General features: G+C 36.6%; 8 protein-coding genes across 10 annotated transcripts in view; 3 read left to right on the top strand and 5 right to left on the bottom strand.

Annotated features, from left to right (window-relative positions):
* Nucleotides 1–22,197, bottom strand: part of LOC306859366 (uncharacterized protein) — a 54,073-nt gene extending 31,876 nt beyond the window's left edge. The window contains exons 1-2 of the mRNA XM_079400382.1: nt 21,759–22,197; nt 8,561–9,630 (exon numbers count right to left, since the gene is read on the bottom strand). Coding sequence (XP_079256508.1) covers nt 8,561–9,259 — 699 coding nt within the window. The 5' untranslated portion in view covers nt 9,260–9,630; nt 21,759–22,197. The remainder of the gene's footprint in view (nt 1–8,560; nt 9,631–21,758) is intronic.
* A 7,156-nt stretch (nt 22,198–29,353) lies between these two features.
* LOC306859688 (isocitrate dehydrogenase [NAD] subunit gamma, mitochondrial-like) lies at nt 29,354–38,793 on the top strand. The gene is made up of 14 exons (XM_079400863.1): nt 29,354–29,464; nt 29,879–29,926; nt 30,295–30,392; nt 30,477–30,592; nt 30,677–30,737; nt 30,926–31,058; nt 33,089–33,222; nt 33,328–33,430; nt 33,530–33,676; nt 34,414–34,508; nt 34,718–34,778; nt 35,123–35,254; nt 37,548–37,844; nt 37,891–38,793. Exons 1-12 carry the CDS (start codon nt 29,399–29,401, stop codon nt 35,222–35,224), a joined length of 1,164 nt encoding a protein of 387 aa, XP_079256989.1. The 5' UTR covers nt 29,354–29,398; the 3' UTR covers nt 35,225–35,254; nt 37,548–37,844; nt 37,891–38,793.
* Nucleotides 38,794–52,991: 14,198 nt separating this feature from the next.
* On the top strand, nt 52,992–73,870 carry LOC306859365 (vasopressin V2 receptor-like; the record flags this gene model as incomplete). Its single annotated transcript, XM_079400381.1, has 6 exons — nt 52,992–53,076; nt 65,626–65,993; nt 66,081–66,326; nt 67,845–67,991; nt 70,466–71,069; nt 73,671–73,870. 6 exons carry the CDS (start codon nt 52,992–52,994, stop codon nt 73,868–73,870), a joined length of 1,650 nt encoding a protein of 549 aa, XP_079256507.1.
* Nucleotides 73,871–78,572: 4,702 nt separating this feature from the next.
* Nucleotides 78,573–94,587, bottom strand: LOC306859981 (rho GTPase-activating protein 4-like). The gene is made up of 24 exons (XM_079401452.1): nt 94,379–94,587; nt 93,325–93,402; nt 92,700–92,871; nt 91,301–91,463; nt 90,966–91,028; nt 90,714–90,842; nt 89,623–89,751; nt 89,318–89,539; nt 89,145–89,246; nt 88,800–88,988; nt 86,513–86,597; nt 86,399–86,426; nt 86,177–86,273; nt 86,030–86,090; nt 85,876–85,953; nt 85,667–85,795; nt 83,734–83,839; nt 83,429–83,650; nt 83,212–83,276; nt 82,963–83,131; nt 82,381–82,479; nt 81,916–82,047; nt 81,770–81,836; nt 78,573–81,681 (listed from the first exon to the last, which is right to left on the bottom strand). Exons 2-24 carry the CDS (start codon nt 93,389–93,391, stop codon nt 81,508–81,510), a joined length of 2,748 nt encoding a protein of 915 aa, XP_079257578.1. The 5' UTR covers nt 93,392–93,402; nt 94,379–94,587; the 3' UTR covers nt 78,573–81,507.
* Nucleotides 94,379–101,287, bottom strand: LOC306859982 (caspase-9-like). The gene is made up of 10 exons (XM_079401453.1): nt 100,197–101,287; nt 99,614–99,812; nt 99,301–99,405; nt 99,134–99,186; nt 98,066–98,242; nt 97,863–97,952; nt 97,496–97,643; nt 96,715–96,903; nt 96,486–96,595; nt 94,379–95,823 (listed from the first exon to the last, which is right to left on the bottom strand). Exons 1-10 carry the CDS (start codon nt 100,326–100,328, stop codon nt 95,716–95,718), a joined length of 1,311 nt encoding a protein of 436 aa, XP_079257579.1. The 5' UTR covers nt 100,329–101,287; the 3' UTR covers nt 94,379–95,715.
* Nucleotides 101,288–102,221: 934 nt separating this feature from the next.
* Nucleotides 102,222–109,338, bottom strand: LOC306859460 (polynucleotide 5'-hydroxyl-kinase NOL9-like). Its single transcript, XM_079400484.1, has 13 exons — nt 108,743–109,338; nt 107,888–108,414; nt 107,399–107,621; nt 106,050–106,180; nt 105,674–105,818; nt 105,466–105,562; nt 105,266–105,363; nt 104,934–105,095; nt 104,426–104,678; nt 104,165–104,279; nt 103,588–103,762; nt 103,298–103,431; nt 102,222–103,038 (listed from the first exon to the last, which is right to left on the bottom strand). The coding sequence occupies exons 2-13, from the start codon at nt 108,359–108,361 to the stop codon at nt 102,916–102,918; spliced, it is 2,130 nt and encodes a 709-aa protein (XP_079256610.1). The 5' UTR covers nt 108,362–108,414; nt 108,743–109,338; the 3' UTR covers nt 102,222–102,915.
* On the top strand, nt 109,336–117,422 carry LOC306859459 (telomere zinc finger-associated protein-like). Of its 2 annotated transcripts, XR_013783305.1 has the most exons (12): nt 109,336–109,499; nt 111,604–112,353; nt 112,576–112,862; nt 113,727–113,838; nt 113,978–114,070; nt 114,151–114,237; nt 114,358–114,512; nt 114,788–114,924; nt 115,053–115,217; nt 115,743–115,831; nt 115,936–116,692; nt 116,785–117,422. XR_013783305.1 is itself a non-coding variant. In XM_079400483.1 (11 exons), exons 2-11 carry the CDS (start codon nt 111,604–111,606, stop codon nt 116,377–116,379), a joined length of 2,319 nt encoding a protein of 772 aa, XP_079256609.1. In that variant the 5' UTR covers nt 109,336–109,499; the 3' UTR covers nt 116,380–117,422. The 2 variants fall into 2 exon arrangements, 1 of the variants encoding a protein (XP_079256609.1); XM_079400483.1 differs by having other exon boundaries at nt 115,936–117,422.
* Nucleotides 117,159–135,117, bottom strand: LOC306859461 (kelch-like protein 21). Of its 2 annotated transcripts, none has more exons than XM_079400485.1 (5): nt 134,912–135,117; nt 122,329–123,405; nt 120,288–120,693; nt 120,098–120,170; nt 117,159–119,065 (listed from the first exon to the last, which is right to left on the bottom strand). In XM_079400485.1, exons 2-5 carry the CDS (start codon nt 123,353–123,355, stop codon nt 118,730–118,732), a joined length of 1,842 nt encoding a protein of 613 aa, XP_079256611.1. In that variant the 5' UTR covers nt 123,356–123,405; nt 134,912–135,117; the 3' UTR covers nt 117,159–118,729. The 2 variants fall into 2 exon arrangements, with proteins under 2 accessions (XP_079256611.1, XP_079256612.1); XM_079400486.1 differs by lacking the exon at nt 134,912–135,117 and adding an exon at nt 123,512–123,630 and having other exon boundaries at nt 117,294–119,065.
* Between the last annotated feature and the right edge of the window lie 9,062 nt (nt 135,118–144,179).

The following is a 144,179-nucleotide window of genomic DNA, read 5'->3' as shown; positions in this document are numbered from 1 at the left end:
GAACATCTATTTTCCACTCTTTCAAGTGTTTTAACACAGTTAATCCCTATCTCAACAGTCCCTTCCCTTCCAGTGTGTGTGGACTTTTGTGTGTATGTGTGGGTCAGGTTATGCCCACATTGTGGGGAACAAATGTGCCCACTAGGATAGTATAAACTGAAAACACACTGTTGGGACCAGCCAATGGTCCCCATAAGGACCATGGCTTAATAAACATAAATAAACAATGTTTTAATGAAAACGTATAACAGCAAAAAAAAAACGATTTAGAAAATAATTACTCACAGACGTAAAGGGAAAGTTCCTAGAGAAGCAACGTTATTAAATATCAAACCAATACTAACAAGCTGATCTTTTTTCCATGTTATTCCTGACAATCATCAAACTGTCAATATTACAATTTTATACATATTTTGGTAACACTTTACAATAAGGGTACATGAATAATAATGTACTACTGCCTAAATTAATACTTAATTCATCACATGCTAATGATTATTAAAGAAGTAATTATGAACTAACGAAGAGCTATCCTTAACTACGACTGGAGTCATACGGATTCATGCATGAATAACGGAAGCCTTAATTACGTTAGATAGTTAATGCATTAATTAACATTTATGGGTAAACTAAATCAAACAGCCTCTTTAAGAAGGAATAAGAAGTTAGACTCTGACTTTGAAATTAAATTAATTTAATACTATCAGAATTTGAGCATTTGACATCTTCAGCTTTGTCATAAACATTATAGGGTGGCAAAGGATTAGTTGATCCTCCTCATCAAGTGTAGAAAATACTAAATACACTAATGACTGATCTTGTCTGTTTTATGTTCTTCTCTTTAAACTTACAGCATGTTTAAAGGTATTTAATTTGATGATTTGTTAATCTGTCTGTGTGTCAACTCATTAACTACCCACTAACTAACATCATCTAATGACTTGTTAAAGTTGATTTTGACATGACTTTAATTGAGAGGGCCCAATTATAATGAATTCACTATTAACTAGTAATTTCCCGAATCGATATCGTTGCGTTAAACTGAAGATCGATTAAAATCTGAGAATCGATATTTTTTACCCAGCCCTAGTCATTAGTGTATTTAGTATTTTCTACACTTGATGAGGAGGATCAACTAATCCTTTGCCACCATATAATGTTTATGACAAAGCTGAAGATGTCAAATGCTCAAATTCTGATAGTATTAAATTAATTTAATTTCAAAGTCAGAGTCTAACTTCTTATTCCTTCTTAAAGAGACTGTTTGATTTAGTTTACCCATAAATGTTAATTAATGCATTAACTATCTAACATGTAATTAAGGCTGCCGTTATTCATGCATGACTCCGTACGACTCCAGTCGTAGTTAAGGATAGCTCATCGTTAGTTCATAATTACTTCTTTAATAATCATTAGTATGTGATGAATTAAGTATTAATTTAGGCATTAGTACATGCTTATTCATGTACCCTTATTATAAAGTGTTACCCATATTTTTAAAGTTATTTAGACAAATTAAAAACAGCCAGTTTAAATGCTACACGTGAATTTAGGCATAAAACATCACTAGATTACTTTTAAGTGTTTTAAATGAGTATTTTTAAAGTTGGCATGGAATGGAAATACCCCATTTTTTCCTAAATAGATGTTCTGATTGTGAATGATTCAACAATACATGGCTTATTTTTTACATTTGTAATTTAATTTCAAAAACTCAAAATAAACCTGCTCCTATTCGATCGTTTTATTTATTTATTTTTTGCTGATACCACGATACCAATATATCGCGCATTGCCAACATGACACTCAAACAAATGTGTATGTGAGTGTGTGGGATGAGGTTTTGATAAGACTTTTCAATGCAACAAATGAAACTTTGATGAGCTATTGTAATAAATAGCAGATAAGTTGCACATAAGTGACAATAGAGTAAACAACATAAATCCACATTTGCAATGACAAATTAATTTTAGCTTCTAAAGCTTTTAAAGGTAAGGTGCATCTTCAACAAACAACCTGGAGACTGTGGAAGAATATCTGTCTAGCCAGCTCTGCTCAGTTTATTTAGTTGCAAAAATAGCCAAATTCACATTACAGGGTTATGCACTTGTCCGCTTTTATCTGGATCCAGGCCATACAGAGAACAAAAATCGTCACGGAAATGACAGAACAACATGCCTTCTAACCCTCACTACTGCTCTTACTGGCACCCAGTACAAATCTGTCTGGACTCAGTGAGGTCGTGCAGAGTAGCACTGTTCTGAAATAACCTACGCTGTCCTTTATTATTACGTAACGTGCATCGAGAGGGGTTCTTCTATCATAGTAAAATGAATACTAGAAACAGGGAAGAATATCCAAATCAGAAATAAAAGTGAAAGCAATCCAGACCTCACCTCAACTGACATGAACAGGTTATTCAAAATAAGACCAAACCCATGTTCAAACATTATAAGCAAGTCTTTATTTACATGTATGGACATCCACTGAAGAAAATGGCAAGCGCTTCATTAATAAAAACAATGTATTTCTACCTTTCATATACATAAAGAACTCAAACATTGTTTTCATGAATGCCTTGGGAGAAGAGCATGTCAAAGCAAGACGTGCAGGCTGTTGTTACCGGATATGCAAGCCTATACTTTGAGAGGGACTCTTCACACCTCACTTGTCTCATGTTCTTATAATCACTTACGAGTGTCTCAGTCAGAGCGCCACAATATTGTTTTTATAGTTCTTCTAACCATCACGCGCTATAATCATGAGTGGGTTAGAACAGGATGTTTTGATGGCATTCTTGAGTTGAACAAGCTAATAATAATAATTTAAAAAAAAAGTTAAAACCAATTCCGACAGTCATTTTTTGTGATTCAATTAGGCATGGAGTTATGAAGGGTAGATCAATATAAAATTCTGATAATTTAGCAGGCTACTAAGGATTGTTTTATGAGAATTCATAATATGAAAGAATACCCAGGAAGTAATGTTGCTCAGATAAATGCAAATCATCAGTTTTGTGCTCATGTTATCTGTAATTAAAGCGGATTTGTGTAATTTTGCCTGTGGCGGGAAACTGGTTCTATGAAAGACAGAGATGCATGTTTTTTTTCGCTCTAGGATTGCTCAGAGCAGGGTTTCTCTCACCGGGGAGTGAGAAATTGAAAACCCAGAGCGATAACAGAAAGCTTTGAGCAGTGAGAGGAAATCCTGCTGTTGTACTAAATATCTGCAAGGCTACCTGAACCACAAGGCCGCTGATATTCAGAACAGCACTCTTGCTCATGCAATAATGCTCTTTAGAGTCATCTTTAATTATAATTGAAGATTAGGAAAATTAGTGAAACTCTACACACATGAAAGTCCAAAGGCATAACAGAGCCATTTTATGACTCCTTGTAAGTGCATTAGATCAGCTTGTTTGGGCATCTCTGCATATATAAGGGTGTGTGTGTGGTTCTCATTAACCACTCAGCTTCTCTCTGGGACTGATGCCATGTTAATCCTCTATTTGGCTCATCTATCACCCAGTCTCTATTACACACTCCTTCAGCACTTTCGATTGTATTGTACGCACAGTTTAGAGTTCTTACCTGAAATTTCTTGACAATACAACTGTCACTATTATGCAGTTTTGGCTTATGATTAATTGTCATACAAAAAGTTGCTGAAATCGCGTTTGGTCTCATACTGTATCGCGTATCTTGTCAGTGTGTGCACTTGCTTGGCCATTTTTAGTGATTAATAGGAAAGTGGGTTCAGCTGAATTCTAGTAGTGATTTGTTATAGGTATAAAAAAGGTTATTATACCGCGGCAGCCCTCGTGTGAAGCCCTCTTAGTGTGAAGACCAAAGAGTGTAAAGACCACCGGGCTAGGACAGCGGCAAAGGATACAAGTATCGCTTATATTTATTTTATTTATTTTTTTCCTTTATGTTTACTATTGAAATGTTGTTGTTGTATGCATTTGTCAATTTTATTTAATTTCTGTATTTTCTTAAATGGGTGTGTATCGAGTATTTACAGACTGTTAACTTTTAGTTTTAGTTACTTTTTCTTATTTGTAAGTCGCTTTGGATAAAAGCGTCTGCTAAATGACTAAAAGTAAAAGTAAAGTAAATAATTTTGATCATGTGACTAGAAGTATGATATCCTATGAGCAAATATTTGTAAACAAATATGGCACAGGGTGGAATGACATGAATAGCATGGCTCAACAGTAAGACTTTTTCTCAGCTGTTTTGGTTAGGTCAATGGTTAAGATTTTGACGATCTCCACACAATTTTATAGTAAATTTATTTTTATTAAATGAAAAACTAAAGGTTTCCATATGAACAAGACAAAAACTAGGTTTTAAATTCACAATTATACCTATAAACAGCTTAAATAAAAACACTTAAACACTAAAACACATCATGGACAAATCAGTTCCTTACTGTAACCTGCAGTAACCAAAAATGTGTGAATTACGAATGAATGAATTCCATAAATGAGGAACTAAAGTGAACACCAAGCACTTTTTAACAATGCACATAAGAAATGAGCTGCACAATGGTCTCAAAGAGAAACACTTACTGAGGGATACAGTGCAGTAGCACACTGTAAACATGAAATCTCTCATATAACGTACTACTGGAAAAACATGACATTTAACTTCAAATTCCCTTATTTGGATGGTAATGAGTGACTGGAAGTTAATCGTAAAATAATTGTACTCATTACAACTGAGAACATAAAACAGCACCATTCTCTCACATACAGTTTCCTAACAAACCACATCATCTCACAAAGTTTCTTAAACCACAGCTTCTCATTCTGTTCCGGACTGCCTCTTGTCCAAGGTTTTTAGGAAACGCCAATAACCACATTGTGTCAAACAGCTCACATCAGGACTCTGCTTTAGGAGCTGGATAGTTTAGTTGTGTATCACATTACTCTCCAAGCAGCAGCATGAACTGTTGGGGTCAAGGAGGCTTGAGAGAATGTCTCCTAAACTATGGATTCATCTGCTCAAACTCAGTCAAGAGATTAAACCATAGTTCATACTGTAAGGATTAAAGCGAATATGACAATCACTGTATCTGTGGGCAGACAACAGTCTTACAAGTAGCAGGCTGGCCCATCTGCCAGCATAAGGAGGAGAAAGTTGAGGAAGGCTGCGTGGTTCAAAATAATGAACTGCATTTATTTGCACATGCTGCCTGCATTGTTTTAGTATTATATCAGATAAGCAAACACATGCTGAAATATTGCAAACTAAAGCGGTGCAACTGTTTAGTGAATTGGCCCCTGAGTGTGTGTGGGATTAGCTCCAAGCCAAACACATGACTCCCAACCTTTCAACACAAAGCAACCAAACAAACCACACGATAAAGAGAGAGAACAGAAAAAAAATATCAGATTGCTCATTCAGTCACCGTTTTGCCATATGTCATTGTTCCTCTTTTACTGTGATACTCTGCATTCTACTGCAGTAGCTTTTGCTTGTTTTTCTGTTGTTTGTTTAGAACTGAGTGTTAATAACCTTTTTCAACATCTTTCTTCCATTTTCAAATCTACAGCAGAATTAAATCTAATTCACCCCTATTAGCCCACTGTTTGTACACATATTAGTAGAATTAGCATAGAAATATACTGGTATGTTGTTATTCTTTGTTTTTGTTCTGCCTCCATCCTGCTACTGGCAACAAATTTGCCATTATGAAGAAGGAACATAGTCTATCCATGATGAACAAAAAGACAATGATGTAGGCTAATAACAAGACAACAGTGTATTGCTGGATAGCTGGATTTAATCATGTTTTTGTAGGATTACAATTGTATGGTAGGTCTGAACTAGGGGTGTGCGATATTAAAAAAAAAAGAAAAGAAAAAAAAAAGCTCTCTCTATCTTTTTGGATTTTTTCGAAAACGATAATTAGACGATATTTTGCAGAGTGTGTTATTGTGCTGATATCTGACTACCGTGGACAGCTGCAGTTTTTGATATTCTTCATATTCTGTGTGGTCAGTTCACATCAGTGATTAATCTTTTTTTAAGTTTTAATAGATTTTTACCTTTAATAAAGCATTTTTTTTCAAAAAGTGTACATATTTTGAGTCAAATTGTTACATTTAATCAGTCAATTAAGATAACACACATTTAGGCTGTTACCAAACAAAATAAACCAGTATCATCAAAATTAATTTTTGCAGAAGTTGCATCTGAAGTGGCATTTAGATGTATTTACACAATATTTAATGCAGCTCAGAGGGACATGGAGTGCTTTAACCAGTTACAAATGCATATTTGTTTTGACATTTTAAACATAAAACATTGAATACTGATATTTAAAATTATTTTAAAAATGAAAATAGACTTTAAATGTGAAATTAAAACCACCAGCAGGTGGCAGAAATTCACTGGTAATAAGGGAGTCATTGCGACTGAACCGAATAATTTAACGCCTGATTCATTCAGGAACGAAGCATCGTCATGTTGCTCAGAGACGCAAAACAGTGCTGTGGCTGTGTTTGGAATTATTTTTTGTTGGCGAAATGGAGCAAAAACAGGCAATATTGGGGTCTAAAAAGTAAGTCTCTTAATATTAACTTGTTTATTGAACTGTTGTATAAAATCAATATCACATTTGTAATCGTGCTTATTTTTGAAGAAAAAAACTACACTCTTCGTGTGATTTTAACTATATGAAACGTAAATATATACATTTTCTGCCCCCAAATATCTTGAATTTTGCGATCATTGTTAATGCATTTTAATAGACTGAATCATGCACTGAAAGAACACTCTAAATGCGCACGTGCACCGTTTAACCCGCTTCATCACTACATAGGCTAATGCATGCGTGCACTCCGTAGGTGCTGTGTTTAGTTTTTGCAAAATACTCGATATTGTCAAATTGCACATCGTTAAAACAATTACGATATCGCAGACGATATATAATCGCACACCCCTAGTCTGAACTAATAATATATATTATATATATATATATATATATATATATATATATATATATATATATATATATATATATATATATATATATATATTTTTTTTTTTTTTTTTAAACAAATTTTCTAAATATTATATTAAAATAAATATAGATATTTATAAATTTTATTAGTATACTACAGATTCATGAATTTAAGTAATCAAAATAATTTATTTCTATTGAGCATTCATATCTAACATTAGTGGAAAGAAAAAATATATATTTGAAAGCCCCTGAATCAATAAATAATTATTAGTGCTGTCAAACAATCACAATTAATCACATCCAAAATAAAAGTTTTTGTTTACATAATGTGTGTGTATATTTATTATGTATATATAAACACACACATGCATGTATATATTTAAGAAAAACATTATATTTGTATATTAAATATATTTATATATATGATGTTATATAAATATATACATGTAAATATTTTCAAAATATATACTATACACACACACACACACACACAATAAATATACACCATATTATGTAAACTTTTTTGTATGCGATTAATCGTTTGACAGCACTAATAATTATATATTCAAAATTAAATCTCTTTTGTAATGAAATTATGTAGAAAAGTACTTCCTTTGGGAATTAGTAATAAGAGCCAACATCCACTGAAAAATTTGAATAAGGTGGAACCATGTAAATTATTATATTCTCTGAATAATCTCCCTTGATCAGACCCATGATTTACATGCCATTTCAACCTTTGAATCAATAATCTGAATCGCTAAGCCTCTTAGCTGGTATTAACCTCCTTAAATGGACCTTATTGGTTAATTATTGTACCGAACACCATTTTAGTGCTGGAACGCAACAGGCTTTCCTCTCAGCTGGCTGTTTTGCATGAGCTGAAAGACTTTGCTTCATGAGAGGATTTAAAAGGACACGTGACAGAAATATTTCTGATGGCATGCTGGCTAAGCTATTTTATGTTATACGGTTTGTTGTGATACGTGGTCAATGCAGTCCCATCTACATATGCACAGCCCTCTGTTTACAACCGCATTATGAAACAGTTGGGTCCCTGTCGCAAAACCAATTATTCAGTGACGACTTTTCCTAGAAAATACAATCTGCAGTGGGCAACAATAGGTTCGGCATAGTGGCAAAGGCATAAAGATTCCATTTCACAACAAGAGACCCTCTTTGAGCCTTGTTCGTCCAGTTCATTGCGCCGTGAGTAGGCTTGACCCTTCTCTCCCACGGATAGTCTCTGTGTAATCTATAAAGCTATTGAGCTCTGACTTTGAAACTCTTTTTTCTACTGTTCTCACTGCACTCAACTGTAACAGCCTAAAGAGAAACACAAGAGGCTAAGATTTCACCAACAAGCTCAGAAAAACTCCTGAGTAACAGCATCCTAATTCAAACCAGCAGAGCTAAAGCACTTAGACTGAAAAACATGATACAACTCAAATTCCTGTCCAAGAAAGGCGACCAATACTAATCTCCGCTATCGGCCCACCTTACAGCAATGAAATGTCAAAACCGTTGCCACTCAAGCTGTATTAATATGCTAACCGTAACTCATTTGTGGGTAAACAAGTCTCACCTGCAGTTCACACCAGGCAACTTCCACCCAGGTTTCTGTGTCCAGGCCTTTGTAAACTGTTTTGAACGCTCCTCTGCCAAGCTCAATGTCAAATTTTAAAAAGCGGCCACCGGGTGAAGTGGCGACGGCCTTCATCTCAGCCTCTTCTTCCTGTTCTTTATCTCTCTCCTTCCCCTTCAGAGCAGGCGCCGTAAGGCCGGTCTTATCAGGATCCTGCGTGCCGTGAGTGCCATCCTCACCCAAGGCAGCCGAGGCACTGGTGGGTAACTGCTGGGCTCCGCTGGAGAAAACAGAGTCAGAGGCACAAAACTCGAGGTGAGGGGCGCTGTGAGGGGCACCGGAGGTTTCTTCCACCTCATCATCCTCTTCGCATATCTCCACGCTCTTCCGGAAAAAGCGTTTGTTCTCCCGTTTCCGACACGGTTCTTGGGCTGCCGGGGAGGAGGGCATGAAGGAGGTCAGAGGTCTGGCCGGCACCTCTGTTTCTTTACCGTCCTCCACTCCACCACCTCCTCCTCCTGCGCCCCAAGCTCTCCTTTCCTGGGTCTGGGAGGAGGGGAAGTCAGACGGAGTGCTGTGCATCCTCTCTCTCTCCCGGGCGGCCCTGTTCCCCTGGTCACTCTCCTCCTCCCTCTCCCCATTAGGTTTCTCTCCAGAGGACTCCTCCGTGGCAGTGGGCTCTCCTGGGTCCGTCGCCATGGCGATTGACCTTTCCCACTCCTCTGCCGCCGCCCCCTCCTGCACTCTGGCTCTCTGTCAGTCTCCGTCTCTCTCACTCTGTGATCACCCTCTCACCCTCTTATGAAGTTCCTTAGCCGTTCCTTCCAGTGTTTCCAGCTGTCAGCGACAAGAATTACTCTTTTCTGCGGTTCTAATCTTCCACGTTCGCTCGAGTTCACAGGAGTATGAGAGGGTATATGCTTGTTTTTTAGTATATCTGCAGGTTAATTCAGTCTTTGCTGCGTACTTTCCTTATCTCCATTTCCTGCATAGAGTTTCTTGTGGCTGGCTCAGATATGACTGATTCCTAGGTGGATGGCCTTCAGTGAAGGGGGATTTTCAGGTGTATGCTACAGAAGAAAAACACAGGGTATCATCATTGAGTAAAGGCATTTCAACAGTCTTCATCTAATAAACATCACACAAAGTCAAAGGAAGGGTCACATTTTTCATTATAACGATTAATATATTATAAATATATTTATATCTTTTATTATATCTTTCATAAATCATTCTGATTTGGTGTTCAAGAAATATTTCATATGATTAATGCTAAAAACAGAAAACAACAGATTGTTTTATGAATAGAAAGATCAAAAAAACAGCAATTAAATAGAAATGTTCTTTAACAATATAAATGTCTTTGCAGTTACTTTTGAACAATGTAATGTCTTCTTGTTGAATTGAAGTATTAGGCTAATTTAGTTAAATATGTACTGCTCCCAAACTTTTGAACAGTAGCCTATATTTTTCAATAGGTAGATTAACTTAAACCACTTCTTAAGCATAGTTCTTTGACATTGATTAAAAACTGCATTGTAAATCCTCAACTTAAGCTTATTATTTCTTAAATTGTACATAAACTTACTAAAACACTGACTAAAATATATTAAAAAAGTTTTATTTAATTTCTGGTACATTTTTAGAACACACATTAAAAGAGGGTAGGACTTTCAGCTACTGTTTAAAGTCTATATCATTGGGCCTGCATTTCACAGGGAAAAAAAATAATAATTGTGCCTGTTCACAACTGTCACTAAAAACTATTCAAATGTGCATTTTGCCAAGGGCACTTAGAATAACTTATGAAAATTAATAAATCAATTAAGGTGATTAGCAGCCCATCTATATTCTAAACAAGAGCCCCCAAACACAGGGGAAAGTAACTGACTAATCCAGTAATTAATTAAGCTGTCCAGAAGCATGACGGGTACCGGTGCATAACAAATCTATAAAGTGCCAATAAATATTAGCCATTAAAAAACTGAAGGAACACAGCAGCTTGTGATTGATTAATAATGAATGATGGCATAAAGGCCCTTTAGGGTTAAATAATTCAGAGGCAGAGCAGATACAGAATGAACATGAGTGACCACCACTATGCAGTAAAAACAGATTATTAATTGTAGCCAGCAGTATTGCCCCCAGATGGGGAGCATTACAGCTTCTTATGTTTACAGTGAGTGGATCTTCATTGTTCTTCTAGTTGTGTTCTCCAGGTCTATTCAGACACTGAATCACCTGACACGGCTTCTCACAAGATTCAATGCTCCCTTTGACCCATAAAACCTACTTCAGCCTCCTATCACAAACTCCTATCACAATCTCCCTCTCTTTCTCTCTAGTGACATCATTATCTTCAGCTCTCCTCTTGTCATGCCCATCGGTCTTCTGGCAGGCCACATCCATCCAGTTAGTTTGCTACAAACAACAAGCTAATAACAACAGGACTCATTCAGAGGTGGAAAAAGATACTCTTCTGAATCTCTCAGACAGGTAAACCATTTATTACTGTTATGGAAGAAACAGAGAAATGGCACAAAATTTCAGTTGTGCAATAGTTCAATTCTGTTTTTGCATCACTGAAAGGTCTCTTTACATTTTGCATTTGTGCTTGCTTATAGATTTCCTGAGGAAAATATCTCGAAATGCAAGTTTAGCTGGCAGCTCAGGTTTATCTAAAAACCATCAGCAGATGAGATCAAAGTCAAATGCAAAATGAAAGAACAGATCCTGTCTGTCTTAAAACTTCATTTCTCACATGCGATGATTCTGATTATTCAGTTGATTGACACAAAAGGGAGTTGCAGTAGTCTAGAATTGGGCTATTGCATTGCAATAAAATGTAAATTAATAGAGAGCTGACTGTTGAGATATAAAAGGGCATGAAGCAACGACATCAACAACCCATGAGAGGAGGAAGTGCTGCTTTAAACACAAGCTTATTTGCCTGTGTCCTCAGGGCTAGGAGTTCCTGTGAAAACTACATACAGAAGTACAGAACGTCACACACATACAGTGCCCTCCATAAGTATTCAAACAGTAAAGACAAAATTGCTCTGTTGGCTGTGGAGTCAAGACATTTGCAAATATGATTAAAAGATGAATGAGACAAAACTACAGAATATCACATTTCAACACGTATGTTTTACCAAATAAAGAGAACAGCCCTTTTAGAGTTCATCTCACTCATTGATGTGAGCATAAGTATCGGGACAGTTGAACATAAGGCAGATATAAAAGATTAAAAGCTATTATTTAGTTGCAGATCCCTTGCGCACAATCACAGCAGTGAGTCTGTGACCCATAGACATCACCAGACTCTTGGTCTCATCTTTTGAAATACTTTTCCCAGCCTTTAATGCAGCCAATTCCAATTGTTGCTTGTTTTGGGGAGTTTCTGCCTTTACTCTCCTCTCCAGCTGGTGAAATTCATGTTCAATCGGATTTACATCTGGAGATTGACTTGGGCAATCTAAGACTTTCCATTTATTTGCCCTTATAAATTCCTTGACTGAACTGGCAGGGTGTTTTGGGTCATTGTCCTGATGCAATATGAAGCACTTCCCAATGAATCTGGTGGCATTTTCTTGAATATTGGTAGGCAAGTTTTGTACTCTTCCAAATTCATTCTGCTACTGTCATCATACATTAAGTCATCAGTAAAGTTGAGAGGACCTGTTCCAGAGACAGCCATGCATGCCCATGCCATGACATCACCTCCACCATGCTTTACAGATGAGGCTGTATGCTTGGGATCATGTGCAGTTCCCTTTTTTACTCCACATTTTTGCTTTCCCAAAACTTAGGGTGCTTTCACACCTGCCTCATTTAGTTCGGTTGAATCGCACTAGAGTTCGTTTTCCCTCTTGGTGCGGTTCGTTTGGGCAGGTGAGAAAGCAGCAATCGCACTCTGGTGCGCACCAAATGCGGACCAAACAAGCGTACCGAGACCTCCTTGAAGAGGTGGTCTTGGCACGCTTTCAAACGAACCCTGGAGCGGTTCATTTGTGGTGAGAAAGCAATCCGACCCAACGGACCAACGAACCAAGCGGTATCATAATTCATAACGGGAAATATGTTATATAAAAAGCAGCAGTCAGTGTCTTTTGTGTCTAGCAGTCAAGCACTTTTACCCCTTTTCCACCAAGGCAGTTCCAGTGCTGGTTCGGAGCCAGAGCCTAGTTTCAAACCGGTTCTTTGTTTTTCGACATCTAAAGCACCAGCTCCGAACCAGGAAAAGCGGTTCGTAAGTAGCACCAAAACATTGCTGGGCTAGAAGAAAGAACCGCTTGCGTCAGGAGCTGGGGGCGGGGTTACCGTGACCAACAAGACGAACAGAAACTTGGACCGCCATATTTGTAATAGCAGCTAAACGCGAACACGTTTGATTCGCCGTGTTTGGATGCCGATGTAGGTTCGCAAAGCCATGAACATCAATAGCAACGCAACGTCCCCCATTGCTGATAGTTTGTTTAGACTTGTCCGCGATAGATCGGCGCTGCGCGGACCGGTCGGTGCGAGGCATATTGGGGTGCTGCGGGAGCGACTGGAAAGCAGATGGCTCTTTATGCTTTTGGATCGCTCTCGCGGTGCTTTAGTGTGTTGTGTGCCGATCGATCGATCTGCGTGGCGCTGATGCTTTGTACAGATGCCTGTTGTGCCGCGCTAGTGATCCGAAACATGAAACGTATTCAGTGACGTCAGACCTGGCTCTGTATTGGCTCTCTAGCCTGTGGAAAAGCAACCGGTTCTTAAAGCGCTCGCCAGTCGAACTAACTAAGAACCGGCTATAGCACTGGCTCTGAACTAGCACCTGGAACTGCTTTGGTGGAAAAGGGGTATCTGAGTACCCAGAAAAGCGCTGTATAAATGTAACAAATTATTATTTTGTGAATGCAAGTGAGAATTTGTGAGAAACTTTGATTTTGTTAGTGAGAGTATTTGTTATTGCAGTTGAAAACCAAAGAACACCTCTTCATATTAAAATGTTGTGTAATTAATTACTCTTCTCTGCGCATTACAAGAATGCTGTCCTGACGAAGCCTCGATTCGCGCTGGCTGTAACGGCAATAACTGTAACATATATATATATATATATATATATATATATATATATAGTGAAAATATAATTCTATATAGATAGATATATTAGAGAGGAATGACAGCTACATTCGTTTTGCGTTTGCCAGGACAGCTATAAAGCCGCAATAAGCCCACGGAGCAAACTTGTCAATCCATCTTGATGAATGACGCAGAGGAAAGTAAACAAGTGAACTCTGACCAATAAGAGGACAGCTTTACTCACGTGACTTGCATAAACACAGTTTGGTACGCTTTGCAATGTTGCCGTGTGAAAGCTAACCGAACCAAGAAGAAAATGCAACAATGTAACAAATTAATCCCCGTTTCGGAACAAAGCAAACGATCTACAGGTCTGAAAGCACCCTTAGATAAAGGTTCATCTTTGTCTCATCAGTCCATAAACAGTTCCAAAACTCTTCTGGCTCACCCTTTGTGTTTTTTTTGCAAACTCTAATCTTGCCTTTCTATTTTTGGTGCTGGTCAGAGGTTTGCATCTTGCTGTGTAGCATCTGTAATTCAGTGTCAAAGTCTCCCGAGGACAGTAGATTGTCAGAGCATCACCCCAGCTTTCTGGAAGTTGTTGGTGATTTTACGGACACGTCTTTTAGGATTCATTTTCACAGCTTTTATGATTTTTCTGTCATCAACTACTGTCGTTTTCTCAGCCGATCAGGTAGTTATTGATTGCTGGTGGCTTCCAAACTCTTGATTTCTCCATGCCCTGTTTTTGCTAGAGCTCTAACTGACTTCCACTTTTCTTTTATCATCCAAATTGCTTGCTTTTCTCTCAAAGTCAGCTCCCTCATCTTCATCCCGGTTTGTGCGCATCATCATCAGAATGCATAATAATGGATATAACTGATACAACATATTCCCTGCTTTTAATATCTGAAGAATTAATGCAACAGGACACAGCTGATCACTTAGAAAGACCTGTGAGGCAACTGTTCCAATACTTATGCTCACATCAGATAGAGGGATGAAACTCAAAGTGCTGAACTTCTTAGCTGGTAAAACATCAGTGTTGAATCACCCAATAATAAAATGTGACATTCTGTAGTTGTGTCTCATATTCATCTTTTAATCATATTTGTAAATGCCTTGAGTCCACAGACAGCAAAGCAATTTTGTCTATACTGTTCCATTAGTTTTGGAGGGCACTGTACATCAGGCACATCACTCATACTCTCTCTCGTCAGAGCATCACCCCAGCGATACCTACATTTCACTGCTGGTTATACTCTGTATAATTGTGTATGTGACAAATAAAACTCTTGAATCTCTCGCTTTCCCAAACTAATTTCTGATACACATGATTCAGATCATGTCACGATTAGATATTCCTTCATTGCATCTATATGGCTTCATTCTCACATCAGACGAATATGGCTGTTGGCCTCGTTTAAGAGAGCTTAATATGGTTAAGCACATTCGCAGTAGACATTTGGATTTGACAGGAGCGAAATTTAATAATGACTACACCTAAAGAGTCAACCGACACAAGTCAATAGATTCTTATTTAAAATAAATAAATAAATAAATAATAATAATAATAATAATAGGCCAACTGATTTCAGTCACTGAAATTTTAACAAAAATGGGAACTCTCACTGGCATGGACTGTCAAGCATTTTATAGGGTAAAATGTACTTATAGTAATGAGATATAATATCCAATATTTTAAAAGTTGAGCATAAACAATATGGTAGTAATGTCACATGAAGGAATAACATTGTTTAATGTTTTTTAAAGGGGGGTCATATGACATTGCTAAAAAGAACATTATTTTGTGTATTTGGTGTAATGCAATGTGTTTACATGGTTTGTGGTTCAAAAAACATTTTCCACATACTGTACATTATTGTTGCTCCACTATGTCCCGCCTTTCTGAAACGTGTCGATTTTTACAAATTTCATTGTTCTGAGAAGCGAGGCGTGCTCTGATTGGCCATACTTAAAGCATGAGACGGAAATATTATGCCCCTCACCGTATTGTGATGGCCTTTCCCGGTAAGACGATACTAAAACAATAAAACCCATTAAAAACAAGGCATTTGTTGCATCCAGTGGTGACATAATTACTGATTATAATGACTTGTACTGTATTTTTACGCATCGCGTAAATATTACCATGTCTGCATTTGTGATCGGAGAAGCGACAAACAACAAGCACTACTCTACACAGCTCAAAATTCACGTTTGAATCGTCAGTAGCAGAAACGTACTTGCAACCTGTGAGTCAGAAGCATCAGATGGTCCTTGCAAAGTTGGAATTGCCCCACTTTATAGAAACAGCCTTTGTGCAAGCAAGGCTACTCTCCTGCCAGGAAATAGTCCTCCGCAAGTTGCCCTGCACACAGTCTAATATTTGGGTTGAACTGTTCTGGAACAGTGTTGTAAATACAACTGAACCACTGATTTCTAGTTGTGTCCTCTTTTGGAAGCCCAAGCAAAGTACTTTCGCTTTCACCACGAAACACAGCGTCTCCAGAACATGGCGGCAGCAATAGCACTACAGCAAGAGAAAAAAAATAAATCTCCCCACACTGCGACGTAGACATGTGGGGGCGTGTTTGAATAAGCCGTTTTAGGGGGGTGTGGTCAAGTCTTAACTTTTATAAAGAATGTTTTTGTTTTTGAGAATTTAGTCTTTGCAACTTCAGGGATCTTATCTATGCATGAACAGCTTGCAACACTCCAAAGAGAAAGGAAAACTTGAAATCGCATCATATGACCCCTTTAAGTCTCTTATACTTACCAAGGCTGCATTTACTTGATTTGAAAATAAATTATTATTATTATTATTATTATTATTAATAATAATAATAATAATAATTCACAATATACTGTTATATACTTTATTATTTAAGTATTCATTATACCTTTTCTATATTTTAAAAAGTAGCTTACTCCAGTGATGGTAAATCTGAATTTTCAACAGTCATTCCTCCAGTCTTCAGTGTCACATAATCCTCCAGAAATCATTCTAACATGCTAAACTGCTTTTTCTGCTTAATATTTTTGTGGAAACCATGATACATTCTGCAGTTCTCTCTGATAAAAAGAAACTTTAGAATTACAGCATTTATTTAAAATAGAAATCATTTGTAACATTACAAGTGTCTTTACTGTCACTTTTGATCACTGCATCACTGTTGAATAAAAAAAACAACAAAAAAAAAAAAACACATTTTTAATCTTACTGACCCCAAATTTGGAAGGTTTTGATTCTGCACTTTATTCACACAAAAGCACAATCAGAGCTGCTTCTGTCACTAGGAGCTGAGGCGGGTCACAGCTGCATATTTTAGCATGAATTTTATGCAGCATTTCATATGCACAAAGTTGGAGGCAGAGACAAATCAGAGTAGCCTTAAGTTGCCTGTGTAATTCAGTTTACAGCGCTTTGGGAAAACCTGAATATGACAAGCCCAGTCACCTCTGATGATGTTTAGTTTGGTACATCAGCTCTGTTATTCCGCATTCTCATCTGTCAGTGGAGCATGTGGGACTGATCATGACATACAGCATTCAACCTCACCCAGATGTATCGCTAATTTGAATATCCGTGCCTGTGATTTAATCCTCTTTGAAATGTACAAACACTTTCTTTAGGTGGGTTTAAAAGGTCTGACAGGCTTTTAAAGTGCATCAGTGCATCAACTGCAGCTAACATTGAACAGGATCTTCTAAAAAGTACCTGATATCACTTTATCATGCCATACCCGAGCTCTTCTCCAACAAACGGTACAGCCAATCAGTGCACTGTGTTGTTAAAGCACTCTCTCTCTCTCTCACACACACACACACACATACATACATGTTGTCCGCTCCCACAGAACTCTGAAACTCCAAACACAAAAGGCGCTACACAAAAATCGAGTCCTCTCTGCCTCTCCCAGTTTTTTCATTGCTCTCTTCACTGGCATACACACATTAATCCCCTGGAACTGAGCAGGCTCTGCTGATTTACTGAGGCAGACAAAGAGGGACCCAGGGAACGTAGCGTGTGTGTATCTATGTGTGTGTGTGTGTGTTTAGGGAGGGGGCAGACAGAAGGGTTTGGGGGTTGAGCAGTGATGAATCTAGATGAAAAAGTGTGGATAAAATGGAGCAGGGGGGACAGGAAAGGATTGTGGGTAGTGAGAGAGGACATCAAGGTTTTAGACAGCCAGTCGAGAGAGAGACAGATAAGGAGGGGGGCTTGTGTTGAAATGGGTGGGAAAAATGTGTGTGAACGAGAACAAGAGAGGAAGATAAAGGAGGAGGGGGTCGTGCACACACACGCACACACACACACACACAAAAAGAGTTGGGGAGATTTTCCCGTGATAAAATGTGCTGGTGTGAGTGACAGCAGTGACAATAGACAAAAATCCACCACAACAAAACCAACTGAAGTTTGGGCATGTGGGAGTGGAAGAGGCGTGGAGCAGAATAGGAGTATAATTAAATCAACCAAAGCAATAAATAAAACAAGAAAAGATAAACTGATGTGAGAGGACATTGTTTCAATTGTAAATTGTGCAAAGTAAATAGAGTGTTTTTGTTGACAATGCACAGACATTGCAACTTCAATCCAGTTCAATCTTAAAGCAGTGGTTCTCAACCAGGGAGCCGGGGTCCACTAGGGGGCGGTGACATACCAAACCTCCAACAAACAACTAGTTGAGTCAAAATCTGACTGTTGTTGTTGCCTGGGATTAAAAAAAAAAAAAAGTTCTTCATTCCAAAATGCCGTGTTATGAAAATGTATTCGCATTGGAATGCTCTGATAAGACGATGTAAAATTAGAAGAGAATTTGTGTGTCCTCATGACACACACGAGTGAATAGAAAATCAGAGTGATCTGTTTTACTAACAGCCCGATGCAGATTGAACAAGCTGAATTGGCCAAAAGCACACGATGGGGTTCTGACTAGTGACAACGGTGTGGGGAAAAACTACAAATAACTAAGCTGACAGATGCACAATGCTCCGAGGTGGCTTGGTGTGTCGTGTCAAGTCAAGTCACACCGTTTAGTCTTTCAATTAGTTTAGTTACATTAACAATTTTAACTAAATGCAAAAAACAAAAATATATGTACAACTAGGGCTGGGCGATATATTGCATGCAATTGTCATGCACATCTCATCAGTCATGGAGCGGCATTTAATACATAGAGCCATAGTTCACTGACAAGCTACCCAATATCGCGTTCATTATTGAAGGTGATTTATCTGCGATAATGAATGCAATATTGCGCAGCTTGTCAGTGATCTATGACTCTGTATTAAATGCCGCTCCATTTGAAAGCAGGTGATGGACATTTACCGCTAATCACAGAACCGGCTTTACTGACGAGATGTGCATTATCATCGCATTCGATATATCGCCCAGCCCTATGTACAACCTTAAACTGCCGTCACAAACTGCCAAATGTTTTTTTTTTTTTCATCTATAGAGAGAAAGTCAAATGGCTCCACTGTTATTTTAAACCCCACTGACTTGCATTGTTTGGACAAAAACAGTTGAAACATTCTTCAAAAAAACTTTTGTGTTTTGCAGAAGAAAGGTAGTCATGCAGGTCATGGGTGAGTAAATGATCAGATTTTTCATTTTATGGGCAAACTGTTCTTTTTTGTTTTAAAGCTTCAGGAAATGTAAACAACAACAAAAAGTCATTTTAAACCAGACCCTCAGACATGTGGTGTCTGTCTTGGATTACTGAGGTATCTACATAATTTACGGCTTAGTTCGAAACAGAGTTGAGTGCTAGTTCATCCTGAGATGAAAAGGTCAGTTTGCAGTGCAAGAAAGGTCTCACTATGATCAACTGTTCATTGTCATTTCATTCTGACCCTCAAGGCAAAATTCATCAAATGTATAATTTGACATTATGGATCTGTGCACTTGCTTTAGGCACCAATGTAAGTAGGCTGGATAATTTGCTGTCACAATTGATCTCTTTCTAACCAATCACATCTATACTCATTCCCGAATCACAGTCCATTAAATAGATATTTCTAGGAAAGGGAGGTAGTGTTAAGATTCACAATAATAACAGCTGTAAATTCAAAGTCTTTCTAAACCTAACTCAACATACAGAGCACTCTTTTTAAAGCCAAATAAGCTCTGAGGAAGTGGATCCATTTAAGAGACCAAGCACAGCGTCAAGACCGTAAACGTTACTAAATAAAATGACAATTTACTAAATAAATAAAGTGACAGCTGGAGTTGAAGGTATAAAGTTTGTTCTCCTCGTCCCATTAAGTAACACCAAGAACAACACAAACACTTTTGTCCAATCTAGGTCAAGCATGTGAAAGTGAGTGTCACTATGGTCACAGAGGATAGGGTACACAGTGAACCAGAGAAACAGACTAGATACTGCCTTCTCTTCGTTCAGTCTATGATATAATCTAGGTGATAGCGGTTTAATCAAAGCTTGCCATGATGAATTGTGGATTATACATAAATGGCTTACTATTGTGCTTTTGAGGTTTATGCATAAAGTAAGCTTCTCTTGACTTATCCTATCATAGAATATGGGGCAGTTAAGCACTGAAGTTGAGGGATTTTTAACATCACTTTTACACTCATCACTGCTTATTCCTCATCAGCATAGACTGCACAGATAAAAAAAAAAAAAAAAAAAAAGTTGCATACACTACTGTTCAAAAGTTTGGGGTCATTTATTTTATTTATTTATTTAAATTTATCAAATAAGACAGTAAAGATATTTAAAATGTTAGAAAAGTGTTCCATTTCAAATAAACGTTGTTCATGTCCTTTTGACATTTCCATTTATCAAAGAATCCTGAAAAAATAAGGAATATTTATTGAGCAGCAAATCAGCATATTAGAATGATTTTAGATGATCATGTGACACTGAAACTGGAGTAATGACTGCTAAAAATTCAGCTTTGCCATCACAGGAATAAATTACATTTAAAGTACATTAAAACACCTCTTTTACATTGCCATTCAAAAATGCCTAGGTGGCATAACTCTGATGTCATATCACAACAAAACCGTAAAACTGTGCATTGCTTTATACCCTGATGACTGTCTTACAAAGTCATTAAGATGTGTGTTTTTTTTTTAAATCACATATTATGCCTTTTGAAAAGGCAGGTCAAATCAGGTCAGTTCAAATGGTGTAACTAGTTAAACCCACTTGATATTTGACCTAATTCATGACTTGTATATAAAAAGATATATATTTTTTGAAAACTATTACAAAACTACTAATTGGCACATTTATTCTAGGTGCAAGGACCATGTGTTGACCAATTTATTTATTGTTTAAAACACTTGACATTTTTAGAATCCATAAATCAAAACTGATTTGTAGAAACTGCCACCAACCATTTTCAAAGAACCAATTTAAACTAGATTTCTCTTTTTTTCATCATCAAGACATCCTTATTTGTCAGTGGCCCATATTAAATCTCCTACAACATCATGATACTCTTTAAACAAAGTCCCAAAGAAAGATAAGATGGTCAACTATTACACTGGCAACATATATTAGCCACTACACTGACCAACAGTGGCCAGTGCCTCGAGTTAAAAAAACACATAGCAACAGAAGACATAGCAGCCACAAAAAAGAAAAGAAAAAGACAGACATGTGCTGTTAGGTTGTAACTTACAAACTGAAGCACCATCAGTCGATAAATTGACAATTAGCATAAGAAAATGTCAACGGTATGACATAATACAGACAGATATGAGAGCAAACGCCTGTCTGAGCTGCACATTCGGTCTTCATTTACATCGACTCGGTTAGCAAGACGGATGAAGAATATAAAAGACAATATGAAGAGCAGAAACCTCCACCGGAATCAGAAGTAAAAAGCAGACTAAAAAAAAAGATGGAAACACCTTAATTTTACCGTTCAAGCGGTAATATTGCTCGTCTCATCCACTACCAATATCTATTTCAGCACCACCGTGATGTGTTAGCATCTAAGCTATGTTTGCCTGGGATTCCTGAATGTCTAAGAGACATATCCAGCAACCTAAAGATGCGTTTTTATTTAACAATTTATATCTATAAAAACAAGTCCTCTGAATATCAAGAGCTAGTGATTATTTAACACAACAGTCAATGTTAACGTTACTCACCGGTGTGCTGCATCCTCTGACGTTATTTAAACTGAAGCAGCTTGTCGAAAGCTCTCGCTTTCTCCAATTTATGTCATAGACTCAACAGTTCGTCAGCATCTCGTTGGATATGAGCGTAATTTGTCGTGTAAGGTTGCCGGTGTTTACTCCTTTTCTTGGAAGAGCGTTTGGTTCTCTTGTTTGAGAGGCGTCGTTAAACCTGCAAATCCGCCTGGACACATCATCTGTTAAAAAACATATTGCTCTGCCTTTCCGCGAGATTATCAGCACACCTTTCTGCCGGTGAATGTAACGGCTACGTATTCGTATAGGTTTATTTTACATAATTTACAGAGCAGCGTCCGTCGCTGCGGTCGTTCAATCGAGCACAATCGTTTCTCTTTTTTCGGTTAAAGACAGAGACGCGCGCGCCCGCCCGCTCGCACCGCGTGCTCCAACTATGCGCGCCGCCGCCTCTGTCTGACCACGCGAGGTCGCGCATTGTCTCAGTAAATGTCTGATTAAACAATGAGATTTGGGATTTCTGATATAATTAATTAACATTTTAATAGGGTTGTTGCTTATTAGTTAAAGGGCATGTCTGAATTTACTTTTTTGTTTTGGTTTTTCTATTCATATCCCGATTCAACAATATCACTTGGCAATTCACGTGGCCTTAATTAAGAAAATACATAATGTAAGACGCGTGATGTATAAATCAAAAGACATTATATAACTAAATGCTTTCTTCTTATTCTTGTACGCATGCTAATTAGCAAGCTAAGCTAATACACAGTCCAACCTTTCAATATAATATAATAGTACTATATGGCTATACAGTACTTTAATGACTGAAATGTACTTATATTAATGCATTGATTGTGAAGCTTTACTAACAACCTTTTTGATAAATAGATAGACTAGTAGTACCAAATAAAAGTACTTGTAAGCCTGCAAGTTCATAGTCTGAAGTGTATAGTTAATATGCGAACCACAGATCCTCATAAAATTATATAATTTGCAATTTACCAACAGTAACAATCGAATAAACCATTGAGAAAGTGTCTAGTAAATGAACAATACTGGGAATGGAACAATACTAGTGACTAATTTGAATACGATTTATCACTGTTATGAACCCAAATCTTAAGTGCATGTGATATACTAAATTGAAAAACATACCCCCGGTTTCACAGACAAGGCTTAAGCCTAGTCCTAGACTAAAATGTAAGTCTGAGCTGTTTCAAATGAAAGAAACTTGCACTGACTGATGTTAAATAGTATCAGTGCCATTGGTTTGTCTTAAGATGCACTCCAGTAATGTTTTTTTTAAGGCACGTTTATACAAATTACTTAAATGTCCTAATTGAACTATGGCCTAATCCTGGGTTAGGCTAAGCCTTGTCTATGAAACCTGGCCATAGCCTTCTAATCACTATTGGATTACTTAGTAATTATAAACAAATATACTGCATTAATAAAATCAATTTTAATGTATGTTTATAATATTATATATATATATCATATTACCATACCCTAAAAAAAAAGTTTTTGAAAGTACAGAAAAAGAAACTTGAGTCTACTTAAACTGCTTTTCTAATCTTACACAAACAGACATTTTAGGGTGCGTTTCAAATTCTTCCTTCTCTGCTGCCCTCTAGTGTATGAGAACAGTAATGCCGCTGTCCATGGTGCTTGAGTGAGTGATTTTTAATTCGCCGACAACACACGTGATCACGAGATTCTGTAAAAGGGTTTGCATTGTGCATATGAACTAAAAAGTGAGAAGTATGCAAAAGGGTTAGCCACAAGTTACTTACTTTTAGAACAAACTGTATCATTAGCCAAAACCCCACTGTGTTTCAGTGACTGCAAAAATAGGCCGTTTCAAAAAGCCAACCGATACACTGCTCAAACACAGGGGATAAACATCTGTGAGAGTTTATTATGAGAGGAGACAAACGTAAAAGGCTGTCCTAAATAAAACTACATGAATAACCTTTACGTTTGGGTTGATTCCCAGCAAAGGTTGTCTATGCAGTGCATTCAATTTCATCATTTTACAAAGAACAAAAACTACACATGGAAGAACATTGGTGCAACTTAATTGAGATGAGTCTTATGAAACTGACCTTATTACAAGCATGGATTAGAAATAGGTGAGCATTTTTAATGGACTCTCTGGACATTCTTTAATGTGTATATAATAATAATCTGTCTTTGAACGTAAATGCATATTAATGGGATCCTTCAGAACAACCTCTAGGCACAGATTTGATACAGTATCAATTTTACACATTTTTTCTAAACATACTATTTAAATATTGTTAAAAAATATTTAATGTGCCTGTATTTTTTCTTCATAAAAACAATTCTTCTTCTGCCAATCACAACAATTTTAATTCCACCGGACCAGACAACTTCCAGTTATATTTTCAATTCAATTTGCTTCTTCGCCTTGAAATGCAGCAGACGGCTCTACAAGGAAAATCCACTTCGAACCATCCAATGAGTAAAATCTTTAGGCAGCCGAGTTGTACTTATGCGTAGTGCTCCTTGATACACGTTTTAAATGTTCGTACAGTTCAAAGCACCCAGGAGGGCTTAAGTTTCTAAAGGAGCGCACAGAGGACTGCAGCCACCCATCGGGCCAGCCTTCATATTTATTACTGCCTTTACTGTTCTTCATTCGCTGAAAGAAAGAGAAAAAAGTCTAGAGCTGCTTTAAGAATCCAAAACTGTACATTATTAATCCTTCAAAATGCACCGAGAGCTAAACTCTGCCCTCACTTCTTACTGTAGCTCATTCAGACAGTGAACAGCTCTATTTGCACTCAAATTGGCTGAATATTAATTGTAAATGAGCTAGAATGAGGAGAGACACTGCAAGGCTTTTTATCTGCCGTTTTTGCTTTAAAGAGACAGCAATTAACTGATTAAAACATTTAGCAAGACGTTTTAATCCAAAGCGACTTGCAAATGATGAAGATCAGAAGTTATTTCTTATACAAGAGCAAAACACGCCAGTAATCAGTGCCAAGTTTCAAGACCAAGTTTAAAGGAAAGTAAAACATTCCAAAAATTACAAGGAAGAGACAAGAGTTTTTTTTAATTTTTTTTCAATGTGTTTTTAGCAAATGGCTTTGATTGGGGTTTAGCTTCAGTCACAGAGAAAGGGGCAGTTTGGTCTATTTCATGACAGTCATGATGGTCTCAGGTGGCAATTAGAAGGTAAAACCATATTCAGACAGAAAGGTTCTGATGTTATAAAGCTAAGTGTGAGTAGTTAAAGGGGTCATATGATGTGATTTCAAGTTTTCCTTTCTCTTTGGAGTGTTACAAGCTGTTCGTGCATAGATGAGATCCCTAAAGTTGCAAAGACTAAAGTCTCAAAACCAAAGACATATTCTTTATCAAATTTAAGACTCGTCCACGCCCCCCTAAAATGGCTCATTTAAACACACCCCCACACGTCTACTTCACGATGTGGAAATATTTGCGTAATGCCGCCCAAATGTTCATGCAAAGTAAGAAAGGTGTGGTTTTGCAACACACTTTATGGACGACTGTTTCGAGAACCTAGTAGAGTTCAAGGCTGGCTATGCACGAAGGCTATTTCTAAAAAAAAAATAAAAAAAGGGGTCAATTCCAACTTTGCTATGACAATCTGGCACTTCTGAATCAGCGACTGTAAGTATGTTTTGTTATTAGTTCAAGTATTTGCTACTGAAAGCTGAAGCTCGCGATTATGGTAAGGGGTGTTACATTTCCCACCCGTGCTTGTGGTGTTCGACCGATCACAATGCACTGGGTCAGTTGGCCAATCAGAGTAGACTGCACTAGACAGACTGTTGGAAGGAGGGGCTTTGTAGAAAACATCACATTTGAGAGAGGCGGGGCATAGAAGAACTACAATAATGTATAGAATTTAAAAAATAATGTGTTTTTTGAACATTAAAGCATGCCAACATATTCTGTTACACCAAATACACAAAATAATGATCTTTAAAATAGCATCATATATCATATAGCATCATATGACCCCTTTAAGTTTATCCCATAAAACTGATTTTTAAAATTGACCTGAGCTTGCATACAAAAATTTGCATATTTCTTCCCATAAATGCTACCTGTTCAAATGGGCTCTTATTTTCTATTCCTTTGGCTCCAACAAACACCCAGCTATCCCTGAAGCTCAGTTCTTTCGCTGCTGTGCTCCCCAGCTCCTCAAACAACCGTCGAGCTTCATCATTTAACCTGTGAATGGGTTTAACAATAAGTAAATCCAAGAAACAATGGAGGAAAAGAGCCCCGGACATGCTCTCGATTTAGGAGTGATTAAATCAGAGAACAATGGTAATCTGGGTTTAAAAGTAGATTTGCAGAAATAAATAAACCCTTATTTGGTGGCCGGGTCATCAAAAGAAGTAACAAATACTAGCGTTCCTCCATGGAGAGGACGAAGGAACTTGAGCAGCTCTGAAACCTCTGTGGTGGAGAGAGAGAGAACACTCATTTTATGAGCTGAGAAAACAGCGACCAAACCAAAGTAATACATCACCCTAAAGGTCAACTTACCTCCTGCCCACATATCAAATGCTTTTATCTCCAAAACATCTCCATTAACCCCTGAGAAATGGAAATTGAATGGTCATCAACAATGCATATACAATATGCAAAAATATAGCAGCATAAAAGAATGAGAGACTTACCATTTACTAAGGCAACATTGAGCTCTCTGCCAACATAGTTTTTAGCACTGCTGACAAGACTGAAAGACCACACAAACAGAAGTCAAATAGCATCTCAAAACAACATTTAGACATTTAATTCTAAGGTAGGAGTTAAGAAAGGGTCAGAAAATGGATTAGGAATATGAACAAAAGATAGGCATGGAAAGAGAAACAATCGCCTACTTGCATCACATTCCCCAAAAAGATTATGAGTCTGGTAGTGATGGCCATGAGAAAAACAAAGATGATTTGATGAATACCAGTGGAAACAAAACAAGAAATAGGGAGAGAGCTCATGCAAGCTAATTAAAGAGACCAACAGCAACTAAGCAGCAGCGAAAAGGGCAGGCCACTTGCATTTTATCCTCCAGACAGATTTTGGGGCCGATGACATTGGTAGCACCAGAGGTCAGCCGGAACGCGAGATGTTTGGGTGGACACGGTGCAGACAGGCCACATTTGTACTTGCGTGGTCATGGTCCTGCAGGAGAGCAGGTTATTGCATTACACGATTAGACTGCCTAATTGTTTCTTGTGAAAATGTATAAATGCACATTTTTAATGTAAAGTCATTTTTACCTGGACTGGGCTCTTCTTGTCCACCTATGAACGATAAAACTTTGTGAATATCCATTAAGCCACTGAGACTGATATTATATTACATAATCTTGTGGTCGACCAAGGTATTATCAGCATGGTTGATATTTGTTTTTTTATTTGGCTGATATAATGTAATATTTTATTGCAGCAATTATGATTAATTCTGTCACTTACTATCTTTAAATTATATGTACACACACTCTACCGCTAAAAAGTTTGGAATCATCAAAACTTACACACACGCACATACACAAACATATATATATAGAAATATTTGCTAGAAGCCAAGTAAAGCCCAACAAAAGAACCAAAGCAGCAGCACAGAGTGCCACTAGGCAATACAAAGGAAGGAAATAGCATTTGAATGCCAGTGTGAGAGGAAACTTCACTAGTACATGAGAAGCATGGAAATGCACAGACCTGCAAGCCTCATGGTAAACAGATGTAAAAATCTGGTCAGCAAATGGCCAATGTGATAAGATTCTGTTTGGAGTAAATGAGAACATTAACTTTAATAAGCAGCAACATTAATGAAAAAGTTAATCATGAACAGAGCATACGTTTCCAAGTTAAATGTTGGAGGTCTTGTTAAACTAGATTGAGCAGCCTGTCATTCAGGAAATGCAGCTCAAATCAAGTTCACATACTTTTGAGCAAGTTTGTTGCCCATCAGTGTTGCCAACTGCTTTCAATTAAAAGTAGCTAAAACTGGTAGCTAAATGTCACTAGATGACATCCTAATGCCAAATTCACTGATCTATATAAAGATGAATAGAGATCAGTGGGCAAGATGAGAACTTAGATAAGGTTTGTCCAAGAAGTTGCTATATTTGTCCCTAAACTTTTGAAAAAAAATCTCAAAAGGGGTGGGTAAGTCGCTAAATCTAGCTACAAAATAGCTAAATTGGCAACACTGTTGCCCATTTCTGTCAAATATTTTTATTTTAAAGGCTTGCTGGCCGTTTAATGGCTAACATATTTCAAACATAGTTTTAAACAATCCCCACTTATATGACATTAGACCTGTCAGTCAGTTGGGAAGCAAACCTCCCTGGAATTGATACCTAGACAACAGATACACACTACAGTCTACTGGGATGTGGTGTAAATGGGATGGCAATCATGGAATCCAAACACACGTTACAAAGACTTTGTCACGACTAATTTGCTCGCATTCAACGCAGCACGTTCATCTTAAAAAAACAGTGTCGACTGAATAGTCGGCAACAAATATAACGAACAATTAACGAGTACACAACTACGTCTGTTGCAATACACCAATCCCGATGACACGCTTCCTCCTTCTTCTTCTTCTTCTTTGAGGTTTAACGGCGGTTTGCATCCATGAGCGTTGCATTACCGCCATCTTCTGGGTTATTTTCTTGCGATGTTACTCCAGCTTATTCCCTCCAGCTTGTTTTCCGCGATCATATTCTCTTCATCAAACCTGCTCTAATTAAAAAATTACAAATATTTTTCTTGCCTTGCTTAATTACACCATTTTGCAGTATATCTTTTATACCTGCCCCTGTCAACCCATCTCTTATTAATTCATCCATCATAATTCTCCTCTGTTCTTCATACCTTCTGCAACTTATAAATACATGTTCTATGGTTTCTAATGACTGACAGTACTCGCACAAACCAGTAGGGTGCTTCCCTATAATGTGTAATGTACTATTTAAATTACTGTGTCCTATTCTTAATCTTGTCATCACTATTTCTTCTCTCCTAGTCCCTCCCCAGTTCCTCAATGTACCAACTTTATTTTGAATAGCATGCAAATGTCTTCCTTTAGCTTCCCTGTCCCACTTACGCTGCCATTCTCGAACTGCTTCTTTCCAGACAATACTCTTCCCTTCAGATTTTGATATTTTTATATTTGCTTCAATATTCTCTTTTTTAATTGCTTGTTTAGCTGAATTATGACACGCTTCCGGTTTGGGTTGCAAATTAAGAGCTCGTGATTCTTGTGCGCACCCAATATGCAAATAGCATCGCTTATCCTCCAAATGTTTATTTAGCTTGAATGCAAATTACGCATGATCCATACAAATTAGTGTTATTTATATAAATAGAGAGTAAGTAAAATAGGTTTGTAGTACTAGAAATTCTTTAATAATGTAGCTTTGAGAAATTATAGCAGAACGACGTATTTAAATGTACAAATCTGTATGAGGGTAAATTTGTCAGTGGCAAAGTAATTAATATAATCTTTAAACTAATTTAAAAGTCTTATTTGAAAGAACCTAACTGTTAGTCCGGAACCATTCTCCACCGGTCGGTGTTTAGTCCGGAATATAACACACAAGCATACTTACTACTGTCATGATGGCCACTCTTACTAAAGCTTTAAAACCAATCTTGGGAAGGCAGTTGGGAAATACAACAAAGGCAAGGCATTTTATTTACACAATATGACTAGAGAAAATTTGTACATACAAATAATAATACGAGGTTGTTTATCAGCGCGGTAAATTAGCGTGACATTTCAGTAAGACAAGGTCAGAGCTCGCTAAACAGCAGTTTAGTGTTAGTCCGCATTATACTTGTATTTTAGCTTAAACAATCCACTTACGTATTTGATCACTTATATTTAAATTTATAATCAATACAACTGTGAGTGACTGACAGGATGTTTCAGGATGCTTTCAGCGATTGGCAGTTTTTCAAAACGTAGTGCTGCTAATGTAGACAAGATTTTTGACGTTGTAGTCATCAGATGTTGCTGTCTAAGTAGGCAGCGCACTAGGTTTTGAAACACAGCCGTGTTCTAACATGTAATGCTTCATGGGTCTGTTTTTGTAGGTCTTTGGCGCAGCAGTCAACAGTCAAAGAGGAAAACCTACATACGCAGTGGGTTTGCTGTCTTTACCTGGCAGCTGATTCTATCTATCTATCTATCTATCTATCTATCTATCTATCTATCTATCTATCTATCTATCTATCTATCTATCTATCTATCTATCTAATTATGCTATTGATTAAAAGAAAACGTGAGCTTAAGGAATGAATTTTGGTTCATAATTCTCTATCACTAACTGTAATTTTTTTTGTTTCTTCACGTCTGGCCCTCGTCTGTTTTGAAGGGACGAATCATAGTAAGTATGGAGTACCATAAATGTAAACCTAAAAGTATGTTGTCATATACCTCACTTATTTCCCCGATTATCATGCACGTGTAATATGTCCACTGAATGTTTATTAATTATGTTTATTTGCAGCCTCCTCCTGCCAAGTATGGAGGTCGGCATACTGTAACATTAATTCCTGGAGATGGGATTGGACCAGAACTGCTTAACCATGTGCGAGAGCTCTTCAGGTTTGTCAAATCAGTACTTTACACAAATATAAATCGGCTGATGATAATGTATTGCCACATTAAGATTTTCCTGTTAAATCATAGGTTCAGCTGTGTTCCTGTGGACTTCGAGGTGGTGCATGTAAATTCTGCATCAATCAGTGAGGACGACATTAATAATGCAATTATGGCCATTCGCCGCAATGGAGTTGCTCTTAAGGGTCTGTACTTGCAGCTAGTAACTGACAAGCTGTTTTTATTAGATAGATAACAAAACTGGATTTCATTTTCATCTTTTTATTCAGGTAACATTGAGACTAACCACACAATGCCCCCTAACCACAAGTCACGGAACAATCTTCTACGGTAAGCCTGAAAGACAAATGATTACACAATCTGTTTATACCGGCCCCATCAGATGTTTATGCTGCTGTATATGAAAGTTGTAAGAAGTTGTTGGGCCCCTAAGTTTGAGTTTGATTAGTGATGGCAGAGTGTCTAGACCAATTCACTTCAGTTCGCTCTCAGCATAGCTCTCTCTCTCTCTCTCTCAGCACGAGTCTGGATCTGTACGCCAATGTGATGCACTGCCAGTCACTTCCTGGAGTTCAGACGCGCCACAAAAACATCGACATCATCATCATTAGAGAAAATACAGAGGGCGAGTACAGCAGTCTGGAGCATGAGGTCAGTATTTTTGTGCACCCACTCAATGGACTTTCACACAGCTTTGCCTGTTTCCCGCACATTTTCCCTAATATAGCTGCAGCTGCGAAAGACTGTTTAGGTCTCACGAAGCCGGGCTTTGACTGAGGGCCCGCATTTCCCATCTGTTGTGGTGGAGCCGGACAGGAAGGTTGATAGTCAGAATGTCCACCTCTCCCTGAAGGTCGGAAAGTTCGGTCGGCTCGGGTGATAAGGCCGAGCTGCTGGCTTTCTGGGGAGACAGACCTCGAATGCCTCTCCCTCTTTTTTCCACAGGTCACATTGCTGACGCATATCGCTGTTACCGTCGCTCCGAACATGGCCTTTGGATCAATCGGGGCATCCAAAAACTCCACCTTCTCTTTGTCAGAGAGGCCTGACAAACCCAGCTATAGCGATCTCTCTCCCACAACTGCTAAGACCATACACCGACCGCAGCTTTGAACTGCTCCGCAGGAAGTGTACAGGTTTAAATCTGTGATGACACACTTCTCCTCCCAGAGCGTTTGGGTTGGGATATCCGGAGTCCAGCTGTCGTCCCATCTCCTCTAATAACTCCGCTTGATGGGCAGTAAGGAGGGACGTCGTGACGTTCAATGCATGAATGGCCAGTGCAGATGACTTAGATCTTTTGAAACACAGAGGTGGCGAAGCACTCTGTTTTCCCTGGCAGCGAGGCTCCGGTCACAGAGAGCGCTGCCCTGTGACTTGGATGCAAATGATTAGCCACGGATGATTCAACAGGAGGAGGATCCGCCATCCCCAAATCCTCCATTCTCTGAACATTCAGCCTCGAGAAACCCTTGACGGGCACACGGTGGGAAAAAGACTTGTCCCAAAACCTCTTCATTTCAGCGCCACAAGCAGGGACAGCTGGAATGAACTGCTTCGCTGGAGGGAGACAGGAAGTCACTTTCCATTATACAAATCTCTTTCAGTCTCACATCCTGAGCACTCGGTGGACGCGACTGATTTGGGGGAAGAATAGCGTCGTCATCCTTGTCCTTGAGGATGGCCGACGATACTTCGTCATCATCATCTTCCTCTCCCGCTAACGATCTTCAAACAGCAGGGGAAGGATGGGTGATACCCTCTCCATCATCTCACCCTACGGACTGGCGGCCTGCGGACACGCCATCGGTTCTTCTCTGGGTTGAGCAGAGAGACATGGGTCTGACTTCCTAGCTACTGCAACGCGGAGTCTCCGCTCTCGGGTTTTAGCCTTGACGCGTTAGTTATCTCACTCTAAGTGAAGTCGCTCAACAAACGTTAGGAATGTATTGCGTTCGGGACATTACCTTGGGGCTCCGTCTGTAAACTGTTAAGCAAATAATTCCCGAAGTCTGCTGAGCCAGCTTCCGAAATCTTCACGGGGAAGAGAGCAAGAAATGCCGAAATGGCAGGTAGCTGCGGTTTATATACGTTCCCATAGTGAGATACTGAACGAATGTAAGAAAGAGAACTTATTTTTGGAAAAATACTTTGTATTACAAATCTTTATATTATTTGGCTTTCTATTAATGCAATGCAATGAATCACAGCCATCTACAATCTCCCTGTGGCTTAAATTATTGGTAGTTTAGCTTTTAGTAAGTAATTTACACCAAAACAAAATATAACATCTATCCTTTCATGTCTGAAAACATTATTTTTCTCTTCGATTTCATAATAAATTCAGACAAGCTTAGTACTGACTCGTTCTTCGTCAGTTTATTTTCATGAAATGGAATGGGTACAAAGGATTGTGGGTGATTGACGGTCGCGGAGGATACATCCCATGCATCCTTCAAATTCAGCTGAATGAAGGACGCAAAATGAAGGCTGTCTTCCAAGGATCCTTCCGATTGAGATGGCCTTCAGCGACGTTTGATGACGTGGCAGCCGAGAAATGCAGCCTTTGTAGGATGCAGCCTTCCGTTTGAGAAACTCCCAAAATGTGCAGGGCAGGGGTGCCTCCAGGACCGGTTTGAAAACCACTGCCCTAATAAATAATAATTTCCTGTGTGTTTCAGAGTGTACCAGGAGTTGTGGAGTGTCTAAAAATCATCACACGGAACAACTCCCTCCGCATCGCTGACTATGCCTTCAAACTGGCCCGAGATAAAGGTCGCCGCAGGGTCACGGCCGTCCACAAGGCTAACATCATGTTAGTTAGTCTACCGCTTGTCATCTGTACTGTTGAATCACACTTGTATCACAGCAGAGAATGTCACTGGTCTTGTAATGTGTTTTCACACTCTTCTCCTAACAGGAAACTGGGGGATGGGCTGTTCTTGCAGTGCTGTAAGGAGGTGGCCTCTGGATACCCAGACATTGAGTTTGATAGTATGATTGTAGACAACACCACCATGCAGGTGAATTACTCATGCACAAATCACGCAGTTTTGATGTGTTATGAGAAAGCAAAAAAAGCTCAAATACTGTATTTACTGTGGTTATGTTCGTTCTTTCAGCTTGTTTCTAAGCCCCACCAGTTTGATGTCATGGTGATGCCTAACCTCTATGGGAATGTGGTCAGCAATGTATGTGCTGGGTTGGTGGGTGGACCTGGTCTGGTGCCTGGTGCCAACTATGGGCGAGATTACGCCGTGTTTGAAACGGTTGGTCTGAAGGAAAAAACAGAGGCGATTAGCACAATCCTCACTTGCTGAAGTTAGAAAACGTCCCCTCATAATAATTCTTATATTTTTAGAGTCTTATTAGCTAGTGTACTACACAACGTTTTTTACACTAACATTTTTTAATTAATTGTTTTTAGCATTAAATTGATCCGTCGTGACAGTTAAGCCATTTGTGATGGTCTTTCTATTCATTAAAAAAATGGATCATTGTTCCCATAAAAAATATTAAGCAGCACAACTGTTTTCAACTTTGATAATAATATGAAATGTATCTTGAAGCACCAAATCACAACATTAGAATGATTTCTGAAGGATCATGGGACACTGAAGAAATTCAGCTTTACCATCACAGGAATTAATTACATTCTAAATGTGTTTTACAAAATTATTTTATTTTAAGTTTTAATAATATTTTAATTATATCTGCTCTAATGTTTTGATCAAATAAATGCAACCTTGGTGAACAAGAGACTTTCAAAAACATAAAAAAAACATATAAAAAAAAAAAAAAAAAAACTTATCAGCCCCAAACCTTTAAACAGCAGTGCACGATTCAGTAGTTTAACTACTGAGTGAACGTTACTTCATGTGGGCTGATTAACATTCACAATCCAGAGTTTAAGATGTGCTTGTGTTATAAGATACGTTTTTATGTCACTGAAATTGAAATGTAAATTTCGGATGACATTTGAATGATACTAAATTTGTTATAACAGGCCACCAGGAATACAGGAAAGAGTATTGCCAACAGGAACATTGCCAACCCCACTGCCATGCTGCTTGCCAGCTGCCTCATGTTAGATCATCTCAAGTAAGTTTTGAAGGAGAAGCTTATGTGTTTTGCCTATTTTTGCCTTTCTGGTTGTTTGTCAGCTCTTACATCTCTAACTTGATGAACAGCCAGAATCTCCCTGTTGTATAAAATAAGCTAAATATGCACTGACAGCATTTTCTATAGTATTACTGTAGTACGTTGCTTAGGATATGATTTTTTTAGTAGTGCCTTCTCTTCCTCTTCAGACTTCATGAATATGCCAACATGATCCGCGGTTCGATTCTCACCACCATGAACGAGACCAGGGTCAGTCACACCTACACTCTCAAACTAATTAACCTACCACATTTTAGCACTTCTTGTAAAGCAGGTTTTAGATCACAGCTGGATTTAACAAATAGGAATTTTGTCGGTTGTGAATACCTGTTCATCAAGGTACCAGTTAGACTCAGATATTCTTAGGATTGGTGCATAAAATAGGCTAACTCTTTGTAGTAAATTTGTATCATAAAATACAAACCAGTGTGTTAGGTTCTTAGTTCCAAAGTAGTATTATTACAATTTTAACAATGAGAATCAAATAATTTTCAGAAGAGTCCAGATGATGTTTTATCATATGTCTAAGCATGTTGTAATGTTTTCTGTTGCAGTTGCACACAGTTGACATTGGGGGTCAGGGCACTACCTCAGAAGTGGTTCAGTCTATCATGAGGAACATCCAGAGCGGCGGTCCCCTCACCACTGAGATCTAAACCGAGTCAGGACCACTCCACCACTGTTTGGTACTGAGCACTTCTTGCACATTATCTTTTTTGCCATTGCCAGGAGCCACAAGCCTGAGTTATTGATAATTTCATTTCCTGTTTGGTAGAGCTGTTAATGCTGGGTACACAAGATAATTGGGCTGATTTTGGGCCGATTTCTCCCCTTCCGACAATCCTAGTAGGGCTGTCGCGATTCGTCGATTTTAGTCGACTAGTCGATTATTAAAAATCGTCGACTTCATTTTGCTCGTGTCGACTAACCGACAAAATACCGGAAGTGGCGCATTTCACGGACGAGAATCCATAAAACACATTATTAGACTATTTTCCAAGGCTGCATGATATATTAAACCCATTTAAAAATCATAATTAAGCATAATTGTGAACTCCCAAACGCTATGATTAAATAATTATATGCAATGCAGTTCTAACACAGTATAAGCGCTTTAATTATTTCCATGCGTGTAGTTAAGCACCTGCATTTCACAGCGGCTCTGTTCACAGTAGCTCCACAGAAACTGTTATCATTTACATGTAGAGCGACTCAAACTCATCTCTGCATGTTGATGTGACTTTGTGTTTATTATAACGTTCATCTGGGAACGCAACGTGCGCCATTTCATCAGATTTGTAAGATAAATCTACTCAAACACAGGAGAATACATCGCGATTTCAAAATAAAAGCTCAAACCCTCACTCTGAGTTTACACGGTTTGATGTCCACACATTTTTTAATTACAGCGGCTGTAGCATTTCTGTCCTAAAGAAATGGCCAAATATTAAAGATTAAGTGGACATTTGAATTAAATGGTGCTTGGTCGATATTAAACAGTAATGTGTAAAAACAATCATCTGGTCGTCGGTGCCTCCTGCAGGCCTTTGTTGTGATGCGTAATCTACATTAGCTCTATTGTTTATAATACATTATGTATTTGAACAGTTTTGTTCAATAAAACCATATGATTTCTTGCTTTTGATACTTTATTTGAACTAATTATAATTGCGTCATTGCTATTATATATGTATTTTAAGCCATTTTAAAAGCTATTGTTCACTTCTATTTTTATCACACATTTTATTTTATTATAATTATTGGGGCCCTATGAAATCCGTTTTATTTCCAATTTTTTTTTTTAATTTTCATTTTTCTATACTCTGTTTTAATGGTTAAATAAAATGGTATTATTTATGTTTATTTATTTATCAAAAAGCCTGTCTAATTAATTGAGTTTTACAGTTTTATCTGTACCAAATTCTGTTTTCCATTATTTTCTGGATTCCATTTTAATGGTTCCGTTACATTTTTATAATAAAAAGCATCAGATCATCAAACTAATTTAAATATTAATCAAAGATAACACAAGTAAACACAACATGCAGTTTTTAAATGAAGGGAAAACAAAATCCAAACCCACATGGCCCTGTGTGAAAAAGTGTTTGGATTTCATTTGGTTTAATAAAATATTCTTAAGTAAAATTGTTGATTTTTTGTGTGTGGGAAATTAATCCATAAATTAGTCGATAGATTAATCGAAATAAAAATAGTCGTTAGTGGCAGCCCTAAATCCTAGGTAATGTCCCGATTATCTTGGTGGTTCTAAAGATTATCTTATCAGATTTTCCTGTGGTGTGAGTTGTTAAGAGTGACTGAATCTATGTTAACAATATTCAATCAGAAAGCGAGCTGACGGAAGCAATTTGGACACTATCATCGCAATTTCGTCCTGCCATTACCAAAGACTTGGACTTTAAAGCCTTAAATCTATTCTTTGAATTATTTGTAATTATTTATACTTGTTTAAGGAAATGTAATTTTCTTATTGCTTTCCCTTTTTAATTTAATGAATTTATTGTTTTTTTTGTTTTGTTTATTATTGTATTTGATGTAATGTATAGGTTATTGCCCTTGTATGTTCTTTGTTCTAAAATTGCAAAAAAAAAAAAATCTTGTTTATTCTCAAGTCTCCAGAGATTTTGCGAGATTTCTCGTGTTCACAGTCGGGACTCTGGTTGAAAATCTGTTGGTGTGTGGTGTGCTATCTTTGTCACATCGTGGCACACCACACACTATAGGAGCAAAATGGTTAAATATAGGATTTTTTTGTCCTCATGTTTGTGGTCTCTCACATTTTGGAGATCTTATAAGATTTTAAAAATCTTTTAGTGTGTACTCAGCATAATGTTTTAACTTCCTCCAGAGATTTTCTTGAAATATGTCACATCCACCTAAGTGTTCTTTGTTCTGTCTGTGATGTTTTGATGTAGTTCTGACATTCACCATTATCTTTTCCTCTCTCCATTTTACTTTCAGACATCAGCTTCTTAAGGACCTCTGCACTTCATTTTGTGTCTCTTGTCACTTGAGACCAGATTTATTCTTGAATACAGCAGCTTTTATGGGGATCAGGGGTGAAGATGGTGTTACATAAAATACAACATACTTCAGCGCTGTGATTGTGGTGTTTCTTGGGCATAGTGGTCTCTCCATGGGAACTGCAGAGTTTATAGATTTATCATATTGTATCTGAAAGGTTATATTGTTTTAGTGCTATGCGAATACAGTATTTATGATGAGGGTCTTGCGTTGGATTTGTGTTTCTGCTGCTCAGTTGCATGTGAACACATTTCTGCTGCTCAGTTGCATGTGAACTCAGTTGCATTCCACATTTTATCTATCCTTACCATGTTATCCTCAAACACAACATATTCATTTTGGTTTTATACCTTTTTTGCTTACTTTGACCCTGAACAAACCTCCAACTGTCCATTTACATAATTATATTATACTTGTATAAACTACAGCATTTTACTTTTTTTTTTTATCTGTCTTAAACTGTTGGGTGTTTAAATGGACTTCATATTTTGAATGTCCATGAGATGGTATTATTCTTTAGACTTTATGCTGGGGTATTATTTATGATTAATACTCGATGTTGGTCTGATGTTGCATTAGTTAGTTTGGAACTTTATGTTCCTGTTCTGTCTTTTGTTATGCAGTGCTTAACAGTATTTTGATAAGTCTGCATCTGGCATACTGTCATCTTTTGAATTAAACAGCTACATTTTCCATCATGTCATGCAGTTTTCAGATTAGTATAATTAGAATACTGTAAAGCAGTGGTTCTCAACCTTTTGGCTCCAAGGCTCCCATTGTCCACAACAATATTCAGTTTGATTAAATATTTAATTTTCTCATAAAATATATGAACGCTTGGCATAAATAGAAAAATGTACACACAATATATGAATATAGTTATTTGATTTGAACAATTTACGTGACTTTTCCAGGTCTAGAAGTCACACTCCTAAAATAAAGTTTCAATTGAAATAATTTTTAACCATTTTAAATTGTTCACTGGTTGAGAATCATTGCTGTAGGGTTAAAATTTGGACTGCTGCACAAATCCTTAATGACTCGCTGGTAATCCAGAGACATAATAAAATGTTGTCCTCTTTAAATTGTTTTATTGTTTTTTCAACTAAGCTGGTATGATCACCGGCAAATTAAAATTGAACATAGGCTAAAAAATTGGATGTGCCTTAAAGGGTTAGTTCACTCAAAAAGGAAAATTCACAAAACAAGTCACAGCAGATACATCTCCATTTTGGTAGAAATAAGAGGTGAGCACTAAAATGTTCTTTGATTTTATCAAATTCTAAAATAACATTAAAGGGATAGTTCACTCAAAATTGAAATTTCTATCATTAATTACTCACCCTGATGTCGTTCCAAACCCGTAAGACCTTCATTCATCTTTGGAACACAAATTAAGATATTTTTGGTGAAAGCCGAGAGCTTTCTACATTCAAGGCCCAGAAAGGTAGTATAAAATGGTCCATTTGACATCAGTGGTTCAACAGTAATGTCATGAAAGTACAAAAACATTTTTTTTGTGCACATGGAAAACTAAAACAATGACTTTATTCAACAATTTCTTCTCTTCCGTGTCAGTCTTCGATGTGCGTTCACCACAGTACCACAACGCATTGAATTCTGATACAACTCGGATGCGCTGTGCTTTTTGCATGCAGAGGAAGACGCACACTGTACATAAAACAGTCTTCGTAAAAATGTCTGAAGATTTTGACAGAGAGGATGACTTGCAATTTTTTTTGTCCAGCCTTACTTGTTCAAACCAAAATATACAGATGATGAAGGTATTCTCATAGCTTCATAAAATTAAAGTTGAACCATTGATGTCATATGGACTAATGTCCTTACTACCTTTCTGGGCCTTGAACGTGTCAGTTGCATTGCTGTCTATGCAGGGCCAGAAAGCTCTTGGGTTTCATCAAAAATATCTTAATTTGTGTTCTGAAGATGAACGAAGGTCTTATGAGTTTGGAACAACATGAGGGTGAGTAATTAATGACAGAATTTTCTTTATTGGGTGAACTAACCCTTTAACAATCCCCCATAATGCACATTTGTTTGGTTTCTCACATATCAGATGCCTAATTGAAATCTTGGAGTCCTCTATCACTGAGCTAAAGAGTTAAATCTGTGTGTTTGATAAGGAATGTATTCAAAATGTGTAGTGTTGGGACTTTTGGGAGCAGGAGATTTGGCAGTACACTTAATACAGTCCAAGCAAACAGGGTCCAAGTGAACACTGGTGACAAGAAAACATCAACACTCCAGTTGAAGGATTATCCCTTTTGGGGGCCTTTGCCGAATGTTCTGTATGATTCTAAACCAAGAAAAAATATTTGGAGAATACTGTTTTTCTGCAGACATTGTTACTTACAGGCCAACGTACTGCCAAAAGGTTTGATGTATCAAGAGTGATTCTGGGCAGCAGAGGGCAACAAATCACAGATAAATGTATCTTTGTGCCTAACCAATGAAGTCTGTTCAAATTGATTCTCAGCCATAAAACCACATGCACAGTTTTTTAAATAATATAAGTTGACAGTCTCACTGACATCAATTTCTTTTTTGATTGTTTACAGCTGGACCTTTGTGTGTGGAAAAAAATAGCACGCTGTTCTGAGTGGAAACCCCAAGGGACAGACTTAAATCTTATATACTATATAAAAATAACGTTAGGACTCTTAAATGAAAATATAATTTCCAATAACATGAGTCAGAAGAAATAGCAATTTCCCACTGCCGTTCAACAGCCTTTGCAATCGCTAACAAAATACAGCAGCTGGGGAAAATATGTGGAATGTTATTTGTAGATTATGCAAGTCTATGAACTAATAGACATGTCAAGGACTCTATAATTTTGTGATTAAATATCCTGTAGCTTTGTCCATGAAGTGTTTCCAATGATAGTCAATGGGAGTGAGTCAGAGTCAGAGACTGATAAAGGTGATGCAGAAAAGACTTGGATGTACTAAACTGCATGCTCTGAATTCAATTTTACAGTCAATGTTGCATTATTTCATGTCTATATATTTATTTATTTGTTGGGGAGTCTTGTAACAAGCAGGATGAGGTACAGTCAGTTGGTCGATATATATATATAGCAAATAAATTACATTTGACCCATTCCTGCATTGTCTTGCTTGAACAGTGTGTTTGAATTCGTGCCACAGTATTCCTATGAGGCTGAGGTCAATATTGAATTTCTATTCTAATATGTGGACGTTTTTAATCGTTTTGGATCACACACAGACGGCCACGTATTTTGCTTCAGAATTTCCTGATACAACTTGGAATTCATTGATCTCTTCATGACTGTAAGCCATCCAGGTCTTGAGGCGGTAAATCATATTAGATATTACTGTGTTCTTGTCAGATTCACAAGTACACAATAGATCTATGGAGATTCATGAACAAAGATGTTATGAGCAAGAAATGTCTGCTGATCTATATCTTCCCCTCTAGGGTTTAATTTCATAAAATCTTTGGTCTGTTCTTCCATGGATAATTGCAGGATGCCAACTGCATTTGAAGAGAGGATGTTTCAGCAAATCTTCTTCTGTGATCCTTCAGAATTATGATATGAATACAGAATTTTACAGATGACAGGGCTGATCAATCAACCACCTAATCCGTGACTGTTTAAATGTGCATTGTTATTGGAAATCTGATGAAAATATGTTGCATATCAGTTCCAGTACAGATCATTTAATAGGGTTCATGAACTTTTTCACTTATGTTTTTTTTTTTTACTCAAAGGTTATATTCTGGTCAAGCTTGTATAACTCAAAATATTGGCAGTCAGTGAATGTTAAGGGAGCTACATGCAAATATGTTAGAGGTCTGAGGTTCAGTACTTTTAAACAACTTCTGTTCAGGGCACCAATTGTTTCCAAAACGCATCCGCAGTGTGATAGGAAATAGGAGTTACTTATTACTTATTCTATTATGACATCCTGAATTACAGTACCTTTATTTTCTGCAACCTTTGAGCATCCTCTCAACTCTATTAATTCTCCATGCTTTTCCTTTTAATATAACAGCACAAAATTAAAATCCTCACTTATTTCTATGGCACCATCACTTCACCACATACTTGGTTCCCAACACATTTCCAGCCGTTTTTCTTCAGTTATTTCCTCAGTGGGTTTCAGGCCCTTGAGTTCAGGATTATGGTCTTCATTGCCCTAATTTGATCTTCTCGCGCATTATCATGATTGATGGATGATGTATTTACACTGTCTTTTATAGGGGTTTAGCCAATTTGAAGGAGTGACTCAGTAAGGAGTGACTCAGTCCAGCCTTGATAATGGATATAAAAGTCATTTTTAATTTTAAGTATGGGTGTCAAACTTTCACTCAGTTAACAATCAGAGTAAAACACATTTATTTGTACTTAAGTATTTAAGCAATTATGAAATAGAGGTGGCTTAATGGAATAGTTCACCCAAAAATTAAATTGTGATAAAAATATATTTATCCTAAGGCCATCTAAGGTGTAGATGAGTTTGTTTCTACCAGAACAGATTCAGAGAAATGTAGAATTGCATCACTCCATCGTTTATCATCTTATGAACTGAAAAGCTGTGTGTTTGTAAGAAACAAATCCATCATTAAGACGTTTTAAAAGTTTCACCTCTGGCCAAAATACCAGTCCATAATCCACAATAACGCTTCCTCCAGTGATAAAGTCCATGCCCTGTTGTCCTCTCACATCAAAATCAAACAAATATTCATTTTAGAGATATTATAAAACCCTCATTCTGACGGCACCCATTTACTGCAGAGGATTCATTGGTGAGCAAGTGATGCAATGCTAAATTTCACTAAATATGTTCTGAAGAAGAAACAAACTGTTGGACTGCCGAAGGGTATTTTGGGGTGAACTTATAGCTTTAACTTTAGCTCATTTTACTCTACAATATAATAAACAGTTGTCAAGATAATTTGTAAATTTTTCTCTTGCTTGAACTGCTCATTCTCCTTTCCTTCTTTAAGCGGTATTTGTAATTCTCTGAGTGTAATTTAACATCAGCCATTCATAGTTTACTTTTACTGACATATTACAAATCTCCTATCTTTCCCTGAGCTCTGGAATCATACCATCAATTATGTGAATGTGTGACCTCCCCCGCTCCCTTTAGTTTATATACAGCAGGTTTTTAGGGAGCACAACACATTAAAAGGGGGAATCCATCACATGAGCTGTCAAAGAGCAGCTGTATTCTCTGCTGTACTTTTACCTATACAGCCTCCTCCAGTTTCTGTCTCTCTGTCAAGAATGCCAAAGACTTGTCAAGACCGTGACTAAGGACATTTATAGAAATTCTTACGAATGGATTTAAGGCAGGGGACAAGTGCATGCAGACTAAGAGAATGAGAAATAGGGAGAACATACATAAACTCCACTCTCAGTCTCTCTGATTTTAGTCTTCCCAACTTGGACTATTTCTAAAGGGATTTTGATAAAACAGATTTTTCTGAAAATCCACCATAAAACACAAGTCTGATTACTTTTGCTTTCATTCTTCTTATCAAAAGTACTTTATATAGGCATGACTGGGATGGCTTTATTTGGGGTTTGAAGGTAATATCTAACCACGTAACAATCAGCAGGGAATGTAATGTAATGCAGTTATTAATACAGACCAATGAGCCCTTCCCCAGCTATAACGAAAATGTTCTAAGAATATTTTTCTAAAGTTCTCATCAAGTTATAAAAACATTATTTCTGAATTTTCTCTGAATGTTTAAAACCATTGTTTAAATGTTTTAAAGTCATTTTTTGTGACAACATTTTGAGAACAATAATAATATCAAGACCAGATTCTATCATTACTGAAAACATGCAGTTCACACTTCTCTGGTGATGTGAAACTTATTTAAATATATTTAAATGTGTAAAAATAATAGTAAATAACTAGAAAAAGACCCCCCCCCACCACTATTTAAAGTTTAAAGTGCCTTCATAATGGTATCGTTCAGGCCATGTAGGAATTTGTGGGAGTTTAGCGCCATCACCATGGGTTTTCCTCTTTATCTGGTTGATAAATAATTTCCACATAGACTGAAAGGTTTTTTTTGGCAAAGCCTGAGCTGCATGCTGATGAGATCTGAACACATATATTCACATTAATTTCATTCATTATCAAGTTCATTATCAAGCACTCACTTCACAACCGCGGTTCAATAAATGGTTTGACTGGGAATGGAATTTTGAGTTCAGAAAGTTAGAGAATGTTAATACATTAGCCTGCATCAAATTATTTTACTTCAAAAGCCAACTTTATTTATATAGCACTTTATTGAAACAGACTGTTTAAAAGAACAAGGAAAATCTGGGTTTCTATGATATTACACATTTAACATGTCAGCTTGAAAACAATGCATTCAGTGTGCGTGTACGTTTTCAGGATAAAAGAGCAATTGTTCTAAGCTCCAAATGAATACGGGCTCTATTTAACATTCCTCAAAATCAGTAACATTCCTCAAAATGCTCCGAACAACATGCAAGGGAAATCTAAACAGACCAGACAGTCTGTGTAAGCATTTGGATATAAAATGAATTTGATATGTTTTTTTACTTAAACATTATGAGCACTGTGAAATGCAGATGTTGAAGTTGTTCCCCATTAGATTTGTACTGTATATTATAGCCGCCTCATGATGGAGAACTGTTGATATTTGTCATATTCAGCAGACAGAGGCTTCAGATTTCACAGATAGGCTTCAGAAGTTTAAAGTGGCCAAAATTGTTTGTATTGTAATAATTTGTTTTTTAGAGATATTCACTAAAGATCCTGTAAATTGTAATCATATTATATTTCTTGAACACCATATATTTATACATCTAACATATATGATTAATTGATTGAGCAGCAAATCAGCATATTAGAATGATTTCTGAAGGATCATGTGACAAAATTACAGTTTATATATTTTACAGTTCTATTAATATCTCACAGTACTGCTGTTTTGCTGTATTTTTGCAAATAAATGCAGCCTTGGTGTGAATAAAAGACTTTAAAAAACATTAAAAAAAAAAGTTTATTATTCCAAACTTTTGATTGGTGGTGTCAGTACATATATTTATCATTATTCTGTTGGCTCTGCTTCATTGTGTTATTTTGGCATGTTGCGCATTTGGACTACTGTAGTCAATCACATATCCTAACATAGATTCTAGCACCTCATTGCCATCCCTGCCACTCAACTAGTTGCTATGGCTATTATCAGCTGTTTTTGCAAGGCACTTTTATTTTCCATAAAGGTATCTTTACTTTGACTCCAGTGTGACTGGGTTCTTTATACACCCCAAGCCATTACCATTAAGGCTTGCTTTCTCAAATGAATAATGGCACTAGACCAATACATGAGTATTGCTTTTCCATGTTCCTGATGCTGCTCAAAGTGGTACTGTTTTTAGCCAGCTCATTTTCTCCTGTCAGCTTAAAACATTCGTTCATACACGCACATCTTCAGCAGACCTTTTCCAACACAGATAATTTGCATTACTGCTTGAGCCAAATGTTTAGTTTTTGTCCAATGTTTATTGGATATGCCTTCATGTCCTCAGGGGTGGAATGGCACATGCCAGGGTAAGCTTTTAGGTAAGGATTGCATGTGCTTTAATTGGCTATAATGCACAGTATGTGATCTTGAAGATTACTAATATGTGACCCTGGACCACAAAACAAGTCTTAAGTCGCTGGTGTATATTTGAAACAATAGCCAAAAATACATTGTTTGGGTCAAAATTATTTATGCCAAAAATTATTAGGATATTAAGTAAAGATCATGTTCCATGAAGATATTTTGTAAAGTTCTTGCCGTAAATATATCAAAACGTGTTTTTTTATTATAAATATGCATTGCTCAGAAATTCATTTGGACAACTTTAAAGGCGATTTTCTGTATTTAGATTTTTTTGCACCCTCAGATTCCAGATTATCAAACAGTTGTATCTCAGCCAAATATTGCCCTATCCTAACAAACCATACATCAATGGAAAGCTTATTTATTAGCTTTCAGAGTATAAATCTTAATTTTGAAAAATTGACACTTAAGACTGATTTTGTGGTTCAGGGTCACATATCCTTAAGTATTATATCTGTTGGATTCCTTTTGCATAAATTTTAAAGAACCTATAAACAGAGTAGATGATTTGATTCTTTATCAGAACAGATTTGGAGAAATTTTGCATTACATTACTTGCTCATCAATAGATCCAGTGCAGGGAATGGGTGCCGTCAGAGTGAGTTCAAACAGCTAATAAAACATCACAATAATCCACATCAATTAGTGTCTTGTGAAGTGAAAATCTGTGTATTTGTAAGAAGCAAATTCATCATTAAAAGTCCCCTATTCATAATATTGCTTTCTCCAGTGAAAAAGTCATCTCGTCTGAATTTACGCACAAAATCAAACACCATTTACAAGCAAAAACAGTCCAAAGTGGTTGCAAACCAATTTTTTGGGTGTATTTTGATGCAAGAAGAGAATAAAGGATAGACATTTTCACTGGAGAAAGTGTTATTATGGGTTCATACTTTGGCCAGAAACATCATCTTATTTATAGATTTATTTCTTAAAAAACAAGCAGATGTTCAATTCACAAGACATTAATTTATTAATTATTAATTAATTTTCATTGACTACTGAGGATCCACCGGTGAGCAAGTGCTACACTAAATTTCTTTGAATATCTTCAGATGATGAAACAAACTCATCTACATCTTGGATGACTTGAGGGAAAGTACATTTTCATTAAATTTTCATTTTTGGGTGAACTATCCCTATAAACTGCGAGACCAGATCTTTGTTTCACCATGAAAGACTTTGGCAGGAAAGTCCTATGATGATATAACGCAGGGAAGAATAATTTAGGATAATCGGATCTCCATCCTATTTCAGTTTAAAAAGAATATGATAGGAAAAGACCCTTAATCCTAGTAGCATAATGAAGCCCTGAAACAAAAGGAGCAAAGCTTTGTGAAGTCTCTCTCGCCTTACTCTCCATTACTGAAGTGCATTTAATGCACTCTGGAGTCAGTATCATTAAACACTAATGACCTGTCATCCATCTCCTTAGTGGTTTATGATCCAAAAATAGCACATGACCAAAATACGCAACATTTGATATTGCGTTCTTGAAAAAATACAATAAACTATGTATAGGTCAATGACCTCATGGCCTCGTAATTTGCTAAAAGCAATTATGTAAAATGATCCTCTGCGTGACCGTGTTCTCTGATCTTGTGTATTGTGACTTGAATGGAAACAAACAGCAGTAGCATGTCAAAATGTCTTTGTTTCTTCTGGCCCATTTGTATGTTTATATTATCATGCTGCTTTTACATGCTTCAATATAATAAAAAGAATATTTGTCACCACCAGCTGTTGTTCAGCTATTGTTATTAATAGTCACCTTCTTTTCAGACCATTAGTCATCACAGCCTCTGTAAACGCTGCAGGTGTAATTAAGGCCCCATGCAGGCACGGAGGTGCAGCTTTAATCTACCCAAGCTGAGTGCTTACTAAAAACAAGCTCACTCACAGATCATTTCACAGTTCATTTAGTTTCCCTGTCACATTTAGCGCTGTCACTTTTGGAAAATAAGTGATATACACACTATATGATGTCGTATTTTTCATATTTGTTTGATTTCCTTGTCATACTGTTATTATTTTCATCTAAATTGTTTTGTGAAATATTTGCAAAATTGCTCTGGAAAAAAACACTGTAAAAATTATTTTTAAATAAAACAATAGCTTATTGAAGTACATTTTACAAGAAAATACCATTCAGTCTTTCTACTTTAAAATTTCACATTAACCCTTAAATTCATTAATGTTTTGCCAATCAATATTACATATTCGAGTCTTTAGCGACTATAAATCCAACACGGATGGAAGTGTAACTGCTACAATAGCAAAAACTCTCCTGATATTTTAAGAACAATTAAACATTTTTTTCATTACCTTTTGAAACTTAGCAGGGTTCAATTTGATTTTAGCATCGCTGGCAGGGCGCGCTTCAACAGTATATTCAGCATCTGGCTCATATTCCAATCTCAAGCATTTTCTCAAAACTATCGTTTTTCAATGACTTCAAAATCAATATTTTGATCGCTGGCATCTCATTCATCACATCCAGTGATGCTTACTGTATATACCATTGCTATCAGGAATGGCTCTGCAGTAAATCCATTTTACTGATTTTTGCTGATAATATTCTTTTGTTTTATGCCTGCAGTAATTATGAGTGAAGCACCACGTCATCATTATGTATCAAACAGTGCCACCTCGAGGAATAAAGGTGAATTGCATGTATTGAGTCATCAGATATTTCATTATTGTTGTGCAGGAAAAATATACTTACATTATTACACACCTTGGTTCGCTAGCGATCCTATACACTTTTTACAAAAAAACCCCAGACATTCTTTTATTGTTTTATTATTTATCTTGTTATATTGCTTATAATGAATAGATCGAGTAATACTAGTTGATGTCTAACTTTAAAAAATGAAGAAGGCCCAGGGTATTGAATGATGTCCCTGGTCGTTAAAGACCCAAGGTATGCATTTAAGGGTTAATTTAATGTGTTTCTTGAAATTTACTAGCAATTTAGGAGTGAAAAGTAAAGATGTAGTGCAGATGTCAGTTTTCTTTTTAAATTACGTGCACCATCCATAAAATACAAGAACGTTTCATAAAATGGTTAATTCTTCATTTTATGAGAGGGTGAAGTAAGACTAGTGTTTTCTTATGGTTTGCAATACATCATTCAGATATTGTTGCATGTAAACATTAAACACAATTTGCTTTGAGAGAATAAGATGAACAAATGTTTTCTCACTGAAGCTTTGAGAATATTTCCGTTTCACCAAACGTATGTCGTCTTTGCAATGTAAACAGATGAAAACAATAGACCTAATTAGTCAGTGTCTGCAGCTCCACACACTTACATCACACAGACCTTTTAACCCAACACCTCCAGTGTATATACAACCTGAATGACAAACATTAATGTTTTATATAATGCAAAGCATTTCTTTATTGAGCACTTGTTTTTCTTTCAGCACTTGTTTCCATTATATTGTTCAGCTAATGTTTACCATTTTCCAATGTTTTCCCTTTTATCCTCTGAACTGAAGGCTGTGAGAGTGATTCCAGGAGCTGCGCACAGAGAGTTTTTCCATCATTGGGATGGAATACAGAAGTCTGTTTGGTCAGTCGCTATATTTTTTTGTCAAATATTTTTGAATAATGACCACTAAACTATATACTGACTTTTGTCCCTGGCAACACTGCGCAAATTTTAGGTCACAGAACTCCATGCCTTAATCAAATACTTTTAACTCAAACCATCATTTCATGTCCATTTATGTATTTGTTTTTTTTTAAAAGTGGTGTTATAATGTACATTCAGATGTCATTATCGCTGAATAAACCCCAACAGGGTCTTGAATAAACCCTGAAGGGGTTAATGACCAGATAAAACCATACATTATTCACATATTACATGGATATTTACAAAACAAATAAATCTCTTGCTCATTTGTCTCTTTCTTTAGAAAAGCAGGGTCCAATGGTTGGGAAAATTCAGAATTTAAGAATAGGCAATTAGACATAATAAATTACAAATGATTATTTCATAAATGTTAACATATCTGATTATTGCCTGATATGTTAAATATGTTTGCATGTTGAATAATGGCAAGATTTAACCTCCAAATTGTGAGATGTGAATTTGGAAAAAGTTTATATCTAACTCTATATAGAGAGTTTATATCTCACATTTCTTTTTTATGGGGTTTTCTTATTCAGTGAGTGTTTCTCATTCTGTGGCGTGTCGAAAAGCATTTTCTATTTATATATGTGTCTATTTTTCTGTACAGCTTTGTTCTCTGTCTAATTTATGTCAACTATAATTTAAAGAAAAGAAACCACTATTGTTTTCACCTACTTGCATCTGCACGTGTTTCTCTCTCTTTCATCTTCTCTCACACCATTCATTGTCCTTGTGTCACATTTGACAATCAATCTGTGTTTACTTTAGTCAGAATTAAACACTATTATCAAGATGAATCGGAAATAGTCCTATTTCCTGCATTTGTCCATCAGTAGTACATTTGGCCACAGCCCTCATTATACAACCAGGAACAACTGTAGAGCCAGACTTTGATCTGTAATCTTAATGCTTATAATAGGATAGCTGACATGAAATACTTTTGGCATGTGACTGTATGACATCTTATACTTCTTATGAAGTTTTCTAAATATTATGCATTTAGGTGCTTCATAATTGAGAGATTACCATAAAATAGTGCAAATATTAACTTAAAATATTGATTTTAATTGAATATGATATTTATAATTACTGTTTGGCTTCCCATATTAAATTTTATGAATATGTTTAGGACCATTTAAAATGTAAGCAAATAAAATATGGCATGTGACACTTTTCCTCATGCAATTATTGTTTCCATAATAAATATGTTTTTTTTTAATGTTCAGTATTGTTGTGGGATTTGGAATATATCTATTTAGATCTGTTGAAATGCTTATGCAGTCAAGAAATTAAAAACACATTTAAGGTTTCACTGACGTTCTCATTCAGCCTCATGATTAACAGTAAAACAGACCACAAGTGCACCATTCATTTCCTTTCAGCATCTACCTTCCTCTGCAACAGAGCTCCCTTTCAGTCCTTTTTCCACCTTCTGTCACAAATAAATACAATCATCATCATCATCATGATAGCTAAATTACTGAATGACGTCAACACACTCTCGGACATCCAAATAAGTGTAAATAAAAACACACAAAAGAAATGGGCTTGTTAAATCATTAGCCTGAGTCGGTGAAAAGCCCAGTGGTCCATATAAAATGAATAAGACAGTTACTTAGCACTGCAGCGATTTCATTTCCTCAGCTGCTGGGCTGTTTGCCTCGGCTGGTTAGAAACTAACATTACACTCTCTTTGAGATGCATCCATTGATTCCAGAGCTTTTGTTTGTACTTTTCTGTTTCTTTGTGTTTGCATGAGTGGTGCGGTACAGGATCTGCAGTTATCTGTCAATTTAAGTTTTCCTACATATTCATCTATCATCCCTTTCTACTCCTCCCAGGCTTTTGTTGCTTTTCTCTGTCTGTCTATCAAGGGAGGCTGGGCAGAAATGAGAAATCTTATTTCAAAGCGAGGTTTTAAAGCGGATAAAGCTGCACTGCCGTCCTTGATCTGTGTTCTTTTGGCCTTCTGCCCCCCCGCCGAGTTAATGAGCGCAATCAGGACGACCCTTCGCTGAGCAGGAGAACGCTTTTACACATACGTATGCCTGCACACGTGCATTCAGACACATATATCCATATCTATGCATGGTTAAACTTGGGACATAATCTAGGTTATTAAGCTGTAACTTATGACAAGCAAATAATAGGTATGTTGTTGTGTGAGATAATATGGTTTCCTGCAGAGGACTCAGACAAGCTACAATATAATATAATTCCCAATCTCTTCTGATATTCATCACTTAAAGGAATATTTCACCCCAAATTTAAATTCTGTCATCATTTACTCACTCTGTTTGTCATTTCAAATCTGTATGACTTTTTTGAAAAAATGTCCGGTTTTTTTTCCACACAATGAAAGTCAAAGGGGTCCAATGCTATTTTAGATCCCATTTGCTTTTCATATGGACAAAAATAGGTTAAAACATTCCAGATGTACTTACAAACATGCTGAGTATATTTATAAATTCATGATATCTTATGAATTTGTTATTCATAAAATGAATGTCAGTGGGCTGTAATGTTGTTTTAGACCCCACTGTTCTTCACTGTATGGATTAAAACGGTTGAAAAATGTAATTTTCAATTTTAAATAATTTGTATAATTTGCTTTTAATTTTTTGTGTAATGCATAGAACTAAAGTAAGGGTTGCCAAGTCTGCGGTTTTACTGCGGAACTGGGCTACCTTTACATTGTTGCCACGGGTTGTTTTTTTCAGTCTGCGGGTTAAAGTGGACTCCCGATGGAAAGGAAAACTGGGGAAAAAAACACTACTGGGCAAGTTTTGAATAGCAATTGGGATTGTTCAGCAGACCTGGCAACCCTGACTAAAATACTACACTATTTATCTGAAAGCATAATCACATAAACCTAAATAATTACTAAATTAACAAACAGAAGCAACCCATCCAAACACTCTCACAATTCACACAGTGGTTGCAAACAAATACAGTGATTTGTTACCAGATGAAATCATCATATTTTTCGAGTGCTAAAAGTATGATTTATTTATGCAGCAAATATTGCATGAGCATGCATTTAGTTTCCACAGCCCACCTGATGCAAAAGCTGTTACACAGTATTCAAATATTTTAAATTTTTTATGCTATGCCTTATATTCTATGCATTATCAAATGAATTCTAAATGTTATTCAACATTAACAAATTGAATTTTTTGACTTTCCTAATTAACCTTGGACTGGATTACTTGCTCTGGTTTTGTTTTCCATCTGTTTAACTTTACCATTCACAAGACAGATTCCTGAATCTTAATGTTTATTTATTTTTTTTATTTTTTTTGTGATTCTGTATAGTGGACAAAATGAAACTATTACATTTTTCTTTATAAAGACAACAGAGCTTTTGTGAAAAAAGAAGAAAAAAAAAACTATCTGGTGTGAATCAGGTGAGGTTGAGGGTACCTTTGGTAACAAAAGATCTATAAATACATTAAATAATTAATTAAACAAATATTTGTGAGAACTACTGTTTATTTAACCTATTTATGATGCATCTTGCAATATAGATGGACATGCACCATTTCTAATTTTAAATTGAAGTATTTCAGACTTAGAGCAGTCAATAACTTCAGTTCTTTTGTCTAAACTTGTTGATTCGGTGCCCCTTTCAAATGAACTAGTATTTCATGTCTTTTCACATGAGACCTCACATTGATTTTACTGCTTGTCAGTTCAGCGTTGTCTCCTTGCATTTCCTATGAAGGTAAAATAATGCCATAAAGATTAGCATGCGCAGAGTAAGATTTGTGAAAGTGTACATAGTATGTAAGCGTAAATTAAATTTGCATGCGCAAGAGAAGCTTTGTAAAGATGTAAATAGCGTTTCAAGTGCAAGAAAAAAATTATTTGCAGCATTTTACTGTTGCTCATAAGTGTAATTCATGTATTGTGAAACTGCAGCGTCATACTAACACAAAATAAATATGATCTGCATTTTTGATCTGCAAGAGAAAACGTATCTCAAACCCCGTTGCACACCGTTTCCAGAAAACATGTCGTTCAACCCGGAAACCGTAGCAAAACGTTGCACACCGGTGTGAGCCTGACCGTGCCCCAGATAAGAGTAAATGGAGAGTCAGCGAGAGCCTCATTTGATTGGCTACGAAGAGAAGGTGGACCCGCCCTTCCCCTCACGCTTACAAAACTCAGTTAGTGAGAGAATCGTGCCAAAACTGTAGCAGAGGAAAGAAAGACGGAGCTGTACATATCGGATTATTTCAGGAACTTTTTGCCCTACATACACAACAAATCATTTAGACATTTGACAGTCTGTTTTTTACACATACAGATTGGTTCTAAACGGTCAATCCGTTTAGCAGTACTTTAAACGGTTGTTTTCACTAGCAAATCACTGTTCAAAGGCTTGCAGTGCTTTTGGCCGTATTTTGGTGAAAAAACCGTGCCAAAAGTGTAAGGGAAAAATGGAAGTCATAAGAATGCAGATCATATTTATTTTGTGTTAGCATGAAGCTGCAGTTTCACAATACATGAATTACACTTATGAGCAACAGCAAAATGCTGCAAATAATTTTCTTGCGCTTGAAACGCGATTTACACCTTTACAAAGCTTCTCTTGTGCATGCAAATTTAATTTACGCTTACAGTCTTATGTACACTTTCACAAATCTTACCCTGCGCATGCTAATCTTTATGGCATCAAATTACCTTCATAATTCCCCCTGTAAAGCCTCCAGAGCCTCCATACAAAGGCCTCACATACTTTATCTCTCCAGCTTCCTTGAGAGAGGTCTGAAAATCATTGCATTATGGAGCAGGAACTTCCATAGAGATCTGAGACCAGGTGTTGACCCGGAGTCATCACGGTCAACAGTCACGAGCAAATAACCACAAAACTCCTGCACATCTGTTGTCAACCCGAATATCATGAAGGTATAAATGCATTAATTATTAAGAAACCATCCTGGGGTAACATTCTGTCAAAGTTATAAACAAACATAACTTCTAGTTATGTTAATTGAATGTTTGTTCAGAGTCATCAATTCTGTAATAAAATTCTCAAAACCATGGCACAGAAACATCTTTCATGGAACATTTTAGTTTACTTTTTTACTTTTGTCATTTAGCAGACGCTTTTGTCCAAAGCGACTTACAAATAAGAAAAAGTAACTAAAACTAAAAAGTTACAACTCTATAAATACTATCTACCCACATATTTAAGAAAATAAAGAAATTAAATAAAATTAACATGCATATAACAACAACATTTCAATAATAAACATATCAATGAAAAAATTAAATAAAAAGCTACTACTATCCCTTGCCGGTGTCCCTGCCCGGTGGAGTCGCACGGTAGAGTCGATGGTCTTTACACTCTTTGGTCTTCACACTAAGAGGGCTTCACACGACGACTGCCGCGACCGCTGCCGCGGTATAATAACGAGCTGATTTTAAACTTTTTTAATGTTACTACTTACTGGTTTCAGAGAACATTCAAAAGTAATGCTCCATTAATGTTGTCTCTAACATTCGCACAACAAAGATTTTTTTTATAAATATATAAAAAAAACTGGACGTTTTGAACTTTCAGAGGACATATATAAATAACGTTTTCATAAATTCTTGAGAATATTAGCAAAACATTCTTAAAAATATTTTTGTAAACTGGGGAGCCTGTTCTTTCTGGCAGAAACATGTTAAAACCACACGCCTGATCTTGCGAGGGACTGTTTGTCTTTCAGCACTTTTATTATGAAGAAGCCTGCCGAAGATACACATATGCGTTCATTGCCAGACAAATGCTCTGTCTTTTTAATTGCTGGCCACAGAAGAAGGTCTGAATCTATAGAAAGCCATATGAGGTCATTGAGATGTGGAAATGCTCTGATCTGGCCCTCATTCCTGTCCAATGGGGCCCTGGAAATGTTCCCTTCAATAAATCCGCCGATGATGGGAAATGACTGCAGCCTGCTCCATGTCTGCTTGATTTAAGCTGCAAATGCGTTCTGCCTCCGAGATATTTGTCCAAATCCACAACAATAGGAGAGGCTCAAGAGACAGAATGTATTTGAGTGCGGTGTGTTCAGAAGAAGTACTGTGCAATAGTTTGAGTTACTGACCTTTGGGAATATTTCTAAGCCATCATGCACATACCTGTTTAAATCAAAAATACTACTGCTACTATATGCAATACTTAATATGTTCTATCTGTTCTATTTCTTCCTCTTTTGAGAATATAACAAGACGTTTTATCAGTCATTAAAAATGGAGGCCTATTTAGATTGTAAATAATTTTTTATTGAACTGGAGAGACCAGGGAGAGTTCTAGCACTTCTTGTTTCAATATCTGCACATAAGGATTTTTTCCTTATAATATGACATGTACCGTATGTGTCATAATATAATATTTCCATATTTTTCTGTTACAAATGAAAGCAGTTTAGAAATCTACATTTTGCACCAAAACATAAGTTATTTGTAAATTATAGTGTCAAGCACAAAGAGTGCTGTTTTTATCCTATTACACCAGTGAAAAACCATTTTAATATTTTAAACGTCATGCATATAATTTATTGGGGTGATAAATAAAAATTTATAATTATTGTGGTACCACTTCGTACTAATTTTTCCAAGAGCCATTTGGATATTTTCCAAGATGATATTTGCCAAGAGGATATTTTCCAAGAGCCATTTGTTTTTCTAGCAAGTGGACCTACTAGAGAATGGGGAAATTATCTAAAAACCACAAACTATTTTTGAGATAAATATAAACAAAATAACTTATGAAACCATATATGAAAGAGAATCTTCAGCACAAAGGCTGCTATTACCAAATTAAATTATATAAATAAATATAGAATTTATATTTTATTTATGTACAACAACATGGAAGTAGGGCTGCCACTAACGACTATTTTTATTTTGATTAATCTATCGACTAATTCTTTGATTAATCTAAACGATTAATTTCCCACAAAAAAATCTACAATTTCACTTAAGAATATTTTATTAAACCAAATGAAATCCAAATTTCTATGAAATCCTTTTTTTAAAGCAAAAGTAAAGTGCAACATAGAGTGCAAGAAGCAAGTGTCCATCTTATAGTCCAAATCACTGCAATCAAAGTTCAGTATTATAGTGTGAGAATGACAACATATCCATGTGTTCTAGTCTAATAATACTACAATTATATATAAAAACACTTTTTAAAGGAGAATTTACCAGAAATATTATTTACCAGAATTTATTTAGGTGAAAAATGTAAATGTGCAGTATTTCTGAAAAAAAAACCAACTTTTTTTTTTTTATATAAAATCAATTAATTGGAGATCCTTTTTATTATAAAAATTTAATGGAACAATTAAAATGGAACCCAGAAAATAATGGAAAACAGAATTTGGTACAGATAAAACTGTAAAACTCAATTAATTAGACAGGCTTTTTGATTAATAAAATTTTAAAAACTGAATTTGGAAATACAACGGATTTCATAAGGCCCTATAATTATATTTTTATTTAATTGTTTTGTGGTAATAAAAATAGATTTAAGTGAACAATAGCTTTTAAAATGACTTAAAGTACATATATAATAGCAATGATGCAATTATAATTAGTTCAGATAAAGTATCAAAAGCAAGAAATCATATAGTTTTATTGAACAAAACTGTTAAAATACATAATGTATTATAAACAATAGAGCTAATGTAGATTACGCATCACAACAAAGACCTGCAGGAGGCGCCGACGATTGTTTTTACACATTACTGTTTAATATTGACCAAGCACCATTTAATTCAAATGTCCACTTAATCTTTAATATTTGGCCATTTCTTTAGGACAGAAATGCTATAGCAACTGTAATTAAATGAATATGTGGACATCAAACGTGTAAACTCAGAGTGAGGGTTTGAGCTTTTATTTTGAAATCGCGATGTATTCTCCTGTGTTTGAGTAGATTTATAAATGATTTACCTTACAAATCTGATGAAATGGCGCAGGTCGCGTTCCCAGATGAACGTTATAATAAACACAAACTCACATCAACATGCAGAGATGAGTTTGAGACGCTCCACATGTAAATGATAACAGTTTCTGTGGAGCTACTGTGAACGGAGCCGCTGTGAAATGCAGGTGCTTAACTACACGCATGGAAATAATTAAAGCGCTTATACTGTGTTAGAACTGCATCGCATATAATTATTTAATTAAATCATAGCGTTTGGGAGTTCACAATTATGCTTAATTATGATTTTTAAATGGGTTTAATATATCATGCAGCCTTGGAAAATAGTCTAATAATAGGCTTGTTTGAGATGCGCCTTGCCTGGCCTGTAATTTAGTCGAGAGTAGGCGGCTGCAGTGAGGGGAGGAGTGAAAAAAGTGCAGGCAAGCCGGACACTTCCGGAATCTCGTTGTGTTGTTGGACTGCAAACGTCAGCAATGGGAGAGATCGCGTTCGCGTTCTTTATAGCATTTTGTGGATGCCTTTTATAATCAAAGCCATAATGAGAAATGAGGAGCACACAGATGCTGCATTAAATTTACACTGTTATCCCTAATTATGGTTAAACATTTCAGAGTGGGATATGGCACAGCTGATTAACCTAATTATGTGTACTTAAGGGACAGTTTACCCCCCCCCCCCCCCAAAAAAAAAAAATCTTTGGGTGAACTATCCCTTTTTTCCATGAAACATATTCCATATAAATATATTACACAATTGTTTGTCACCTTAATGTAAATTTGAATTTCATGTTTAATGATTAAGAAAAATGTGTACAGCAAATTATTATTCAAAATTAATATGAAACAAAAGCACATTTTAAATTAAGAAATTAGCATGCATGTGTGGGCTTTGTTTACTGCACTCCTGAAATACCCAGATAAAGATCTCAGATAGAAACACACAAACATGAGGCCTAATTGCAAAACCGTCACATTAGATGTAGCCTATGCATGCATGTATTGATGGATTGACTAATTTATTTAATGGAATAATGTTGTACAAAAATGTAAATGTACAAAATTAACACAAACATACAATACATAAAGAGAAAATTACAACAAACAGGACTTCAAACCAAGAAAATAAAAATAAAAGGGTAAATAAATAAAGCGCATGTCCTAATTACTAATAAATTACTATAGAAAAAGTAAATAGTATTAGGCTATAGCTAATGGACTTCTTAGGATTAAGGGGAAAAAATATCAGATGACATTCGCAGCCAATGAGCATTAAGCTGTGTCGTCAGCAAGTCGTTTCCCATGATACTTTTGATCAGCGCAGTTGGTGGAGAGCAACTGCGCTCGACTGCAGAATCCGACACGTACGCCTTGCGCTCTCGAGAGATTTTTGACATACGTCAGCATGACATCAGAGCAAGGCGGACCGCACTCGGACACATTTCTAACCGGCATGCATCTCGCGCTGATCACCGGTGATCGGTTCTGCGCAGATTTTGCTCATCTCAAACAAGCCTAATGTGTTTTATGGATTGTCGTCCGTGAAATACGCCACTTCCGGTATTTTGACAGTCAGTGGACGCGACGCGAGCAAAATGAAGTCTACGGCTGTATCCGAAATCGCCCCCTATACCCTCAAATAGTGCACTATTTGAGGGGACAGCCATTTTAAGTGGTGTTCGAAACCATAGTGGATGTTCTCGAGTGCACTCATTCAATCCCACAATGCACCGCAAAAACGAGTGTACAAGCGATGTACACCCAACGGCTAGAGAATCCCCAGAATGCACTGAGAGAGTCGCGCGCCGAATGAATTCCCGCGTCTCACCAGAAGATGGCGCCCTTATGTCTATGATGGCGCCCACAGCTGAATCATCCATCCATTAATTTTAGAAGCGTAGTCCACGGCGTAATACAACACAGGTACAAAACTAATTGTGAATTGACTATTAGGGTTTATGCATAATTTCCGTGACTGAGTTCTAGATAAATCCTTCAATCTTACTATTGGAGCTGCCCGTATCAAATTATTATTTAACAGGAAGCAAACTATGCAAAAGCGGCAGTTCTTTCCGGTGCACTTAGTGTCCGAATTCACTCACTCGTTTTCATTCACTCCTTCAAGTGAACTATATGAGTGGACTAATGTAGGGAATAGTGAATGAGGGTATAGGGGGCGATTTCGGATACAGCCTACGATTTTTAAAAATCGACTAGTCGTGACGAATCGACGAATCGCCACAGCCCTACATGGAAGAGAAAAAAATATTGAATAAAGTCATTATATTTGTTTTCTTTGCACACTAAAAGTATTCTCGTAGCTTCATAAAACTACGGTTGAACAACTGAAGTCACAAAGACTATTTTATCGATGTCCTTACTACCTTTCTGGGCCTTGAACGTTTCAGTTGCGTTGCTGTCTATGCAAGTTCAGAAAACTGTTGAATTTCATTAAAAAAATACATTTGTGTTCTGAAGATGAACGAAGGTCTTATGGGTTTGGAAAGGCATGAGGGTGAGTAATTAATGACAGAATTTTCATTATTGGGTGAACTAACCCTTTAATGTTATTTTATAATTTGATAAAAATCAAAGAACATTTTTGAGACTATCTCTTATTTCTCCCAAAATGTAAATGTATTTGCTGTCACTTGTTTTGTCCAACTCAGGAATCAGGGGAATACAAATCAGAAAATCATTTTCAAATAGCTGAAGACAAAGGCATTTCACAATTTACACACAAGGAAACACAATGTGCATTGTGTGAATGTCAAGCTGGCATCTTATTACTCCAACAAACTAAAACAATTGTCAAGAAGTGCAGTCACACCCAGGGCAGGTTAATGTAAATATGGAAGCAAATATTGACACAGATCACTCGGTCTGAACAGTGTCACTATAGCACAAACTGTGACAAAGAGCTTTCGGCTTCTAGCTATCTGTTCTCTGTGTCACAGTGGAGATGGATGTATAAGAACACCTCGCTTTACTGACTCCTCCCCTCATCTAACAACACATGAGACCTGAGAAAAAGAGAGAAGGGAGGGAGCAAGGGAAGAGAGAGGGTGAGTGAATGTAAGCGATATGTTGTTTATACTGAGCCTGGCTCAAATTCAACGCCATCAGTGCACCGGTGCTCACATAATGTGGGAAATTAAAGCTCAGACACGCAGAGTCTCAGGAACGGTGGGACATTTCTTGGAATAAATTGCATGCCTCTATCCAGTGGATGCATGAAGAAAAGAAGCTCTGAGTTCTGTGAACATGAACTTAGATTAAAGCTGCAAAACTACAGCTTTACAAGTTCACATGGGGTGGTGAAATACCTCAACGCTCTTCATCAGCACAGCAGCTCGTATGTCAACGAACCATCACAGAGCACAACTGCAGCTTTGAAGAATTGAATGCGGCTCCTCACAAAACACATGGATTATCGCTGCTGATTCAAGAAAACTGAGTAAGTTTTCTTTAAAAAAAACAAAAAAAAACAAAAAAGCAAAAAATTCATTTTCTTTTTAAGTTTGTTTTGCCAATTAAAATACATCCTTAAAATATTTATGCGAACAATTATTTGACAAGCAAAATTTTGACTTGTTTGCAGATCATATATCTGTAATTTATATTAAATATCTTTACCCCACTGGCATTTTTTCCCACATTAAGCATACGTCTAACAAAATCGAGGTTTATAGTTCAATAAATTACTAATAAATAAAAACTTAAAAAGAAATCTTGTTGTAAAGGTGTATGTTTGAGATATGAAAAATGTATTTTATATTAAAGCTTAATTTTAAAAGTGCCAAGAGACCATTTTCAAAGTTATTTAATGTTAGAATAAGATAGAAATTCAGCGTTGGTAATGCAAATCCATTGGAATGGGTGTATGCATACCACACTGACAGGTCTGTAGTTTTCCTGTGATGGGCTGTTTATTTGATTTTTATTTTTTTTACTCCAGAACTCAAAAGGTACAAGAAAAGTTGCATTGAACTCTATTGAATTGTTAATAACTTGTGTTATAATAAATAAAAGTTTTAGTGTAACAATAAATGGCTAGCTACTATTATAGTGATAAGCATGTACTGACGGAGCTAAGTTGAGCGTGAAAGATGAACTGAATAATTGTTGTCCGTTTTGTCAAAAATACAGGTTGTTGCCATGAAATACCTGTGGGAATTTGATGAATTGCAATATAACGTTATACTAAATATATGTATATATGTATTTCAGTACTTATTTGACATTTTCATGACACATTAACTCACATTATTTGAGATGCTATGTGGAATGTATGGTTGTTTATATCTACATTGTGCCCACATTGATAGTAAAACCTGAAATTTTTGATATTGTGTGGACCATTTATAAATCATACTAAATATTTTTTTAAATGTAGAGTTAGCAAAAGGGTACAGAATCAAAATTTTGTATAGTATAAAAGTCAAATGACTACAGAGAGTCCTCATAAAACACAACACACTTAAGTAATTCAAAGCAGTTTTTAAAAAAGGTGAAAAGACTTTCCCTTACACAAACATATAAACCAAAAATCTTGATCTCGAAACATGTCAACAACCAAATGTGGAAACAAATACTTTATGCAAAATGTATGAATTTTGCTCATGCAGGCTTGTTATGTAATCACTGTATGAGAATAATGCCTCCTCACTAACTGTTTAATTTTTTAGAATATGGAGAATGTTAAATTGCATAAACACTGCATGGCTATTTCTATAGTCATTTGAAGCTGTCAGTAAAGGTCTATAGGGGACCAAAGGCTTGCCGGTAGGACAGTAGCATTTAAACACCGTATGTGTAGATAATGGCCATATCATGATTTAATTTAGCCTGTCCTCACCTTTTTGGTACATTTGTGTATAGCTCTTGTGTTAGTGAAGGTGAGATTTAATATTAAAGAATGAAAGATGAAACATTGCAATAAAGAAGACAAAGGTCATGTACTATTTTTATTTTATCATGGCATATTAATCAAGTTCTTATGGTTTCTGCCAAATGTCATCCTGCAGGAGGTTCCTCGAGATGGTTTCACGTCTTTGAATTTGGAAGTTTATGTTCTTATCGGGCGTGAGAAGCTGTTGAAATGCAAAAGGGAGGTTTTGGACACATGCTGATGCAATATTTTAGTGTGCAAATGATTAATTGATTGTAGCTCAAATAGTAAAGCATGGCGCTAGCAACGCCAAGGTCATGGGTTCGATTCCCAGGGAAAGCAAGAGCTAATAAAATGTAAAAAACGAACTGTAACTTGAATGCAATGTAAGTTGTTTTGGATAAAAGTGTCTGCTAAATGCATAAATGTATATTAATAACGTGCTGAATACTATTATACTATGAAACAGGGCAGACATCCATGACCAGGGAAATTAATTCGTAATTGCATAAGCCATTGGAGGACAAAAATAATGAAAAGTATTTTGGAAAGAAATTTAATTTTTAATGACGCACTCAACTGTTACGCAACCTGACCAGTTTTCTAGACGCTCACCATCTCGAGCAATTATTACGATCTACATTCTGGGCATTCAACCAGAAGCCCAATTCAATTCCTCTTTCAATTACCTTTCATTTAAGTACGTTTATTGTCAAAGTCTTTATTTTCTTTGCTAGTATAGAAGGGAAAAACAATAGCTCAAAACAGAAGGGAAATGAAAGGTTAGCTGATTTCATTAATCAGGCAAAACGTAGACACACTTACATGTGTGTAAATGAAAACAAAGTGTCTTAAAATACATTAATATATAAAGGGAAATATTTTAAATCCAGACTCTTTGAAGTGCAAAAGTATATTGATTGCCTCCCAAATTGTTTTTATTTTCCTAATTTTTTTAAAAATAGATATGGTAAAATTTTATGTCCCATTTAAAGGATGCAAATCCCATTGTTATAAATTATTATATACTATTACAATGATCATAACGCTGATCAAAGTACAAAATTATATATTTTTTACAAACCTCATATTAATTCCATGCTCAAATCCATGCTCATGCTCTGTTAGTTTGACCTGGTTTTACTGGTTTTATGAAGTATCCTAATTTGTTGAGATTTTTGGGTTTTTGTTAAATGTTAGCCTAAATCATCATCAATTAAAAGAACCAAAGACTTAAACTACTTCAGTCTGTGTGCACTGAATTTATTTAATACACGAGTTTCACAATTTGAGTTGAATTACTGAAATAAATAAACTTTTCCATGGCATTCTAATTTATTGAGATGCACCTATATATATATATATATATATATATATATATATATATATATATATATATATATATATATATATGTTGCAGAACCTACAAACGTATTTCTCGGTTTAACTAAGGTTTATTTCGACTAATATAGGTGACCTTAATTTACTCACCAGTCGATGTTATCACCGTTATGGCGGCGTTAATCCGGCCGTCAGTCAGAAAAAAGGCCCCAACTCCCGACATGAAAAACAACATGATGAATAATGTTAGTTTGCTGTTAACAAGTTAAAACATCTTAAAATATCTCAGTTTTGCATAAAACACATATAATATACTAACCTTTTTGTCCAGTTAACAGTGCAACGTTTCTCTTTTGTCCTTTTACCGCTGCTTCCACCAAACAGTAAATAAAAGAAATCTCCCTTGCCATTGGTCATTTTTTGGCGGGCAAGTTCACTACTGTAAATTTACAGTAGTTTACTGTACATATTACAGTAAAATACTGTTCAAATTACAAAAATGGGTTACAGTGTACTGAAGCAACCTGAGGTGATTTGTCCTTTGTTGTCTATCCATGTTTAAAACACTTTCAAATATTATGTATAAAAAGCAGTTTGCAAAAGCAAAGTGCTTTTTCTGTATCATCAGCTATATTTAGTCTCGGCCAACATTTCTGCTGCACCATATTAGTGGATTCCTCAGAGGGAAAGGGATTCAGGGAAAGGTAGAAAATGACAAAGCAAGGGTAAACCGAACAGCTCATGCATCAGCTGCTTCAGAGAATGACCTCAAACACTGCTGTGACAGGGACATTCGCTTTTATTTATGACTGGACCTGGAAAGCCACAGCGAAAGGCATTATACAAAAACTCATTCTGTAAAAAGCAAGAGTTTCACAATCTATCTATCTATCTATCTGTTTGTCTATCTATCTATCTAGTCTGTAATTGATTTTCTGTCAGAAAGTTTTAAACGTGTGTGGGAAGGTTGAAGACAGGTTAAGAAGTATTGTATATATTAACACCTAAGCCCAGATAATTACACAGAGAGACATCCTGCTCACACTCAGTGTAAAGAAACCTCATTGATTTAAGATGAGGTGATTGCTGGAAACAATGGTCTTTCAGAAAGTGGGAGACTGAATGAGAAACATAAAAGAAGGGAGAGAATATGCAGAAACAAATGGAAATGTAGAGTCAAAGACATGAAAAAGAGATGGACAGGCTGAAAGTGTATAATAGAAACTGTATAATATAATAGACTCTGTTTTGAGATAGGACTATGATATATGATTCATTTCATCAGAGTATAATGAAATTAATTAAAAGGAACTAGACAGCAAGTATCGAGGTTCAACCAGTCCATAATGAAATGAATCACCATTGTGTCTTTGTTCCACACTGTAAAAACCCTGTCAGATATGTGTTTGTGTGTGTGTGTGTGTGTGTGTGCACTATAACATTTTACATTAATTTCTCATTAAAATTACAAGTATTTTTAGAACGGAGAGCTGCTGCTGTAAAAGTAGCACTGGAAAAATTGCTTTGGAACCGTTTTTAATGTGTTGGGTCTAGCATCATTGGATAAGGAAGATGACATAAGTTTCACAAAACAGCACAATGCCTATAATAAGCCAATTTCCAATTAACACAGCCTTTCTTATTCTCATATATGGACAGTCTTTGCGTTGGTATGTAAGACCTTTTCTAGTTATTTCTCTTTTGTGTGTTCTCGTCTCATGCCCTATACCCCACCTCCTCTCTGTTTATTTAACCCAACGTCCCATGCTACCATTCTTTCTCAAACTGTCAGCCTCATTTTTGCAACTTATATTTTTATTTGTACTATTTATTTGCATAGTTAAGAAAATAAACCACATTTTATTGGGATCAAGGAGCAGTTGATAACAGACACAGAGAGGAAGCGGTAGAAAACGGGGTAAAGGAATGGGCAACGGAAAAACAGAGGGAGGCCGAAGGAGGAGGACTGAGTCAATTGTGGATGAGAGAGATACTAAAGGGAAGCAAATGTGATGGACTAAGCTGGGTAGGATAGTAGGAGTCATATCAAGTCAGGGAGAATTTAGAAAGAAAACAAAAAAGAGATGACTTGACAGATGCATTTTGGGGAAAAATCTGCAGCCATGGGGAATTCAAGAGTGGAAGAGGAAGCAGATTTGTTTGCTTGCTTTTTGTGTCTGTGAAATTGCCAAATTAATTTAAAATTGGCAAAAGTTCAAATCATAAAACAAGATTAATGATGAGAGTTTCTATGCAATGTGGGATGGCCATGTTACACTAAAGGTCAAAAGTTTGTTATAACTGAGATTTTGAATGATTTTTAAAGTCACAATGGTTGCATTTATTTGATCAAAAATACAGTAAAAACAATATAATATTGGCAAATATTATAACAATTTAAATAAACTTTAATATATTTTAAAAAGTAATTTATTCTGTGATGGCAAAGCCATTTTTTTTGTCTCAAGGGTCCTTCAGAAGTCATTCTAATATGCTGATTCTCATCTTTTCTCACCTTTTTTGTGACAATCGTGCTTTTTTTCTTGCAGGGATGGAGACCTTCTCAGAGGAGGCAGGTTGGGAAGGATCCCTCCATGCAACCGTTGCATGGTCTAACTTCTCCTCCTCATTCTCTGAGCATACTGGATTCAACAGTACTTTCAAAGGAGGCTCATACTTTTGGTTGGTGTCTCAAAACAACTCAATAAACCCCTCTCAGATGCCCAGTCCGGTCAGGGTTCGGGACATATCTCTGGCTAAAGCTGAGATTGGAGTTCTGGGTCTGGTTCTCGCTCTCACAACACTAGGGAATGGTTTTGTGCTGTGGGTTCTGTTGAGGCGGCGCAAATACAATGCACCCATGCACCTATTTATGGTCAATCTTTGTGTTGCAGATCTTGTGGTGGCGTTTTTTCAGGTAAGCTGAACTTCTGTCTAATGCGTAATGTAGCATTTTGTCTTTTAAGTGACTTGTCAATAACAGCAGTATACTAATGTTTTGCAGGTGCTCCCGCAGCTAGTATGGGATATCACAGAGAGATTTCAAGGTCCTGATGTGCTGTGCCGCTCAGTCAAATATCTGCAGATTGTGGGAATGTTTGCATCCTCTTACATTATTGTTGCTATGACAGTGGACCGCCATAATGCCATCTGCTGCCCCCTGCAGGCTTACAAAGGAGGGGCAGTTTCATGCTGGAATACACCCATCATGGTAGCCTGGGGTCTAGCCCTTGTTCTCAGTGTGCCACAGGTACTAGTTGTAAATACAATGTAAATGTATTACACTTAGAATGTTAGGAAGTATGAGTCAGTGAATATACATTTTTAAAGGAACAGATCACCCAAAAATGAAAGTTAGCTGAAAGTGAATGGGTGCCGTCAGAATGAGAGTGAAAACAGCTGATAAAAACACAAGTAATCAATAAGACTCCAGTCTTTTAATTAACGTCTTACAGTGAAACGCTGCATGTTTGTAATAAATAAATCCATCATTAACACATTTCAACTTTAAAGGTGCCATAGAATGGAAAACTGTACTTACCTTGGCATAGTTGAATAATAAGAGATCTGTACATGGAAATGACATACCTCGAGCCTCAAACACCATTGTTTCCTCTTTCTTATTTAAATCTTGTGCGTGCAAAAGACCACTCAAAAAGAGACGAATCCCAACATAACACCAACTGTGACGTTACATTCGGGACCACACCCCTAACATTTGCATAACGTGTTCTAGGCCAGCCAGACCTGCACAGTCGAATCATCGATGCAGTGTTACCATAAAATTGCTATTAAAACAAACAAAAACCAATAAATAAATAAACCGAAATTACTTCAAATCTTTTGCAATTAAGATAAGATAAAGATATTGCTGGCACCTAAATTGCAACGTCCTACTTTATTAACTTTCTAAAGTGTCATGAAGAGTGAAAGACAAGTCCAAAAACGCTGGATCTGGCAACACAGAAGCTGCAACTCACTCACAACTCTTTCTCAAGCCTTGTTTCTCCACCAGCGTCTCGCAGCGATCATGTTCATATCACAGACGCTAAACATTCTTGCAAAATCTCTCAAAATCTATATCTTCGTCTGATACAGGCTCAAACAGATAAGGTTGGATGGCTAATCTCTCCATCGTTCACGCCGGACAGTAGAGATATGTTTGCTGTGTGAGCTACTGAAATGAGCCGTGCTGTGAAACAGCCAATCAGAGCAGAGCTCAACATTATTATTCATGACCCTTCCAAATAAGGTAATAACAGACCACTTCATTCTAGGGAGAAATCCTAGGGTTGTAAATGGACATGTTAAACCGTTTCTGGAGAATTTTTGCCCTTAGCTAAGCCACATACCGTCTATGTAGATATCAGAAAACAATTTAAAATATTGTATCAATGCATTCTATGGCACCTTTAAACTAGCCATTAATCCATAATCCATAATATTGCTTGTTTGCTTTCTCTTCTCAAGATGATAACTGATAGACTGGCATTGTGTTGATTACTTGTGGATTCCTGTTTTTTTAATCAGGTGTTTGGAATCTTATTCTGATAGCACCCATTCACTACAGAGGATCAACTGGAAGTAATGTAATGCAAAATTTCTAAAACCCTTTCCAATGAATAAACAAATGTATCTAAATTAACTGTGAAAAACGAATTTGCCATCAATTGTTCTCCATCAAAGTCATTCCGAACCTACAGTATATGTGCTATTTATTCCATAAAACAAAATATTTGACATTTTCCCAATGCATTTTTCCCTACAGGTGTTTATTTTCTCCAGGTCAGAGGTCTCTCCAGGGGTGTTTGAGTGTTGGGGGAATTTTGCTGAGCCTTGGGGGCTGAAAGCGTATGTCACCTGGATGACTATAGCTGTATTTCTGCTTCCTACCTTTATTATCACCATTTGTCAGGTACTCCTGGTGTCTGTGCATTCCATTTATATCTGTAATCCAAGTTTTACCATTCACCTTAATAAAAAATACATGAATGTTAACACATTAGCTAAGAATTACCACTAGTGTTTGCAGTTTAAAAGTAAATAATTTATGCGATTTACTATAGTTTTTTTAAATATCAGATCAACATACACACTTTCATCAAGATAATCTTCACAAATAAACAGAACTTTTATGAACTTTTATTTTGTGAACCTAAATACAATCACCAGAAGTAGGCTATATATGAACGACGGTCGCATAACTTCAACATCAACATTAAGCTTCTGACTCTTTCAATCTTTATTAAAAATCTACAAGTTGGAAAATTTGAGCTGAGTATAAACACAACGAAGCTGTGAAAGTGGACTAGTGAGTAGATACAGTTTGGTGTGATGTTTAAATTCCCTGAAAACCTCTGTTGTCCCATTTAGCCAATTGTTAGCAAATGCCTTTTTGAAGACACATAAAAGCTTTTAAAAATCACAAGTGGGATACAGCTGATGTATTTTGGTGTCATAGAATAAAACATAGAAACAGCTTGAGCTTGTGTTAACCACCAAACTTATTTCAGGCGTGTAACCCACTGACTTCAGGACGATGGAAACGGAAGTGCTAACTCGTTTCCAGGTTTGAGGGCTCACTCATTCCTGCGGCACTATTGAAATGTCTCAGCTGTGATCTGGAAAAAGGACTTTTGTTTTCTTGAGATAAAACTTGATATTCTGGGGTGACAATCATTTGAGAGGAGGCGGATCCCCTGATATGTATCATAATGCTTGTTTAGTGAGATTATGTTCTTTGACCTGGCCAAGGGGTTATAGTCAATGAAAGCTCTATTTCAGGAGAGGAATTCTCTAATGTGCAGATCTTTCCTTCCACCAGCTGATACAGTTCCCAGGAAGTCAGTCTTATTAAAGAAAGAGTACACTGTGCGTAAACCAAACCTAAAACTGCTTCCCACTGAGTTTGGACAATGTGTCTTTGGCAACAAAAAATCTTTTAAAAACATTTTGCAAGAATCTTCTCAAGGCTGGTCTGACCATTAAGCACCTGGATAGTAATCTTTCCGAGCTAATGTCTTACTGACATGAAAAGGGGAAGTCGTGGCCTAATGGTTAGAGAGTCGGACTTGTAATCCAAAGGTTGCGGGTTCGAGTCCCCGGCCGGCAGGAATTGTAGGTGGGGGGAGTGAATGTCAAGGTCTCCACCCTCAATACCACAACTGAGGTGCCCTTGAGCAAGGCACCGAACCCCCAACTGCTCCCCGGGCGCTGCAGCATAAATGGCTGCCCACTGCTCCGGGTGTATGTTCACGGTGTGTGTGTGTTCACTGCTGTGTGTGTGCATGTTAAATGCAGAGCACGAATTCCGAGTATGGGTCACAACAAATCTCTCACATTATGCACTTACACGTGTAAAGTTGCTTCTTGCCGCTGACCTGCAGATGGCTTTTGACATCTTGTGAATGTAAATTATGGTGTTCCACTTGCACTTAATATTTCATACTTGAGTATCACTGGTGATTCAGTTCATACAAAGCTTTTAAATGACTTCTGTTAAACGTCCCATATGGGTTTGGTGTATAAACAAGATTTCCATTAAGAGAGGGTTTCTCTAAATAAATGAGTGCTAGAGATTAGAAAGCAGTGATTCTGAGCACATGCTGGATATCTTCCTTATGTAACATACCTGATTCAATCCATCAGCTCTTTGATAGATGCTCAATGTTCTAAATTTGGAGAACCAGAATAGAGAACCGCCATTGTGCGTGCATAAAGTAGTGCTGTATCGTTCGAGAATTAAAAAGATTTTCAAACAAATAATGAAAGTGAATGAATTGTTCGTTTCCATGCGCTAGCTTGTTCATCAAAAGTCTTTTTTCGCGGGTTGAGAAGAAGAATTTAATTGGTTGGACCTAGGCCTACTAAACGAACGCGAACGAGTCAGTGTTTAAAATCTAAACAAGACTCGACACTGAATAAATCATATAGTTTGAGAACGAATAAGATCTTCTGACCGACTCTACGAGTTGTTTGTTAAGGCTGCATGTCCAGAGGTTGACATACTGTAAAGATAAAATAATAATCAATGGTTTTAAACAAATACCTTGCATGAATGATTCAGTGAATCTCTCAATACAAACACAAACAACCTGCAGAAATGAATGAGTAAACCAATCTAACTACTAAATGAATCTTTTCAGTAAACCAATTTAAAAGATTTGAGTCACCAACGAGATCCCCACCACTAATTTGTCTATAATGTGTTTATGTACTAAACAGTGACATAGCCTATATCTGTAGTATTAACCCAGAACAGAATGATGCTTTTACAGTGTCAAATGGAATGGGTTAGCATAGGCCAATTTATCACATTTAATTCATCTTAATATCATTGTGTTCACTCTATGACAGGCCTATTATTTATTTATATATTTTTGTCTCTAGGTACGAATATTCAAAGAAATACATGACAACATCTACCTGAAATCAGAACGTGTGGTTTCTGCTGACATGAAGAAGAACCTGGTCATTCTTCACTTTCCCATCTTCAAAAAACGGGCTAGCACAGACAGAGAGAGAGCAAAACGCTCACGAAAGACGAGAGAAGCGAGGGAACATAAAAAGAACACCAACAGTGACTCGTCCCATTCTCACACCTGCAACACCGAGGACGCACCAGAGCTGGATTGTTGTGACCAATCTTGTCAGGATGGCTACAGTCCCAATGACCTGGCCTCACAGACTCACACTTCATCCCCCGATGTGCTGCCTCGCATTCAGACTCACCCTCACACCATCTGGAGCAACTCTGCTGCTGTCCAGACACCACATGGGAACTCTTACAACACCATTACTGAGTACTCCAATGATTCTTCAAACCCCTCTTTCCCACCTTACCCCCTCCATCCACCTCTTACAGGTGTGTCGAAAGCTATGTCTAAAACAGTGAGGATGACTCTGGTCATTGTGCTTGTCTACACCTTGTGCTGGTCACCATTCTTTATTGTACAGCTTTGGGCTGCCTGGGACCCCAATCCCCCTGACCAAGGTGAGAAACTAATGCTGTCCTCATAAGAACGATATAGCATAGCCATTTTTGGAGGTAAAAGCATGAAGTACAACTCAATGACGACATTTGGCTGTTCAATAAGGGTATTATTAATTCCTTTACAAGAGGACTGACTCGTTGGATTGTGGAAGTGCTTTGAAATGGTTGCAAATTATCTGGAAAACGTGTTTGGTGTTTACTACAAGAAACGTCCTGCAAATGCCCTCCATCTCTCTCCTTGCTCGATCGCTTTCCTCTCTCTCTCTCTCTCTTTCTCCACTTAGACACATGCATATTTAAAGGCCATTTCTTCACACCAATAAATAACCTATTTCTATCCTCTACTGCTCTTCCATCACTAACCAGATGTTGATATCTCTCACCACAGACCACTAAGAGTTGCTACACACGTCTGTGCTCCTACTCCAGCTGCTTTTGATTTGTTTCAGCTGTTTTCTTGCAGCCAAATGGCCAACATATTGCCATTGATTGAACAGTTGAATGTCATATAAACTGTTTAGTGTAAGAGATTTTCTTACTGCATTTCCAACAATGGAAACTTAAATTATAATGTAATTTGGTCATTATAAATCCCTTTCTTTATTTCCTATTCCAGTTTAAAGAGTAAGGGGTTGGTAAGATTTTTAAAATAGGTTATAAAAGGGGTTGAAAGAAGTCTCTCATGCGGTACAGTAAAATGCAGTACAACATATTGATATTGTAAAATTGATATTCTATTGATGTTTTAAAATTTAATTTATTCTAGTGACAGCAAAGCTGTTATTTATTTTATTTTGTTTGAGGCAGTGTATCACTACTGTAAATAATCCTAAAAGTGACATTATAGATGTCCTTAAGATTATTATACAGCATTTCGTATTGCTGGTTTAGTCAGTAATTCAGAGAATAGTGCAAGTATAAATGTTTAGTCATTGAGAGTGACCCGAGGTAATAAAATATGTTCTAAGAATATTTTGCTAACCTTTCCATCGATGTTGGAAAATGTTATTTCTGAATGTTCTCAGAATGTTCAAACTGTCCAGTTCATAAATGTTTCAAAAATATTTCATTTCTGTGAACCTTAGAAAAACATTAAGAGATTGTTTGCTTTTATTTTTTGCAAACATTATGGGAATGTTACTTTTGAATTTTCTCCAAACCATTTGAAACTAGTTAGTAGTAACTTTTTAAATAATTGATTAACATCCAACTAACATTTTCAGAAAAATGCCCCGTGAATGATGTATAAACAATGTTGTGGAGTATAGTTACATGCAACAGAATTACGTCATTTAAATACAAAATAAATGTAACTCTAATCTGTTACAGTTATAAATATATAATTAAATTACAGTTACCTATGAAAATGTTAAAGATTACAAAGGAGGTATTATTAATATTTTCACACACATATAGATTTGATTGATTTCTTTCCAAAATTGCATTGACTGCTCTAAAATATGAAACAATATGTTTCAGGAGTTTAGGACACAGAAGAGGACACGTGCTTATTTAAAAAATCTTTTATTTCCCATTTGAGTTTATGTATATGCTTTATTTTTTAAGATTAACTGTTTTTCCAAAGCATTGTTAGATGCCAGTGTTTCCTGTCATAGCTATGAAAAGATTTGATCTCAAAAACAGTATCATAGCTATTAAACTATATCTTATTATGATTTTAAATCTGTATTTAAACTTAGAATGATCTCAAAGTAAGAAGTGCTAAATTATGATTTTGTGGAGGCTGTGTTTTAAAAGTAAATTATTATCATCTTAATTCAAGTGATGAAGGATTTTGAAAGTCTATCATTGTTGAGTACTACTGCAAGGTTAACCCTGCATGCTTTAAATGTTTGATAATGGTTAACAGATTGGAAAAATTTGGAAAAAAATGTAGAAATTTTGCAATTATGGAAAGTAATCAAATGTAATCAGTTACGTTATTTTAATAAAGTAATTGAAATAGTTACACTTACACTACTTATTATATGTAAAATAGGTTAACTTGTAATCTGTAACCTATTACATTTCCAAAGTAACCTTCCCAACACTTCCCATTTATTGTGTATAAATAACATTTTTGTGCTTACATTTTGATAATGTTATTAAAGATCCGATAACTCTGAACGAACATTCTATTAACATTACTGGAACATAACTTTAAAAGAACCCTGCCAGAACATTAGGCAAAATTCTAAAAACGTTCCCTACTATCTTCAAGTGATGAAGGATTTTGAAAGTCTATCATTGTTGAGTACTACTGCAAGGTTAACCCTGCATGCTTTAAATGTTTGATAATGGTTAACAGATTGGAAAAATTTTGAAAAAAATGTAGAAATTTTGCAATTATGGAAAGTAATCAAATGTAATCAGTTACGTTATTTTAATAAAGTAATTGAAATAGCAAGCATTTACAAAAGTATAAAGCCTACAAGGTTTCAGTTTTCAATTTTTCTTAGATCAGCACATTTCAAGGGGTCACTGTCTCTAATGTGGTTTATAGTAGTAGTAGTAACCCTTAAATAAGGACAATAACTTGACCTCTACAATAACTGACTTGAAATTGATTTGACATTCTCTTCCTCCCTCCCTCATTCTCAGGAGTGGCTTTCACTATCCTGATGCTGCTAGCCAGTTTGAACTCCTGTACGAACCCATGGATCTACACAGCCTTTTCCAGCAGCGTGTCCCATGAACTTCTCACTCTGCTGCGCTGTCGGCCAAAGCTGCCCCGCAGGAGCTCAATGCACGACCACTCCAGTGACATAAACACCTCCACTACCAAGGACAACCAGTGCTGACCCCTACAGAATAAACCAAAATTGAGTGTCAGCAGAGACGGCGATTTATGCGGGTGTATCTGTCCTACACATGTGGAAGACATGTTGTCATGAGATATTTCCACATCTAACCAAGTCAACTGTGAAGAGTGGCTTATTAATGACCAAACAGGACCAATTTATGACCAAAAATGAACCTCTTGAGTATGAGACTGATCTTTGCCGTCTCATCAAACAGGATAAAGAACAGCTTACTGACTGTCATAACCTTAATTAAACTCTAAGGAAAATTGAAATAATTTATTAAACACTATTGTCCACTATTATGTGTGAGATGGAGATAAACGTCTTAACTGCAGAGGAAGAAGAGATCAAGGCCTTAACCCCACAGTCAGCTGTTTCATCCCATTTATCAGTCTTTCTGCCGTAAGTCTTCTCCAGAGTCAGAGCTTTCATGGCAAGGACTGAGGAAGAACATGATTTATGCGATTCATGCATGGAAAATGCATCCAGGGGACAGTTCAAATCCATGCCAAACTGAAAAATCCAGGACTAAAAGTGATATATACAGTGGTGTGAAAAAGTGTTGGCCCCCTTCCTGATTTTTCATTTTTTTGCATGTTTGTCACACTTTAATGTTTCAGATCAAACTCATTTAAATATTAATCAAAGATAACACAAGTAAACACAACATGCAGTTTTTGAATGAAGTTTTTTTATTATGAAGGGAAAACAAAATCCAAACCCACATGGCCCTGTGTGAAAAAGTGCTTGCCCCCTAAACCTAATAACAGGTTGGGCCACCCTTAGCAGCAACAACTGCAATCAAGCGTTTGCGATAACTTGCAATGCGTCTGTTACAGCGCTGTGGAGGAATTTCTGCCCACTCATCTTGGTAGAATTGTTGTAATTCAGCCACATTGGAGGGTTTTCGAGCATGAACCGCCTTTTTAAGGTCATGTCACAGCATCTCAATAGGATTCAGGTCAGGCCTTTGACTAGGCCACTGCAAAGTCTTCATTTTGTTTTTCTTCAGCCATTCATAGGTGGATTTGCTGGTGTGTTTTGGATCATTGTCCTGCTGCAGAACCCAAGTTCGCTTCAGCTTGAGGTCACGAACAGATGACCAGACATTGTCCTTCAGGATTTTTTGGTAGACAGCTGAATTCATGGTTCCATTTATCACAGCAAGTCTTCCAGGTCCTGAAGCAGCAAAACAGCCCCAGACCATCACACTACCACCACCATAATTTACTGTTGGTATGATGTTCTTTTTCTGAAATGCTGTGTTATTTTTACGCCAGATGTAATGGAACACACACCTTCCAAAAAGTTAAACTTTTGTCTCGTCAGTCCACAGAGTATTTTCCCAAAAGTCTTGGGGATCATCAAGATGTTTTCTGGCAAAACTGAGACGAGCCTTTATGTTCTTTTTGCTCAGCAGTGGTTTTCGTCTTGGAACTCTGCCATGCAGGCCATTTTTGCCCAGTCTCTTTCTTATGGTGGAGTCATGAACACTGACCTTAACTGAGGCAAGTGAGGCCTGCAGTTCTTTAGATGTTGTTGTGGGGTCTTTTGTGACCTCTTGGATGAGTCGTCGCTGCGCTCTTGGGGTAATTTTGGTCGACCGGTCACTCCTGGGAAGGGTCACCACTGTTCCATGTTTTTGCCATTTGTGGATAATGGCTCTCACTGTGGTTTGCTGGAGTCCCAAAGCTTTAGAAATAGGCTTTATAACCTTTTCCAGACTAATAGATCTCAATTACTTTCTTTCTCATTTGTTCCTGAATTTCTTTGGCTCGCAACATGATGTGTAGCTTTTGAGGATCTTTTGGTCTGCGTCACTTTGTCAGGCAGGTCCTATTTAAGTGATTTCTTGATTGCAAACAGGTGTGGCAGTAATCAGGCCTGGCTGTAGCTAGAGAAACTGAACTCAGGTGTGATAAACCACAGTTTAGGGGCAAACACTTTTTCACACAGGGCCATATGGGTTTGGATTTTGTTTTCTCTTCATAAAAAAAACCCATTCATTTAAAAACTGCATGTTGTGTTTACTTGTGTTATCTTTGATTAATATTTAAATTTGTTTGATGATCTGAAACATTAAAGTGTGACAAACATGCAATAAAATAAAAAATCAGGAAGGGGGCCAACACTTTTTCACACCACTGTACATTCCTTATTGGACAAGTAACTGATAAATGCCTTTTGTACACATTCAGTACAAAAGGTACAGGTATAAAACTGAACGTATTTTGACAAATGTGTATATTTAATGAGGCATATTGAATAAGGCTGAGGAAATAAAAATGGTTTTATTTAGTGGAACGCCAGCAGTGTGCAAAGCAGCAACACTTTCAGTTCCTCAATAACAGTCAAATTGTATATAAAGCACTTAAAAGCTTATTTAAAGTTGTGTGAGAATAAAAATAAGTATGACTATGAGAAGATGGTAAAGGAAGATAAATTAAAATTATATCAGGTTATACAGTGCCTTGAATTTAACTGATGTACAGTATAAGTATTTACCGATCCTGTCATCTGATACTCTGTAAAAATTGTTTTCTTAATCAGTATTTTTGCTTAAAATAAGAAAAAATAATTTTCCGGTTAGTCGGAAACATAAACCACTAAAAAGGCATATCATGCAAATCAATTAAATGTATCTTCTTTTCAGAATGGTTAAACTGTTGCTAAAAACAAGAACTGATTAAGAAAATATTTTGTAGCAGTAGCTGCTTTGACACACTGTACATATATAAAGGCTTAGAGTAAATGAAAACACACAAAATATACTGTAAATAAGTTAAAAATAATCTATTGACACAGATGTTTATCTAAATATATATTTATTTTGCATTTTAAAACGAAAATGCCTTTGCTGAATCCTTGTGATATAGTCCAGAAACAAAAAATAAAGAATCACATAAATAAATTCAAGGTTGAAAGTGGGGTCTCTTTAAGAGTAATTGAGCATAAATACAGTAAATACACTCTGAAATCATTTTCTGTTATCTGTAGACCTGTATCATTTGACTATAAATGTGAGCTGATCTTCATTTAAGTAATTGATTGTCAAAAAAGATATGATTCATGAAATCAGAAAACAGATTAGACGACAGACCCAAATTGACCTCTTTGTCAAAAAAATCATGTAAAGGTTTACACAATTACTTCTCATCTATACATTTTTGTTGAGGTGCAACTTACTGTTGTTAGTCTTCGCTGGAGTTGAAATGAGAAAAAGAAGAAGCCATATAGCAAATACATCAGGAGGTCACAAATAATATCCCAGGCCTACCACCATGATTACTGGTCCAGGCAGCTATTTGAAGAATACACCACAGACATTTAAAATGAAAGTTAGATTTACGGCATAAATTAGGATTAAAGGTTTGTTGAAGTCAAAACACAACTCAGGAAAGAATCTCATTCCAGCCAAAGCATATATGGTGATGAGGTTATCATCTGGGATCTGGACTGTATGAACAAATGAGCTGAAGTTCTTCACAAACTGATCTGTACAAAAGATTGTTTAGAAGACTTCAATATTGAAGGAAAAGTTTACCCAAAAATAAAATTTACTCATCCTCAGGCCATCCAAGATGTAGATGATTTGATTCTTTATCAGAACAGATTTGGAGAAATTTAGCATTCATCACTTGCTCACCGGTGGGTCCTCTGGAGTGAATGGGTGCTGTCAGAATGAGAGTCTAAACAGCTGATAAAAACAGCACAAATAATGCACATGATTCCAGTATACTAATGTCTTGTAAAATGAAAAGCTGTGTGTAACAAAATCCATCATTAGGAACTTGAACGTTGGTTTTGGACAAAAAAGGATGATCCCATAATCCATAATTATGCTTCCTTTGTATCAAAATCCACAAATGTATTTGTTTAGAACTGTTTTAGACTGCTTTCACAGTGCTTTGCTTGATCTATGCTTATTTCCCTACTGATTCAGACAAGACAACTTTCTCCAGTGGAGAAAGCAAGATTATAAATAGAGGACTTCAATTTTACGTTAAAAACATCATCATGTATTTGTTCATTACAAACGTGCAGCTTTTTTGCTTCATAAGACATTAAATAATGGACCGGAGTCACTTTGATCACTTCTGGATTTTTGTGATGTTTATATCAGCTCTTTTGACCCTCATTCTGACGGCACCCATTCACTGCAGAGGATCCACTGGTGAGCAAGTGATTTAATTGCTAAATTTCTTCAAATCTGTTTGGATGAAGAAATACACATACAGATGCAGAGTACATTTTCTGCAAATCCTTGGGTGAATTAGTCCTTTTAAAATACTGCTAGGCCCAATTGTTTTGTACGCTGATACTTATTTATTTGGCTAGTTACATGCTGTAATTATTGTAATACAGCCCCTCACATATCAAATAATTGGATTTCTTTTTTCTTTTTGCATTGCCAGTTGTTGCATGACAAAAAAGTGCTGTGAAAATTGTTCACAAAAACATACAAGTGTTTATAACACCAACAGACAATTTGTAGTAAAACAAAGCGTTTACTTCATGGAGGGATAGTAATTGGAACATTCTGTGCTCAGTTACAAAACCAAAACTATGCCCTTAAAAGGGTATCCATCCCTCTGACATCACCATACACACGTCTCTTTGGATCCCAGATTATACATGGAATCCTTTTAAGTCAGTTTCCTCTGAGAACAGGAAATACAATGAAGACCAGTATTAAACTAATGTGAATTGAGCTTTATTAAACACTGTTTATGTGGCAAAAAAACAAACAAAGTACATCTGTTTTGAAGTCCAAACCTGAAAGCCAGGGTCATGTGGGACAAATCTGGATCAATGAAACATTCCTATGAATGAAACCATAATTTCTTCTCATCCCATAGGGTTTGTAAGACAGCTACGCAGGGCTTATTAATGGCTGTGGTTCAGGAGGACCACAGAAATCCTGCCAGTGTTGGATGGCGTTCTGTGACCGAGGTCATTCACTAATTCATAGCCGTTTCTGGCCGTTTTAGAGATTTAATAAGGAGTATGTCTGCTGAGAGATGGCCGACCCTTCAGTAAAGAAGTAATTAGGGTCAAATATAAAATGAAACTTACATAGAAAATCAATCAGATTTCTTTTTATAAATATATCACTCAATAAACAGTATGAATTTAAGGTTTCAAAATAGTCCAGGAAAGATTGGAATTCCACTTTGTAATTTTCATGTCGGAGTGATGGATTCTGAAATGTTCAATCCACATGGTAAGTGTTGTCCGCAACATTTGTTTCTTTCTTTTTTCCATTTCAGAGCAAAAGCATCTGGGGAATCTCATATATAAATAATTATATTTCTGACAGCAGAGTCCTTCAAAACAAAGTTTACAGTTTTCATTATGAAGTATATTATTCTAGTTCTGTTCTGTGTAACTGTTTAAAATATATCCCAAAACACAGCTGAGAAAACTACAGTATGATGAATAGGAAATAACAGCGTGCACATCATGTAATATAAAACCTGCATGAAGACTATTGCCACATTCACCGATGCATGGATGTATACAACATGATTACAAACAGTTGGTCTACATTAGCACTTGTATATAATTGTCGAGAGAGGGCTGAAAGAATAATAAATATAAAGATGTTTAAATCTGCTGCTGCTAAAATCATTTGCACACCAAATCAGATCATGCATGAGGATACAACATAGAACCAGCCTATACATAATAAAAAGCTGCTCAAAATAAAATGAGTTTGTACCCCATTTCATCTCCAAAATATTTATTTAGGAGCCTTTTGCAGGAATGTTTTCCAGAATTTCTGCAAGGACCGCTTGTTTATTTTACAGTATTGCATAAGCTTCGAGCATTACTCTCTAATAAGGATGAAATTACTTACACCTTAAGGTTCAGTTCACCTTAGGCCGCCCTGGCAGCTGGCCATGTTACTGGCACGCTGCTGGATACTGAACAGACAAGAAACACTTTTTTGAATGCCAGACATTACATTCTGACATTACAAGCCTGTCTTGTTTGCACTTACAGATAATTGCAAATAACTGTAAGTGTTGTAGTATTATAGAAAAGTTATGAATGGCCTATAAAGTTTATAGAAATGTAAAACTGTCAAATGAAGACTATAGAGTTTGGAAAGCACTGGTTCAGTGTTTTGTAACTTGTACCTTTTGTAGGCAATTATACTGTCGTTTTTATGGAAAGAAAAATGTTTGTGGATTTGTGTAATTATACTTTGGAAAAATGATCATTATACTAAAATTATTAATATATTACTAAATCTTGAAGAAATTGCAACTTTGATGACTATGACTACTGACTTTGCTCATTTTTGAAGAGTCTTACTGCCCTCCGGTGTTTATTAGTCTGCACTACAATTGGCTTTTAGCTTTAACATGAAAAGTAACAAACTTTGTAAAAATCATCTGTTATTTAATAACTTGCACTATACTAAAAAGTCAAGTATTTACATCAGTTCAAAAACCGAATGAACAACATACAGTACAATGGCACTATACAATATTGCAATGATTAGGCCTACATTTAGTGATTCAATAACACATTTTCCACATTTTCATGGTCGTTACAGGGACAAGATCATTTCTGGCTGTTTATGGAAACATCTGAACAGGTAGGACCCTTTATCAGGACACAGTCAAGAGCTCAGATCATTGACACCAGTGAAAATCAATATAAATATCAATAGGAAATTAACAAAATTAGAAAATCTATAGCTTGCTACCAAATATAGAGGAATTGTGGGACGACAGTATCTCTAGCCTATGTCTAGACAATGGTCTGTTGTATGTGATCTACCACAGAGGCGCTGTAGACGATGTTTTGAACCACTGGCGGGTCTGAAGTTCTTTTTTGTTCCTGTCAGTTTCAGTTTTTCCTATCCACGTGGCTGTGCAAGGAAACTTTTGTAGAGCTTTTATCAAAATGCTTACAAATATTAACACTGTGGTAGTGCAAAATGAATCATATATGGGAAGCGCATCAATAAAGACTTAACAGGCTGTAATACAATGTACATTTTTATATAAAAATACCCAAATGTTATCAATGGGAGAGTGCAGAAAAAAATCTAAATTTAAAACCATGAATTTATATCACCCAAATACACTTTCAGAAATCTATAATAAGGATTTATATTGTAGAGTTTCGCGGGAAATATCACATTTGCATGTTTGTATCAAGTTATATCCGTACACAAAGAAAGGTTGTGGGTAGCAGCTTTAAGTTTGTTGCTACAAAGAATGAGAAAACTTAATCATGGATTGTTCACGTGTTTTATACTCTTCTGGACGCTTTTTTGTTTTATGATTTAAAGAGATTGTCACGATATCTCAGGACTGTTAGTTATATCTTTTAGGTTGGAGGTGTGGTGCTGTAATTTTCACATTATAAAAAAAAAAAGTTGCTTGTTACAACAAAGTGTGTTAAAAAGAAAATGAAAATGGCAACTTAATGTACTATTACGGTCACAACACATTTAAATCTAAAAAATTCAAATATGAATTAAATTTAATTAAAAGTGCCTCTTAAACTCACCTATTTAAACTGTACAAAATATACCATAAACAGAGATTGAGCTCTCACTCAAACTGATATTTCACCTAGATTTTTGTGTTTCTGACTTTGTTTACACAGTTTTTTCAGTCTGTATGGTCAGCTGATCTAAATAAACCCTTTCCTTTCCATCCTGGTCCTTTGTTTGGAAGCGTTTGCACAGAGGAGGTGATCTCTGAGGATGTAGATGTGTTTTGATCTGGGGAAGATTGGCGAATGAGGAGCTCTTTAAACACTGAGTGCATCATGTGATGCACATCCTGCAAGGTAGTATTGACAAAAATACAATTTAATAGAGGTAGTGCGGAGAACTCATTAGGATTATAAATGATATTTAAATGCCCTGACCTTATCCACTTCTGCTGAGTATTCCTCTCCGCTTCCTCCGTCGGCAGTGCATCGTCTCATTTGAGGGCTGTGAAAGTTATAAATTTACTGATTTTGAATCTGTGATATTAAAATCTCTGTAAAAAGCAAGTAAACTAATTACACACTGTAATGTTTTCCGCAGAGCTCCTGGAGAATTTCCTGGCTGTGCATATTGTCCTGTGGGTATTTGTAACAAAACCTTTCCAGAAGTGACATGACTTGTCCCGACTCCCGCTTTGTCACTTGTGACCTTGAGCCTGGAAAAAGAATACAGATAGAAAGTCATTGGTCATCATTATGCAGTAAGACTGAAGTTCTATTCTTTGATCATCATGATGTAGTAAAAATGGTGTTCATATAAAGTTCACTTAGATTACATGCTTGTTTCTTTCCTGTTTTTATATGGACAGTGTATAAGTCACATGGTAAACTGAACAGAATTCAACAATTAGGTTCAAGAATAATAGAGCTTTTTTAAGAATAACCACCCTATTGTTGTACTAGTACAAAAACATCCACATGTTATATACACATACATATAGTTTGTCTTTACATTCAGCAGTTGACACAAAACAATCTGAGTGCTTTACCGTGTACTTTGCTCTGCTTTCTGCTCTTCTTCTGTCTGCTGTCTGCCACCGCTGGATTTCAAAGTTTCCTTCCCCTTCTGATCTTGGCCTCCATCCATGCTAACCAACATAGAGGGAGAGGATTGAGAAGTGTTAGGACACTCCAGACTGCGGTTGGTAGTAAATAATTGTGGCATTGACTCAATAGTGATAAGTGTGCTATTCCTGAGTAACATTTTATTAGTATTTTAAATCAACAAGTCCTCTAAATGCCTTTAATTTGTATAACACCCAACACAATTATGAAACTCCAAAAGACAATGACATAAATGGGTGTATAAATGCATTGATTATGGACAATCCAGCAAAAAAAAAAAAAAAGAAGTGAAATCAATAAGCAGTTTCTTCAGCTGACCATTTGCAAAGATCCGCCCCTTTGGTTACTGTTGTTCATTCAGACAAGCTTTACAGAAAGTCCCATATGAATTTTAGTAAAATGTGCTCATATATTTATTGTATATTATACTTATAAGAAGTGCACTGCAAAGCATTTTATCTGCCATTCTTCTTTGACGAATGTGGATCCAAGAGAAGAAAACCTACCATGACACACTGATATATTTATTTGGGATGAGACCCTTTGTCCCATTCACCTCCCCTCTCCACCAATCAGAGGAGGCTTTGCTGTGTAGGAAGAGACGGTCTCCTTGTTTAAAGGACAGCTCATTTGAAGAACGACCTGTGTAGTCGAACAAGGCTACTCCCTGCAGCTCTGTACATCAAAACAGACCAAAATGAATTAGTTAAGTTCTGCTAGTCCAAATATTGATAATTAAATCATGTCAACTGTACCATCTTTTGCTTCTTTCATTTGCGATTGCTCTGATTCTCCATCTCCTTCCTCTGCTGCAGCCTCACTGCAGACATGAGAAATATCAAGTCATGTTAATTTTATTTGTATAACGCTTTTCACAATACACATCATTTCAAAGCAGCTTTACCAACAATCATGTTTATGTTACTTAGTATGTATGTACAGTACACTACAAAGACGGAGCTTAATTCTTACATGTCATCTTCTAATGTCATGCACTTTTCATACACTGGCCCAGGCAATTCATTCTGGCTAGGGAAGATGCTCTCATGTTGGATAATGATGCTCTTGACCAGTGAGTTGATGCGCTGAAGCTCTGCTGCATCGCCGTTGTTTGGCCCCCTCACCAGACTGGGACCAAAGCACACTGCCAGATTATAGGGCTGCATCATATTCTCGTCACTGTACTGGGAGACACTTTAGACACACATACAGACATTCAGATGTGGGTTTTTGTGATTGATAAAGGGAAAAACCCAATGACACCTTATAATACTTACTGATGAAGGAATGCAAAAACATATCTCATTACAATGATGAGCGAGGTATGATATGAGGAGATGACGCACTTCAGCTGTGATACTTTTTTTGTCTCATCATCTATTTCTGTAAGGGAAGTAAAGTTAAATACTCCATAAAATTAGTTCATTGCTGTTACGACTGGAAGTTGACAAAAATAAATTTTTATCAGATACACATTTAAAATGGTCAGCCTTTTTCTTTGACCAAAATATTGACTTTTTCCCAATAAAACGCCCTCTAAAATAAGAATCAACTACCAATAGGCAATAGCAAAATCAGTCATATTTAGAAAAATAAAAGTAGCAGTACTTAAAATTCAAATAAATATAAAATATAACTAGCAGTGTATATATATATATATATATATATATATATATATATATATATATATATATATATATATATATATATATATATATATATATATATATATATATATATATATATATATATATATATACATACATACATACATACATACATACATACATACATACATACATACATACATACATACAAACATACGTACGCACGCACGCACATATATATATATATTGGGGAAGTCGTGGCCTAATGGTTAGAGCGTCGGACTTGCAATCCAAAGGTTGCGGGTTCGAGTCTCCGACCGGCAGGAATTGTAGGTGGGGGGAGTGAATGTCCAGCGCTCTCTCCACCCTCAATACCACGACTGAGGTGCCCTTGAGCAAGGCACCGAACCCCCAACTGCTCCCCGGGCGCTGCAGCATAAAATGGCTGCCCACTGCTCCGGGGGTGTGTTCACGGTGTGTGTGTGTTCACTGCTGTGTGTGTGTGCACGTTAGATGGGTTAAATGCAGAGCACGAATTCCGAGTATGGGTCACCATACTTGGCTGAATGTCTTAAAAAAAAAATTTTTTATATATATATATATATATATATATATATATATATATATATATATATGTACAATATATTTTTGGCCATTTAAAATTTAAATCAAAGAATGGAAATCAAAGAATGATTTACAATTATTGAAAAGTTATTTTATGTAACTACCAATCAAATGCTTGATGTCGGTAAAAAATACATCTGCATGTATTATAAATAGTGTTGTCAAACGATGAATCACGATTAATCGCATTCAAAATAAAGTTTTTTTTTACATAATATGTGTGTGTTCTGTGTATATTTATTATGTATATATAAATACACACACATACATGTATATATTTCAGAAAATATGTTCATATATTAAATATATTTATTTATAATATGAATTATATGAATATAAACATAGACATGTAAATACATGTAAATATTAAAAAAATTAATCGTGATTAATTGTTTGACAGCACTAATTATAAATACACAGTAAAAACAGTAATATGTGAAATATTTCAATTTAAAATTTTAGAATAATTAAAAATATTTTAAAATATATATATATTTTTTTGAAAAGCTGATCCTTCAGAAATCATTCTAATATGCTGATTTGCTGCTCAAGAAACCTTTCTTATTATCAATGTTGAGAACAGATGTTCTACTTTATTTTTTTACTTTCTGTTCATCAATGAAAAAAATCCATTAAAAAAAATTCAGTTATTATTTGAAATAGAAATCTTTTGTAAAATTATAAATGTATTTACTGTCATTTTTGGTTTAATGCATCCTTGCCAAATAAACATTCATTTGTTAAAAATAAATCTTAGTCTCATAAAATCTAAAGGTAATGTATGCCAAGAAGCAATTTTGCTGGATTTTTAATCAGGCACTAAATAGATTGCAAATGAAAGCCTACTGGCTAACTAAAAACCAGCCTTGCAATATGTCCAGCCCAAACTTCATGTTTAAATAGAGAATCTTATCACAGGAAAGCTAACATACACACAGTCAACATACAAGCACATAATAGTGTGGTAAAATGCTCTTACGCCCACATTCCATCAGCTGCTCATAACTGTCCTCAGGAAACAGGGGTTTCTCTAGTCCTCTAAAATAAAGTTTCAGCACTCCAGCCACAGAGTCCATGTCACACCCCCCATCAGCGAGTGGGTCATCGCCTACAAATCAATACACAAATCACAGCCTATTACTAATGCTCAGAGAAAGGGAGGATAATATCATCACCCAATGCACATACCTTTCTCAAACACATCCTTCATCTGATTCACCACCATCTGAGATCCCGGCACTCTGAACAATCCCTCATGATGTAAACCTTACCAGAGAAAAAAAACAATGATTAAGATGGAAAGAATGGTAGAAAGAGGCATTATCTACTGACTTAGAGTTACCATTGAGGTTGATGAACCGAATGCAGCTCTCCACCACTGCAGGAATGAGCTGTCCCGATGCCTAATAGGGAGGAAACACAGAGTGAGTCAGTTGCCTTGAACTGTTTTGAGAGAATCCAGAACGCTTCCTGAATCAGATAAATTTACTTGGATGTATGATAGTAGATCCCCATTGAAAAGCTTCTGGCTGATCTGGGTTCCAGGGTAGCTCTTTTTGTGACGCACAGATCTTTTGGAGCGTGTTCTAAATAAACAGAAGTGTTTAATTATAGTCATCACTGCTCTTGTTACCCCCAATAAAACATAGGAATATTGCCAAATGTTTTGACATAGAACATATTTATCTATTTTAAGCCGTAGTTTCCTTACCTGGAATGGTTACTGGCAACACTTTCAGCTGATAAGAAAAATAACCAGAAGAACAAAACTGAAGACATTTTTTCATTACAACAATTTCTGTAAAATAAGGAGAAATTATTCCACCTTTCTGAATGGCAACCTTTAGCAGGTCATGTTTGGCTTCCAGTTTTGATATTAAAGAGCTGTTACATAGATGGTCCCTGACTTTCTGCAATATAGTCACATGAAATAGAAAATGTCAGACAAAAAACAACAATAGAGATACTACTACTACTACTACTACTAACTACATATACATATATATATATTGTTTTTATATATATATATATATAAACATTATAAAAAATATTATATAGATTGCATATTATTATTATTTGTTTAATTTTAATCATATATATATTCTCAGTGAAGATCAAAATTAGAGAATAATACGGAGCCCGAGACAGCTCAACACGTTGCAAATAGATAAAACACCTGCAAATAAAGAAAACAACTTCCTCAATTTTACAACTCACATGCTGCAAATGCTCACAACACAACCAAACAAAGAGACGTGCTGCAAATAAAATTTATTTGGTTGTGTTGTGAGCATTTGCAGTGTGTTTCTTTATTTGTGTTGTGAGCATTTGCACCACCTGCTGTCAAACTGATGATGTTTTCTTGATTTGCTGGTGCTTTTTCTATTTGCATGTGTTTTCTGAAGTTGCAGCTCGTTGAGCTCTCTCGGCCACTGTATAATAATCTATAAATACTTTTTTTTTTTTTTCTGAAATATTGTTAATCTTCATAGCTCAAAATTTGAAGGAATATTAGCTGTAGGTATACCACTGTTCCACTAACATGTGAAAAACACAGTGATCAAAATCAGAGAACAGTAACCACGGTAGCATGAAAGAAGATTACAACTAAAGGTTACAACTCTCAGAAATTAGGAGGAAGTGTAGAGGCCTTTGCTTTGAATGACTTAAGCACATCTGTGGCCACACGACATCAGTTGTTTCTCACACTGCTCTGGTGTGATTTTGCTCCGCTCTCCTTCTAGTCCCTTCTATAGTTCGGTGACTGTAGTGGGTTTCTTAGCCATAATTTTGTCACCAAGGATTTTCCAGAGATTTTGAGTCAGGTTTAGATCGGGACTCTGGGCCGGCCATTTCATTATTTCAGTGTTCTTAGCGTCAAGGAACTGTTACACATTTTGCAGTGTGACAGAAGTATTGTCTTTCATGAAAATTGCAGGCTGATTGAGCAATGCTTGCAGGGAAGGAACTGCATGCTGTTACAGGAGGCTCTGATAAAAATTTGCATTCACTCTGCAATTTCGCTGTATGAGAGGTCCAACGTCCAAAATATCCCCCAAATCATGACACGTCCTCCTCCACCTTTCACTGACTTCTTTACGCACTTGGGCTTCAGTCTTTCCCCAGTTGGACACTGAACAAAATGTTTCCCATAAGACCTCAATAAATTAAACTCATCACTAAAGTGAACCCTGGACCAGTTCCCCTCTCTCTACACAACATGCTTCTCAGCAAAGGTGATCTTAGCCTTTCAGGTCACTGCAGAGTGCACTTTCAGTCTGACTTCTCTTAAACATGCAGAGACAAATCCATACCCTGTTCAGCGCTGTTCTGGCAAGCAATTCCAGCTGCAGTGCTGAGCCAATTCCCCATTGAGATTCTCCTTATTGTGCTGTCTTCTCATTCATTTGTCTTACGTAGACAACCAGCCTTTTTAGGGGACTTGAATGAATTAGTGTCATTGTAAGCCTGCAATTTTTGAGAAATCACAGATTTGGAATGACCAACTTCTCTTGCAATGGCTGAAAAGGTCATCCCTTTGGCCTTCGTCTGGACAACCTCCTGTCACAGTGTTGCAATCACCTTAGAGCTGCCAGCCATCTTACAATTGGAGGAATGCTGTCAGTTAAACAAGGTTTGTCATATAGTTAAGGAAAATGCGAGGTGCCAGATTAACACCAATAACTTGTAGGTAGGTATCTGTAAGTGTTCTCTAATTTCGATCAGTTCTTTTTCAAATATCTCATTTAAGTTTTTCGTACTTTGCTTCAGAATACAATTAATTTATGCTTTAAAAACTACCCTTCTACTCGTGTTAGGAAACCTTCAAACAGGACTTAGCAGTGACCTTGAAATTTAGGAAATTGTAAGTTCTTTTGATCTCCACTGTATATATTTATATCTATATACATTATCAATGTTGAAAAGCATTTTGTAAAATATTTTAGTTGGAAACCATGATGCATTTTTCCAGATTCTTTGACAAACAGAAAGTTTTCAACAACAGTATTTAAAAATGTCATTTAATATATTAAATATTTTATAATAATAATAATTTATATTTATATATATATATATATATATATATATAAAATGTATAGATGTATGATTACCGAGAAGTACAGAGTCTCAGTGTCCGGAAGGCTGGCTCTGCGTTTCAGCTGATAGGCCTTACTGACTGATATATCACTGTTCCCATCTGGTGATGATGAGCAACTAAGAAAGTCTGGGGTAGATCCAAAGGTGTCCTCTACAATACCATCCAACATGGAAGACTGAGCTGACTGAAGTAATTTGCCAGACTGCAATAAATTGTATGCATATTCATGTTTAGACAAACAGACTCATTCGATTTATAATGAGTACACAAAGATACAGCATTCATTCGTCCCAAATATCCCTACATCTATCCTATATTTTAGTAGTAGTGCCGCATGTGGTGCTTTGGGTTTGCGTACCTCCTCAACATCTGTGGTGACTGAACACAGCCTGGACTGCAGCTGCTGGAAGCGAGTCACCAGCTCACACATCATCTCACATTTTGCCGACACCTCAACCACCTGGAAAAGGATACATACATAAGCAACCACACATTTCTCCACTTATACAGACACATATTATCAAGAAGTACCTGGTCGCCTTCGTAGGGTTGGTACTGAAAGCGGAGGGGCAGGCAAAAGGCAGAGATGTTGGTCTGCATGAGAGTGTCTCTGTCCTGGTTCTGGTTCAGTTCCGACACAGTTGTGTCCAGGTGCTGCATCCCAGTGCTCAAGTTCTGCTGGGCCCATTGGCGGCTGGCCATGTAAAAATGAAACACCTTGGATATGGACTGGTGGTAACCCAGATCACAGCACTGAGAGGACATGCAATGAGAGGTTGAGTTCAACCTGCTCAGTACTGAAACCTGATTATATAGACTGAATGTTATGAACTCACATCTATGAGAGTGGAGAGATCTTGAAGGTAGTATTTGTTCATGCATGCATTTGCCGCAGCCAAGTTGAGGAGGTAGTCATTGCGTGCTTTTGTGCACTTTAGCTGAATCTCCTGAACTTTACCTTGCCTCTGTGCACAAATAAAGTGGTGAGATGTAACCTCAGATGTTACTGGAACAATCACTTATCCACACACATTCAGTGAGTCACATGTCAAATCACACATGGCGACCACAATAACTAACCGCTATGATCTATAGTCTGCCAGTCAGATGCAGCGAACACTTGCCCCACATCACTCTGCACAGTGGAGGATGCAGCTCATGTTCATGCAGGCAAAACATTGTAACAGTGTCTCTTGCTTCCTTTGATTCTGTCACCAGTCAATTTTTTTGTGCCATAATGTTGATTAACACAATTCTGACACATTCCTAAAGTTCTTTAAAAACAACATGAACAAAATAATAAAATAATAACATAGGCATGAGATAACTATAATGAGGGAATAAATTCATAATTTGTGGCCTTTTCACGGTTTACACAAAAATATTAATATTTAAAGATTGTAAAGAAAAAAATTTTTTTTTACATTGATAATACAAGAAATGTTAAATATTGAGCACCAAATCAGAATATTATAATGATTATAATGATTTCTGAAGGATCATGTGATACTGAAGACTGGAGTAATGGCTGCAAAAAATTTGGCTTTGCCATCACAGGAATAAATTACACTTTAAAATACAGTGAAATAGAAAATAATTATTTTAAATTGTATAATAATATTTCATAACATTCCTTTTTTCTTAGTGTATTTTTAATTAAATTACATTAGTGAGTATAAGAAATAGTGGCTTCTTTCAAAAACCTTATAACCTAACCAAGCTTTTGAATGGTAATATATACAAAATTTAAAAAAGAGAGAGAGAAAATAATATACCCCCCCCCCCCCCCCCCCCCCCTCTCTCTCTCTTTTTTGGCAACCAACATTAGTTGATTGAGCTTAACTTGTACTAAACCCTAAATAAATCTAAATTATAACCATTTCATTCACAACCATTTCATATTTAGGTATTAAAAATGGAGATATACTTTCTCTATTTGTCTTTCCATCTTTTTAGAAGCACTTTGCTTCTGCTTTTCCTCCAGTCTGACTGCCTCCTTTAGTTTGCTTTCTGCAGACAGGAACTCAGTGTAGTATTGGTAATAAGTCTTCAAGTCCTGGTTTTCAACAAAAATAGGAATGAGGTTTGCAGTGACATTTTACCATCCATTAAACGCAAGTAAACATTGTTTCTGAAAGAAAAATGTGGCTCGATGAGAGGAATGAAGGGTTAAGCTCACCGTATGAAGTTCTGCGGTGACCTTCAGAAGTCCATCCTGTAACTGAGTGCAAATGTCTCTGCTCTGAAAAATATAAACAATGAAAAAAAAAAAACAGAAAGATAAATTATATTGCAATGTATTTGTATTACAATGTAAGGCGAGTGGCAGGTGACTATGTCAAAGGCATTTCTGTGCATTGTCTGCAAAGTGTCAGTGCAAAGGAAGCCACGTTTATATGTGGGCATGTTTGCTCCTTCAAGTGTGTGGGTGTTTGTTTTTGCAAATGTTGAAGGATATGAAAATGTGTGTGTGTGTGAGCGAGATGTTGTGTATGTGTGATGGTGGGTGTGTACCCGTTTGGACAGGCGTTGGACATGTTCAACACAGTGTGAAAGCTGCTGAGGCACAGTGTTGCTGTAGCTGTCACTCAAGAAACTGTGATCTCTGCTCTCCTGACGTGTTTGCATCAACAACACCTGCCAGCAGTTAACCACTGACTGATGGCTAGGCTCCTTCCTGAGGGGCATAGAAATAGAGAACTGAGTTAGATAGTTCCTGGTAAGCAACAGATACACAGCTATATATACACTGTAAAAAAATATTATTTAGTAACTAATTCCATAGAAATTTTATGTTCAGTGAATTTCTGACTTCAAAGTGTTGCCTGAATTGTTATTTTTTAGTTGGCTCAACCTTTACTGAAGTTTTATAGTGCACGTACATGTGTTTTTATTAATTTAGTCAACATTAGCATCGCTAATTGTTGACTGGATTTGAAAATAATCATTCAATGTTTTTCAAATATATTTGTGTAGACTTAATATATATTATCCTCTCAACTAAGGCCAAGCAATAAAATTAGCTCAACTTAAATATTTTTGCCCTTCCAACATTTTGTTAATTTGATTTTTTACAGTGTACACAGCAAGTCTGAAACAAAATATATACACTACTGTTTAAAATTTGGGGTCAGTAAGATTTTTTTTTTTTTAAGAAATGTATTGTTTTATTGAGAAAGGATGCATTAAATTGATCAAAGTGACAGAAAAATAATTTATAATGTTACAAAAGGTATGTAATTGAAATAATTGCTGTAAGTAAGTGCATTTTAAAATAAATTGAAATAGAAAAAAATACTCTAAATTGTAATAATAATTCACAATATCACTAATTTTACTGTATTTTTAAACAAATAAATGCAGCCTTGGTGAACATATACGACTTATGTCAAAAATATTTAGTAACACTTTACAATAATTTGTTAATATTGGCTAATGCATTAACTAACAATAAGCAATACAATTGTTACAGTATTTTTTATTTTTTTGTTAATGTTAGTTGTGCAACCATTTAAATATTAGTATAACAGATAACAGATTCAACTTTTGATTTTAATAATGTATTACTAGATGTTGAAATTAACATGAACTAAATTAACAAATGCTTTAAAAGTATTTTTCATTGTTAATGTTAACTAATGTAAGCCAAGTTAACAAATTGAACCTTATTGTAAAGTGTTACCAAACTTTCTAACTGACCCCAAACTTTTGATAGGTAGTATATATAGAATTATATATATAATATGTTATTGTGCCATTTTTTGGTTGCTATGTTTGGGGTATCTCTCTTTAAAATAAATTGCTCTTTAAGAGTGTCATAAGTGCCTACTTTTTTTTTTTTTTTACTGTATATACAGATTCTTGACAAGTTTTTCATGCATTAATAGTGATTTTTTTCTTTTCATATCCTCACTTCCTGGTTCTGGAGGAGAACCTGTCACACAGTTTGTCCAGTGAGCGGGCGTACTCCCCTTCAATCTCGCCTCGTCTGCGCAAATAATCGATCAGATCTTGGAACACTTGAGTCTTCTGCTCCACCTGACCATCAAATATTCTCAACTGCTCTGCCAGCTGCAAACGCACCTCTAGTGGCGAGAAAGAGAGAGATCGGTTAATCTGTTTCATTTGACAGGTGTCAAAAAACAGTTAACTGGAACATGTTGACTTCACAAAGTTGAACTAATTAACTAACTAACTAAAATTAGATAGATAGATAGATAGATAGATAGATAGATAGATAGATAGATAGATAGATAGATAGATAGATAGATAGATAGATAGATAGATAGATAGATAGATAGATAGATAGATAGATAGATAGATAGATAGATAGATAGATAGATAGATAGATAGATAGATAGATAGATAGATAGATAGATAGATAGATAGATAGATAGATAGATAGATCTGTTTTGGAAGCACATACAAAACTTGCAACAGAAACTGATCAGCAAATTTAATCTTACTGGAAAGGAAATAGTTTGGGTTTCCATTGCTCCAAAATCTTAAAGTGTATCCAATGTTAGGACATCTGTTACCTTTAATCTGTGTATCATAGTCCGCCGTCCCCACTCTGTCCCTCCTCAGTTTGACATGGGACGACATTGTAGCTCCAGCTAGGTGAATGAACAGAAGCCATGTAGAAGTTTAAAGAATATAAAAGATTTTCATTAGCACGTCATGCTTTTAATTTTATATTTTGATCCATTTTGACCAATCTTGACCACAGAAATTAGAAACATGTACATTGACTTTTAATGCAGACTTCACATTCATATTATCATTTCATCCATTTTAGCTGATTTGTAAACCTACAATACCACAAGTCCTGAGGCAATCAACCATTGTGTAGAATAATTATTTTGCTGTCTAGAAGACTATAAAGTAAACACTCATCATTTAACATCATATAAAATGTCTTGTATAATATATTCAGATTCAAAAGAAAGAGAAATTGAGAATAAGCACACACACATATATATACATACATATATACACACACACAAAATCCAAAACAAATTCTATATTAAGACATTGCACTTATTCATGTGTTGATTGTAATCTCCAGCAGAAGCGTGACAGCAGTGACCTAAAGTACAGTGGATGTACAGTGCATTGTTCAATTGTAGTGAACAAATTGCACATCTAGGGAGTCTAAAAATGGGGAAGGTAGCAGACTTCCTGTGTTAAGAGCAAATCAGACTGCAGCAGCACACTCTCACCATGAGTCATGACAACAGGCTACCCCCTCAGACTCTCTCCTTCTATCATTCTTCACAGAAACTTCCCCATTTACATCTCATGAAAGTAACTAAACGGTCACCGAAATAATTGATTTCAGATTTCCAAATGTGACAAACAGACATATTCAGGAATTAAACATGCATGTTTCGCAACCACAAGCAAATTTTAATCAGTTTTCTTGCCATAAGATTTATCTCTATCTATTTATATGCATTTTGTATTAGTCAAAAGTAATGTATGAAATCTGACCAAATAACACATGCAAATGAACAACTACAAAATAAATTACATAATAAAACAACAAAATCATGCTATTTTTGTATTTGTAAGTAAACCCACAACACTTACCTTTTTAGATCCTGCAGACGTTCACATTGGCATTCTCAATTTATACTCTTAAACAGATTCCACACTCCCTTAGTATCGCTTGTCCAAAGTCCTGAGAAACCGTCTTTCTCTCGCACACAAGCACTGTGAGATACAGAGAAAGACAAGACCTTTCTCCTCCTTCCTCACTCAGTCACTGTTGCTGACAGTAAGTGTACTGAATGCTGAGTAAAACTTCACATTACTGGCCCCTCCTCCCTCACCGTGCTTTCTCACTTTCACAAACACTATCTTTTCAATTTGGATTCAAGCAGCCATTTATCTGAAATGCTTTATTTGGGGGTTATGTGCCTCAGAAACGGCTATTTATGTCTGCCTGTTTAGACTGATGTTAATCTGAAAGTAAGTGGCAGTTTCCATTGAAGATCTTCCCACACAAGTCGACAATAATAAGGTTGAAACAAAAGTAGGTAGTGGAAAACACTTTGATTCTGATGCATCTAAACTGAGCTGCTTTGACCCCAAGATAAGCATTATGACCTTTCAGTTTTCCTTTAACGGAAGGAGAAGCGGCTTGTATGGATCACATTGCATCACAGGTCATTTTTGTTCACTTGTGCAGCTGCACTGTTCCTATTTATTTAATCCATCCAAACTTATGAAGCACAAAAGGAGGAAATAAAAACAGATATGTTCTGTTTTTGCAACAGATGGCACCTACTTAGCACCAAATAAGTTAATAACAGTTGAAATTCACTTTATTATTAAAAATGTTAAGTGAGACCTAGCTTTGCTTTCATATTCTCACACAGATCTATTGCTCTTATATGGGTTTTATTGGTGTTAAGTGTGTGAGGACCTATTCATTTCCTTCCTCTCCTGAGTGTCTTATCTGTTTCCCATGATAAATCTAAATCTAAGTCTGTTTGTGACTATATTAGTCTCATTAATTGAACTATAAGTTTCATTTGTATGCAACTGGGTATTTCTTAAGAACATAGTGTGACAGTTAACCACCGTAAAATACCACAACTGAACCACAACTGCAATAAAAGTCTATTGTCCTCCTACTGCTGTGCACTATAGAACGTTTAAAAAATCCATCTGCACTTTTACAATGAACAAGCTACATGTTTTTAGTGGTTTATATTTGTGAAGTTTACCTTCTGCTTGCAAATGTAGAATTCTAAAAATAGAATCATGTTAAAAACAAAAATTCCAGTCAAATGGTCTGTTCACGTGGTTAAGTTTATGATGTAAAAAATTACAAATGTTTTTTTTTTAATCACATTATATCAAGCACATGGCAGTGTTCCAACTGCAGCAAAAAACAAAAAAAAACAAAAGTCTTCAAGTAATCATGACCGTGAAGACTGAAAGTAGAGAAGTTTTCGGAGGAAGTTGAAAGATCCGGGCATTTGTTTATACAGGCCTTTGGCAGATATCTGGGAGACTGCATCATTTACCTAAAGAAAATAGATATTTCATATATATAACTTATTTTAATGCAAAACATATATATATATATATATATATATTTGAACTTGAAAATCAAACCAAAACATTTTGGTATATTACATAGGCACGAATTATATTAATATTGTCTATTTTTGCTTAAATATCTAACTAATCTATGTAATTAATCTAACTTAAAATAAGTTTATTTTTATTTATTTTTTGGACACAGGACACAAACCTAAAGCTGCGTTTACACTGCAGGGCTTTATGCACAGATCCGACAATATCCAATCTGAATCACATGTGATTTAAAAATCAGATTTTTTGTTTCAGTGTAAATGCAACCTAAAAGTATGAATGAATTTTATGTCTAGCAGCAGTGAAAATATAGCACTTCAATAGGAAGAGTTTGTATGCGATGCAGTTTGAGGAGCAGACTATAGTTTTTCCTTGGCGTCAAATCTTTTAAACAAATTATCTATAAGTTAGAACAATAAATAAAATAGCAGAATATCTACTGCTTGTTATGGAAACATTCCATAATACTGCTGTAGCCCAACTGGTAGCATTATTATTGCATAATTTGGTTTGGTGTGGTTTTTCCATGTTTGAAGACATATTTATTGTATCTATCAGTTGTTTTAAGAAGCTTTACAGGACAAAGACGTACCATCATTAGCATGGTCACCAGATCATCCGTGGCAGCATTCTCCTCAAGCACACGATCAAGATTCTCCACATACCAGGATCCGGCCTGCGTGTCCCTCCAGGAGACATAGCCTGCAAATGCATTAGCATGTGTCATTTACTTGTGTTTGCCATTCAAAAGGGAAATATTAAATCAACCAAAAAACTATTTATGGCACAACATGTAATTCTGTAATGACCAAAACACAGACCTGGAAAGGTTGAGTAGGACACCAGGATATCGCTGGGTGTGGGCAAAGTGGCCCGAGCATCAAGTTCATCAGACGTGCTGAGAGAGTCACTGCTGGAGGATATGGGAATAGCGTCCATCTGATCATCTATCCCACCCATAGAGGGCTCTACCTCATCTGGAGAAACCTCAAAACCTGTGTCCTTCTCACCTACAGGTGAGAAGAAAAAAGTTAGCATAATCTGAAAAACTACAGCACACTAGGAAATGTTATATTTAAAAACCTCTGATTATTTTTAGGTGTGGTCACATTAGCAAAATTTGGGATAAGGTCCATTATCTATCATAAATAATGTAGCGATGTATGAAGCACAGCTTACACAGAAATCTCCTACAAACCAAGCAGTTTTCTGTTGGTCAACACTGTGAATTCAACTTGAACCAGTTGCAAAATTTGCGTGGGGAAAATTCTTCATGGTGAGCTGTAATACTATCATGATCCTTAGCTTAAGCCAGACAGTGATTCATCTTTTATGAATCATTAAAATATTGTTATCCAGGATGCTGTGAGCATGAAGATTGTAGTGTACACTGTGTTTTTAAAAGCTTAGCTTAAAGGCTCCAGTATACTTCAAGCAAAAATGAAGAATGAACTGGTGTGAACTAAATAAGGCCAAAACGAAGTTCGCTCATGCAAATATCTAATCACATATGATCAAATGACATGAAAATTTGCAGAACGATAGCAAATGTGACCACATCTTTTAGCTACAAGACTTGTGAAAGATTTTTGAGATGCCCACCTCCTCCACAGGCCTGGATGAAGAACAGTTTGGGCTTGCCCTGCAGAGAAGGACAGTTCTGGCCATTGAGGTAGTTTGTGATTAACTGAACTGGGACAGCTGGTCCGTCAACACCATGAACTGCTCCGGGAAAACGATTGTGGTTTGCCTAAACATTAGAGAAATGTCGAGCACCAAAGCAGAATGAGAAAATTGCACTAATGTTTTTGTAATTGGATAGCTTGATGGTGTTCTACAAAAAAGGAGGAAGCAAATAAAATTGCTTTGCAGGTTGTACTTCTTTGTTGAAAACTAATAGTATTCATAAATGTGAAGACAAATATAACATATATCCTCTTTTTTTGAAAAAATATGTGACTGGTTTTACCTCAGTACCATGTGAAAGGATGATCACCACACAGCAGTCATACGCAGAATGATCCCTCTTTGCTAAAGATGCCATCTCGTGTCTTATGCGCTAGAGAGGGGAGAATTTTTTATTTTTTTCATTTTTAAAATGTAATAAAGACAGACAGACTTTTATCTTACTGCTTTGTTTACAGTGAGAAGAAGAGGAAGCACTGTGCTTACTTTGTACTTCAAGTTCCTTTTTGCAATAACCTCAAAGCTGAGAGCTTTAAATCTTTTCTCCATCTTGTTGCAGTCAATGTCGGACCCCTTTCTATCTTTTAGATCACAGTCTGGGTCAAAATCCACATTGTTTATAATCAGGCAGATCCCACATGGACTGGCATCCATCTTATAGCACTGCACAAAAAATATTAAGTGGGTGGTTACGTACAATGGTGCAATTAAGATTTCTTTTTTTTGTCGTTGTTTTAAAAAGAAGTCTCTTATGTTCACCAAAGTGGTATTTATTTGATAAAAAATACAGTAAAAACTACTTTTATTACAATTTAAAATAAATACAGTTCTGTCATGAAACTTCGGTTGGCGCAGGCTAAGTCCTAACTCAGTCTGATATAATCACATCATTATTCACATGGTGCAGCGAATTGATTTTTGTTGCATCAGCAGCCAATGAGCTCGCTGTTCAACATTCAAATACTTGGCCAGTGTTTGCTGTAGCAGTTTGCTGCATGCTTCAGTAACCCTCCACCTTCCCCAGCTCCACCTGTCTAGATCTGCTATGGGTAATTTCATGCATGTTATATGTGCAGCAACAGGAAGTCTTAGATGCTCACAGCAGCATGTCTGTGGATGCATTGACAATAGCAAGTCTCGGTACTTGCTCTGCCTCATCAGCAGCTGCGTAGCAGATCTATTCCACCAAGACCAAATACATTAAAATTGCTATAAAAATATTACCATGCTAATCTTTCAGAGAGTTGTTATGACAGAACTGTTATCTACTATATTTTGAAATGTAATTATTTCCTGTGATGGCAAAGCTGGATTTTTAGAAGCCATATGAAATCTCACTGACTCCAAACATTTGAACAGAACAAATATTATAGTATTGGTGTTAATAAACATTTCTTATAATCAATGTGGAAAATAGTTGTGCTGCTTAAATTTTTTATTTTTTGGAAACCATATACATTTTGAGAATCACTTGCACACATTTATCAGTGAATTATTAAGAATGAATAACTTTTAAAACATTCAGGATTGTTCGCTGAGAATGAACACAGTTACCTGTATACTGTCTCTCCTTGGTCTGGTTGGTCTAACCACTTGAGTTTCAAAAGCTGTGTAAATGCATAAATCCAAAGGTTATGCTTTCTAACCAAACTGCACTTTACTTTTTAATAACAGATGAGAACTAACATAGTTTATTGAGAATTAAAACAGGACTGACTCACATGGGCTAAGAGGATTGGGCACAGGCAGTCGATCTGGTCTCAGTGGTTCTAACCGTGATGGAGTAAAATCAGGTCTGTCTGGTTTTTCTGCATATTTTGGATTTTCTGCATTGAATCATAAGATCAAATAAGATATCTCTATACATCTTTTAATATACTTTAGGGAAAATTCATTGCAGAATGCCAGTTACAGGTAAGGCTCAAGAAGATCACGGGTAGGTGAGGGCGTTTTATGTTCCACTGTATTATGGGAACATCCTAAGTAAATATATCCAAGTAAATCCTGTGTTTTTAATGGAAATAACACACTTACGGACTGGCAGAGGGATCAGCGAAGGCTGTACAGGGACAGAAGGAGGCAGACGAGCACCACCACCACACTGAAGGAGCTCTGCGAGGTCATGTTGGCCCGTTTCTCGTAGACACTCCAGGAAGGCTGGGAAAGCCTGACTCCCTCTCGTCTCCAAGTCTATCACCAGTTGTCTGGCTTTGTCACGTCTTGGTATCTTGTTCTGTTAGGAGAACAAACATGTTTCACATTTGCAGGTTTGCAATAAGGGAACCACTCACACATGAATGGTCATATCATCTTACCTTCATAATTGTAAACTAAACAATATGCATTACTAACAAGTGGAGTGTGAACATCCTGTATGAAGCATGACAGTTAAGCAGATTGACAGTCTGAGATTCCTTTCACTTTCAGTGCATCATGTTACCATACAATTATAGTGAATGATGACTTTGACAGTTATTATGCTTAGAATTCTTCATTTGTGTTTCATAATGGTTTGATAAGGGTGAGTGAATAAATAACAAATTGTATTGTTCCTTTATGAACTTTCATAATCCCGTTCTCAGTTTCCCATTTATGTAAACGAAGACATGAGTGTTACCTGTATTTCATCGATCATGTCCTGGGTGAAGACCCCCTTTGACAAAAGTCCATCGTAGATGTCTGAAGGATTTAATGCCGTGACTATATTAAGCCTGTTCCGCTGAAGTATATGTCTGTGTTTGGGGTCCATCCTGGCAATAATTCGGTATTAAACGTGTTTGTGACTATGAGAGATTTTCAATATGACGAAATATTTGTTAATTAATGTGTGGAAGTAATATACAGTAAACGCGTAAAAAACTGAGATGAGTTGGTTTTTAATCAACAACCCGGGGCTCTGCTCGCTCGGCGCCCGGATTTTCTTCCTTGTTTACATCTTGCTGGCGATGACGTCACGCTCTCTGGGCTTGCACACAGTGAAACTGAAACGATATAAATTCAACGTTACTCATGTGATTTCTGTCAAAATGAAATACAACATTCCATACGTAGATAAATAAACGTAGTTGAACTGAAATATAAAAAGCAGCTAATATTAGTGATAAAGTTCCATATAAAACGAAATAAATAGGAGTTGTTATTATTAAACACTGTAATAATATTACACTAATATAAAATAGTAACCTTCTTTATTGTTGTCGTATCACAATGTTCGCATAATTACATGATTTATCATCAGATGATTCAAAAATAGCCCTTTTTTAAAATAAAGGTAAAAACGTGTATTTTATTATTTCTGCTTTCTATTACCGTGTGTGCGTGTACTGCTTTGACAACATAAAATAATGTGTTGGGAACTAGTTACATGTAACCGAATTACGTTGATTTAAAATAAATATAACTGTAATCTGTTACAGTTACTGAGAAAAAAAAGTTACTTATGAAAATTACATTAGTTACATCTTAATTTCACGCACGCACACAGTCTGGTCAACTATCCTTGTAGGGACTCTCCATAGACGTAATGTTTTTTATACTGTACAAACCGTATTTTCTATCGCCCTACACCTAAACCTACCCCTTACAGGAAACTTTTTTTACTTTCTCAAAAAAATCATACGCATGATTTATAAGCTTTTGTATCCATGGGGACCTCAATTTAGGTCCCCACCGTGACACGAGTCCTTCTGTGTATTCAGGTTTAAGTCCCCACCAGGATATATAAACCTGTACACGCACACGCACACACACACACACACACACACACACACACACACACACACACATGTTGGTTTTTGTGGTTTATGGGGACTCTCCATAGGCGTAATGGTTTTTATATTGAACAAACTGTGTGTGCTATTGCCCTACACCTAAACTTAGCCCTCACAGGAGACTTTGTGCATTTTTAGATTTTCAAAAAAACACCATTTAGTATGTTTTTTAAGCCTTTTGAATTACGGGGACATAGGCAGTGTCCTCATAAACCACCTTCATATTGTAATACCTCTGTCTCATACCCATGTCATTATACAAATTTGTGTCCTCATAAACCACATAAACATGCGCACACATACAGCTGTCATAGCTATTCAAAGATTTGATCTCAAAAACAGTATCATAGCTATTAAACTATATCTTATGATTTTAACTGTGTATTTAACCTCAGAATGATCTCAAAGTATAAAGAGGTGCTAAAGTCTGATTTTGTGGTGGCTATGCTTTAAAATTAAATTATTATAATCTTAATTCAAGCAATAATGAATTTTGAAAGTCTGACAGTAAGTAATGTTGAACACTACAGTAAGGTCATCCCTGCCTGCTTTAAATGTTTGAAAATTATTATACAGTTGAAAACATTCATTAAAAATTTTGAAAAGTAATCCAAAAAATCTAATGTAATCAGTTACATTACTTGAATAAAATAATTGAAAGTTACACTTGTTCCATTTTAAATAAGATAATTTGTAATCTGTAACCTATCAAATTTCCAAAGTAACCTCCCCAACACTGATTATCATGCCAGTATAAGTACTTTGAAAGTGAAAATGGGGAAAACTGTAGCGCCACCTGCTGCTAAATACAGTGAATGCTGTAAATCAGCAAGAGAAGGCAGATACTGTGAAGTCAAAGGCCAGTGTTGTTTGTGTAATTGGTATGTTTATCTAATGCACAGATCCAGTGCAGTAAATAAATGCACATAAAGACACCTAACTGAGGCATCTTTTACATTGGTTGTCAACTAGGGGATCTCCGCAAACATTCAAAGAGGCAACAAAATGGCATTTAATATAAGCTGAATTAAAATAACCGAACAATTTAAATGCTAAAAAAACAAGCAGGTTTTTTTTTATCATTACAGTACTACATTGTATTCCACAGTACAACAATGTGTATTAATTTATTCAATTCTCAATTTAAATAATAATAATTAAAAAAAACATGGTCAATGAAAGACTAATTTCTTGACAAAAATGTAACCCACTTTAATATTTTACAGTCTGCATTATCTTGGTTTGGGAATGTGACTTGGTAAAAGAAAACAAAGACTCTTAATGACATTTTCTCAGTGACATGTTGACAAACTGTAACAGTACAGCAAATCAAAACACTAGGAAGCGTTTCCCATATGGATCTTAAACATGGAGCCATTCAACAAGAGATAAAGAAACAGCGTCTGCACTCATACACTCCATCTCTCCACAGTATACAGATCAAAAGACAAAATACTTGTGGGGATTTGTACATTCAATGGCAAATTTTACCTCAATATTTAGGGTATAAAACAAATACAAGGATACAAATGTCATTCACAGAAAGCAGAGTCCATACAGAAGAGCTTAGTTATTTGACTTTATAAAACCAGGCCTTGCCAATCCCTTGTAGATGTGAAGCTTTCCTGCCCCTTGGACTTCAAAACTGTAGTCTGTGGTAACGTAAGGTAAATCTCCTTCAACTCCATGCTGGAACAAGAGAAAACAAAAGACCCATCAAGTTTTGATAACCCTTCAGCACTTAACCATTTAGCCATCACAGATCACACAAATGGTTATATCATTTGGACCTTTATATTGAGTGACTTAATTGTAAAAGGCATCCATTGTTTTGTATAACAGGAACCCATTTCATGATCTACACTACCAATGAAAAGTGTGGATTTCTTTGAAAAAAAAAAAAAAAAAAACACCTTTGAACAGTAGTATGTAATGCTGATTCACGTACCTGCTTGGTGAGCAACATTTTAGGCAGAGTGATTTCTCCCAGCAGGAGACAGTTCACATGCCTCAGGACAGAGGGGGACACTGGAGTAACCAGAAAGTACAAACCACGTGCCATGTCTACCCCTCTCAGAACAGCTTAAAAACACAACAGCAGATTCATTACATTTAAAGGAAGATTGTATAAACTTGCATTGATGTATAATGAATATTTGTAATGTAAAAACATGTGCTATGCAATTTGACAGATCAATTCAATTTCAGATTCACATATTAAAAGCCCTGAATACACACCTAGGCCCACGCATTGACAAATTGTAGTTTGGGAGAGTACAACAGGACCTCCTCTTCCCATAACCTTTTCACTGAGACAGCATAATCCCACTATACTGGCATTGGCCGCATAGAAGATGTTGTTGGGTGCAACCTCACAGTGTGTTACACCTATAGCCACTGCTGAGTGTGGGACCTGCAATAATATAGCATAATAAGACATTCACTCAAGAATCATACATTACTAAAATATTAAATAAAATACAAATTAAATTAAATAAAATATAAAAAACAAACAAAAAAAACAATATAAAATAATAAAATAAAATAAGATAATTCAAAATAAAAAAAAATAAAAATAAAATGAAAAATTCAAATTAGTCATACATGCTCAGAAAAGTAAAATAAAAAATAAATGAAAAATGAAATAAAAAGATAGAAATATAAAAATAAATTCAAAATAAAATATAAAATAAATTAAAAAATTAACTACATTAAATAAAATGACAAATAAACAGAATAAAATATAAAATAAAATATGAAAAAAAAAAAAGAATTAAATAAAATTATTTTTAAAATAAAAAAATAAAATAAAAACCTGGTAGGGTATGAAGCAGTGGAGCGGGCGGATGGGGCCAGGTTCTGGGGACTGCAGCTTACTGAAGTAGCTGAGCAGAGCCAGGTCTCGCAACTCATTACTGCGCTGATGTTGCCTATGAGGAATGCAGGATGGGAATTTGTAATAGTAGTAATATCCAAATATGTACGACCAATCTGAACTAGTTACATGTTCACCAAAACAATTGCCAACTGATCAAAGGTACAGTTAAAATCTAAAGGGCACAGCTGGCCAGCTTACATTTCTCCAGATGTCCCAGCACCTTCAAATTCTGATTGGACACTAAGAAATACATGAGATCGAATGGAGGGACGGCTGGCTGGCTCCTCTGTCAAGGTGGGCGGCGTTGGAGGGTGTGTCTGCCAACCGTGGGCAGTTCTGAGGAAGTCTGGGGTAAGAAGTTGACACTGTGGTGCATTTCCAAAACTCAGCTGTACCACATGCGTAACAGAAAACAGGCGAATGAGGTCGACCAGTATCTGAAAGCCATGGCCTGTGAAAGAAAGAAAGACAAGATAAGCCAGTACCAGAAACTTTAACGAAAACTATTATTATATCTATTAAAAACTAAATAATAAATATTAAATATTCTTAACAGGGCTACCAATTTTAGGAAAAAAATTACTTCTCACCCAGCTTAATCAGTATATCAAGCTAATATTTGGATAAATATTCGAGATCCATTTATGAGTCAATATACCATTCAAATCAATATTCCTATTTCATGTGCAATATTTTTATAGCTGACCTCTGATCCAGCCCATAGTATTGATGATGACAGGACTTTCTCCACTGACATGGCGCCAGAGGGATTTGAGAGACTCCAGATACCGATCGATGTCAGCCTGACAATCTGCCTGACCATAATACACCATGTGCTCTGGGTCACGCATGTGTGTGAAAGGAGGCCCTAAGAAAGAACAACACAAATCACAAACGTCCATTTTTGGAGGTACATAAAGAACATATGCTAATTTTTGTAATACAAAGCTTTTGAATAGACAGAATCTTTTTAAATGATACTGGTCAAGAAAAATGTACTTCCTATGGCTATATGGAGATGGAGAGTATGATACATACCCAGCAGTGGTTCAGTAACTGTGTTCAAGGAAAGACATCCAGGAGGGGTGAACTCAGTCTGGCCTAGATCACACTCCAAATACTCTACGCTTGTGGTGCTACACACACACACACACACACAACAAGGTAGAGATTACTCAAGATTACTCTTAATTTATCCTCTTATTACTACACTGATAAAATGAACCGCTTGAACTCACTGATTGAGAAGGCTGTTAATAAGATGTCGATTGAAGGTGGATTTGCCAGAGGATTTCCCCCCACACGCAAGAATTATGGGACAGCGGTTAAACTCCCCTGTGGGCAAATTTTTATATATTTTTTTAATTACACAATTATATTTTATACAATCATTTATACAGTTTATATCAACTTTTTAATTATAAAATAAGTCCAACTAGTAGTTACCTGCCCAGGCACTGACCAAACTGCTTATAGCTTCTCTGTAGCTACGTGACGTCACCAGACCCTGTGCACAAGGTCCACGCAGAGCTGTTACACCCACAGCTGACAGAACAGGGTTATAGATGGCAGCCTGAGACCTCAGCTCCTTCTACAAGATGCATAAACACAGACAAATATATCTATGTTGCTATGCCAGGATGCTTAAACAAACAATGTCACAAGCACCACAGAGTCACAATGTTTACATTCTTCCTACAAATGGTTTACTTATAGTTTGCATCTGCATATTAAACTGGGAATGTATTTTAACATCACAAACAATATACATATCAGGTATTTCAAACAAGAATGTACAAAATCTGAAAAGTCACCAACTTACGGAGTTGAGGCCAAAGATCTCTGAGAGCTCTGAGAAGCTGGTGAGGACGCGGGTGAGAGGTGTGTCCAGAGGCTCCAGAAGCATCACGCAGGAGTCAGAGTCCACCTCATTCATGAGCTTTTTACTTGGTTCTAGATATAAAAACAAAAATTACAACAGAACATGAGCAAGCAAGTGCAAAAAAGTACTTTAGTGCAGGTAGAAATTAATTTAACGCAAGACACTAAAGACAAAATCTGTCATGGCTGGTCAATTTTGAGCTATTTGGGTTTTCGTGCATCTAAAATACATGTTTGTGTGTTTATTTTATGGCACTTTACCCTCAAGCCATCTAAGATGTCAATGAGTTTGTTTCTTGTTCAGAACAGATTTGGAGAAATTTAGCATTACAATATTATCTCACTAATAGATCCTCTGTAGTGAATGGGTGCCGTCAGAATGAGAGTTCAAACAGCTAATAAAAACATCACAATAATCCACAAGTAAAATAAAATCAATAATAAAAAAAAATATTACTGGAGGAAGCAATATTATGAGTAGAGGACTTTTTTATCTGGAAGCAATGGTTTGAAGTTAAAAACATCTTATTGATGGGTTTATTGCAAACCGCTTTTCACTTCACAAGACGTTAACTGATGGACTGGTCATATAGATTACTAGTGGATTATTGTGCTGTTGTCATTAGCTGTTCAAACTATCACTCTGATGGCACCCATTCACTGCAGAGGAACCACTGGTGAGTTGTGCATGTTATGCTAAATTTCTCCAAATCTGTCCTGATGAAGAAACAAAAAAAACAAAAAGCAAATTTTCATTTTGGGTGAATTATTCCTTTAAAAGCCATTTTCCCAAAATGAGTTCTCTCATGTATTGAGCCAGACACTTCAGTAGCAATTACATATACTAAACTTTCCAGTTTTATTCCCATCTATATTTTCATGATTTTACAGAGGGGTTTATGCATATATAATTTGCCTGATTTTATACAAATTTTATTCCTAAAAACACACTTTTTTTCTGACTGTTGACAGTATTTCCTAATTCATGGACTGATTAAAAAAAGAAAGAAAAAAAAAAAGAAACAAGAATTTTGAACCTGGCTATATTCAATGTCCAGATTTCAGTTTTGGAAATGTATGCAAAGTGCATAAAATGCATAATGTATATATAAATATGACATTTCCGCAAACTTACAATACATTTTTTTTTTGTAATTATTAATGAAATCAATAAACTAGGTATGGTGATATCTACTACTATTTTTACCCTATTCACCTGCAATGTCTTGCCTTAAAAAAATATAAAAAGTATATAAATGTAATAAGGAGACAGGACACTCCTGATGCTACCTGAAGAGAAATATTTGCGAACAATGGCTTTTACTTCCAGCAGCCCCTCTTTCTTGTTTTTGCCGGAAGGGGGGTTGTTTCCTAAGGCCGTGATGGTGAGAGGGCAGTGAGACGGTGGTGAGAACATGGGGTAAGGCTGTTGACCCTCCTCGATGGTGAAGCCCAGCACCTCTACGTGACCATAGAGGCAAGTGAGCAGGCACTTCCCACGGAAACACAAGACCTGCACAAACATCAGACACAAAAGTCAGTCTTCTTGCAGAAACTAGAGATGGGGGACCAAAATTATTAACTGACCAACATTTGACTGTTTTCAAATTTGTAATGCTAATATTCGCAATATTATGAATGAAATTAATTTAAAGTGGATCAATAAAGTTAATCAAAGTTAATCAAGAACGCATTTTAGGACAACTCTGATGAAAGGTTTTAATCCACTTCAAATGTTGACTAGAGTCATAGTGTTTAAAGCGGAGATTATCAGTCTACCTGGCCTTGTTTCATGACTAAAACAGCACGGTTGTGGGCTTGGTCAAAGTGGGCATGGAACTGAAGACCGTCCTCCTCCATCTGGTCTGTTTTAGGTGAGGTTGAACTCTCCATGCCATTCTTAAGAACACTATTGGCATATTCACTCCATTCTTGAGAGTCCACTGAACTGCTGCTCTCATCCAGTTCTGTGCCTCCATTTGTGTGGACATGAGCAAGAGTCACAGAAGTGGCCTTCTCCTTTCTCTCCTCAGCACAACTGTTTTCAGGGATAGGCTTCGTATACAACTTCTTCAACCGTTTTAATGGGGGTTTCTCCCCTCTGGTTATCTGTTGCTCAAACTTTGCAGTCCCAGGACTTGTATTTAGGAGCGATGAGTCCAGTTCATGTATCTTTTTGCGCCATTTATTCTTGCCATGGCGTTTAGTGGAGTTTTGCGACCGAGAAGAAACCTTGTGGACTTTCATTGTCATCCAATGAACTCCAACAAGAATAAAAACGTCATAAATCCAGGACAGGGAGACACCTGTGAATGAAGACATAGAATAATGACAACATAAGCACAGCTGGATTCACTAAAAGGATTTTAAAAATTGATGGATAGAGAGATAGAATAACGATAATTTAACAGAATATCAGTTGTTGGCTTTGTCAAGTTAACATAATAGCTTAATCCCTACCGGTTATTACAATTACTACCTGTTGGCTTACTTTATTCAGTTGGTAAAATATGATGCAATATTCTCGTACCACACATTACCGGTATTACTAATATCTAGTAAGAGTAAAATTGGTCGTGATATGATACTTTCACATAACTGCAGCATGCCGTTAGTTCACGTACGTTAACTTACCTGTTTAAAATGAGAAGCCGCTGTAACCGGGAACAAAACAGATTTGAATCAAAGTAGAAACGCGGAACACGTATAAATCGAGTTTCTGTGAATATGCCGTTGTTTCTATGTAACTGGCAGTGGCTTCACGTGAGCTTCAAATCACGCTGCACGATGCTGCTGTGCTTCCACTCCACTAATCAAGACGAAGCTGCTCTTTTCCCTATTTTGAGCTGCTTTAGGACCACACTGTCACTGTTTGATGAATGTTTGAAAGGATAAATATAGTAGAGACAAAATGAAGCGTAAAACATATTAAATATAGCACTCTCTGGTTAACGGAAGCAATTTTGTGCAGCGCTAGCTAGCGTTTGTGCCATGTGATGGACAATAAAAGATGTCACGGAGTTCGAAAGAGTTTTGACTCTATACTACCATCCTGTATAAATACTTCGCTATAAAATACTTTACCATAGCTTTCAGAAATGTTATAAAATTGAAGAATTGCTGTGCAATTTGGTTGTAGGAGCTAAACTATTCAACCAGTTCATATTTGAAGAAATTCATTTCCAGCGTAACAAGTTGAATGGCCAGCTATGGGAGAATATTTGAACGTCACTTCCTGTTTCTGTTTCAACATGGCTTCTTGATGTTTAGCTCAAATTAAGCGTTTGATGCTACACATTCTATAACTTACTTAGGAAGTTACATAACGCATATATGTGGGCTTTCGGTATATGAAAAAAAGATGAGAGCAGTGATCTAATTTACGCTGAAGGTGAGTCATAAACGGTTGATTGTGCGGCGAGTAGTTTAGGGAGCGTCATTAAAATGCGGACATCGTGGTTAACGTTAAGGTAATAATAATTAACCAAATAACCGTTATCTAGTGAAAGTTATCTGCATAGTATGGGAAAACATTCTTGAGCATAGATGAATGAAAGGGTGCAGAACTATACTGTATAACGTTACTGTTTTATAAAACGAACTGCGTTAAGATAAGCAAGAGCTTGCTATAGCCAACTATGCGTGTAGTACAATAATAACTGCGGTATTTTATGATTTTCAAGAAGCTGTGCACTTCTACAAACATTGTATCTTAACCCTTGTGCATCAATAAAAAAAAAGTTACACTTAGGTCCATAGTGGACAAAAATGTCCATGTCATAAAATTGGAAGCTTGGGAGCAGACCCATGGCAGGTTATTGTTGAAGTAAAAAAAGTTTAAAAAGTGAAACTAAACAAGTTATACAGGTTTAAGTTTATGAAAATGATTTATTAACAATATTTTATATGTGAAACATGTTGAACTCTAAACCTGCTTGAAAATCAAAGCCATAAATCTAAACAAGTTTGAGGTTGATATCTCAAAAAATGAGCTTTCAGTAAAATTTAGTTTGGGCGCAGTACCAAATTTTCCCCATTAGATGCCAGCAAAACTGTGCTGCTGCACACAGTGCTTGGATTTGTGATTTGCAGTAGAGTTTCTCTCTCAATTTTTACAAGAAAACACACACACATTTTTTTATGACACACATACAGACCACACTCTGACATCCATACCAACACACCCATACAATTATAGCTGCATTATTTTCCAATTGGCTCTATAATACGCAGACGCAGAAAACAGGAATAAACCAAGTATTTGCTTTATAGACCCTTTATGGACCAAACCTGAAAAAATGGAACATCTGGTAAAATATGGTAAATTTTTTATTTTGAAGCCTTGCCAACAGAATGAAAGCCTATTAACAAAAATTGCATCATTTTACAGTTAAACGGCACTGCGATTAAAAATAGCAGTTTTAATGGGTTTCAATGGGGACATTTTTGTCCAAAAGGTGCTGAGTGTTTAACTTTTGTACCTTGTGTAAAATAGATACATTAAAGGAAATGGTGGAATATTAAAATTCCAATAAAAATACACACCTGAGCCAAAATATATGCAGTTAGCATTAACACAGGCAAAATTATAAAAAAAACTAAAATGGACAAAAATGTCCATAAGGGTGCACAAGGGTTAATAAAACATCTATAAATAATGACAGTATAATAATAAAACCAGAACAGACGCACTTTATTACTGTATTTTACTCAAATGAATTATAGTTCTGAATATGAACATGTTTTCCTATCATAAATATCCATGATTAAAAGTAGTTTAAAATTTTAACTAAGTATTTTTGTTTATAATTTTAATGTTAAATTGAAATGAAAACGTGCTGAATTATTCTGTGTAATTTTTGAATAAACTGAACTACGCCAAAATAAGCAAACTTTTGCTATAAACACCTATGCTTGTGCAATAATGGCAATGTCATGATTTTCTAAAATTAAGTTGCAAAAAATATTTAAAGTATAACAATAAAACCAGACCACTTACCACATTATTTTATTTTACACAAATTTATTATAATTCTAAGAATGAACATTTTTAATTATTATAAATGCCCATTAACAAAATGTACATTTAAAATGTAAATGAGTTACAATTTTAATATTTAATTTAAAGATTTTTTTCTTGTGTGAACTGTTCACAAAACAAACTAAACCAAAATAAGCGAGCTATTGCAACAAACACCTGTGCTTGTAGTACAATAATGGCAGTTTTTCATGATTTTCAAAAGATGTTACATTTATTAATAATTAGCTTGAGCTTTTTTATTATTATAAATATCCATGAATTAGTAAAAATGTACATTTTTAATTAAATATTTATATTATATTTATATTACTTTAAATATAATATTTATAAATAAATATTTTAATGTATACATTTTAATTTATATATTTATGTTGTATGTTATGTTGTCTTTATCTATAATTTCATTCAGATAAAATGACTATTAAAATTAAACTGATGTCTCCTGCTTGTCTAGATGGAGATACTTGCTGAAGGGACATCTCACGCTCAGCGGGTGCTGTCCTTGCTCAACCAACAGAGGGGTCTTGGCCACTTCTGTGATGCCATGTTGAGCACAGCAAGTGGACAGGTGCATCTGGCCCATCGCAATGTTCTTGCCTGCTTCAGCCACTTGTTCCAAGACCCCAGTTCAAACGCACCATGTATGAAGATCGACCTGCCATTAGAGTGCCCTGATGATGGACTAGAGCTTCTGCTTAACTTTTTTTACACTGGTGAACTCCAGTTAGACGACAACAATTTAGAGAAGATTCAGAATGCAGCTAGCGGACTATCAGTGCCGGATTCTCTCATACCTTGCCAGAGTTTGCCAGGTGCAGAGATCTTACAGTCACCTGTCTCGAGTGAAGATGATAAAGACAAACCCCTGTTCCCTCTCACATCTGCAGACGCTCAGACTGATCACACCCCGAAAGGAAAGACTAGATCTCGGCAGAGGATGAAAAACAAGCCCGATGCATGCAGGGTAGTTTCAGAGGTCACAGCTAGCGATGATGACCCTCCTGCCTCAACGTCTACTACCACCACACGTTCTGGAAGGCGTGTAAAAGGACCCAATCGACTAGTCGGGGAAAGTCCCATGGCTACTGTGATGAGGCAGGGAGCAGGAAGAAGAAAACAATCATCTCTAGAAGACAAAGAGCAGGACACTTCTGCCACTGAGTACGGAGATCACCTCAAACATCAAGACACAAGTGAGACTGAGGTACTCCATACATCCATATTCAACCAAAATATATTTATTCAATTTAAATAATTTAAACTTGATCATCTATGCATTGATCTGACAATTGAATACATTAATTAAAAAAAGTGCTGTAATAATGTATCGTGTGCAATTTTTGACCTAATTTCATTTAATACCAAATCAAAATTCTTGATTTTACTTGTAATCTGTTGTACATTTACTGTTAATTCTCTGTTGCAGGTGGATGGATCTGTTGATAACCAAAATGACAATGATGTCGACAATGACGATGATGATGACAGTGACAGAGGTGACAGTATGGACATTCTTATTGAGGGAACTGATGAAGAGTATGTGCCTCATGATTCACCTTGCTCGACCTCAAAGACTCCACGCAAACGACATGAAAAAAGTACCAATAAAGAGAACGGGGAAGGAACATTTAAAGACAGAAAGAAAGGCTCTGTCCAATGCCCAACATGTCATAAAACATTCCTCAGCAAGTACTACCTGAAAGTACACAACAGGTATGTTCCTCTTTGGTAATATACTTATGTATGTTTTAGATTTTCTCATTAAAATTATGTATGGACACACATTTTCTATACTGGGGAAAATGGACTGTGTTTATGTCTTTGTTCTGTAAATTGGCCTCTGTATGTATATGTTAAGACTTTTGCAAAGGTGACCAGTCAACTGTTTGCCAAGTTCTGTTGTTATTTTTATTCTTTAAAAAAATAAAATTATAATATCATATGTATGTTTTAATATCTAATAACAGTACATATGTACACGCCACCATTCAAAAGTTTGAGGTTAGTTTTTATTTGTTTTTGAAAGTTTCTTATGCTCACCAAGGCTGTACTTGTTTGATAAATACAAAAAAATTGTGAAGTAATATTACAAAAAAAACCCAAAATTTTCTATTTTAATACATTTTGAAATGTAATTTATTCCTGTGATGCATTGCTGAATTTTCAGCAGCCATTACTCCAGTCTTCATTTTAATATTTTGATTTGCTGCCCAATAAATATTTATTATTATTATTATTATTATCAGTGATGAAAGCAGTTGTGCTGCTTAATAACTTGGAAATGGTGATTAATTTGTGAGTAGAATGTTCAGAAGAACAGCATTTATTAGTATATAATGCTTTGTTACATTATAAATGTCTCATTATAAAATGACACATTTGATCAATTTTAATGTGTCCTTGCTGAATAAAAGTATTAATTTCTTAAAAAAAAAAGTTACTGACCCTTAACGTTTGAATGTTTATATATAATTAATATTGTATACATACTGTATATAACATTAGTATAGTAATTAATATGACTCATCGTGCCTTAAAGGGAAGTTCTGACTTTCCTTCCTTCTTGCTGTCTGCAAGGAGACATACTGGAGAGAAGCCCTTTGAATGTGCTAAATGTGGGAAGTGCTACTATAGGAAGGAAAACCTGCTGGAGCATGAAGCCAGGAATTGTCTTATCAGAGTAGAAGTGGTGAGTTTGAAAGTGGAGGACAATTAACAAAATGCACAAATGCAATAACAATAATGCATAATTTTTGGTAGTTACTGATGCACAAATGCATCTTTTATATTTCTAATACTTACTTAATGCAACTTTTGGTTTGGGCCAGGTGTTTTCGTGTTCAAAATGTACCATGACCTTTAAAAAGCGACATGAGCTGCGTCTTCACACGGTCACACACACAGGAGAGATGCCCAATAAGGTACGTCATCCATTGTAGAGGTCAGATATAACCTTTTATCAAGGGACATTGTGCCCATGTAATTTTACTTGTCCTATTAGTGCACGTCATGCCCTGAGCAGTTCATGCAGAAAAAAGACCTCAGGATCCACATGATTAAAGTTCACGGAGCTCCCAAACCACACGCTGTAAGTGACTCTAATGCTAATAACTCGGTCGGCAATATCATAATGCCCTGCTATTGAAAACTGAACAAAATATGATTTTTTTGCTGATTACGGATGTATTATCTGTCACGTCTCGTCTAGTGTCCGCTGTGTCCCAAGTGTTTCCTGTCCCGCACTGAGCTACGTGTACACGAGGCAGCCAAACATCGTGGTGAGAAACTGTTTGTGTGTGAGGAGTGTGGCCATCGGGCCTCAAGCCGCAACGGCCTGCAAATGCACATCAAAGCCATTCACAGGTAAACACATGACATAAACAACAAAGAACTGAAACATGCTTTATTTATTGTTTGGACTGATTGCTAATTATTTCTGCCTGCTATTCAAAGTCGAGGTTGTTTGCAAATGCTAGAATTATGCATGCATGTGGTGAAAAGACAATAAATAATGTGAATGAAAGAAAGCTGGACAAGAAAGAAACCTTTTTGTGATGTTTATATGTGTAATCCATTTTGCATGTTTGTGTTTACTGGTTGGATTCTCACTGAACTGTATCTGTTCTGCTTCTTTCCAGAAATGAGCGTCCTTTTGTGTGTGAGTTCTGCAATCATGCTTTTACCCAGAAAACCAATCTCAACATGCACCTTCGAACACATACTGGAGAGAAACCTTTCCAGTGCCACCTCTGCGGCAAGACATTTCGCACACAAGGTAATTTCACAGACAGGGTGATTTAGCTCTGGCTAGTTTGATATCTAGTTCATTTTTAAAATCAAATCCATGCAGTTTCTGTATTAGTTTTGTATTATTAAAAAAAAGTTTGCTGATTGTGTGAACAGCGAGTCTGGACAAACACCACCGCACACATACAGGAGAACGGCCATATGGTTGTGATTTTTGTGAGCAGCGCTTTACTGAGAAAGGCCCTCTCTTACGCCACATAGCCAGCAAACACCAAGAAGGTCGACCACACTTCTGCCACATCTGCAACAAAACCTTTAAAGGTAAGATATCTGGATAAATACACTTTTAGGCAGTTTTGAGAAAGATTATATATATAGCAAAAATGAAAAAAAGAAAATAATATTGTGAAATATTATTAAAAATGATACATTTTGTTTATTCAAAATAAATTAATAATTTGCATTGTGTGTGTATATATATATATATATATATATATATATATATATATATATAAATTATATAATGTTTTTATTAAATTATTTAACTTTTATATAATTTACATAGAATTTGTTTTATTTGGCAACAAATATTATTTTCATTAATGTCAAAAACAATATATTATTGTATATAATAATAATAATTATTATAATGTTTATATATATAATAACATTTATATGCTGTATAATATATAATTATTGCTTATATTTTTATTGCTTATATATTTTAATTTTTTTTCATATATCTAAATTGATATACACATACTTTATATAATTTATACTACATAAAAAACATGTATTTATTAAATAAAAATAATAATAATTAAATATTCCATAATACCCCATCAGCCATTGAGCAGCTCCGTGTTCATGTACGACGTCACAAAGGCATGAGAAAATTTGAGTGTACTGAATGTGGTTACAAGTTCACCAGACAGGTATGCATTAGATGTATTTATGGATTAACATATAACAGAAAAATAACTTTTACATTTCCTGCTTGATGGCTAAGACCTCAGCGTCTCTATCCTGCTTTTGACAGGCACATTTGCGACGACACTCACAGATCCACAACCGTGTGGAGAACTACAACCCCAGACAGAGACGCTTACGTAACCTGGTAGTGGAGGATGAGAGCGCAGCTGCCTCATCTAGTCCTCCCAGCCAGGCAGAGGCTCAGGTTGGACCAGCAGACATGGTTAACCTGGTTATCCAGCCAGAGGCGGTTGTGGTGGAACATGTCATCTCCGCCTCTGCTGGAGGAACAGGAGGAGAGCAGGCCACATATTCAATGACTGATGGAGCAGTGAGTGCTGAACAGACTGGGATTGCTCTGACTGGAAGGACTGATGGTGGAGTGGAGCAGACTCCGTTCACTGTAGCAGATGTGATGGAGCAGACCGTGCTGGTGACCAGTGCATACCCCATTCCTCAGTCCAGCGTGGTGGTGGAACTGCCCAGCTCTGCAGCTGATGGGAAAGTCTAAACGAATGGACTTATTGACTCCAGAGTAACAAAGCTACTTGACAAAAGTATGCAGTTTAAAGGGATAGTTCACCCAAAAATTACAATTCTGTCATTCATTACTCATGTCAATCCAAACCCATTAGACCTTTGTTCATTTTTGTAACACAAATTAAGATATTTTTGATCAAATCCGAGAGCTCTCTAACCCTCCATAGACAGCAAGGGTCCTACCATGATCAAGGCACAGAGACATAATAAGGACATTGTTTAAAAAAATCCATGTGACTTCAGTGGTTCAACCATAATTTCACAAAGAAACGAGAATACATTTTGTTCGCAAAGAAATTCAAAAGTCGTCCAAAAGTGCGCATGCATCAATAATTGTGGAGGACCGTCCTGGAAGAAAAGAAATCGTTGAATAAAGCTATTTTTGTTTTCTTTGTGCACATAAAGATGAAGGTCTTACGGGTTTGGATCGACATGAGGGTGAGTAATTAACGACAGAAATGTCAGTTTTAGGTGAATTGTCCCTTTAAGAGACATTGTAAATATAATAAATAGCTTTCTTGCATGATGAAATCTTTTTATATTAATTTATTATCTTTAAAGAAGTTGGAAATTACAGTGGACCTGGTTGTATCAAACATGATGATGCAAGATCATCTTGATTTCCATAACTACATTTTTGTGATCAATAGGAGATTGCCTACTGGAGTCAGTAAAAGAACCTAGCTTCTGCAAAAATGTTTAGCAGTTAACCAGTGTTTTTCAGTAAGACTGTGTCTACAATTATTAATTGAAAATGTTCTTTCGCTGTTAAAAGCTTTTTATTTCATAAAGAAAAACTAATGCATTATGCCTCTTATTTGTACTTGCACTTGAAGTTACAGGATGTTTGACAAAATTGGATACAATAACGTGACCAAAGTTCTTGTAAGAGAATGCCTAGGATTTATTCAGCATCTGGAAGGCATACTATAAATGAAAGACTATTGTAAAACAAGAAAATGAGCTTCATGTTTGCTCTTGTTTTAATGGAATAAACCGTTCGAATATTGTCATAATTCTAACTTGATGGAAAATTAGATATATCTAACACAAATCTGTGAAGGGCTGCACAGAACATTTGAATCTTTAAACTATGTGAGACAGCTCTCTTGCGATTGTGATCTTACTACATATACACAAGAAAAGCTCAAAAACAGTAACAGTGCTGGCAGTCATTTACTGATTGACCACACAAACAAACATTACACAAATCATCGCCTTCTCTGTATTGTATGAATGACTTTAGCCACAAAACAAACTAAACATTCTGTAAGAAAAATAAAATAAACATCAAGTTCCACTTAAGCGTGTCGTAAATAATTAGTTTCATAAGTACTGGTATTGTCAACCATACATTTACTCAAGAATAACGAGATACTGAATTACTACTTCCAGTTATTAGTACAGCATCTGAATACAATTAGACATAAAAATAAATACATGATAATACCTTCATTCATTCCTCATGTTTTCTTCAGGATCGCAGAGAGCTTAAACACAAACTGTTTCTCATAAACTGTAACACACCTTCCTCTAAAATAAACTGACTACATAATAAACTTAACATTAAAATATGAGTTGAAAAGCAAGTCGGATACAAATTCACAAAATATGTGATCATTGCATGCATGCTAGATTGTCTGAAATATGTAATTCTAGCAAGATTTGTTTATCTTTCTAGCCAGATTTGTTTATCACAGTTATGTTTATCTGTCAAACAAAATTATGTTGTTCTTGGAAAATCTGGGATCTTCTCCTAAATATTTAATTCCAGACTTTTTACTGTGTATATAAAATAACATTTGTTATCCACATTGCAGAATACTGTTGAATCATGCTACTTTCACCTTTTGGAATGATTGGGTCCCAAAATGATTTTTTTTAAAAAAAGCAATTTTACTTCACATTAGGTTATGGTGTTTATATTATATTATATTTTTTGTGGATGTTGACGAAGTTGCAATGTTGCAGATCACATTAGGAGGTCCATGCTGAATTATAGAATAAATAAAAGAAAAATGAACATAACCTTCATGCAATTTCCATGGTATGGATTGCTTGAAATTCGCCAAATATGATAGGCACTATTTCATGAGTCACTTCACTCAAGTCTCTGTTCAAGGTAAACACAGTCAGCATTAGAAATGCATGCAACAATTAAAGCTGTTAGTAACACTGGGTTACTGGGCGAAACAATGCAAACATTGATTGCCCATTCACCAGCTCCCTTTCCGGCCCAGTTGAGGTGAACATGTCAAAGTGCAAATCACAGAGTACCAACGTCACATGAATGACCTTCAGTCTCATGTTTCCAAAAGTTCTCAATGCACTTCATTGACATCTTGGTTGCGGTTCTGATTGACATTGTTGTTGTGGTTGTGAAGTGCCTGGTTGCGGTGGGGTCTGTGGAGGTGGATGGCGTTGGCCTCAGGTAGGTCGATGGGTTCAAAGGTGCTTGGAACAAGAGGCATGAACTGTCGGAATATGCTGACACTTCCATGCCAAAAGGTGGGCTGGGGGAGCCGGCCAGCTGGGGTCCAAGATCGAGTAGAGGGCTCGTAGACCTCCACCACGTCGGATAGCTCAAAAGTGTTGTCATAGCCACCAGACACATAGAGTCGACCACCCAGAGCTGCTACACTGCCTCCAACATGAACCTGTGGAAAGTGAGACATTTTAGTTATCTGTGTGAATGCCTAATGTGGGTCAATGATGTGATGCTCATTTATTGTCCCATTAAATTGTTCAAAAAAACAAAAACGCAATGCATAAATATAGTGATTTAAATACACATGTTTTATGATCATGTTTTTCATTTTTGAATTGACATTTTGATATTTTTGGAGTGTAACAACTGTCCTGGTATCAAAAACAAACAAAAAAATCATAGCAAATAATATCAAATTAAAAGAAAAGAAAATCTTGGGTTATTTTGAAACTTTTATTATTACCTTATATAATTATTTGTTAGAAAAAAATTAAAACGCTATTAATTATTAATTAAATAATAAATAAGACTTAAATAATAATAAATTTAACCGCCTTTTTAATTTCTGAAAACTATATGTGAAGATATGTGGTATTACCAGGAAAAACATCATCCATCCAACCAACATGCAGAAATGTGCACGTAACGCAAAAAACGTAAAACTGGAAATTATATCATAGATAGGACCCCCGCAGACCCTCATGACTGGTCGAGGTCAACGCGTCTCCTAAAATATCCAACAACATTTCATGCCAATTTGTTTTTTGAGTTGGTAGCTAATTTATATAAATAGGTTTTTATTCAATCTTCTTGTGCCCTAGTGACGATTATGTTTAGAGGTACTTACTTTTCCTCTTAAAAATAAATAAATAAATCAACATTTCGTAAAATAGTCATGTTTTCTTGCGAGACTGGGATGAAATATCAGATCATTTGACCTTTTTATGACAAGGTCGGTTCAGGTTGTAAAATGTCATGAAAGGTGTGGTCACATCAGCAAAATGGTCCACTGTCAATAGTGATGCGATGACCAACTTAAACCTGATGCAAAATCTGCATTGAAAAATGTTTCGCCCCCAACGGAAATTCCAGATCACGTGGATTACTATTAAAATGACTCGATTTGACCTGTGAAAATTTGCTACACAATGGTAAATGCGATTGCACCTTAAAAGAGTGAAACAAGGTAAAATTGACATACTTGTGTCATGGGACTAATCTTATCCCATTCATTTTTCTGTGGGTTGTAGACATCTACTTCTGCCGAATCATCCCTGAAACACAACAGTTGTCATGAGAAACATGGAAACCTCACTTCCTTTGTTTCTTTTTTCTGCGTATCATTAGAAACTGGATATTTAAAATTGTGGGGAAAAAACTGAGCACCTTACCTTACAAAGTAGATCAACCCATTTAGGGTCACTGTTTTGGGGGCAAAGGACCACGGAGGCAGTTCTCCGCTGTTCACTAGTGACCAGCGGTTGCTTTCAGCATCGTAGCACTGAATTGCCATTGTGTCCTCTCCGGTTAAGGAGCCAATGGCATAGAGTCGTCCCCTACACACCGTAGTAGAACAGTTATCCATGGGATGTGGCATGGGCGGAAGGGCCTCCCAGCAGTCTAGAGTATGATCGTAGCGCTCTGTGCTGTCAGAGGCTACCACATAGAGTTGACCCTTCAGGACACAGGAGCTGTGGTACTCTCTGGCTTTCAGCATGGGGGAGACCTCCGTCCACTCATTCACACTGGAGTTGTATCGCCATACGCAATCATACAGACGTGATCCATCAGAGCCACCTGTCGTAAATGAAGCAGGTTGGAAAGCTTAAACACAATACCAAACAGCCAGAAATAGAACAGATGTTCTTTCCTATCATTCATCAACCCTATTTTTCAAACTTGCCTACACTAATAGACTCACATTGTGTCACTCTTCAGGGTTACTGCTATAAATTGGGATCATTTCTGATTATTAATGATAGTTGAAAAAGTACCAGGACAAAATGTTGTTTGATTCTGTCAACTGTTATTATGTAGCCTGATTACAGAATGAATTACTTCTGTGAATCAGTTCATCTTTTTAGTGAATCAAACATACAGCTTACAACTAAAGGTGTGGACATTTTTGTGAAATTTCAGCAAAAAAAATATTTATTTTTATGGTCAGCACTAGTGTGGCGAACAATGAAGTACAGCTCTCGGAAAGTCGCATTCAAACCAAGCAGCTTTCTTGAACCCATTTCGAAATCTGAGTAGACTAGGGAATCTTTCACCCTCATGCAAAATTTGAGATTATGTGGATTCCTACTGAAATGACTGCAGTTCACCAGTGAAAATTACAATGGTTAATGTAATTGCACCTTAAAGGGATAGTACACCTGAAAATTTGTCATCATTTACTCACCTCCATGTCGTTCCAAACCTGTATGAGTTTCTTTCTTATGTTGAACACAAAAGAAGATATTTTGAAGAATACTGGTAACCAAATAGTTGATGGCCCATTGTCCTTCTTTCCCTACTATGGAAGTCAATGGGGACCAACAACTGTTTGGGTCTTAAAAATTCTTCAAAATATCTTCTTTTTTTGTTCAACATAAGAAAGAAACTTATACAGGTTTGAAACGACATGGAGGTGAGTAAATGATGACAAAATTTCAACTTTTGGGTGAACTATTCCTTTAACTGACTTTAAATCAATGTAGTTATTGACTGGGTGTTCATTTCATATGTAGTATGTGAACACTATTATGTGCGTTTTGTTAGCAATGTTATATAAAAAAAGGATTGAAATATTACCATTTTTGTTTCTTGAGCAATGTTATTTAATAAATAGTTAAGATAAGTTTTTTATTGGAATCATTAAAGTCATTAAAATGCATGTGTAAATTCACCTTTTTGAAGAATCTTTTCCAATTTGTTATTGAAATTATCATTTGTAATAGAATTGTATTTACTTTTTACCAAATATTAGTTGAAAGTAGTAAAAGAATCGTTAAAGAACCAGAATCGTAGAGTGGAATCGGAACTGTTGAATTCCATAGTCAGTGCTCAGTCACCTTTTTAAACACCACTTACATAACAGCAAAGGACACTTAGAATAGAAGCAGCATTTAACTGCATGAGATGGTTTCTCAATTGAAACATTGCCCGTTCCTGAAGGTAACTTTTATGTCACCTGAAATCACGTTAGCCACTGCTAATCTGGCAGAACATTATGTCCTTGTCACCACACTCTTACATAGTTGAATATACAGGGGTTTATTTATACATAGGCTGCCATGTTGTAAACAGTTTGGAAAGAAGGACACTCTGAGCCTGCCTGGGGATTTGTGCTTTCTTCTGTTACCTTAGCATCAAATAATTACGACACAAGTTGAACCTGCTTGTTGAGTATGAGTTTGTCCCACAAGGAAACGTCATCATTGTACTAACCTGTCACGTAAATGTCATTGCCCAGGGCGGCTATGCTGTAGCCACCTCCAAGGTGGTCTGGGAATTCTGCTAAGTATCTCCACTGTCCAGTCTGTGGGTTGTAACAATCCACAGTAACAAGCTCATCACAGTCTTGATCACATCCTCCTACCACCACCAGAATTTCGGCCAGGCCGGTGGACGGACGTGGGCGCATTCGATGGCTGGGTCGGTCATGGCGGTCATATTCATAAGACTGAAAGCTGCGTGCCTCACTGACTAACCGTAAACAGGCTGGCGACAAGTAGACCAGTGGATCACTCTCCACGTGGGCCAGAAGATAGAAACGGCGAACAAACGGCAGGCGTACCTGCTGCAACAACTCAGGCCAGTAATGCAACCGGTGCTGCAAGTCGGCTTTAACCCAACGCACGGCAATCTGGTATGCCGTTTCTTCCTTATCCACACACAGTCCGTCATCAGACACAAACTCCAGGAGCCGCTTCCACGACAATCGTTCAAAGTCCATGCCCTTCGCCAGCTCCACAATGTTCTTCAGCACGAAACGGCGAGAGCTAGCTACTAGTTCACGACAGGCGTAAGCCTCTGCGAAGTCCTGGATTTCCAAGCAGTTGGAAACATCAAGTCTCTGCTCCAGGAATGCACAGCACGCTTCTTTGACGGATGGGAACTGGAAGAGGTCTGCCGTCTTGAGCAGGAGGTCCACGTTGTCATGCGTGACGGTCACGCCACCCGTGTAGCAAAAGTCCACCAGGAGGCCCAACAGTTCAGCCGATACTTCGTGTAGCACCACACGGTCCATGACGCTCTCTCGCAGTGTACCGGCAAACATGGCACGGAAGTATGTGCTGGCAGCTGCTAGCACAGTTCGATGGCAGTGGAACTCTTTGCCTTCAGCGCATAACGTGACATCAAAGAACTTGCGCTCGGCGCGGAGTTCGTGGATGCCGCGGAGCAAGTTGACAGCGTGGGCCGCATCGAAGAAGGGCAGCATAGAGGGCTGCGTTTGTAAAACTGGTTTCTCCATTGCTTACGGTGTTTCTCTTGGTGTATGTCTGGTCAGAATTCTGGAATCATCTTTAAAGAGAGAACAGGAGTTTTATTAGTAGTTTGAAGTAGTTTCTCATTTGAACTAAAACAAGTTCTAAAAAACAGAAAACCCCAAATTGAAGTTTCAGCCTACCTGTGTATCTTCTCAAAGTGTTTAAATTTGTGAAGCACAGTAGCTTCTAGAACTAAATATCATGTGGTTATGACGAATGTGTGCAACCGTTGGTCTCTTAAAGTGTGCTCGTCGTGTCTGGTCTATAAATACACCAGCAGTGTCCATTTTCACAGGCTGGGTGAGGGGGGCCTCAGCACACCCTTTAGCTTCACTTACTGGAGATTACAGAAACTTCTCCACTCTGAGTAACTCCTCATACAGCAACAAATATAAAGAAGGTTTAAAGGGGTAGTTCAGCCAGAAATAAAACTGTGATCCTTTACTTTAATCTCATGTCATTCCATTAGAATTGTTTCTTTTTTCATTGAAGCACAAAGGAAAGAATGATCTTTCCCATATAAAAACCATGACTTGTGAAAAGGACAAAAAGGAACAATAAAAGTATCACAGAAGTAATCGATAGTATACAAGTTGTGTGCTATATATACGTTTTTTATATAAGCGAGTGAGAAACAAAGATTATTCTCTCTGTTGTTGCTCTCAAACTCATTTGCCTAAACCAAAGTCCCGTTTACACCAAGAACGGTAACTACATTAGCATTCACATCGGCTTTTGACAATGTTCTGTTTATTATAAGCATTAGGGTTGTGCCGATAGACGATAGTATCGTGTATCGATGATAGTCAGAGATATCGACAATAGCAAATGTCTTTGTCTGTAGTCAAGACGATATTAGGCTCATTCTCCTATTAATGTATAAAACTATTATTATTATTATTATTATTGTTAGGCGGCCTATTATTATTGGGCTATCAAATTGCCCCGCTATTTCACCTCAGTGCCCCACTTTACACACGCGCAAATGAGGATTAAGGCCAAAGTATACTTCGGCCGTCCACGTCCACACACTGTCCTTATTACGTAATTTTCATCATCAAGAGGGCTCGCTGACAGTCGCGCACCCCATCTGAGTGCAGGCAATTTTTTGAGATTGCGCAAGTCAAGTTGGTGGTCCTGCGCATGTGTTGAGCTCGTCCGTCCGCACTCTTCTGAGGTAAGATGTAAGCAGCTAAACATGACGAGACAATTCAGCAATATTTGCCAACCGTTTACGATTTAAAAAAAAAAAAAAAAATAATAAAAAAGGGGTTAAACGCAGTAGTTAAATGCAAACTACTACAGACCTTTTAAAAATTTAGATTTTAGTGCCATTTACGTTATTTGTCACAATGTAGGCTACATAACAGCAGTTCCCTATCGAGATCGGTTCTCTCGACATTGCGTCATAGCTGATGCTAAGGGGAAACTCCCTTTCTCCTGGAATACTGAAGCCCTATTGAATGGCGCCGTGCGCACCGTGCTGGCCAATGACGTTCAAGCGAGCAAAAAAAGGCGCGCATTCCCGCTATTTAAATCGCAGCTGATGTCATTGCATCAGAATCTTTCTCCTTCACGACATATGTTTACTGAGCCCGTATTCGCCGTTGATCAACACCTCATCGAAGCGGACTATTTCCCTTTTGCGTTCCGGCAAAGTCGGAGAGATGTCTTTGAAACAGTGCCGTTCCTGCGCGGGACCTATTGAGCCCGGATGGGCACGACTCGTGTGTGCTGTGCCTGGGTCGTGCTCATGCGGAGACGCCGATGGACGGGTCTGATTGCCCCCATTGCGAGGAAATGAGCGTGAGGCTGTGGGCACTTTTTCCAAGCGTTTTCTCGAAGCCCAGAAGCAGTCGAGATCTATGAGTCACTTCATGCCCAAGCGAAGCACCGGCCCTAGAATGCCCCCTGCTCGCTCAAGATTGTCTTCACTGCAGCACGCTAGGCAACGCCCAGCTGGACAACCTTCTGCTTCCGCACCGGCCCTGAGCAAGGACACCGAACCAGCATCGAAGCCGACGGCAGCCTCGCTACAAGTACCCGAAGTGGCAGGGTCCACGCCCTTCAACTGCGTCAGCGCCGCCGCCTCAGCCGCATCCCTGACCATCCCAGCCGGAGGAGGAAAGCACTTGGCAGCGTGGACAGAGAGCCGGTGAAGAAGTTCGCCCGCCTTTCTCACGCTCATGTTCATGTTTGTTCTGTCATTCCCTTGCTTGTTCAGAGCAGGAAAGTGCGTTCAATGTGTTTGCCTTTAATAAATGCAAAAACAAACGAAACTCCTCTATTAGAGCAAATGTACTCCTCTGTGCTTAATGCATTCACACAAAATGAGCAGTTCCCCGCCTCAGAACAGTGAACTGCAATATGTGGCACAAGCACTGATGTATGCATGCAGTTTTCCGCTGCAGAGTGGCGAGCAACAGTACATGAAACACGCTCCCACATATATGCACAGTCCCCAGCCACGGAGTGGCGAACGGCTGTGCGTCGAACGAGCTCACTCACACAGCACCCCACCCCAAGGCAGCGAGCTGGCTCATTTCTCACGGGTAAACGATCTGACATGCTTGTGCGACATAAATGGCCCCTCATCACAGAGAGGTGCGTCAGAACATGCAAAAAAGCCCCTGTCACAAAATGGCGGACTGTCCCGCATTCAGCGCAGAATTATTCAACCTCTGTCGAACTACGCGCCCACCTGGCGAATGATCCCGGGCATTTCAGAATGGGTCCTGAAGATCGTAACAAGCGGTTACACTCTGCAGTTTTATCGCAAACCACTCCGCCTCAAGATGCTTCGATTCTGTGACCGGAAATACATGCTCTATTGGAAAAGCATGCGATAGAGGTAGTGCCTCCAGAAGACCGGGAGAGGGGGTTGTACAGCCGCTATTTTCTAGTTCCGAAAAAGGACGGCAGCCTTCAACCTATTTTGGATTTAAGACCACTAAACCACGCTCGATCACGGCGATCGTTCAAAATGATTACGGTGAAGCAAATAATCATTTTGAACCAATCCCCGGCCCGGGGATTGGTTCATTTTGGTAGACCTGAGAGACGGCTACTTTCACATTCATATAGCCCCTACAGGCGCTTCCTGTGATTCACCTTCGAAGGCATGGCCTATCAGATCATGGTTCTACCCTTTGGTCTGTCTTTGGCTCCACGTACGTTTACAAAATGCATGGATGCTGCTCTGTCCCCTCTCAAATTGAGCGGAATGCGCATTCTGAACTATCTTAGATGACAGGTTAATTTTAGCCCATTCCGAGGATATGCTAAATACTCAAAAATCAAAGCTCCTTCAGCACTTGTATTCCCTGGGGCTTCCCTGTCAATCTGCAGAAGAGAAGGCTGCAACCCAGTCAAACCATTTCATTCTTAGGAATAGAGATGGATTTGCTGTCAATGCGAGCCCGCCTCTCTCGACAGCGCTCTCATGCTATAATCAATTCTGTGTTCAAACTGGGGAGATCACCACCCCCTAAAGTGTTTCCAAAAGACGCTGGGGTTGATGGCAGCCACATCAACAGTTTGCCATTTGGGGCTGCTGCACATGCGCCCTCTTCAACTCTGGTTGAAAGATCGTGTTCCCCGCCAGGCATGGCAGAACGGCAGGCTGCGCGTCAAAGTAACCCGCAGCTGCAGGGACGTGCTGAAACCTTGGTTCAGCAACAGTATGTACAGTCAGGGAGTGATGATGGGACAAGTTGTCAGGAGGAAAGCAGTCACTACCGATGCATCAAGCACGGGCTGGGGTGCCCTATGCGATGGCAAACCGGCTTCTGGCATCTGGACGGATGCACAGAAACTGTGGCACATAAACTGCCTAGAGTTGAAAGCAGTTCAGCTAGCGCTAGAGTCTTTCCTCCCTCATGTTCGTCATCACCATGTCCTTGTTCGAACAGACAACACAGCAGTGGTGGCTTACATAAATCACCAGGGCGGCGTGTGCTCACGCTCACTTCACAAGCTGGCGAGGAATCTCCTGTTATGGGCAGAACAGAATCTCCTCTCCATTCGTGCTGTGCACGTCCCGGGCCGCTTGAACTGCGGAGCGGATTTACTGTCAAGAGGGTTTACATTCAAAGTCTATGTGGCTGCTATTTCAGCTTTCCACGCTCAGCTAGAAAGTCGCTCGGTGGGAAAGCATGATCTGGCTATAAAGTTTATGAGAGGCGCGAGACGTCTAAACCCCCCTCGCCGCCCCACCATGCCTGCTTAGGATTTAACTTTGGTTCTCACTGCGCTTTTGGAAGCCCTGTTTGAACCACTGGAGACAGTGGAGTTGCGTCTGCTATCTCATAAGACAGCGCTCTTGATAGCATTCGCTTGCGGGAAGCACGTAGGTGATTTACAGGCGCTATCTGTCAACACTTTGTGCTTGCAGTTTGGACCGGGAGACTGTAAAGTTATTCTCAAGTCTAGAGCGGGCCATGTTCCAAAAGTGCTCTCAATTCCTTTCAGAGCACAGATTATAACTTTACCTGCTTTTCACCCTGAGAATGTACACTGAGGACTTGCATACCCACCGGATGCTTTGCCCTGTGCGCGCACTGCTAATCTATATTGAGCGTTCAAGTTGTTCGAGCAACTGTTCGTGTGCTTTAGTGGTCGTTCTAAAGGACTGCCGCTCTCTAAACAAAGACTGTCTTGTTGGATTGTGGACGCGATAGCCCTGTCGCATACATCACAGGGCAAGGAATGTCCGAGTGGGCTGCGGGCCCATTCGGCCAGAAGTATTGCATCGGCTTGGGCATGGGCAAGCGGAATGTCTATTCAAGACATTTGTCTGGCAGCTGGCTGGTCATCACCAAATACATTCGCCAGATTCTATAATCAAGATTCAAGATTTTTTTTATTCGTCACATACACAATTATACAGAGTATAACCAGCAGTGAAATGTAAGTCAGGTCTGCTCCAAGGACAGTGCAATTATATAGAATACAAATATTAAGAAAAATAAAAGAATAAAATAAAATAAAAGATAAAAAATATAAATATAAATGTGCAAGTCAGTATGTTGTTGACTTAATAATAGTAATAAAGAGGAATGTGCAAAATAATTAAATGGGGTATTTAAATAGCAGCAATATGAGGTAGAGAAAAATTATGAATATGAAGTCAAGTGATGTTATGACACAGAGTTAGAGTTTAGGAGCCTGATGGCCTGGGGGAAGAAGCTCCTTCTAAGTCTCTCAGTTTTTGCCATCAGGCTACGGAAGCGCTTGCCAGATGGTAGCAAAGTGAATAGATGGTTACCAGGGTGATTAGAGTCCTTGATGATTTTGACAGCTCTATTTTTGCAGCGTTTGAGGTAGATGTCCTGCATAGAGGGGAGAACAGACCCTGAGATGCACTCAGCTAAACTCTCTGTAGTGCTTTGCATTCCCGATTGGAGCTGTTTCCACACCACACTGAGATGCACTGAGTCGATACATTTTCTATGGTCCCTGAATAGAAAGTTTTCAGGATTGCTGGTGAGACCCAGAATTTCCTCAGCTGTCGCAGGTGGTACAGTCTTTGCCTGGCTTTCTTAACCTGTGTTTGGATGTGTGTAGTCCAAGTCAGGTTCTCTGAGATGTTTACACCGAGGTACTTGAAGCTAGGTAATGTGGATGTTCCCTCGTTTGCACCGTTTGTACCCTGTGCCTTCCTCATAGCGGCGATGTCTGATTGGTTGCCCAAGATAGGTCGTATAGGCTGTGTGTGACTATGCCAGCGAGCTCATCGCCTGTTTTTTCTTTTCATCTACTGACTACGGCTTGGAAGCCGTGTGAACTTGCTCCTATGCTCGTAATACCAGCGTGTTCTATCTTTTACCCTTCTGCTTGTATCTGTTAAATGACACTAACAAACTATTTTCTTCAGTGAGTTAACTCAAGTTAATGGCCGCCGCCATTTTCACTGAAGACAGCGGCTCTGGTTCATACCACGGAAATGTCCACAATCATTTAACATTCCGTTCCCTTACACAAGACCTGACAAACACCGCGCTACTGCGACCTTATCCCGCCCTTTGGACTAAATTTGAGCGTTGTGGGTCTATGCTCCACATTAGATGAGTTGGGCTTTGCGTGTAACACGGCGTGATGTTATATTGTCCCCTTAGCGTCAGCTATGACGCAATGTCAAGAGAACTGATCTCGATAGGGAACGTCCTCTGGTTACTCGACGTAACCATGGTTCCCTGAGAGGAAACGAGACATTGCGTGGGCTGCAGTGTTACAATACGCTCAGTATCTGGGTGCATGGTTATGTTATCGTTCTCTCAGTCAAAAGATTCTGATGCAATGATGTCAGCGGTGATTTATATAGCGGGAATGCCCGCCCTTTTTTTGCGCGCTTGAACGTCATTGGCCAGCGCGGTGCGCACGGCACCATTCAATAGGGCTTCAGTATTCCAGGAGAAAGTTAATGTATATCTCTAGGCTTTCTTCCATGATTTCACGTGTTTAAAAATCTATAAAAAAATCATTCTCAATCTTACTCTTGAACAAATCTGAAGACTTTTGCTTTCGAGTGCTGTGCATAGGAAAGTGATTTATATTATAGGCCTAATAAAAATATAATTTGCTTATTAATTCACATGCATTAGCCTATTTTATATACACACTGGTGTTTAAAAGTTTGAAATAATTAAGGCTTTTTGTTTATTTGAAAGAAGATTAAATTTATTTTATAAAAAAATACAGTAAAACAATATTATGAAATATTACACTTAAAATAGTGGTTTTCTATTTAGGATGTTTGAAAATGTAATTTATTGCTTGATCAAAGCTGAATTTTCAGCATCATTACTCCAGTTTTCAGTGTCCCTTCAGAAATCATTCTAATGCTGCTTAATTATTATCAGTAATTATTTGTGATAAATTATTAATAATGGTTTTATTATTGGTATAATGGCTCTCAGTTAAAGAACAGCATTTATTTGAAATATAAGTACTTCGTAATAAGTGTAAACATCTTTACTGACACCTAAATCAATTTAATCAAAGTCCCCTTTTGTATCCTATAATCTTTGATTTAATGCAACATTGAAGAAAAATATTAATTTCTATTTTTTAATCTTACCCAAGACTGAATTGTACCACATTTTCCACAAAAATATGAAGCAGCACAACAGTTTTCAACATTGATATTAATCAGAAATGTTTCTTGAGCAGCAAATCAGCATAAAATAATGATTTCTGAAGGATCATGTGACACTGAAGACTGTAATGATAATGATGCTGTAATAATGTAATGAAAAAGTAATGATGCTGAAAATTCAGCTTTGATCACAGGAATAAATTATATATTACTAATATATATATATATATATTAGAATATAGAATTTTCGCATAGAAGAGAGCTATTTTAAATTGTAACATTATATATTTCACAGTACTGTTTACTGTATTTTTCATCAAAATAATTTGTATACTCTTTTCCACAATTGGAGCTCTATTCCTTAGAATGATAGATGCCAAGCTCCTGCAAAAGGACACATACTGTATATGACCAATATGAAAGGCACCATAAAAACAGTCCACATTCTGGACTATTCAAGTCTTCTAGATGATACCAGAGCATTGTGTCATATGGACTGATTATATATAGGTAACTTTAGTGACATTAAACTGTCCCTCGTAAAAAAATCTTTAAAATAACTTACTATTTGCCATATACACCACACTGTAAAAAATTAATCGTGGGTCTTGTAATTTTCATTAAAAAAAATTAAGGTGATACTTAATAGTGTGTATATTTCATTAAAGAAATTGTGATTCAGTGTTGTATAGAAAATATTGAGGACTTTTTACTAATAATAACAAGAGGTGTGTTTTCCTCATTTTTTAAAGGAAACTTCAGCAGTTTTGAGGTTTGAATTCAGGAACTGATTAAACAAAAAAAAATTCAAAAGGAAGAAGGCTACCTATTTATTTTAAGAGAATTAGCTCAATTTTGCGGTTTTACTTTAGAGGTGATTGTTAGTTCCCAGCATGCTTTGCATATAGCTGGATGGAGAGTAAATTTTAAAATGAAATGCTATTTTATGTGTTTTTGAGTGAAGGGAAACATCTATTAATGTTTAATGTTCAGTTATGTTTGACATTTGAAAGAGTTTCTGTTACATTGAAGTTACCATTGCACAGTGCAAGTTACCATTGTGCAGAAGAGTAGAGCTTATGGTTATGAATACTACTCCTCTAAGGCATTAAGCCTTTTTTCAATGAGCAGTAGCTTTGCTAGTGCAGGACTTTCCAGTATTTCTCAAGTATTTTCCTACTTGAGCTGTTTGGCTGTATACAGTCTTTTAAATGTACAAAATAACTCAAAGTCAAACACAAACAGGCCTCACTCAAAATCACAGAATTCTGAGAATCAACTTAAAATAAATGAGCACATTTCACTAATTATATTAAATTCATTGCGTCAAAGATTAATTTAGGAGATTTTACATGATTTTTTCAGATAGATTCCAATAATAAAAAAAATAGTCGTAAAAACTACTCAAAAATCTTAAGTGTAATATTGTTACCATAATTTTTTTAAGTAAATAGCCCGTTCCATTTTTTACAGTGCAGGAAAGACAAATTATAAAGTATGCCAGTCATTTATGGTGTGGTGTGGTGCGATGTGTTGCGGACTGGGTTTGGTGGGCCGCTCTGTGCCAAAAAAATCCAGGGCCACTTTTTGGCCCCAGTCCGCCCCTGTCTTTTAGACATCTTCTTGAACAGCGTTGAGCTATGAATGAACATGATGAAACTGCACTGGCAGCATTTCGTTTTCTTTACAGCACATTAGCAAAACACACGGATGCTTATTCTTCATCATTGTTATAAAAATATGCAGTTAATAAGTAATCAGTCTAAAACTGGGCTTGTCATGTGGCGCGCGGTCCGGAGCACTGTATGACTGATGTAGCCTGCCTATCCATTTAATTTAACTTTACTCCAAAAATATGAACTTACCTAAAAACACTTTTATCTTTAATATGTTCGTTTATGTCCAACACAAACTACTTTTGATTTTCACCTTGACTGATTTTTTGACTGATAACTTCCGCGCCGATGCGGCAAACTTGTCACAGTAGGACGTGCGGTCCTAATAGCGATGCATGACTGCTGTATCTGAATATGAACTAGCTGTTTTAAATATTTTTATATTTAACATGTTAGTTTTTCGGTATGTTTGAAAGTATATTATTTCGGTTATTGGTACTTCCAGGTTCTCTCTCTCTCACACACGCGTGGTTTAAAATCACCAAATAGTTATGAAATAGCCCATGCACGATAATATCGTGTACTGGCGATCTCACGATATGAAAAATGACCATATTGCCCAACACTAATAAGCATACCATGCAGTTATGTTGTATGTCACTTTAAAATGCTAAACCATTTGGCTGTCAATTTTCTTCATTCATCAGTTGAAAAAAAGAGGAACAATATTATTTGGAATCACTTTCAGAACTGTGTTGTTATTGTTATAACTGTGGTTTGGACTTTCCTATTGACGTAGAATTAAACTTCAGTTATAGTTAGCATTATAGTTATGGTCCTTAACGACTCATATTTTGGTCTGTTAATCATAAAATGCTATTGAATGACTTCAGAAGACACAAAATAAAAATTATTATTATTTATTTTTTTTTACTTGACAGTATAAATTACCATTCACTTACATTGTGAGCAGCTTAGGAAAATAGCAGCTTAGACATTCTGCTTAACATCTACTGTTGTGCTTCACAGAAGTAGTAATACATATGATATGAGGGTGAAAAAATAATTGACAAAATGTGTATTTTGGGTAAACTGTCCTTTTAAAGGAAGATCACAAGTTATTTCATTAAATGAAAGAGCATTTAGCAGTCTGCATAAATATGAAGGCATTACACAAGCATAGCTTATATGCACACACACACTGAAGAGCCATGTGACATCAGGCAGCTCAGTGAAGTTTTATGAAGGTTGGCTCATCAAAAAGGATGAGAGAGGGAGATAGAGAGAGAGAGAGGGGCCCCAAAGGGTCAACAAACTGCAGAGAAATAGACCTGCTCTGAACAGCAAAGCTCTACAATTTTCAGTGAGAGACCTACATTATGCATAGCATTAGCAGGCTTGAGGAATAATGCATTCATTTGTGCATGTACTGGGCTCCTGAGAGGCTGGGTATTTTGAATGCATTACATGCCAATATATATTCTCCATGATGCAGCATCTCAGTGTTGCACATTAGGCAACTTGCATACCAAGTTACTTACTAGTAGTCTGTTTACCAGTCAGTCTGAGAATAGCATTGACCAACACAAGACTTATCCTGACTTGTCAACAATGCGTCATGATCTATAGTTATGAGACATGATTCATGACCACACACAGGAAACGCACCTCTGTGATGTAGTATGGGCTGCCATATCAACTTTAGGGCTTTCTAAAACATTAGATTACTCAAAATCCTGATCTGCAAGACAAAATATTTCTCAATAAGTATAACAAAACCATTATTGAATATTTATATACAGTTAGACTGAACTTCAAATGTGTCTGTTTACTGGACCCTTGCAACCAGTAGACGTTCTCTGTATCTTCTCTGTACAACTTTAAAATAACAAACCCCTTTATGAACCCCAGAGGGCCCCTCTTTCATCTGCAGAGCCATTGTACACCCTGTGTTTCTCTAACCCACCAGTGGCCTACAGTCTAATGTTGTACCTGACTGAGAGATGCCCATCATAACACAGCTGCCACGGCTCTGCATACCATCAGCACAAACCCAAAGGAGCTGAGCGTGTTTGGGCCTCAGGACAACCACAATAAGGCATTGCTTCACTCTATATAGCCAGTTAAACCAGTCCTAAATTCATCAAATTTATTCTGAGATAGGATTTGTTTCTTTCATGGGAATCAGTGTGTGTGTGCAAATATATATATATGCGCACACACACACACTGTATTATATTGTATATAATGTTATATATTTATATAATACTGTATAACATTTTATATATAATTCTTTAAAATTATATACTCGTCCTCTTCTCTCAGTTTCAATTGAAACTGAACAAAAAATAGGTAACGTTAGTTAGGTAGCAATCTAACCATCAGCACTGTCTATAAAACTAATTTGTTTACAAATTTATGGATTGCAAAATTATTAACAATGTTTAGACATTGAATGTTGGGATTAAAGCTAGCTTTACCCTTTCATCAGACCTTTTTGCTATAGCCTATAGCCAAGAGACCTTCAAAATCTAGTCTATTTTAAGATTTGACCTGATGGTGAATGTCACGCATTGCTCATCTTCACCTCCTGCCAACTACATACCAACGAGACTTCACGTAACAACGGTTTCTAATATATGTTTAATCCACTGAATTAATCACAAAGACTTCAGCGTCATGATCTCTACAGAAACGAAACACACGTGAAATCGGTTTCCGACACAATAACCGTCTGCTGTTTGTCTCCTTCGGTTGAGAAAAACAACACGAGAAGCGTCACATTTTCACCTTCATACACAGGCTGTTCCTGACGCTTTTCTACTTACCGAATCCAGATGTTAACGATTTCGGTTGCTATCCACCTCGGAGAGTTTGACAGATTGGTATAAATTGGCCTATATCCCTATTTAGCGTTTAAATTTGCTAATGTGTGTGTCTGTTTTCTCTTCGCTCATGTCAGCGCCATGACTCCGCATCATAAGAGACTCTCATTGGACACTTGCGCAGCAGTTACACGATGACGTGATCCCTCTCAAGTGAACTGACGCCGCTCGGCGCTAACTTTATCTATGACCATATACAAAACAACAACAACAACAACAAAAAAAAAACACGGAACAACGTTTTATTGGTGATTGCAGCTGGCAGGCAGCAGCATTTATTAGTGAAAACACAATGAAGGGCATTTTCCATCCTTTTCCAATGAGCTACTGTCATTGATGACAGACCTAATTTGAAGTGTAACTCTATTGTCATAAGGTGGCAGAACCAGCATTATAGTGCAATAGTAGTGACCAGTGTTGGGCAAGTTACTTTAAAAAAAGTAATTAGTTATAGTTACTAGTTACTTCTCACAAATAGTAGCTGAGTTAGTAATAATTACCATGGAAAGTAACTATTGCGTTACTTAATTTTTTTTTTTGGATGCATTCTATATTAAATGTTAAATGAATGAAATGGACACTACATGGAATAAATTATTTTTAAACATTGTACACTAATAAAAAGTTTTTTTTTGAGATTATACCAACAAAGCACAATTTAAGTTGGTAAAATAATATTTTGTGGTCATTTTTGAGACCCCCTTCATGCAAATAAATGCAGCATTGCTGAGCAGAAGGGAATTCTTTTAAAACGTTAGAAAATATTACAGATCCCAACTTGAACGCTATGTGTGAACGTTATAATAAATGTATTAATAGAGCTGTTGTAATTATTAGCATTATTATTGTTTTTTTAATTTTATTTAACAGAACAAGTTAAACAGTAAAATTACAATATAACATTTATGAATGTTGATGGAGCTTTTATTTTAACGGAAACCCGCACGGAAGTCCTCAGTGCTTCTGTTTGTTGACAGCTGCAGATTAATAAATTATTCTCGTTACTAATTTGTGAAGATGCACGTATCACATTGTCACATGCCTTGAAAAATTCATAAAAGTATTACTGAGCAACTGACGAGTAACATGGTTTCAGCGCACATTACCCTCGCGGGGTGGACAGCGTCGCGAGCTCCTGCAGCGCTGTTTGAATGCAATTCATGCGTGTATTAGAAAACATAACGTTCTGCAGTGAATTTAATTGTTTAAGGCAATTTCGCGATTTTAATCATAATAATTATCAGTTGCATGTTGTGGAAGATGGCATAAGATTTTTATTATTACGAAATACTATTTTTCTTATGTCAGTGACAACATGTCCCTCTACTAATTCAATAAACCATGCATTTTATTTATTGATTTTTAAATAATGGTAGAACTATTCTGTAGACTTCTGGATATTATATAAATAAATAAAAAAACACCACTCTGAAAATATTCGCTGGAATATAAAAATATTCGCTGGAATATAAATAGTGAGATCAAGCCTAGCCTTCCATATAAGCTACACTCACACTAGCCTACTTCAAATCTTTAATCAATTTGAACATTTTTGCATCTTAATGTTCATAATTCTTTTGGCTTCAGAGCAAAGGGATTATTTCATGCTTTGCTAGATTTTGATTTAAGATGCTAGGCCCCCTGTTGCTGTAAAATCATTTTACTGCCAAGACTAAGACTTTGCATGCATAATCAGAGATAATTTTTTCCGTGAATGAATGGTTACAAGAAAAACAGAAATCTAGTCTGTTTGAAAAGATAAAAGATTTAAAACATAATGATTAACAAACCCTGTCAGATTTTTGAATCATGTTAAATTCTAAATCTGGATTTAGTATGTTTGCTTAGTGGTTTTTAAATATGAAATAAAAGATGATTTGTGAGCCATAAATTAAATTACATGGGATCCAATAAATAAATCTAGCTAATCCTAAAGCAGTTTTGTGCCAGAAATGCAAATGACTATACATTTAATCAAGTTAGTTGCTATTAAATATGAACATTCTAAGATTGTTTTTTCTTCTTCAGTGTATTCATTAGAATGCACCTTCAAATTATCTTCACAATTATTATTTTAAAACAAGTAGTCTCACATTCCCATGAAGTATGTGGGGAATCATCAGCTTTTATTGGCCCAGAAAATGCTGACACTCACCTATAGAGAGAAAATGCTTTGACGCCGGCCTCATGCTGCTGCTCCTCATTGATTAGCCATGACATTGAGTGCATTTTAACACGCTCACAATTGATGTGGTGAAGAAACTGCCACATAATTTTGATGTATTCATCTTTGAGAAGATATTTTGCCTTTAAGCAAGTCTTTCAGTGCAGTAATGCTATGGCTAGGGAGGAATGGGCTGAAATGCACCCTGCTCGGTCTAGTTTAAGAACCCATGATTATTTGTGAGAGATTAGATTGGGTTAGATTGCAGTGTTTATCCACCTGAAATGACTGTACAGGAACATTTTACCCACTAGATGGAGCTGTGTCACATACTGTATGTATTTGTTTTTTAGTTAAGCTGTATTTAATTTGTTCTATTGGTAAATTCATTATTGAAAATATTGCAAGCAATGCGAATAATTATATCACTGTTTATGGTATTATTTATCATATTTATTTATATAATTCTTGTTTTTATTATGTAAAAACAAGCAATGATCAATTTACTGGGCTACATGTATGCAGCAAAAATCCATTGGCTATCACTGCATGCCAAGCATAACTGCTTGCATAAATCCAGTGTGCATTATATTTAAATTTTCCACACCTCTTGGCAATGGTAAGCATAGATTTACAGCTTTTTTTAGACACACTACCAGGTTTGTGTATTAATATTAAGAAATAATAAAAATGTCCACAACATAAGGTTTGCTGTTAGTAATTTGTATTGCTGGATGACGTAAATGTAAAGCTAGATTTAGGCACTGAAGCATAATGTTACTGATCAACACTACATCGGTGGACTGTTTTGTTCTATTATCATTCTGTTGAGCAGAGCGGTGGGAAAAAACACCACTGTCAGACAGTCAGAGCATAAATTATTGATACAACTGTTAAATCAAGAGTGTGGATGGAAATGCCAATAAACACTTCAGCTGGCAGGGAAAGAAGAGAGAAAGGAAATGGCTTAGAGTATGATTTTGCACAGTTCTCGGCACACAGAAACAATCATAACACTGCATTCAAAGTACTAACAGCTATTCTTACACGGGTTGTTGGATAATTGTGGAATTCAGTAGTTTGATATTTCCTAATATTCACTGTCATCCATGGCAAACCTGTGTTACTTTTAAGTCCCACAGACTCAGTTTGCACAGTTTGTGTCTCTGTTTTTCAACTGTGGTGAAAATGACCTCAGAGGACTTAGGTTTTAATATTACTGTTTGTCTTGCTGTTAATTGTTTTGTACATTTATAATGGACTAATTTTCTTAGCAGAAGTTTTAAGATAGTATACAGATAATAGGCTATTATTAAATCACTTTACATCAATATTTAATGTCCAGATATTTATATTGGAAGATAATTGCTGCAGTGTTGGTCTTGTTGCTGAGTTTGTTTTTTAATGTATTTTTTTCCCCATTCACTTCAGTTCTGATTACTGTGTTTTGGTATATTTTGTGATAATGAAATAAAGGCTGTACATTGTCCATTACATATTTGTTAGTACATTAGCTATGCTAAAGGACTCTGCTTTAGCACTTTAATGTTCACTTGCTAATGTATGGATGTGCACTAAGATTAGACTGTGTGCATGTGCCAGTCCACGTCTGATGGTGAAACACGCTGAAGATCCTGGGTGAAGGGGTTAATGCATTCTAACCTGAACTCGTAAATCTCCAGGAAAACGTTTATCATCGGATGATGCTCAAGGGTGTTGCTTAGAATTCAAGTTGACTTCTAAGAAAAGCAGTGTGGTTTTTCTCATCCATTTTTTGGCCTGTCCCTGCATTTACGGTACCTCATATATATATATATATATAGTCCAAATGTTTATTTTAATCATGACGGAAAGGTACAGCTCCAAATTCAGCAATAAATACCCGAGTAATTACCATGCTGAGATCATGGAAAATCAAACAACAGTATAGTTGTTGGTTGCTGAAGCTTATTTATTTTCCTGGTACAAACCATTAGTGGCTAAACTTCTCATTATTCAGACGACTGGCTAATTTGATCCCAGAGAACGTCTAAAGTTTTCCATATTTGCTATTATACCTCCATTTATCAGTGTTTTAATCTTTTATTTGCACATGATTAGCTATTCAGACCTGAGGTTTAAATGTCCTTCAAATAGCAAAAGTACCGGTGGCTTTTTTAATTTGGAGACTGGTGACTCAATGGTGGCTGAACTCATCATTTCTATGTGGATGTGTTGGCTTGGGGACATGGAGTTAGCTGTTATCCTTCAACTTAAAGGCTGTGTGTCAGTTAAAAGAAGGTCCTGCTGCTTTCATCTTCAGTTGACAGCAAAAATTAAATTCATAACTGCCCTTCACCTTGAAGCTGAATGTCAATATGCTTGTTTATGCTGCTGTTTCGTCATTGTTTTAACTCTGATTTGAAACGGTCTGTGCCCACAATATCAGGTCAGAAATCTTTCTTTCTAAGGATCATAAATTTGTCTCGTCTAGTCTCTGACATGCCATTATCTTTGCTGTCACATCACAGGTAGAGGAGAGCAGAAATTGTTTTAGCAGTTTCTGGCTTTTGCTCATTTATTCAGTAGGCGTTTATCTCAAGAACCCAGTTCAAAGCATTTTAGTTCAAACATTTGAGGTAAGTAAGATTTTTCTTTAATTATTTTTCTGGAAGAAGTCTCTTATGCTCACCAAGGCTGCATTTATTTGATCTTAAACATTAAAGAAAGTAATGTTGTGAAAATATCATTACATTTTAAATGAACTGATTTCTATTGTAATATATTTATGTGATGGCAAAGCTGTGTCACATGATCCTTCAGAAATTCTAATATACTGATTTGGTGCAAAAACATTTCTTATTATGTTATAATGTTAAAAATAGTTTAAATCAGTTCTTTGCTTCTTGTTCTTGACTGTTTTTATGCTGTTGTTCCAGTTTTCAGTTCTGTTTTTCTCTTAAATTAGAGGTTGAAATACTGTACTTGACAGGTATCAATTTTCTTTCCTTTAAAAATAACAGAAATTTCACACATCATAATACAAATAAATAAATATAATGGAGGGATTTAGATTGTAGGACTACTTTAATTACATATAATTTTGATGATATTTTCAATTGCAGTCTCTTACAGTTATAGTACAAAAATAAGTTTTGTTGACTGGGTGTTATTCTTTATGTAACATTAGCACCTGACAGAAGTATGTTCGACAAACTACTGTATATCACATTTGTGCAACTGATTTTAAAGATCTGTAAGCGACTTTGTGGGTTCAGAGAGCTTTTCAGGTCAATTAGACAGAGAATGTGCTTCCATCAGTGCAGCCAGAGGAAAGTAATGAGGCATAAGGCTTGTTTGAGTCATTTTACAGAATTCTGCATAAAAATGGGTTCTTGTATCTGAGATGAATACAAACATACAGCAATACCAACCTGTAATAGTCTTTTATCATTAGGCCAATTGGCATTGCCTGTTTAGCTCATTTGGTTGTTATTGTCATCAACCCCTGTGAGTCTTTAAATACCACAATGGATTCTCACTGTGGGTACTATTCATCACCTGAATTCCTTCTGTTTTCTGCACCTTTAAAAACCTGATGTTGTGTCAACCCTCATGGTGATTATATGAGTTTCTGAGACAGATAAAGGGGTTAAAGGAATAGTTTACTCAAAAATGAAAACTCTCATCATTTACTCACCCTCATGTCATTCCAAAAATGTGACTGACTTTCTTCTGTCGAACTCAAAAGAAGATATTTTGAAAAATATCTCTGTTTTCTTCTGTTCATGCAATGAAAGGTGTCCAGAGTTGTTTTGGACCCACTGACTTTTTTATATGAACAAAAACAGTACTTCAGAATATCTTATATGGTGTTCCACATGCAGGAAAAAAAAGTGAATTTTCATTATTGGGTGAAATATCCCTTTAAGTGAGAGAGAACTGAAACCCTTTCTAGACATTTGACATGGTAACTTATGATTTGTGAACTCAATGTAGTCTATATCTTGCAGGTGTTCTTCGTTCTGTTCAGTGACTGAATCGAGTCCATATTTACATTCATTACACATAGATGCCTGAAACCTTTGTCCTATGGGACACATGTACTTGATTCGATAAATCTCCGTCAGCTGATGCATGGACTTCCTCTCTGTCAGCTCCTCTGTAGTCATGGCAGAATAAGAAATAATCATTTGCAAGGCTCTACTGACTCTAAGTTTGCTTTTTCGACTGAATTCTCCCGGTGTGTCCCATCATTTGTGAAATGGGATGGAAATAATTTATCTTGTGTTTCAGTGTTTCAGTCACATTAGGAAGACTAGCACTTCCCTTCACTTGCACAAGAAATGTATTTATTGCACACATCTTCATTTTGTCAAAAAACGCATTAGGATGCATTAGTGTTTACTCTTGTTCTTCGGACACATTTATCAGAATCTGTTCTTTTATTTACACACTTGGGAAAGGGAATAATGGCCTCCACAGAGTGTCCAGACTCGACCGACATTCATCCATCCATTTAGCCTTTATCCGATGCAACCAATCATTCTGTCGGCAACTGAAAGAAAGGCCAGCACAGCATTACTCATTACTGTAGTATGTGTCTCAAAGCACTGCTTCGCACAAGGTTCTAAAGTAACCTGAATTGACTTAAGGAAGTGAACTTTAAACTGTTTTTTTTTAACTTTATTTAATGCTAACTTTTTTATGCAATAGATGCAGATGCAACTAAAAAAGGACAGTAGTGAATATAAATGAAATTAAATTCTAAAAGAATATTTGCAATGTTTGCAGAATATCTGCAATTTTTCATGTTTTTTTTTTTTACACAGCAAGGATTCATTAAGTTGACCAAAAAGGACAGTGAAGACTTTTACATTGTTACAAAACAATCTATTTCAAACAAATGCTGTTCTTTTGCGCTTTCTATTCATCAAAGAAACCTGAATCACAAATATTAAGCAGCAAAACATCAAAAATATAACAGAAAATAAATAAAAACATGACTGTTTTACTGCTTTGATGTAATATATGGAGTGTTGGTGAATATAAAAGACTTCTCCTAAAAACGTTGTTTAAAATCTTACTTTTGTGCTATAATGTGTGCTATGAATTATCCATGACATTGGTCCACAGATGGCAAAGCCTGAGAAAAACCCACAATGAAAAATAATATGTTAGGTCCCAAAAAATGTCTTTTCATTCAGTTAAAAAAAACAAGCAATATTTCATTTTTTTTTTCTTTCTTTTTTTTCCATTTCATTTATTTAATCAGAGACAATGTACATTAATAACACATACAATATGTAAAATGCACCAGATTTAGCTAACACTGGCTAATTTTCATCCGTAGTCCCTTTTGGCAGGTTGATGTTAAGGACGAAGAAAATATAAACAAAATATTAATACACCAAATTACGAACAAGAAGAAAATTTGAGAGCAGAAAAAAGAATAAACCAAGAATATTAAAACAAAATTACAGACTACCATACCATATCCATAAATCACTATAAATGATCACAATTTTGATGGGTCAATAGCTATATTTTCAGCTTTTTCGAGAAACCACAGTGTCCTGTTAAATGTTTTATGCATGTGTATATATGCTCCAAAATCCACAGAACTGTGACATAACTTGCAAAATTGGAAAAACAATAATTAGAATTTGAAAGACTAGAATGAATTTCTTCATCCACTTGGATTGAGTGAAGCCCTGAAATTTCAGTATCATTTCAACAGCGTATAACAATTTTAGACTCTCATCATGGGCATAGATCTCAACAGCATGATATAATTGCTCTTTCAGAACTTTGTCATTGTCATTGTCACAACAGTGGTTTTGTTCACACATTGCATCATTACGGAACTTTGCTGGCATTTCAACAACAGGTCCGATTCACACATGACCTCTAAACAGAAAAATTTGCCATTAAATTTATAGGAAAGGCTGCATGTGTGAAAGAGCCTATTATCCTAGAATGGTTCTGTCTCAGACCTTCAATTTAGCATGACCTGTGACCTGTAAAGCTACAAGAACAGAGTGTGGAACTATGAGTCAAACAGAAAGTGCTGTAATGAATATAATACAACTACTGTGGTTGAACTACCATATGCTATTTATATGCTACTGTGCATATATTGTATATATTTATGCTCACCAAAGTTGCATTTATTTGATCAAAAAATACAGCAAAAACAGTAGTATTGTGAAATATCATTACAATGTAAAATAACTGTTTTCTATTTCAATATATTTTGAAATTTCAGTTTATTCCTGTGATGGCAAAGCTGAATTTTCAGCAGCCTTTACACCAGTCTTCAGTGTCACATGATTCTTCAGAAATCATTCTAGTTTGCAGATTTGCTGTTCAAGTAACATTTCATAAGATTATCAGTGTTGAAAGTGCTGCTTGTAGAAACTTTTATAGAAACTGTTATACATTTTTAAGAATTCTTTGACGAATACAAAGTTCAGATGGCATTTATTTGGATTGAATTTGTTCGTAACAATGTAAACATCTTCATGCACTGTCGCTTTTGATCAATTTAATGCATCCTTGCTAAATAAAAGTATTCAATTCTTTAAAAAAAATCTTACTGACCCCAACAATTTGAATGGTAGTGTATGTAAATGTGGATACTTTCTGTAGAATATATTTTGTTAAAAAAGTAAAAGTACATCAGCTCTCTTTATTTTTTAGAGACCAGGCTGGTCAGTCTCTTATCATCACTTTTTGATGTTTCTCAGCGTGTGTCTGTGCACTCAAGGATGAAACTCTCATGTCAGGTTTTGAAATTCAGTACAACTCAATCCAAACCCTCTCAAATCAAATCCTAAAAATGTATGAAGCACAAAAGTGGCTGAGACAGCAAGGTGAGCCATATCAGAACACGGCTGAACAACTCCTTGAGATGGCCAACAATGCTTGACTGCGTTTAATCTGGTTCTGTCATGGCAAAATAACAAGACATTACACCCCAGGAGACTTTGAGAACCACATGTCCCTCACAGTCTGAAGTACAGCTTTGCCTCACCCTCTGGAGGACCCTTCAATTATCTGGCCCAT

The sequence above is a fragment of the Barbus barbus genome, assembly GCF_936440315.1.
Source record: "Barbus barbus genome assembly, chromosome: 40".
NCBI lineage: Eukaryota > Metazoa > Chordata > Actinopteri > Cypriniformes > Cyprinidae > Barbus > Barbus barbus.
This window is presented reverse-complemented; position numbering and strand designations above follow the sequence as displayed.

What these genes read in the sequence shown, in the direction of transcription:
- LOC306859688 (XM_079400863.1), top strand. Translation starts at nt 29,399, where the DNA reads ATGATGGCCACTCTTACTAAAGCTTTAAAACCAATCTTGGGAAGGCAG. An exon ending in ATTACGCCGTGTTTGAAACG is followed by an intron (nt 33,677 to 34,413) that starts GTTGGTCTGAAG and finishes TTGTTATAACAG; the next exon opens with GCCACCAGGAATACAGGAAA. An exon ending in CCACCATGAACGAGACCAGG is followed by an intron (nt 34,779 to 35,122) that starts GTCAGTCACACC and finishes TTTCTGTTGCAG; the next exon opens with TTGCACACAGTTGACATTGG.
- LOC306859981 (XM_079401452.1), bottom strand. Translation starts at nt 93,391, where the DNA reads ATGTCGTCCCATGTCAAACTGAGGAGGGACAGAGTGGGGACGGCGGAC. An exon ending in CTATGATACACAGATTAAAG is followed by an intron (nt 92,872 to 93,324) that starts GTAACAGATGTC and finishes TCTCGCCACTAG; the next exon opens with AGGTGCGTTTGCAGCTGGCA. An exon ending in GCAGCTGATGGAATGTGGGC is followed by an intron (nt 83,840 to 85,666) that starts GTAAGAGCATTT and finishes CTTCCCTTACAG; the next exon opens with AAATAGATGATGAGACAAAA.
- LOC306859982 (XM_079401453.1), bottom strand. Translation starts at nt 100,328, where the DNA reads ATGGACCCCAAACACAGACATATACTTCAGCGGAACAGGCTTAATATA. An exon ending in AAAGGAACTTGAAGTACAAA is followed by an intron (nt 97,953 to 98,065) that starts GTAAGCACAGTG and finishes TCCCCTCTCTAG; the next exon opens with CGCATAAGACACGAGATGGC. An exon ending in GTCCTACTCAACCTTTCCAG is followed by an intron (nt 96,596 to 96,714) that starts GTCTGTGTTTTG and finishes ATGCATTTGCAG; the next exon opens with GCTATGTCTCCTGGAGGGAC.
- LOC306859460 (XM_079400484.1), bottom strand. Translation starts at nt 108,361, where the DNA reads ATGACAATGAAAGTCCACAAGGTTTCTTCTCGGTCGCAAAACTCCACT. An exon ending in TTTGGTCAGTGCCTGGGCAG is followed by an intron (nt 105,563 to 105,673) that starts GTAACTACTAGT and finishes ATTTGCCCACAG; the next exon opens with GGGAGTTTAACCGCTGTCCC. An exon ending in AGTTACTGAACCACTGCTGG is followed by an intron (nt 105,096 to 105,265) that starts GTATGTATCATA and finishes GTTCTTTCTTAG; the next exon opens with GGCCTCCTTTCACACACATG.
- LOC306859459 (XM_079400483.1), top strand. Translation starts at nt 111,604, where the DNA reads ATGGAGATACTTGCTGAAGGGACATCTCACGCTCAGCGGGTGCTGTCC. An exon ending in AAGACACAAGTGAGACTGAG is followed by an intron (nt 112,354 to 112,575) that starts GTACTCCATACA and finishes TCTCTGTTGCAG; the next exon opens with GTGGATGGATCTGTTGATAA. An exon ending in CAAGACATTTCGCACACAAG is followed by an intron (nt 114,925 to 115,052) that starts GTAATTTCACAG and finishes TTGTGTGAACAG; the next exon opens with CGAGTCTGGACAAACACCAC.
- LOC306859461 (XM_079400485.1), bottom strand. Translation starts at nt 123,355, where the DNA reads ATGGAGAAACCAGTTTTACAAACGCAGCCCTCTATGCTGCCCTTCTTC. An exon ending in CAATGACATTTACGTGACAG is followed by an intron (nt 120,694 to 122,328) that starts GTTAGTACAATG and finishes CATTTACGACAG; the next exon opens with GTGGCTCTGATGGATCACGT. An exon ending in GGGTTGATCTACTTTGTAAG is followed by an intron (nt 120,171 to 120,287) that starts GTAAGGTGCTCA and finishes GTTGTGTTTCAG; the next exon opens with GGATGATTCGGCAGAAGTAG.